The 142,185-nt window shown below is 40.7% G+C and overlaps 5 protein-coding genes and 3 non-coding genes across 10 annotated transcripts in view; all 8 read right to left on the bottom strand.

The window, feature by feature from the left end:
• EIF4A2 (eukaryotic translation initiation factor 4A2) overlaps positions 1-5,425 on the bottom strand; it is a 7,718-nt gene extending 2,293 nt beyond the window's left edge. The window contains exons 1-10 of one of the 2 annotated variants that reach the window (XR_012674666.1): positions 5,056-5,403; positions 3,882-3,927; positions 3,662-3,794; positions 3,272-3,411; positions 1,924-2,092; positions 1,614-1,723; positions 1,342-1,485; positions 797-934; positions 442-531; positions 123-202 (exon numbers count right to left, since the gene is read on the bottom strand). Coding sequence is in view for 1 of the 2 variants with exons in the window: in XM_075157289.1 (XP_075013390.1) it covers positions 123-202; positions 442-531; positions 797-934; positions 1,342-1,485; positions 1,614-1,723; positions 1,924-2,092; positions 3,272-3,411; positions 3,662-3,794; positions 3,882-3,927; positions 5,056-5,084 (1,079 nt within the window). In the remaining variant the exon portion in view is untranslated. Of the gene's footprint in view, positions 1-122; positions 203-441; positions 532-796; positions 935-1,341; positions 1,486-1,613; positions 1,724-1,923; positions 2,093-3,271; positions 3,412-3,661; positions 3,795-3,881; positions 3,928-5,055 lie in introns of both variants that reach the window. The other variant, XM_075157289.1, reaches the window with a different exon arrangement.
• Positions 605-731, bottom strand: LOC142085907 (small nucleolar RNA SNORA63). Its single transcript, XR_012674869.1, has one exon. It is a non-coding gene; the product is annotated as a small nucleolar RNA SNORA63 (small nucleolar RNA).
• On the bottom strand, positions 1,110-1,288 carry LOC142085914 (small nucleolar RNA SNORA81). The gene has a single exon (XR_012674876.1). It is a non-coding gene; the product is annotated as a small nucleolar RNA SNORA81 (small nucleolar RNA).
• LOC142085917 (small nucleolar RNA SNORD2) lies at positions 3,489-3,558 on the bottom strand. The gene has a single exon (XR_012674879.1). It is a non-coding gene; the product is annotated as a small nucleolar RNA SNORD2 (small nucleolar RNA).
• Positions 5,426-22,063: 16,638 nt separating the features above from the next.
• Positions 22,064-41,478, bottom strand: KNG1 (kininogen 1). 2 transcript variants are annotated; one of them, XM_075157285.1, is made up of 11 exons: positions 40,987-41,474; positions 37,966-38,076; positions 36,907-36,991; positions 34,264-34,436; positions 32,433-32,540; positions 28,293-28,374; positions 27,493-27,659; positions 25,918-26,025; positions 24,856-24,948; positions 23,149-23,308; positions 22,064-22,800 (listed from the first exon to the last, which is right to left on the bottom strand). In XM_075157285.1, exons 1-11 carry the CDS (start codon positions 41,179-41,181, stop codon positions 22,595-22,597), a joined length of 1,488 nt encoding a protein of 495 aa, XP_075013386.1. In that variant the 5' UTR covers positions 41,182-41,474; the 3' UTR covers positions 22,064-22,594. The 2 variants fall into 2 exon arrangements, with proteins under 2 accessions (XP_075013386.1, XP_075013385.1); XM_075157284.1 differs by having other exon boundaries at positions 22,595-23,308; positions 40,987-41,478.
• Positions 41,479-43,242: 1,764 nt separating this feature from the next.
• HRG (histidine rich glycoprotein) lies at positions 43,243-53,578 on the bottom strand. Its single transcript, XM_075157681.1, has 7 exons — positions 53,305-53,578; positions 49,734-49,841; positions 48,414-48,501; positions 47,722-47,888; positions 46,197-46,313; positions 44,769-44,855; positions 43,243-44,130 (listed from the first exon to the last, which is right to left on the bottom strand). Exons 1-7 carry the CDS (start codon positions 53,500-53,502, stop codon positions 43,243-43,245), a joined length of 1,653 nt encoding a protein of 550 aa, XP_075013782.1. The 5' UTR covers positions 53,503-53,578.
• Positions 53,579-61,560: 7,982 nt separating this feature from the next.
• On the bottom strand, positions 61,561-72,599 carry FETUB (fetuin B). Its single transcript, XM_075157290.1, has 7 exons — positions 72,378-72,599; positions 67,717-67,827; positions 66,256-66,343; positions 65,547-65,713; positions 63,589-63,696; positions 62,580-62,669; positions 61,561-62,091 (listed from the first exon to the last, which is right to left on the bottom strand). Exons 1-7 carry the CDS (start codon positions 72,597-72,599, stop codon positions 61,672-61,674), a joined length of 1,206 nt encoding a protein of 401 aa, XP_075013391.1. The 3' UTR covers positions 61,561-61,671.
• Positions 72,600-78,065: 5,466 nt separating this feature from the next.
• Positions 78,066-85,535, bottom strand: AHSG (alpha 2-HS glycoprotein). Its single transcript, XM_075157283.1, has 7 exons — positions 85,267-85,535; positions 83,745-83,855; positions 81,908-81,992; positions 80,833-80,996; positions 80,432-80,545; positions 79,578-79,658; positions 78,066-78,713 (listed from the first exon to the last, which is right to left on the bottom strand). Exons 1-7 carry the CDS (start codon positions 85,468-85,470, stop codon positions 78,432-78,434), a joined length of 1,041 nt encoding a protein of 346 aa, XP_075013384.1. The 5' UTR covers positions 85,471-85,535; the 3' UTR covers positions 78,066-78,431.
• Positions 85,536-142,185: the final 56,650 nt, after the last annotated feature.

Raw genomic sequence — 142,185 nt, 5'->3', positions numbered from 1 at the left:
ACGCGTAACAGCTCCTGTTATTGGCAAGGACTAAAGGGAAAGACAGGCGAGGTTCTGTGCCGATTTCTGCAGAGGTGTGACACTCGGTCTAGCACACCAGCTAGAGGACAGAGCCAACTGACCTGTGAATGTAGTTCTCACGATTGGTCGGCAGGTCGTAGTTTATAACCAATGAAACTTGCTGCACATCAATGCCACGGGCCTGAAAAGCAATAAAGAGTCTGTAATGCAAGTCACAGGCTTTAGATTAAATTATTTATCCCATGCTTTTGTCGACCACAAGGTTAGTGATGAACTACAACTGTGTAGTCCACAGTGGAGCGTAGTCTTTACTCTTCCAAGAAGCTCCAAACAGTTCAGGCTACAAGAACCTTCACTGAATTATGAAGCTTTTGGCACCAGATTTAAACAGAAATGTATTCAGTGTAAGAGAAGACTCACCAACAAGTCAGTGGTGATCAGGACACGGCTTGATCCTGACCTAAACTCCCTCATGATAACATCCCGTTCCTTCTGGTCCATGTCACCATGCTGTTGAGGTAAGAAGTTATAATTACTACAGTTCCAATACTCCAGACTGTAATATCCTTTAAAAAACAAAGTGATGTATGAAACCTAGCGTCCCCACCTGCCGTGGGAACAAAGCAGGTAGGGATAGAAGGAAGCATTTTTCTTTAAGCAGGGGGAACGATAATACAGCACTGCACAGCTATATTATAACTTTCCTGCTTTTCACCCACAGTACGAGTTGTTGTACATGGCATTTCAGAAGTTACATGGAAGTATCAATTCTTACCAGAGCTGAGACTGTGAAGTCCCTGGCATGCATTTTCTCTGTAAGCCAGTCTACTTTTCTCCTTGTATTCAGGAAGATAACAGCCTGTGTAATGGTCAGTGTCTCATACAAATCACAGAGAGTATCCAGCTTCCACTCCTGAACAGAACAAAGATCAGGAAATGCCTCGTGCCACTGACAGTTCAGTACATAACAAGAATCCCAAACAGAATAAAACTCTCAAGCAACAACCGATTAAGCATGCTCTAGTGTGCAATTATACTAAGTATGACCTGAGACGTTGGAAGAAGACATCAAGCAAAGTTTCTGCATCAACTGTTGCACCAAATCTTAAGACACAGGACACTGGACATTAAGAAAGAGGTCCACCCTAGTCATTTTTGATCCAGTGCAGTTTTTCTTCTTCCTGTGTGTACTCTACTAGCATTATTACAGAAACCAAAGCTCAGCATTGGTTTCTGTAATTTTAGCACAGTGCTTTAACAAGAAGGTAGGAGAACTTAAACGTAACTCTTCCAGACAGAGCAAGTGCAACTGATACCAACCTCTCTTTCAACATTAATGTAGAATTGCTTGATACCCTCCAGAGTCAGTTCTTCCTTCTTCACCAGAATACGTATGGGATCTCTCATGAACTTTTTGGTCACTTCCAACACATCCATTGGCATTGTAGCTGATAGCAACACAACCTAGAATGCATTACTCAGTGTTAACATGTGCCTAGGACACGAGTTTTGATTTAGACAATTCAGCAGTTCTCAGCCACACTGTAACCAAACCTGCATCCATCAATTTAACCATGTAAAAGATTTTTTACCTGGATGTTTGTGCTTAATTTTTGAAAGATCTCATAAATTTGATCCTTAAATCCACGGCTCAACATTTCATCAGCTTCATCCAGAACAAACATTTTGATCCATTTAGGTGCTATTAAAAAAAAAAAAAGGGGTATCTCATGAAGTTTCAGAAACACACCAAATACTTTTATTAATGTCACTCTCCTTTAGGACTAAGCTTTCCCGTACAACTCTCTACAATAACAGCAAATGCATTACTTGAGCTCTTAACTGGGTGTGAAATTTATATTGGAAATTTATTATCAAGAGCAAAATTAAATTAATACTTACAAAGGTAGCGTCTGTTTAACATATCAAACACACGCCCTGGAGTTCCAACCACAATGTGCGGAGCCTCAGCCTGAAGCTTTTGCATTTCATTGCGAACATTTGTACCACCAATACAAGCATGGCATGTTGCTCCCATGTAGTCTCCAAGGGCCAGAATTACCTTTTGAATCTAAAATAAAACCCTTTTATTAGTAGTAGTTCCTAGTACATTAAAGATTAAGCCCTGTTATCATTGGTGCTTATAGACCTTGGAAGCTAACAGAGCAAACATGGTTAGAAAAGACAGCTGCTAATGATTTTGCCCAACTGCTTGTTATTGAAGTTTTTCACTACAAAGCTTAAGTCAGAGAGGCACTCAAGTTAAATTTTTGTTCTTACTAGTTGAACTAGCTAAAGTGACTACCATGCATCCGCTATCAAGTTAAAAAGCAAGGCCTCCAAAAGTGAACTCAAATATTGAACTAAGGCCTGCACATTAAGCACTTGCAGAAAGTTCATAAAAGAGTGATCGAGCGCACCGGTATATGCCAGGCTTTGAAACCAGTCTCACCTCACCAATGTCTTCAGAGTAGAAGAAAGGCTAAACATTCTGATCAGAGATTCTTGTTCCACTGATCTGCCTTTTTTTTTAAATAGATTTCTTTCCTGTCTGATTTAGTATGTTTAGTTTTACCTTCAAGAAGAATCTTCACTATAGCACTGACATCTCAGTATATTCTAGTTGAAAAAGACACAAGTTGTATATAATCTATTTTCTACTCTGAGTTCTGTTCAACATTTCATCTTAAGACCCCGCATTACTGATACACATTAATCCTGAAAATTAAGCATCCTGTAAGTTTTATTAAACACTCTCACTTAGTAAAACAGAGTATCAAGTCTTGAAGGTGAAGTAGACATGCAGTAACATTCAGTCAGGAAAACATCACAAAAATACAGTAACAATGAAGTGACCACATGCGCAGTTTTCATGTTGCACAACTGCACGCAAGTTCAAATAGCTTCCAAAAGTTTTGTTTCCACTCAGAACACTGTGCTTTAATAACGTATCTTGTTTTTTGTTTTTCTGCTGAAGATGCTCCCTCAGAACTATACACAGCATAGCAGCTGGCTCCTGCAACCCTGCCGCAGCACACCCTCCACGTGCATCAACTCAGCTTTTCAAGCAGGCAGAGAACTTGTGGGACAGAAGCCAGTTTGCATCCCCCATTACTCAACACAAAAAGGGTTCTGAATGGATGTTAGTTACAGCCCCTTAAGAAGTCTGTTTATTGTCTCACAGTTGTGAAACCTGAAACCTATGCAACACACAAGCAGCTTTTTTTTTTTTTAACTACACTATCAATACCTGTTGAGCCAGTTCTCTGGTAGGGGCCAATACTAGTGCTTGGGTCTCCTTGAGATCAATCTCCAACTGCTGCAGGATGGAAATAGCAAATGTGGCTGTCTTGCCAGTACCTGACTGAGCTTGAGCAATCACATCATACCCTAAAAAAAGTAGGATACACATTTACTGCTCCCACACAGGTCATTCATATTTAGTTTTATTTTATTCCCTTTGAAATAAGTGATCAGTATTAAGAGTTCTCTCCATTTCAGGTCAGTCCCGAAAGATGGTGTACCATCACATCACTTGTAAGGATTAAAAATAGGTATCATCACATAAAACAGTGTATGCATTTTACAACGCTCTCCTAATTATCCGATGCTGGTATCAACAAATGAATCACCTGCATACCTTTGATGCATGGAATAATAGCTCGCTGCTGAATAGCCGAAGGCTTCTCAAAACCATAAGCATAAATGCCCCTTAGAAGGGATTCTTTTAAATTCATATCATCAAAATTGTCAACAATCTCATTCCAATTGCTCTGTAACAAAGAAAAAATAGGAAATATTAAATCCAACATCTATCTCCATCAGTGATTAAATTCTCAAGTCAGTTCACATGTGCTCACCTCAATGACACCATCGGGGTCCATTCCCTCTGGGCCGCCATGGTCTCTGTCACCAAACAGAACAAGCTGTTAGCACAGTAGCAAGCGACATGCAGAAGCAAGTTGACACCTTGGCTGCCAAAAGCCTTATCTGGAACCCGTGACAGATCATTCTAGCAGGTGCTTTGATATTTTGCCAATGGAGGAACTCCTACGCTCTCCCCACTGGCTTCAGTGCCACTAACCCAAGTCCTCAGCTCTCAGTGTGACACAAGATCATCCAAGCCTTCAAGCCACAGTGAGGCTCACGGTGAAAAGAAACCCACCAGAAAAATATGGCTCAATCCCGGGTAAACAGCCTTGCCTATTAAAAAACCCAGCCGGCAAGACAACGACTGCATGTCCCAGCGTACAGCGCCCCCCTCACGGAAGGCATCTGCTTAAGGCGGGGCTCTGCACGCTGGGCCCCGCAGTTGTGGGGCGGGAGCAGGGCAATGGCTGCCGCTGCGCACTCTAAGCTAGCTCAGCTGCAGCGCCTGGCGTGAAGCGGGGGGGGCGGCGGGGGAGGCGGACTCCCGGATCCGCTGCGGTTCCCCCCCACCCCGCCCCGCCTCAGCGCCGGGCAACTCTCGCGAGAGCTCCACCCCTGGGATTGCGCAAATCGGGCACTGCGCGCAGGCGGAGGAAGGCGCCGGGCGATCGCCCGGGGGGCCGCGCCCCTCCCTCCTCCCCGAAAAAATGGTCTCGCCCTCAGCCGGGCCCGCACACCCGGGGCGAACCAACGGCGGAGGGCGGGCGGGGGCGACAGAATTTAAAAAAAAAAAAACCCGAACAAGGCGCTCAAACACTTTAAGTACAACTCAGCTCAGTAGGTACGATGAAATTAAAAACAGCCCTTTTTCGGGGTGGGGGTTGCTAGGAAAATCAACAACGAAAAAGCGAACTCCGAGGAATGGAATTAAAGCCCTGCTGAATCGCGAGTAAGGGGAGAGACGGGACCGAAACATCTAGAACCGGGAGGGGCCGGGGCACCAGGCGCCGTCTAACCACAGCGCCGAGGCGCCCTCAGAGCGCTGTCTCAAGCGCGCAGGCACGCACACAACCCCGCTTCTTTCCCTCTCCCTGGCCGCCTCCGCCCAGCCCATCGAGCCCCCTTACGAAGAAAGGGCCCGGGCCTCCGCACGCCGCGCCATACCTGCTATAATCCGCGGAGCCGCCTGACATGTTCCGAACACCAGCTCTGTCCTCAACTGAAAAGGCAAGCCCTCCGCGGCGCCCGCTTTATATACCCGCCCCGCTGCCGGACTCGTTTCGCTCTGCTCTGCGTATGGATATACACCTCACGCCACAGGGAAAAAAGCACGAATCCCCCCGGATTGAGCCCCCTTCCCGAGAGATTCCCGTCACCTCACTGTCTGGGATATTCTGAAGGGGGTGCCTGAGCCACTCGGGACCACGAGGTCAGGGGAACATGGAACTACTTTTTTGCCTCAGAGCGCGGAAGGATATTGCACCATTGACTGCGTGACAGCGCCTCGCTCCTTCCTCCCGCTCTGTCCCCCGCCCCCGCGCTCGCTCCTGCGCACGGGGTTTCCCGCTCCGGCCCCTGCTGCAGCGCGGGGGAGGGGGAGCGTAGCAGGGGCGGGAAGGGGGGGGATCGGCGGGAAGGGGCGAGGGCGGCCCGGGCTCGGCGGGGCGGGGGGGACAGGCAGCCGGGCTGAGGGGGACACCGGGCAGGCCATGCGGCAGCAGCTGGGGCGGGCAGAGCGGCTCCCTGTCATGGCTGCGTTCCCCCCCGCCATGTCGGTTATTTTTAAAGCCCCGGTGTCTGGAGTCAGGGGATGACAGAAGAGAGCGGCTTCCTCGGGCGAGGGGAGGCGGCCAGGGCCGGGCTCCTGGGCCGCGGGGTTCGCACAGAAATGGCTCCCTCCTCCTCCCTGCTAGGCAAAACGCACCCTGAATTCTCCCTCCTCACCTGGTGAGGGGCAGGAGGGGGCTCAGTCCGGGTTGGTTAGCGAGGGGGACAGCGCGGGCTGACAGGGAGCGGCGGCCGCGGGGCCGTGAGGTGAAGGGGGAAGATGGTGGCGCCTGAGGGCTCCCTGCTCAGCCCCGGCCCGCACAGCACGGGGTGGGTTTGTGTGGAAAGCGGCATCGCGGTGAACAGGCCGGCCGGGCCCGGCGGTGGGCAGGGGCGGGCGCGGACGGCGGTGCTCCGTCCGCCCGGCTTTGAGGCAGCAGCTAGCTGAATCATGCAGATTTGTCACGGGGTGTTAAAGGTGGGCAATTTCTAAAGGGGATGAAGGCGTATTTGGAGAGTATTTGTAGGAGATGGGCAAGGTGATCCTCGGGGCGCTACTGAAAACGCGGTGCTGTCATCGGCTGCAGTACATAGTATAGCGGTGTCCGCGAAAAAAATCTGTCGAGACTGATTTAAAGGTTAGTGCGATCCAAAATAAAGCAGTAAGGAAAATGTTACTGCGCAAACCGATTCGATGAAATGGGCAGTGATCATGCCCATTGCTTTCATACTGTTGTAGAAAAAAATATCGATCATTTTAATGCTCTTCTCAGGTTTTACAATAATCTGTTCAGCAAATAATATAAATCGTAACCAGTAATTTGTGCCAACTTTAATGGGTTTATGTGTGTCACTTCTCAGACGTGTTTCCATAGTGATTATATATGAACAAATGGAAAAAAATGAAAAACTTGACCCTTTACTTGTCTAGAATATTGTAAATTGTCTAGAACCGTCTAGAATCTCTGAAAGACTAAATCTACATTAGCTCTTCCTATGCTAGCATCTGCTGGGGCAATATTACCTGTAGAAATAATGCAACACTTATTAATATCCCAGCTAAATTATATAAATGCAGCTCCTCTGTCGACCCACCCTAATGCTCTCAAGTTTTATCAACCCATGCTGGGTAGAAAATATTGAGGATGCTGCTTGTATTTGCAATTTAGACAGCCCCGCAACAATAACTGGAGGTCTTTTTAAATGAATGATAGTAGTTTGCATGGACCCATAAACCTCTGGGTGTAAAAGAAACAGGATGAACACAGGTTCGGGCTGGCACAGTTAGATTTCCCATTAAAAATTACTTTGGGTCTAAATGGAAGAAATAATACTACTGAATATTTGTTTTTATTAAGGATCTTTAACATTTATTAAGAAAGCTGTAAAATGTATATACTTTTTATTTAAGTATTGCAATTAGGTCTTACTATATTTGCACATCTGAGTGGAAAAGATTTCTTGACGTGGGAATTTCAGGAAGGTAAGCCATCATTTTCCAAGACTTTAAATGTCTTTTTAAAAAAAACATTTGTCACCTCAGAAATAAGTATCTAGTTTATTTTTTCCTGTAAAGAAATCACTGTCATTTCAGATTACCTGTGTATTCAAACCACTTTGAAAGCCCAGTTTTGACAAAAGTAGTTTTTAACTAACAAGGCTTTCCTAGCTTTCTTTAAGGATAGTTATAGGAGAAACTGTTCCCATTGCTCTAACTTGCTGCAAGTCTTGTTTTACTCCACTTGACCAAACTTCATCCCGTACAAAAAAAAAATAAACCCAAAACTCAGAAAATGTGTTTTGACGAAGCTGGTGAAGGGCCTGGAGCACAAGTCTGATGAGGAGCGGCTGAGGGAACTGGGACTGTTTAGTCTGGAGAAGAGGAGGCTGAAGGGAGACCTTGTCACGCTCTACAACTACCTGAAAGGAGGTTGTAGCGAGGTGGGTGCTGGTTTCTTCTCCCAAGTAACCAGCGATAGGATGAGAGGAAATGGCCTCAAGTTGTGCCAAGGGGGGTTTAGATTGGACATTAGGAAAAATTGCTTTACTGAAAGAGTGGTCAGGCCTTGGAACAGGCTGCCCAGGGAGATGGTTGAGTCACCATCCCTGGAAGTATTTAAAAGACGTCTAGATGTGGTGCTTGGGGACATGGTTTAGTGGGCATGGTGGTGTTGGGTTGATGGTTGGACTCGATGATCTTAGAGGTCTTTTCCAACCTTTATGATTCTATGACTATTAACTTCAATCAAGGGACAATTTTTAAAATTGATTTTGTTATTTACTGTCTACGTTAATGGCATCTGGGAGTTTCTCCATCAGATGCCAAGATTTCTTTATGCAGACATTAGGCAATGATGGAGCCAAGCAGTGCTACCTGCCCCTCAGAGCTTCTGATCACTGGCCTTTATAGAGGAGCTTGAAACTTCCATGTCTCTGAGGATTTTTTTAATCTGTGATTTACCTGATGCTTGAATAGAAAGAAAAGTCTGTGGGCATATCGGTATCTCCTGTCACGTGGTTGTGGCAGAGTTTGGCAGAGTTTGACAAATCTGATTAGTTGGCTGTGTTATTTGCTCTGGTTCATCGTTATTTTAATCTGCTGCTATAGAATCAGATAATCCCCAGGCAGGCGGCATCTCGTCAGATGCTCTCTATTTGCCTTAAGTGTTGTATGACTGGAAATATGAAATTATGTTTTAAGAAACAAATCATCAGTTCCCATGTTGAAGAGATTCATGTGGATGTTCCACATCAAGGCATAAGAGGAAAGGAATCCAGTGTTTCCTCCAGTGAAAATCATTGACTTGTTTCACCAAATGAAAAGAGGAAAGAAATTTTGTTTCATTAGCTTTGGACAAGCAAAGGGTTGGAAACACTGAATCAGTCCTCTCTTTTTGTGAAACAAGACAGCAGAAATCCAGATTGTTGCCCTAACAATGACCCTAACTGTACTAGAGGAAAAAATTTTGACATTTTATACTCCTTAAAACCTCTGCACCTGAATACAGTGTTTGTGAAATATCTCTTTGGTTATAGTAGGGCAAACAGCCATTTCATTTGTGATCTTGTATCTAATTTGTGTATTTTTAGACTGGTGGTAGCCATGCTCTGCCTGGCATTGAAGCATCATAGGGAGAGGTATTGAAAGGTCAGATTTTGTCACTGACAAAAATCTTGGATTGACACTGGGATTTGTTATGGCCCCCTGGCTTTAAATCTTACTAAGCTTTCTATACAGTCTCGGCTGAAAACTTGCTCCTCCCGGACCAGGTTCATGTTATCATCAGGCAGAAGAGATACCAAAAAGATACTAAATAATATGTCTGTGCTACTAAAGATAGGATCCACAGCCATATTTATATGTGCACATAATATACTTCGGTAGATGTCTCCCCAAAAGACAATCCTGGTGAATCACGAGCTCTTTAGTGAGAGTGAACATAATTATACATTTATTAACAGGGGGTAACAGATGGACTAGCTGGTTTAGCAGCTGCGTTTCCAGTCATTATTCATGCAGATTGAAGTAAAGAATCATGTATCTAAAGAAAGCAGTAGGAGCTGACACCTCCTGAAACTGAGCTCTAGTTGAGCAATCCCTGCTCATCAATATTCTGGCAAAGGCGATGTCACAGTTTGCATTAGGAAATTTCAGAAATCTCCTTTTAGAAATCTCATACCATGATTTGAATTTACCATGAAACTGTCATGTACTTCATGGGAAACCTGGAAGATCCTGAGTTCCTTTCCTGCATTTGCAAGTCTGATGCTAGAGTACATACTGTGTATTATTTGATTGCCACAACTAGCAGGGCAAAGAAAGTAATTGTAAACACAGTTTATTCACAGTAGGTCACGTTAAGGATCAAGATGATTTGTTAGGGTGTTGTTAGCAAGAAGTAATGTTTTCCAATTCATCGTTCCCAAAGGATCCTGCCTAAACAAAAGCATGCTTCCTCCGTTGTGGGAGTGGATAGGAAAGATTCTGGAAAATCTCCAGGGGAGAGAGAAAGTCCAAATTCCAGGAGTCCCCGTGTTTGTTATTTAAATACAGTCACAGGGTTTCATTAATGCTAACTTACGCTTTTTTGTCATTCCACTGAAATTATAATCTAAACAAACTAAATAATAAGAGTTTATAAGATGCGGTGTTTTTAATGCACTGAGAAAGCTTGCTTTGTATCCTTTAGTATCTCAGTGTAATTTGAAATCCACATTATGATGCCTTTAGTACATTAGGCTGCTAGGCTTTGTAACCCTTTTTTAAAGTTATTTTACAACTTTTGTTATGCTTTGACAGATATTTCTACTCTTTGTAACTGTAATCAAACTCGTGTTGTGAAATCTCAGTTATGTCCTCGTTGAGTGAATTGAAAGTACATCCAGACACAGAATTTTCTCTCCTAGTTGAAGTTTGTCTCACTGAATAGTTGTGCACTAGGCCAATAAGGAACATTTTCAAAAATGCTTAAATGATTTAGGAGCCAAGCATTACAGAAAGCCAGTGGGATTTAAGCTGCTTTAGTTAATTTAATTGTCCCACATGCTCCGTCTATTCAAGATATTCAGACTTGTGCAGAGGATATAGGGTGGATAGGACCTTTTGCTGACCAGCTGACTCACTTGTCTGAAATGTATGCATGGTGGTTTGTGGGTTGTGCTCCCTAATTGCTTCGAGCACAAGTCTCCAAGGAGTGTTCCTGCTTCAGTTTTGCATAGTTTTGTTTCTTAGCCTGGGTTCTGTCACTCCCAGTAAGATTTTTTTTTTCTTAATGATACTAATTTGTTAAACTGTTTAAGAGTAATTTACTTGGTTTTTAAAGAAATGGCAATGTTGTGCGAATGCCGTATTTCAGGTTATTCATCCATTAATCCATTTCCTCTTAGAGTTTGGAGGTTAAATTCAGACTTGTAGTGACCTTAGTGCCTTCAGAGGTCTCTAAGTTAACCGTTACATATTTCTTATTCTGGAATAATGAAGTTCTCTATGAATTTTTAAGAAAGATGGTTTCTCTTTTATACAGTGGGAAAGTTCTTGTAACCTGCTGCTGAAGGGAAGTGGCAGAAATATTTGGGGGCCTCAGAGGAACCTGGGTTTGTCAGCCCTGTTTCAGAGGGTCAAAAATCTAAAGAACTAAGGGAAGTTAAGTACTTCTTATTTTTATAATAGATACGTATAGTTTCATCCAGTGGCCTTTGAACTTGTGAAAAATTCCCCATTTACTTCAGTTAGCATTACGTTGGGCTTCTTATAAAAAAACTAGTGTTAATTTTAGAAAATGAGTATTTCCTTTCTTAGAGGAAGTATGTAAATTATTGTTAACTCTTTAAATGAGTATAAAGTAAGAAAACTATCATATGGGATCACTTATGGTGGTCTTGTGATTTTAGTAACTATTTTGGTAATAGGAAGAATGTTGGCACAATAAAATCCCAACCCAAATACTTGAAACAGAAATATACTTTTCTTTCTATGATTTTCTTAGTCATTCAGTCCTCTGCATGCTGTAAATGTTGATAGTCATAGTTTTAGGCCTTGAATGTTCTCCTTGATTGAGCAATTAGATTCTTTCTTGCAGTTTTTAAGGCTTGTAGTCAGGCCCAGGACATGGAGTCAGCTTAGATCTGTTCTCTGTTGTGTTAAAGACTCCCAGTGTGACCACAGACATGTAATTTTAGCACTGAAATTGAACAGATGATATTTATTAGAGACTTGCCATTGACTTTTATTGGAATGAGAGCTCTTTCTGCACTTCCGTTTTCTCCTCTGTAAAGTGGGGATAGTGTTCGCCTCAGAGGTTACGTGTGGGCAAATGTTTGAAAAATGTGGAGATCAGTAGTGGCCTCTAAGGAGGCTTAGAAATCTGTGATAGAAGTTACATGCATACTTTCAGGGTAGAGTTTGTTCTTTCTATTACAAAAGTAAAGAAAGCTAGGGAGATTAAGCAGGTGGCAGCTGCTGATAACATCCTGACAGAGTACTGTGCTTACATTTATTTTTTAAGTCAATTGGAAGACTTCTGCACTACCATGAAATAGTGCATGTCATATATTTCTGTGAGAAAAGAACATTTTTTTCTTTTGAAGAAAACATTTTTCCTTCTGATACTGTTTAACCATCTATGTAAATTATTTATTCTCATGGTTATCCAATTTGGTATCCACTGACGATGCTTGAGGTTTTTAATTGCTAAGCTGATTTCAGTCCATTTTTGGAGCAGCCACTACAGGCAGACCTATACTCTGTATTTAATTTTGAGTACCTTTCCTCATTGATAAAAAGGTTGAGTGTTATGTTCTTAGTGGGTGAAACTAATGCATGTGAACCAAACCAAAATGAAAACACCAAAAAGGCCAAGCAGTTCTTTGATTTTACAGGGGTATATTCACAGGACCAGAGTTTGTGGTAAAAAAAAAATCATCTCTAATGTATGTTGTAGATATGCTTACCTTGATAGATGCCTTGTGTCCTGACTGATGAGGCCAAGTCATACAACTCTGTCCTTCCCCATCTAAATTGCACTTTTAGACATTAGAGCAAGCACACTGTGCTTTTCAGAGTTTATGTACAGTGCTATGAGTTATGAGGGCCCATCTCAGATTAGTGACAACAAAATGGCTAAGTTTTATCAACTGATACAGAAAGCTTTGGTATGAGTGTCTTACAGGCCTTTATTATCAATATATTTAAAACGTCTACACCCCTAAACAGCAAGAGTAAGATGTCATAGAAATTACTTCATTATTTTTTAACAGAAGCTCTTTCTGTCCATATCCAGCCTTGTGTGTTAACTGAAGTCTCTTCCTCCTTCTCTAGCAGAGCATTTTAACCTCCACAACAGTATTTTGCAGTTTATAGAGCTTGTTACAACATGTAAATGTTAACAATAAAGATAAATACTTTGTCATTAATGAAATGAGCTATGTAGTTAGAAGTATTGCCTCAAGGTAAATCTTAATTTCTACAAACTGAAGGTTTTCTACTTAGCTTTACTTTTTGTAACAAAATTCAGTCTATTCAGTTCTGCAGGTACCTATAGCTCAGGTTCCCTGAGTTTTGTTTCTGTCACTGATACTGGCTTAATATGAAATTATAGATGAGTAGTTTCAGCTTTGTGCCCTTGTTTCACCTGCCTGTAAAACGGAAATTATAATCTCCTGAATTTGAAGGATCTCTTAGGTTGTAAACTGTTCAAGGCTGGGATTGATTGCTATATGTGCTGTGCTTCAGCCTACAAAGCAGTGAGTTCTGGGTGGGAAGCTGAGGTTCTACCTGGGTAGAAGTTTAAAAAATTAATCAAGAAAAACATTGTGACTTGTTTAATCATTTTGTTTGTTTTGTTAATCCTTCTGCGATTTTTGGATGAAAAATGTAAATATTAACAGGCTTTTCTCTTTAACAGTGTTACAGATGCATGCTATTGTCATGATTGGGTCTGAAATGTGTGCCCATGAAGCTGAAGCTGCCAAGTGGGCTGCTAAGAAACTGCCTTGTAACTCTTCTGCTCTGTTGTTTGTGTTTTCTTTTTAGTGTTTTGAAGCCTCTGTAGGCCAGTCCTTAGTCCAAATTGTTTGTGCTTTAACCTATCCCAGAATGCTATTATATATTATTTTACATGCTAATTGAATACTGCCAGATGAGACAAAAATGAACATATAAGGTGCTGGATAGTAAGGAATTCATTCTTTTCCTCTCAGGTTGGACCCAGGAACAGCTGCCCACATTTTTCTGGGGTCCACTGATGCAAGCAAGCATGGACACCCGCTGATGCAAGCACAGACAGGATGCAGGTGATCACCTCATTTTAGCCAGGAGTAACTGTGGTGTTGCTTGTGCTAATCCAGGGCAGGCACTTTAACATGTCATGTCACAGCAGTTGTCAGTGGCCAGAAACCTTTGTTCTGTATACAGCAGGAGTTCATGCTGAATTACGGACATATATTGATTAATATATTTCATGCATGTATTGAGAGTAATTAGATTATAATTTACTAGCAATTTTTTGCAATAAATAAATAAAATATATGTGCCTCTATTCAAAGTAGTTTTATCTTGTGCTAGGTACTTTAATTTAATTTAAGAACTTCTGGTAATAATTGTTTCTGAGTTTTAAGGAGTTGTTTATTTGCTATCATATTCAACATTTATTTGTAGCTCATTCTTCTGATTAATTTAAAAGTAGCAAAGTCAGGAAAATCCTAATTTCTAAGTAGGCTGATACTATAGTTTTCGGTAACCACCCAGTTACTGGTATTTTTTCTTTGCTTGCTCTTCCGTCCTCTGTAGCTTGTGTTACCATTTCTAAATATATTCTGATATACACTTTTCCATGGGTTACAAGACTACAAGATTTTATATGACATTATTCCTTTTATTTCAGCAGGAATTTAACAACAAAACCACTGATTTCCTTTATGTGTTAATAACGAATAAAGACTCAGTCAAACAATGACAAGATACTTAGAGTTTCAGGACTTCATTTGGATGTGATATTTTGTGTATCAGAGTTTTCTTTTTTTCACATTTCTATCCAAGAAAGCCGAGTTACACAAAGATGACTTTACAGTTTATTGTACAAAAAGATTTCCTTTACTATTATTCATAGCTATTCAGGGAATTCAACTTTGTACCCAAGGAGCACATTTTTTTCTGAAATCACATCAGAATTGTATTTGTTAATTTACATCACATCAGAATTGTCTTTGCTAATTTACTGGGCAAACAAGCGGTGTATCTTTATGCAGAAGGAAAGAGAAAAAAATGAGAACCGTAAAGGACTGGTGCCTCGGAGCTGCTGTTGCCATAGAGCTGCTAACGAGGGAAAAAACTGCAGCATGGATTTCTTCTGCTGTTGAAGGTAAGATGAGGGCACAGCAAAGACTGTAGGAGGGGGAGGGGAGGCAGAGGGAGGGAGAAGAGGAAGAAAGTCTGCGTCCTTGCTGTCTAAAAAAGGAAATTCAGTTTCAGTGTTCATGAGCAGAACTGCTGGTGCAGAAGAACAAAGCTATCTCACTTGTTTAGGGTAGCAAGAGTGATGAGCAAGCAAGCGCACTCCCATTCTTGCAGGAGGAAATACTGCAAAGAAAGGAGGGAGACGAAGAGTGACTTTATTGTTTAGAAAAAGCTCACTGCTGCTTCAAGATAGCTGCTTTTTGGTACTACTTTGGCATTAATATTGTTCCCCTGGGTAAAGACAGCTGCAAAAAAACTCAGTAGGTAGATAAGCAAGAAGAAAAAGTGGTGCTAAAAAAATTCAGCATAATCTTGAGGTGATGAATTTGTCTGAATGTGTTAAAATGTGTCAGTTGTTACATTCAGCTGTGCAGTGCTGGGAAACCTTTCAAAATGCAAGTGAAATTATGTTTTTTGTGGTAAGATTGTTATGATAAATTGATCTGTTATCAACCTTTTATCAATGATCTTTCATCTTCTTTTATCCAAGTAGATGTCTTTTGAGTGAAAATGTATAATAAATAACTGAAAAGTAAATATTACATACTCAAGAATACTGACTACAGAATTGACATCAGACATGCTTTCTGTGGAATCTCTTTAATGGGGTGGGCTTTGTAGACTAAGACTTTTCATGATCATTGCAGAATTATCTACAAAACACTTATCCAAAAGCTGCTGCTGCTGTTTCTACATCTGTCCAGCATGTCACATATTGCAGCTTTTTATTAACCCTCAGCTGCTCCTTCTCTCAGTCTTTTGGCTCTTCCCGAGGTGACTGAACCCACATGCCCTGCACAGCAAACCCAGCACACCTGCCATGTTTGCATAGTGAGGCCTTGCAGAGAATGAAACAACCTTTAGAGGCAGTGATAACACTGTCTTAGCTATGTGAATATTAGTATGTTGATATTGCTTAACCATCTGATTCCTGTATTATTGAGTGCTTGGATAGAACAGACCTTCCTCACAATTTCTTGTTTTGCACTTTATCACCATTTATCAAATGGTGCTCGACTGTTTCTCCTGGAATCTGTTTGAAGATTGGGTCGGAGTGAATTTCTCCTATAGCAGCCTGTTAGCTTGATCAAGAATCAGCAATTCAGCCTGTGAATAAATAAAAGTATATTAGGGATTCAGATTTTTTTTAGCATTACAGTATCTTGCTGTGAAATTGTTATTCTTTGAGATTATAGCACTTTGCTCATACATGCCATTTCCCAGTCATGAGTGGCACTGGGTGAGGTATATTGACATGAATACATCAGTTACCATTTCAAAGATATGTCGTGAGGAATTGGATGTGTAAGTGTATTTTTACTAGTCAGACTCATTTTATGATTCAGACTAATTTTGTCAGACTCATTAGCTGCAGACAGTTTTTCTGTGGTCTTCGGAACCATTCTTTTTATTTAGTCAGTGGTTGATGACATTCTGTTAAGATTTGCATGGTTTCCTTGCACCAGCACATAAAGATCAAGTCTTAATCCATGATTGAGGCAACCCTTGGCAATACAAGTGATTATGCCTTAATTCAATGTCAGCAAGAGGTTTAGTCATCTTCTGCTCCGAACAATTGTTAAGATCTTGCTGGAGTGAATAATTGTGTTAGGACTGAGTTCCACAGAAGATTAGGTGCTACATTTCAGAAGAGTTCACTGAACTTCTGGATCAAACCAGTTTGGGTTCTTCAGAGATCCAAGGTGATTATTTAAACAAGTATGACTGTATAATGAACACCTCTTTGTAAAGTAACTGTTCAAGAAGGAATGGATGGTCCCTATGCAGACTAAAATTTAGTTGCCTTGGATAAATATTTAGTGGAAGGTTAGTGTTGCAGTCTTAGATCAATTTAATGTAGTTCTTCATTGACAAAAACAGGTAGCCAGAAGCACAGTGTTGCTAATTGACAGGTTATTCTCATAAGTTTGCAAATAGAATGTATATTCATTGGTTCCAATTGATGGTGGCTAATATGTATTTACAGTGAAAAAGAGAAGAGCTACAGTAGTGCTAATACAGAAATGTGTTGGCTGATTAGCTGTGTCCAGTGTGTGGAGTGCATTATAACCTTCATATTGACGCTACTCCTATGCTAGACTGTCAGCTACAACCAACAGATCAATCAGCTTTAGTGAAAGTTTCAGAGGCAGCTCGGTTGTCTTATGATAGAAAAGTAACTTAATCTGAAGCTAAACAAAGCAGAGTTGTTTGTAAATCTACTAATCTGTCTATACATTTGTACTGAACTCTGAAGAAAGAGGCGATCTTGTAGTTTATGCTTGTTTTTCCTGCTTCTTCCATCTGGCTTATATTGTGGGAGTGGTCAAGAGAATAAGGGAGTATGGCAAAACATTACCCAGAACACTCTAATCTCTGTATCTGGGCCAGGAAAAAAAGCTGTTAAGCCATTAGTGCTGCTGTGATTAATGCCAGAACCTGCACCAATTCCCAAAATATTCCAAAATATAAGAGCTATTTTGAGGGTTAATGCTACCCATAATTACCTTTTTCTGCTTGCAAGGAGGTGTTGCACTGCTCAATGTCCATCTCAGCCTCTTCCAAGTAATATCCGTTTTCTACACCATAGGCTTTGGCTGAGCGCTCTAAGGCCTGATTTTTAGAAATGCTGAGTACCCGCAATGCTGTTTAAAATTAATGGGAGCACAAGCTTCTCGGCACAATTTAAAAACAGGCCTCTGCACTCAAACAAGAGATTTTAGTTTAGCAGTCACAGGACTGCTTAAATGATCAGTCTGAACTCTAGATACTTTCTGGAACTGATTTTTTTTTTTTTTTTTGTTTACAAAGCATATTGCCAATACTTGCTTGATTCCTGGGAAGCTGAGCTATGTCCTATTAATCTTGTGAGCGTTACTACTCTTTGAGTTAATATACAGCTAGCAGAACGGCTGGCACATATGAATGAAGAGAATTCAGCTATAATAGATTTACTTCTCTGTGATATTTTATGGCATGAATCTTTTTTTCTGTTGGATTGAATGGCAAGGAATTAACTTCTGCTGACATGCTTAAGGGTTAGGATAAGAAATAAAACAATGTTCCTTTATTGTTTAAGTTTCTTTACTTGTGCCTGGTGGATTTTTCAAGGTGCTGAACTATAGTGTTTTGGGCATGCAGGTCAAAGTCTTTCTTTAAACATGCTATAGCTCCCCAATCTACCCCAACTGTTTGAGTTTTTTATAGTAATCTAAGTTTCAGTTAAAAATATGTCCTCCCTGGATAAAAAGGTGCATCCTCATTCATTCCGTGCCTTAATCAGTTTTGTTTGTTCACTCCCCTGTTTTTCACTCACACAATTGTTTTTTTGTTTCAAGCCAAGAGGTCTGTTAGAGCTCCTGTAGTAAGTACATCCAGTGGAAGATGGAGAGTCATCCAGTGAATCTGTACAGTGACTTCTCGTAAAAGATATTTTGGGTTCAGGCTCTTCAGTTTTAAAACAAATATACTTCTTTGCTATGACTCTGGATTCTGTGGGGAATTCTGATTCTCTGTGACTCACTTTGAACTGCCACAGCAGGGTAAATAGTTTGCTGTGTAAAACTAGTAGTTTAATACCTGGTCTTCAACTCACAGATCAGCACTATCAGTATTCATGGCAGAAGAGAAAAGAATCGCTGTCAGGTTTATAATCCCTGTTACTCCATACTGATAGGAGTTACTCCTTTGGAGCTTATGTTTGGGTTTTCACTGAGCAGCAGATTGAAACCAGTTCAGGAACAGCAGTAACGCTAGTATTCATTGTAGCAAGATGCCTTACCCAATTAGGAAAACCTTCATTCTTTCCTCCTTAAAGCAGCCTTCCTCTTATTTTAGAATGCAGTAGAAACATTGTGTTATTAATTACATTTTGCCAAATGAACTTCACTTAAAGCTCAATTAAAACTGTGGAAGCTGAATTATTCTAATGTAGTCTTGTAAACACAGCAGAATTAGGAGTTGTGTGTGAGTAGCTGGTCACAGAATTGAAAATATCTATCCCCATTGTTTTTTTAAGAATATTTGAGGAATTTGTACATTGGATTTTGTACAGGTCTATCTATACAACAATGGCCATGCAGTGTTGTAATTTCTAATTCTGTAGCCACTTAGACCCATTTTGTCCTCAGAGCTGATATTCCTAAATTGGGAGCAATCATCTTGCTGGCTGAGAGACCTGAGAAAACAAGGAAAGAAATGGGTTCTTAGGTCTTATCAAACACCAGTGTTCATCATTAATTCTCCCCATTTTCTGTTGTCAGGTGCTTGCATATCTCTCTCCCATGGCTAGTTACACGATGGGAACATAGCATTAGAAGATAACTGGAATTGCCGAGTGTGATTAAAAGGTCACGTCTGAATTATAGCAAAAATCCAATAGGCCATCCATAGTAAAGCTGAAGAATTTTTCATACATCGGTTAAAATATATATTTTGTCACATTGTCATTGATGGAATGAACAAGAGAGAGAGCACATTAAATCCAGACAGCTGCAGAACGGCCATCAGGTGGTTCTGGATCTCAGCGGTATCATGAATGGAGGTTTAATTCAGACATATTTTCATACCCCAGACTCCTAGTTCCGATTATCTGTATCAGTAAGAATGCAATTTTTCTGGTGCAGGACTAGCTATTATTTTTTATGTTCATGAAATTACACTTAGAGCATTATTTATACACCTTGCTCATAATAAGTAACTGGCAAACTTCTTATGCTCTATTGATAGAGCTTAATATTTAAAGCAGATTGCACACATGTCGTGTTTTTATCTACAGTGTTACTAACCTAGAAGAAACGCTGAACGTTAAGCCTGCTAAACCTTTCCTGGCAATCACGAAACCCTGATTTGGAGAGCATAAAACCCCTGTGGCAAAAAATCTGCCATCTGCTGGCCAAGGAGAAAAGTACTCCTTAGGCATAGATGTGCACTGGGTAGAGCGCTCCAGCATGATTCCAGCAATAGGAGAAACTGGTAGTTTTGCAGAGCTCTTCAGCAGCAGATCTGAAACAGGCCTGGTCAGTAGTTTTCTGACAGCATATTTTTCCATCAGAAAGTGCTGGTTTGTTATAATTAAAACTTGCTGTGGGAACACATCAGTGAGAAATGGAAATGTTCCATTCTAAAAATATCAGAATGTTCTGTTTCAAAATTTTTAGGCTGGAACACTTTGATTTTTATTCCAGAATGAATTTTTTTTTTTAAAGTCATTATTTTTGTACATTATAAAAACAAGAAGTCAAAATTGAAATTGTCGTCTTTGTATTAAACATTAATGAAACCTCACATCATCACTATAGCACGTGGTAAAATCAGGCGGTCAAGAATCTAGGAGTCTTGGCTTTTATTACCCTGCTTTGACCACTCAGTCTATGTCTTACTACTTGTGGTCATGTACGTATGCTCTGTAGGGAGAATATGTCAAGAGTGTGACTATCTTTTCATTCAGATGAGGGAGATCGGAAATGGGAGGAAAACTTTGTTTTTCTCATCTTTGCATCTTTATTTCTTGTATTGTAATTTTGCATGAATTATTTAAATTGCTACAGTAATTTAAAGAAAAATTGTTTTGAGCTTATACTCCTTTTAATAATACAGCATACACAAAGAGTTCTCAGTTATAGCCAAAATCATACCAGTCAATATTCAGAAAAAAGAAAAGAAGCAAACAACTAAAGATAACTCTCAAGGCTTTCCTTTGCCTAGCTTTGTAAGTTTAGTACTTGTCATGTGCTAAAAAGAAAAGATAAACTTTGCATTTTATCCTGCAAGGAAAGGAATGAAAGAAGAAAATGCAGGATTTGATCAGTGATAGGTCCAGGAGTTATTATTTTTATACCTTTCCTTAAAATGGGGCTCCAGCTAAGTTATATGACTTCTTAAAGATGAGTAACTTTGTTTTCAGAAAAAAAGGAAGTACAGTGGTTCTGATTATATATCACCAGTCATGACAGATGATTATCTATCTACCTACCTAATATACCCCTATATGGCAGCCATTTACACTGTGTTAAAAAAAAATATTTAGATGCACATAACCAGGCTGAATTTATACTCACAGGGACAGTTTCTAATTTTGGGCTTCATGGCTTTTTAAATATCATTTTAATGTAGCTTTTAATGCAATTAGAAAAATTGAAGAAAAAGAAATTGCACGTGCAAAATCATAGTGATTCTCCTTCAACATGGATTTTCAGAAGGGCTGAGTTCTTTTGCTTACAGTGCAGTTATCTACCATGTGAGCTGGGGAAGTAACTGTACACAGAAGGTTGTTTACCTCTGTAGGAACCAGGCACTAGAGAGGGGAAGTGTGCCTACGCTGTCAGGGAATGTTTAGATTCAGGAAGTATGAGTTCAGTTCTGTGATTTGTAAGGGACTGTCCTGTCATGATTGGAGAGACGCTTCTGCACAAGTCTTTTGCTTTTTATTTTTGCTCAAACCTCCCCTCTCCAGTTCCTGTCCTTTTTTGCTCCTTGGCCATGCTACCTTCACCCACTTCTCCATCCCATTCACTCTGTTTCCATTTTTGCCACTGAGTTGCTGTTTTCTTTTGTTCTTTTCCACCCGTCCATATCGTTCCACCTTGTCTCTGTCCTTTCTACTTCTGTGTCTTCTGACCTTTCCTTGTAGCTATCTTCTCTTTCAAGATCCTCCTAGACTTTTTGTGCCAAGACCTCTTGATCCTGTTGATCTGTTTCGCATTCTCTAAGTAGTCTTCGTCTATCTAGTTCTTCCTCACCAGTGAGCTGATGGCAATAGAAGCATAGTACACAAAAGAAGGACACACTCCCAGCTGTTGAGTATATAGTCTTGATGCCACAGCAGTCCCAGCAGTTGGGGTGAACAATTTCAGAGAATATCCTTTCTGTCTCTGCAGCTGTGTTGGAGGATACTTATACTGTGGTTTCAAGCAATGTGGTCTTTTACAACAAAATCAGTCAAGTGTTACTGTTTGTGGCACCTTAACCTTTCAATAACCTTTTACGGGACCAAGTAGTGGTTCAAACTGGTGAACTGATCTGGCATTAAAGTATTTATTTATTGCTGGGTGCTTTTTCAGTTGAATAAGTTATTGGATCCATACAGAGGAAAAACATATTTTAATTTGCCAGAAATATTTGGTGCTTTTTAGCTAATGTATCCGACCAAAAACTCAACACTTGGAAGTCCAGTCTCTAAATTATGCACAACCTAATAATGGAAGAAGGCAGACAAATTCTAGGTAACTCAAGTGTTTGCAATTTTGTCATCTGATCTGTAATATTTGTGCACCTCTGCCACATGAAAAATCTGTCAATCATAGTGCCTCTACTGTGTAGTTAACATAATACGCACAGGGAATAATAAAGCTGCTTTATTTAGGGTTCTCTCAGCTGTCCCTGTTATCTCATTCAACAGAACAACCTGCTAGTGATAGACTGGTGGTAATATTAATTTGTTTAAAGAAATAATCAGGTAAAACAGGTTCCTTTATTTTGTTGTTTAAAAGATTCACTCCAGTAAATTAGAGAAATACTATTTCAGATATCTAAGAAAGGTATCCTTGCTCTGTATTGGCTTGCTTTTGTCTTACCCGTATTTGGTTGAGATTCTTCATGTAATCTGCGGAATTCTTTGTGCCGTTGTTTTAAACATAATACAGTGAGATTTGATGCCGTGATTCACTTTGTGCTTATAACAAATTGAGGCGGATGAGATACAATTTTATCTTCTGCAGCAGATGGCTATTGACTTGCCTGGTCCCTTTACTAGACTGGTTTTGAATCATTGGTGCCATTGCCTGATTTACATCTTTGCAAATATATGCAAATACAGAGTATTGCCATGTGGTCTTAGGTCCCCAGAAGTGCTGGTGACCTACTTGAATATCTCAGCTAACAGAATAGGAGCTTTTGCCTCTTCACATTTTATGCATTTCAAAAGGCAGTATTTTTCTTATTTTTCTATGTATAATTTCTGAAAAGCATCCTACAATGTTTGAATTATAGTAAAGCATCTGAGAGATCAAGGTCTTTCTCTTTGTTTTGGGGAGGTGTTGAGTTTTCTGTTGCTGGATTGATGTTTTCTACTGTGGAAGGCAAGAGATCCTCATTTGTGAATTCCCTGGGAAAGCTGGTAGGAGCTGGAAGGTCCGTTATATGTTTCCATGGTTTTCCAGGACATCTGTGGAGAGGAGATTCTGGGCGATCTGGCAACCCATTAAATAAAGAAGTATCAGGAAGAATTAGTGGTTCTGTAGGTGTACTGGTTTCCTTTCCTGCAACCCCTAAGTTAACTAGCTCTGATGCTGTTTCGGCACTGGATGATGGGAGGGTTTCATTTTGATTAAAACCCCTTTCATTGGACTCCTCAGAAGACTTGGGGTTTGGATGTTTATGTTTAGCATTTTTACTGTGTTTTTTATGCCCGCACCCATGACCAGTTCTGTGCCCACAACCAATTTCATGCCTATGCCTTTTGCCAGACTCATGATCCTTTTTATATTCATGCCTGTGTTTATGCCCATGTTTATGCCTGTGTTTATGCTCAGGTTCACCTTCACCTTCTGGTTCCTGTCCACCATCTTTTCTCATTTCTTTGCCAGGTCTTCGCCTTTCTTCTTCATTTTTATTAGAGCATGAAATTTCATTTGGCTGGTCTAGCGTAGCAAAGCTTCGGAAAGGTGTGAATCCAGGAGGCCTTCTTAGAAATACACCCTAAAAAACATTGCAATAATAGCCATATTTGTTACATGAACAAGAACAATAGCTTCAGATTTGGGAAATTCAGAAGTTGGCTCATTGCAGTACATGAGTCACTTAGCAAAAATATGTTACCAGATTTTTAAAGTGAACTAAATAATTACCTTTTCTATCTGTGATAAGCATGGAAACATAAACATCCTCTCAAATAACTCCAGAGTATTTTAGCAGGTATATGTTAAAAGAACAATTTTTATATCACTGAAATTCTGCCAGTTTAACGTGGGAATGATACTATAGAGAGGAAAATGTGTACTGGTTTTAATTTATGAACAGTACAGTTGATTTCTAGGACTAAATGTCCCTGCACTTGTTAGAGTATAACACTCCGATGTATAAAACCAATTTATGCTAAAGGCTAACACATCTCTGAGTAGTCTCAATACCAGAATATTCAAAAGATCTGGGTCGTTTTGTAATATGAAATGTAACTATTGAAATTTTTCTTTGATTTGACATATGCGTTTCATAAGACTGCTTAGAAATAACAGATATAGGTTAAAGCTGATAATATGAAACATTCAGTTGTTACTGAGTAATCTCTATTTCCCCATCGCTGTTCAACTGGAAGACAGAGACTGAATGCATGGTGTACAGTCACTATCCAACATGGGTTTCTTTTCTATCCACCAAAGTGTCTGATCATTATCTAGCTGCAAATGAGAGTTGTTTGGGGATGGAGCTAAATTTGATGTGGATGCAATATTGTAGTGAAAACAAAGAGGAGAGACATTTATTAGTGGATGCATAATGAATAGGTAGTTATGAAAGTGCTGAGCACAGTGAAGTTATTAGTTATGAATGCAAGTTAATCAATCTCACTTCATTCAGTGTATCTTCTCTTCGTCGTTGGGGAGCATGGGAGTCCCTGCATTTATTAAAAAACCTGCAATCATCAGAACTAAAAAAGTTCTGATAATAAAAAAGATTTATATTCCATTCTGAAATTTTCAAACTGACTCATGTTCAGGGCTAGTTAATTGTGGAGCTGGGCAGGAAGGAAACTGAAAGACCTTCCTACGGAGGTTGACAGCTCGTGGCAGGAGATCTGCTGCTCTACTAATACGAAAAGATTCACAGATGCTTTTGAAAACCGTGGGGTATAATTATTGCATTGCCAAATACATTTTTGTCTCAATTTTTAAACCTAGCATGATTAGTAATTCAAAGGAGCTGGTGGGACTTGATACTTCAGAGCTTTACTGATAATGCAAGGGAGTAGTCAACAGGCAGAATGTTCTCTCTGTCCTGTTGCCTTTGTATTTCTGTAATCACTGTGTTGTCTACTGTCTCACCTTGTGGTGAAACTGACTTTGATGTAACAAGTTGCTGAGGTTAGAGGGTGAGAGGGAGGAGTGTGGCATTACTGAGGTTGTTAAAAGAACTGTGTGTTCCTTTATTTTTGGTACAAATATGGGATATTTTGGAACGGATAAAGAATTTAATGACTGTCTTTGTTCTGTGCTCTACTTCTGATGATGGGTAAGGAAGAGGAATCATACCATTGACCGTTCTTTAGAGCAGTTAACCTGCTGGGGAAAGATTTTATTCTCCCATGGGATCACGTGAATCTGTGCTTCACATGGCAATGGTGCCTGTGGACAAAACAAAAATCAACACATTAAAGCAACAAAACATCTGACACAAAGAGAGAGAGTTGTGCGTGAAAAAAATATGATTTTTTAATAATACTTCTAAATACAAATATACGTGGAACTTTACCCAGATATCTATGAAATCCGTCTTAGTGATGGCGACTTCTGTATTGGGACACATCACTGCCTAGCTTTTTGACGTTATAGTATGCCTGTGTGAACACTTTAATTGAGCTTTGGATTGGAGAGTGGATCTTGAAAAATTGGATTTTTCATCTGCAGCACTTCTGGAGCACTAACTTTAACCTTCATGATATTCCTAAGAAATACTGCTTGTTGATGGTATTTCTCATACTAAAAATTGGGAAATTGAGATAGAGAGAAAGGCATTTTTTTTTTATATTTAGTGCCTGCTGCACTAACAGATTTTAAAATCTCACAGGTAAGCATTGTTCTTTTACTGGCAGTAAAAGAGAGGGGACCAATTTCCAAACAACTTCCTCGCCAATGGTTTCTGGCCGTACCAGTGCCTACTCTCCAGTGTCTGGAACACATTTTCCCAGTATTAGCAGCATGCGCTCCAGAAACATTATTCTTTTGCACACCAGTAACACTCCAATCTCACGTTTTCATTAGCTGCAAGTCCACAGAGTCAGGAGTATTGCAGCTATTTCATTTTGCAGCAGCCTCCTCCCCTCCTTTCTTTGATTCATTATTATCAGAAGACAGTTCCTTCCGCTTTGCAGTGAGCACTGATCCTTTAGTTGGAGTGACTTAGTTTAAGCTTCATGATTTACTAACAGTGTCACTGGCTTTGGTTACAAACAGTGAAAGGTGTCTTTGTTGAAACAAAAGTTTACTGAAAGAGGTAACAGAATTCAGGATGTGATTTTACTTAAGTGTTTACAATTTCTGGTGCAAATGAATTTGTCCATTAGGAACATTATAGTTGGCAACATCATTACTTACACTGTCTGATGTGGCTTCACAGTCTTCATTAAATTTTTCCAACTCTTTCTTTGAGCAGTTTGTCTTCCGGACTGAAAATATTAAATGGTAGATTTGTCCTGCAACCACCTGAAAAATTAGCAAGAAGGCTTTCTGTGGTAAAGGCATTTTATTGAAAAGGATTCACAGGAAAGATGTTTTTCTACAAGCTTATACTACTCATATTCTACAAGTCCTGACCACTGGGACAACATATGTTAAGAACAATATTAAAATATTTGGCAGCAAAACTGTCTGCTTCTAATCAACTTACTTATTTACTCCAGTTCCCATTCTCAAAAATTCCAGCATTGAAACTGAAGGAAACAGAAAGGTCAGAAGAATACCAGACCCACATTTTGGCTTTGTTTTATTGGATGTCTGTAGTAATTTCATTAATAGCAAATGAAATCATTAGAGATACTGCTGTAGAGAGCCAAATATGATGTAAGAAAAGTGGAATGTGAGTAAAATGAAGTGTGTGATGAACAGGCTCAGTTGAAAATGAACATATTTGCCAAATGCATTTGGCAGAGAGAAACTGCATGGATTCAAGGATGTGCCTGGTACGAGTTCTCTTAGTATTTTTTACAGAGCCCAAGATAATATATCTTGCTTCAGAGACAGCAGGGAAAACATGAAATTCTGTCTGGTTTAAGTCTATTTTAAAAATGTATGCTAATATCAATCATGATATGAAAAGTGAGAAAGAAGAAAAAAGTTTGAAAGAAGAAAAAAGGTTTAAAAGAAGAAAAAGCACAGATATTATTAGTACGGTAACATGAGCTATTCAGAAGAACTCTGGTGTGCATTTAGTGCCTTCTCCAGTGATACCCCTCATATTCAGAAGTTGTTGAGAAAGTATTTTCTGAACTACTCCACTGTCTTATTTTCAGTTCTGTCCTAAACCTCTGTTTTGGTATGTTGGGACAATAAACAAGGCAAATGCAAATGCTGACCAGTATTATCCTCTTGATTCCTTGTTCTTCTTTGTTGAGCTGTATTTATCTATATCTTAAGTTATGCACAGATGTTCACCTCTGAATCTAGCTGAACTATTATTAGCAGCAGAATCAGTATATAAATTAACAGATTTCAAAGGGAAATTGGGAAGCTCCATTTCTTGGACCTTACAGCTACTGTAGGGTGGACAGTGCCTAAAATAACATACAGAGTATTGGTGTGGTGGATCAAGTGGGTAGTTTTGTCTAATAAATCTTTTCTACTTTAAAGTATGTTACAAAGGCTGATAAAAAGTCTGGTAGATATACAGAAACCAGATACCCTATGTCAACCTTCTTCTCATGTTTTTAAAATTGTGTTGTTTTAAGAAAAATTAAAAAATCAAGAGATGGGAGATTTTTAAATCACTTCTGAATGCAAGCCAAGATGGATAAAATTTTGCAAAAAAATTTGAATGAATATTTCAGTTACTGCATGTATCAACACTTAGAGAAAAACATTATTTCAAATCTAAATACAAACTTTAGGTAACATTCAGCTCAGACCAATAACAGACTGCCATGTCTGTTTCTCATCTCTGTGGTATATCCCAACCTGAACTGTTGCTTCTTCTATTTCTCCACCTTTATAGTAGAAATCATCATTGCTTTCCAAATTATACTTCTCCATAGAAACCTTCAGTAGTTCCTTCAGTTCTGGACTGTCTTTTGGGATAGTCTTTCGACAACCAGTGCGAGTGGCAGGAATTACTGTGTCTTCAACTGAAAGAAACCAACAGATTTCAGATCTAAGGAACAAAAGATTCAGCGTAGATATAGGCTGGGAAAAACAGTTAGTTATAAACCCCTGCCTTCTGGAACGCTTCGTATTTGGGTCTATCAAATGAAACCAAAATACCTTCAGTTTTATATGATCAACATTATCATATCTTGGTTATCTAAAAGAGCACTGCATCAGCACCTAGTGTCTCACTGGACACTTAACAGTTTCCTCATAGAAACAAGAATTGTGTGTACCAATTGCGGGCAGCTGGCAAATAAAGAGAGGAAACATATGTACATATGGAAGGACCTGAATCAGGTGGAACAAGAGGTGCATGTTATTGGCAATGAATGAGTGTGTTGAAGAATATCATTATCATTTCTTGAAGAAAAACAAATATGAATGGGTGAGAATGGAGCACTTACTACATGGAGTAGTAAAAACACTTGTAGGAAGTGAAAAAAATACATGGTAATATTTCATTAAGAGGCAGTACTTTTTTGGTCCCAGAAGAATTACTTTCTCTTGTTATTACCTGTTTTCATCTCGTACGGTTTTATTTTGTCTTTTTTTTACAACTGAAAGCATTGAAAATTGCAGAACTTTTAAAATTGATAGTGCCTATTACATACCTGGAAGCTTGCATTGGCTTGCAATATCTACGATCTCTGCATGAAGGTTTTGATATGCTTTGGCATCACATTTACCTATACGCTGGAGTAAAAAACCCAAAACAGTTCCTTATTATTTAGAAATAATGAACAAGCTCACATTCTAATACCTTCCTGCTAACAGAATAAGTCAAGCATACTACTAATAATTCCTCCCTTCCTTCAATACACCAGGAGCAAGAAGCCTGACAGACAGTCTGCAGAGCCAATAAATGATCAGGGTTCAAAAGGACCACTCAGAGAAAATAAAACCATAAAAGAGAAGCTAAATGAACTATTTTTATGTGTTCATTACAGAAGGAAATGGGGAGGTTTACAAGCCAGAATCCTATTTTATGGAGAACTCACTGGAATTTCTGTCTCAAACAGTAAAGACCGAAAAGAAGATTACACAATTAACAAATCAAACACTACTGAGTTTCCTGTATTTACTCAGGTGTTCTAAAGGAACTGTGGTAGATGACTTGCTTAAAATTGCCTTCATATCTTAGGGCTGGAAGAAAGCAGATGTTGATCCTGTTCTTTTTTAAAAAGACCCATAAAACTGATGTCTGTACCATTCAAGTGATTAGAAATGGTAATAAGGAAAGAACTAGGAGGTGTGAATACATCAAGGAGAGACCAGGGTTTTTGTTGTAAAGAGAAGTTGTATTTTGCAGATTTGTCGAAGTTCTTCAAAAGCGTCAACAAAAGTGGGTAAAGAGGCCTGTTGATAAAGTATACGTAGATTTTCAAAAAGGTTTCAGTGAAGTCCCTTATCAAAGACTCTAAAGGAGACTAATCAATTGTAGAATAAGAAGGAAGACGGTTACAATTCAGGATCAAGATCTTAGGACTATGACAGATACTTGAAAATGTCATCCATAAAAAAGTCTGCTTAGTAGTGGTTTAGAAAAAATAATAAAAAAATAATGTCAAGGCTTATTATCCAGGTTAAGGGGAATGACATTATGCCCCACTATAGGTCTGTGGTTTACATGCATGTTGAATACAGGGTGCAATTCTGGTCCTCCCATTTCAAAATGAATAGTACAGAGCTGAATGAAAGTATGGAACAACTTCTATGGAATTTGGTCATTCCAAGGTATGGAATATTCTATATATTAGAATATAGATATGTATAGAATATATCATATTCTAATAACATCTGTCGATGATCTGTTAGCAAGGCTGCTTAACCGTGCAGGGGATAAGTGATAAAGATCCAATCCCACAAACCCTGCGTGATCAAAGCAGTATGTGAATAAGGTAGCACTCCTGCATTATGTGAGGTGAACAGAAGTCATTACCTCTAGGTGACAGGTTGGGAAACTCAGACTCAAACAGATTAAGTAACTTCCTCAAGGTTTAAGGGCAAGCATGGGTAATCATAGAATCATAGAATCATTTAGGTTGGAAAAGACCTTTAAGATCATCAAGTCCAATCGTTAACCTAGCACTGCTAAGTCCACCACTAAACCATGTCCCTAAGCACCACATCTACACACCTGTTAAATACCTCCAGGGATGGTGACTCAACCACTTCCCTGGGCAGCCTGTTCCAATGCTTGATAACCCTTTTGGTGAAGAAATTTTTCCTAATATCCAATCTAAACCTCCTTTGGCGCAACTTGAGGCCATTTCCTCTCGTCCTATTGCTTGTTGCTTGGGTGAAGAGACCAACACCTACCTCGCTACAACCTCCTTTCAGGTAGTTGTAGAGAGCGGTAAGATCTCCCCTCAGCCTCCTTTTCTCCAGACTAAACAACCCCAGTTCCCTCAGCCGCTCCTCATAAGACTTGTGCTCCAGGCCCTTCACCAGCTTCATTGGTCTTCTTTGGACATGCCCCAGCTCAATGTCTTTCTTGCAGTGAGAGGCCCAAAACTGAACACAGTATTCGAGATGCGGCCTCACCAGTGCCGAGTACAGGGGGACAATCTCTTCCCTACTCCTGCTGGCCACACTGTTTCTGATACAGGCCAGAATGCCGTTGGGCTTCTTGGCCACCTGGGCACACTGGCGGCTCATGTTCAGCCAGCTGTCAACCAGCACTCCCAGGTCCTTTTCCTCTGGGCAGCTTTCCAGCCACTCTTCCCCAAGCCTGTAGCGTTGCCTGGGGTTGATGTGGCCGAAGTGCAGGACCCGGCACTTGGCCTTGTTGAACCTCATACAGTTGGCCTCGGCCCATCGATCCAGCCTGTCCAGGTCCCTCTGCAGAGCCTTCCTACCCTCCAGCAGATCGACACTCCCGCCCAGCTTGGTGTCGTCTGCAAACTTGCCGAGGGTGCACTCGATCCCCTCGTCCAGATCATTGGTAAAGATATTAAACAGAACTGGCCCCAATACCAAGCCCTGGAGAACACCGCTTGTGACCAGCTGCCAACTGGATTTAACTCCATTCACCACAACTCTTTGGGCTTGGCCATCCAGCCGGTTTTTTACCCAGCGAAGAGTACACCCATCCAAGCCATGAGCAGCCAGTTTCTCCGGGAGGATGCTGTGGGAAATGGTGTCAAAGGCTTTACTAAAGTCTAGGTAGACAACATCCACAGCCTTTCCCTCATTCACTAAGCGGGTCACATTGTCATAGAAGGAGATCAGGCTAGTCAAGCAGGACCTGCCTTTCATAAACTCATGCTGACTGGGCCTGATCACCTGGTTGTCCTGTAAGTGTCATGTGATGGCACTCAAGATGATCTGCTCCATAACTTTCCCCGGCACCGAGGCCAGACTGACAGGCCTGTAGTTCCCCAGATCCTCCTTCCAGCCCTTCTTGTAGATGGGCGTCACATTTGCTAACCTCCAGTCAATTGGGATCTCCTCGGTTAGCCAGGACTGCTGATAAACGATTGAAAGTGGCTTGGTGAGCACTTCTGCCAGCTCCCTCAGTACCTTGGGTGGATCCCATCTGGCCCCATAGACTTGTGCGTGTCTAAGTGGTGTAGCAGGTCGCTAACGATTTCCCCTTGGATTATGGGGGCTTCATTCTGCTCCCTGTCTTCCAGATCAGGGGGCTGGGTATCTTGAGAATGACTGGTCTTACTATTAAAGACTGAGGCAAAGAAGGCATTAAGTACCTCAGCCTTTTCCTTATCCTTTGTCACTATGTTTCTCCCCGCATCCAATAAAGAATGGAGATTCTCCTTAGCCCTCCTTTTGTTGCTGATGTATTTGTAGAAACATTTTTATTTGTCTTTTAGGGCAGTAGTCAGATTAAGTTCTAGTTGGGCTTTGGCCCTTCTAGAGGAGATGATTTGCTTCTAATGGAGAGATTTGCTTCAGCTAGTCTGATTCTCACTCTCCTGTTATTTACCACAGCGTTGTCATTCTTTCCTTTTTTGATCGATGCTTCTGAATCATTCTTGAGACATCCAAGGAGTAATTTTCGAGCAGGAGAGGCTCTTGAATGTAACACTCAACAGTGCACCTCCACAACAGCTGAAACAGATGCGAGTCAGGACTCCAGTGGTTCCTCCCCTCCCATTTACCACCACTGTTCGTTATCACTCTACGTTCCTGGCCTCTACCTTGTTTTTGCAGAAGCATTTGTCTGACTCCGAGGTGAGCTGGTTCAGGGAGGTAGGTTAAGAGAGCAACCCTCTGTTTTTGGTAGAGTTAATTCTGTTCCAGGTCAGAGAAGCAGAGGAAGTACCTGGTTTTGCAACACTGTTTAGCTAGACTATGTATGTTTGTTAATAAAGTTCTTTTGAAGCTCTCTTATTTGGACTGTGGTAGAGGTTAAGTAATAATACAGCTACTTATTTTTCTTAGAAAATGTGTCTTAAGCTGGAAAAACAGTGCTAATTCTAATCATCGCTTTTTGGGTTGTACATGAGTAACTCCTTGAATATCTGGATAGGAACTGCTCAAGGGATTTATTATTTGGGTGAGACTGTTTAGATTCTATAGAGTAATCTGTAAACATTTCAGTGGTCGTCTTAGTCACTGATTCAGGAGAAGGCATGGATGTTCTAATTACATAAATAGACAGTTATCTATAAGCCTGGAGTTAAACTTCATTCACAAAGTGAAGCAAGACTATAAATATTTTCTTGAGTCAGATCTCAGTGATTATTTGTTAATATATTTTCTTGATAAACAGATTTTGAAGGATTACTTACACCTCTAGAAGTGATTTTACACTCTGGAGTTAAATCTTGAAATTGGTTTTTGGAGCAATTAGTCTCCTCGATTTCATATTTAATTAGGTAATTCCATCCAGCTACCACCTGGAACAGATATTTAGGGGATACATTATGTAAACCAATACAAACTTGGAAGTTAAACTATTAAATGTGATTAGCAAAGAAAGCAAAATTACTCTTCTAGTGCCTTCCATCCATCGAATCACTGTGCAGTCATTGAGCCATAGAGTATTCATGGACACAAAAAAAATCCTGCCCTTGTGATACAAAAAGTAAACTAAGTCATGCATGTATTAGAAGTGCACTTTGTATTTGGATTCCACTTCTCCTGGCAAGCCTGCAGCCTCGTAATGCTTGGTTTCTTGCACTTTCCTCCGAAGTATCTGTTACTTATTACTCACAGTGACAGGAAGCTGGTCTAGATAGATGACTATACTAATACAGCTTGGCAAGTCCTACGTTCCTGAGCGTGAGACATAGTAAAACAGTATCTGAATAATGTAACTTTATACTGCTGGCATCATTTGTTATTGAGTGTCCTGCATTTATCATCTACCTACAATTGTGTCTGCCTTGGGCTTTACCTTCCCCCGCCTGCTGTTTTGTCCAGATTTGTGACCCTTGTTTTTCATTTTTCTCTCCAGGAAGCAGTTCAGTTTTCCTCACTGTGGCTACTGCTTCTCACCCATGAAATCTCTCCATGTCACAGTGTGGGTCAGGTAGCATTGGATTAAAAAGGGAAAATAAGAATCAAATACAGGAACTTTCCATCCCAGATCAATTAAAGTGGAGGGCTCTGACTAGTCTGTGTTGGCCAGAAGTGGCATGACAGTTCTCTTTCTAGCTGCTGGATTGCAGCCTGTCTGTGACATTTTGTCATGTGGCTTAAATGTTGTGCAAGCTTGTCTTTCAACTAAGAGGATTGTTTCCATCAGTAAATAGAAAGAGGATAGTCTGAATTAAATCACGGGTCAAATTGACATGAGACCAGGAGGTGCTTTTTGGCTAAGTAAATACATACACATTCAAAGAAAAGGGTCTGTATTTGGCATTGGGTTATATACTAGTTAAAAACCAAATAAGAAACTTAACTTTCTAGCAATGTCACACCAATCCATAGGAGAGCCTTTCATAGGGAATTAATTGTTGCATGAAATACCAGATGACACGGAATTTCTGTCGCCTGAGCAGTTCTTTCTTGCAAAGCAGATATTCCTGCGTGCAGATATCTTTCAGCAAGTGACATGCTGGCTTTTTGTTTTTCTTAGCCATTTTTCCTGTATGGGGTTTACCCGTCCTATAGCATATAGCAGCTGCTGACATATGGGTCCTATTGCATTGCAAAAATATAGATGCCTGCTGCTGTTTGAGAGGCTGTAGAGTATGAGACATCTGTGCAGACTGGCAGTTTTGGCACAGAACCTAGGAGAGATCTGCTCCTGCTGGAGCTTCAGGGAGAGGCCAAGTGGAATACCCGAGAGCATCTGAGATGACACAAGATGCCTGTGTCAGCAATGAATGCAAATAAACTGGTGCTGAACACTAGTTAGATGCAACTACAGGTGAAGAAAAAATATGTTTACTATCAGTTTGTAAAGTTGACAGCTCTGAAAATCCAATAGGTAACCGTTTATGATTCTTTATAAATGAAGAGAATTATTTACAGGGTCTACACTCTATATGCATTTTGTATGCTTTTATTATGAAATATAAGCTACCTTAAAATCAGAAATGTGTACATAAAACAATCAAGGTACCTGGTTTTGGGGTTTTTTTGGTAAAACTTAGAGAAAAATCATACACAAACCTGTCTTTTAGCTTCTTTTATTTCCACAAGCTTAAAAAGGGCGGGTTCAGCACTGTGCCTGTTAAACTTTTGAATGGCTTGTTTCAGAATTTCTGACACTTCTGAACTGTCACTTGATATAGGATGGAAGCATCCAAGACATGTAGCTTCAGTAAGTATTATCTTTGGCGTAGCTGGAAAGAAAACAAACCAAAAAATATAGGGCTTCATGTAAATCAGCCTCAGGTTTTAGTTTTTCCTATCTGGGAATGAGCGAAAAGGTTCAATGAGCAAGAACCTTTCCTGCTTTTAATTGGAGTGATCAGCCAAACCCACATTTCAGTTTCAAGGCCTGCAAAGACATTCATTGTATTTAGAAACAGGCTTTGGTTTGTGGTGGTAGGGGCCATCCATGACATTTGGATCTAGGCATAGTTTCAGCAGCAAACTTCATTCAAAGGAGTGAGTTCAGGAGTCACTGAATCTCTGAAAAACCTTGCATGTAGTTTTGACACCACTAAGGAAGGGTCATCCCTCATTCAGTCAGGGAAGAGCCAGTGGAGGCTACAACTAAGGAGATGTTCCTCAAATTCTTCAAAGCTCACCCACTGTGTGCAGCTGCTTACTGTCCTCACTGTGTTTCAGGATGAGGACTTTGACGGGAGTTTTTTGGCTCACCCATGTGAACTGCTCTGACTCTGAGCTCCTTAGGGACTGTAGTTGAACTATTGTACTGCTGTGTTGTTCGAACTCCCCCTGCTAGTCAGTTTGGCTGCCAGTTACCACTTGGTGTTACCTTCAGGCTTAACCAACTGGCTTGGCTGTGGATAGACAAGCTTGACGGAGATGCTCAAACTTCTGTTTCCTACTACTAATCCTATTAACTCTCTTTCCTTTCTAGTAATCATGGATTTTCATAAATTAATTATATAGTTCAATACGTAAATTAATTTCATGATTCAGTGAGCTTGAGAATGAAAGTGGGACAATATGTGGTCTCTGTGGAATTCAAGTAAAATTTGTGTGCCTCACCCTCAGCTGGCATAAACTAGCTTTAATGGAGTTATGCCAGCTTGCACCAGCCAGGAAACCAGTCCAGGATCAATATGATCAAACCTTCCACCAAGAAGGCTGAACAGTATGGTACCTAACATGGTGGGGAAATCCCTCACCAGTTAGGGTCTATTGTTTCACTCTTTCAGTTTGAATCCTTTGGATTTGATTTGGCTCCTCTGTACATTTGGAATATCTCATTGTAAGCAATACTATTTAGTCTTAGCTCTCCAAGGGGTACTTGAACAAAGTCTGGCCCTTCGTATTTCTAGCATCACTTATGTTGACTCAGTAATGACAAATATATACATGTTATAGAAAAATGTGACCATATTTTCAGGGAGTAATCACAAAGGAGATAATAAAACAGTACACCCAGTTCTAAAGCAATTACAGTCTCAGCATTTTCATAAGTGCTGAACAAATGTGTATTCTTTTCTCAGAGTTGCTATAACTTGGTAACAAGAGATGAGCTTCTTAGGCTGAATATGTGATTCATTTAAATTATGTAAGGTTTTTTGGCTTTCTAAGCAAAGATTCAAATGCAAATTTCCCATGTATTCTCTGTGGGATTCATACACCTTTTACTGGCAACTAGATGTCACCATTGCCCTACAAATGCACCTAAACCAAGCGGCGTTTATTCAGTAGCAGAACATGGAGTTTGTGTATACTGCAGTTCCTAGGAGGACACCGACTGTAGGTATAGCCATTTAAGTTTTAAACAAGATAACTAGGAACAAAAAACAAAGAAAAGCTGCCAAACATCTCAGAAATCACGGTAAATATTTCTGTAGTTAATATGCACTTAGCTTCCTGCTACCAGTTAGGTGGATATTTTAAAACTAGCTTGGATATGTCTTAGATGAACACTAGGCATAGGCACATAGAGATCTCAGTTGCAAAGCTTTAAAACAATGTGATCTCTTTCTAATAAAGGAAATTGCTATGTGAACATAACAGTCATATATGAATGTCTTATAGGCAAGAAGTGTAGTACTGCTTATTGTTAAGGTCTAAAAGATATCACAGTCTCTCTTACATAATTACATCTTTGCTAGATTTTTATTTTGTAAATGAAATTTTGTTTTTGTTCTTTTTTTGGTTGGGGTAAATATTTGTTTTGGTAACTTTAACAGAAATAATTTAGACATTTTTAGTTTGGAGGAAATTAAGGTACAATTTTGTCATATAAAGTTTTTTCCTAATAATTTCTGGCACAATTTTATACTTGAATAAGTAAGGACAGAAAATTGAAGTGTGACAGATCGTATCTAGTCTCTAAGTTACTGATATGCTTTTGTTCTTAAGCAAATTCGTTTTAACTTGGTATAATTCCAGAGACTTAAATAGACACGCATGTGCCGGTTTTCATTACCCTAGGTAGAAACTGAGAAACTGCCAGTGCTTCACTGACTCAGCCTATATGTGTATAACAGTGAAGTGAAATTTTATCTTTAACATGTAGTTGCTTACGGAAGATTATTTATAAATGTCTGAGTAGAATGATAAGGAGCTCCTATCTTTAAAATTACCTGAAAGTCTCAGTATTACATTTTTCCCATTCTTATTTGTCATACTTGTTGAATGCTGCCCCAGACAGTTACATACCTGGAAAAATTTTGCAATCTTGTGAAACATTACTTGTTTTTTCAGCGTTATTCATGTGAACTCGAGCTGTGCATTCTCCTGTTTTCTGCAAAAACATATGACAACGTTTGTCTTAAACTTGCTGAAGAAAAATGCAGTGCTATATATTCCTCTAGCTATTGAACAAAGTTGACAGTTGCAAATTGAGTTTGGGGAACAAGTTCGTATGTACATTTGTAGTAATGTCTAGTTTGCTGTTTTGTTACTGGAAAAGGAACAGTTTTGTTGTTTGTGAGGAGAGTAGGGGGTGAACTGAGCAGATACTTTGAAAGGTTGCTTTGTATCATGATTGATGCTTATTAATTAACTAAAGAATTTACAGTCAGAATAACAGAAATGAACACATCCTCATAAATAAAGTCTGTATAAATTGTGTATTTACCTGATTTCCTTTCTGCTAGTACAAGATATACAGCAATGACCATGGCATTTCACATTGATTCAAATGATGCTATCACTATCATCTTTGCATTGTGTACTGTGTGAAATAACAGTGACTTCCACTGGAAATGTGCAGTGTTCCTGCACGCTATGTGTGCCCCAATTGTACCTCCTCTAGGTGCTCTCTAGTAGCATGAGCCAGACATACTTTGCACTGCTAAAAGCCCTCTGGTGAATTTTCTGCCATAGTGGCTTCCATGTCATTTTTTTTGTTGGTGCAGATCTGAAGTCAATTTGTTTATGCAAGTTTCCATTATACGTAATTAAAAGAAAGTTTTACAGCCCTCACACTCTCACAGTGCACGTATCTTATGTTGAATTTATTGTGAACCTTCATATTGAAGTGCTGATATGTTCCCTTCTGCACATATTCAGGATTATAATGGTAAACTCACTATTATAATGGTTAACTTTAGAGTTGTAAACATTTCTGTACTGTACTTTAGTCCTATAAGCTCTCAAAAGCAACACAGCTAAAGAAGTTAAATTCTCTACTGTATTTTTCCCCAGGCGATTGCAGTCCTGGTCATTATGCTGATGTTCCTGTACAGAGAACTTTTAAAGAGGACAGATACTTACAGCCTCTCCAGGTTCTTTGTAATCACAGTCTTGCCAGAGTTTGTTTTCCTCAGTGGCACAAGTGGTTTCTTGTATTCGATATTTCACATAGAATTGTGTGTCAGGACCTGCCTGGATAAAAACAATGTGAATGTCATCATTTGCATAGTGATAAATCAAGTGAAAAGATAAGAGCCTCAAAAGGTAAATACTATCCATTGGTTACCTTATATTTTACGGTATGGTTTTAGATTAGCTGCTGGTCTCCATGCAAGGTCTCCCAAATCTTGGTAGTTCAAAAATTAACTTATCTAATTATATTACTGAGCCCTTACCCTCAATTACAATATATTGATACAATAGATACGGTATGCTCAACTACCTTCATTTTAACTTGTAGTACTAAGGGTTTTAAAACCAGAAAGAAGTGGTTAGGTTTTATACTCATATTCAAATGTACTCCAAATAAGCAAATTTGGGTTGCTGCTTGGATAGTTAGCATAATTACCAGCTTGGACTGTGCTTCTGTCTGACTCCCTCACTCTCACTCTTGGCCTCCTCCCAGATCTGTCTACTTGCCTTCTGTACAACTCTACAGGCAGCCCAGAAACAGCAGCCAAGAACCCTCAGGCAGCCTGGCAGTGCCCAAACTGCCTTTACTCTATGGTAACAGGGTACTTACGCTGCCCTGCCTACTCGGGGGAAAGGGGCAAGGAGGGCATATGCTCTGTAGACAGCCTTTGGCAGTGCCTGCAGTTTTCCTATAGGCATTAAAGGCTGAGCTGCTCATGAGGGTAGCCTCAGGAATCCCATAAGATGAAATACAGACAAAGTATTAAGCAAAGTTTGGCCTGGCTGGTGGAAGGGTTTCTGATGTTGGTAGATCAGTAGGGGGCATTTCCTCCTTGCCATAAAGTGGGTAGTGAGCCTGTGCCTATAGGTAACATTAACACACTGCAAGGTTTGTGGTTCATCTTTTAGAAGAGATATAAAGCCAGAAGTTACTAATCTTTTACAGCCACTAAAAATGCTCTGCCAATGTGCCTTTTCAGATACAAGCACAGGCAGTTGCTGTACTTTAACACTGGTTATCCTCAAATGATGCTGCTGGGAGAATTAAATGATAATTCTTGCTGTAGTGGTACCAAGAAAGTGAAGCTGAGCTGACGTGGGTGGAATATACTGGATTTATGCTGGTGTAGACACAGAATTATATTCTGCGTTCTCTCAATTCCTGTTGTGTATTGCTACAACTACAAAGATTTGTAGAGGTACCTCGTATAATGGTTGCAGGTTGTAAAACAGGATGAAAGGGTCTTTAAAAATACAATGGACTTAGTCCTCAGGAGGTATAAACTGACATTTATGGAGCTGCATCAGATTATACTCTCTGGGATGTGGACTTAAAAAGAGCCAAATTCTGTTCTCTGTTACAGTGTTCTTAATCTGCAATAAATCAGCTCAGTGAGTAAACTAAATACCTGAGAAAAGACATTGTTTCGGTATGTTATTTGTTGTTGGTTTATTTCATTATTATCATGAACAGGTATGCCTTTAACTGGGGCAGGTTCAGTCTTTCGCCAGTCAGCTTTTATGTTTTATTACCTCATCAATAATGAATGTACATGAATATGTAATAACCAGCTATTTAATTAATGCATTCAACATCGTGAGACTAGTGATGAGTAAAATCTATACTCTTTAGAAAAAGAACATTGAATATGAGGACTCTCTATGGCAGATTTCTTTTCTCTGTTTTTTACTTAACATCGTAGTCAGATCCATGATTCAAACTAATAATTGATTTCCCCCTCAGATCTTTTAAGAAAAGGAAAGATGGATATCTATAGGAGGAAAGAGGAATAATAATTGCAATAAATGTGTATTCTTAAAAATAGAACATTGTTTAAGATAAAATACTGAAACTAATATCTGTCCTTTGGAAACATCAGCAAAAGGAAGGTGGTGTTACAGCTCTGATACAAAGATGTTTGCATTTGGCTATTGTTAAGGATGTGTGTAGTTCAGTGAAGACAGTGGGACTACTCATTTGTTTGATATTAATTGTATAAAGGGTTTGCCAGATTTTAGTCTTTGTCACTGCATGCTAAAATCTCCCCAGTTTGAAAACAGGAAAACCAGAGGGTAAGTGCCAGGAGATGTGGGTAGTTTACTGTAAGGTGTTTAGAAATTCATGTCCCCTTTCTCAGGTCAATTTCTATCTCGGTGAAAGTGTCTAGTGATTTTGGAGTGCAAAATATTCTCTCTGACACTGGGTTTCTTGTGTTTTACATCTGAAAATCCAATCCAGTAGAAAAAAATGCTAATGTTGTTTTCAAGTAAAGTAATGCTTGTCATTATTATGGTAATATCATCTTTATATGCCTCTCAGAGGTAAATACTCTTTTGTTAGATTAACGCTATACAGAAGGACTCCAGGCAAAGGATTATATTTCATTCTTTTTTTCTTCTGTAATTTTAGCTGTCACCGTATTTGACTAAAATACCACCTAGTGCTTTTAGATAGATCCGTGACTCAGGACTAGTGTCAATCAAATAATATTCACAAACAATTTTTTCAGAGTATTGCCAAATTTTATCAGGTCATTCTTTTTTATGTGCGATACCAGCTCTTCCCAAGTCAAGATAATATTCAGTTTTTTTAGTAAGTGTGGTTTTGCCATTGATCTGAAAACCTTACTAATAATGGAAAGGGGTAGAATTCCCAACAGGGAAAGGAGAAACCAGAGTGGACTAGTAAGACAAATTGTATTAGTGATAGAATTTTTCTATTCTTTAGACCTTGCATTAATAAGCAATTCACTAGCACACATAGTTCCGTTGATAAGAACATAATATACATCCCTGCTTGTCATGGTAACAAGTATCTTACCGTGCAAGTCATTCCTTTGATTTTTTAAAACGTTTTTGGAAGACACTTTGCTGTCATGCTTGTTCTCTTATGAACAAGATGAAGATAATCTGATTCAGAGTGCATAAACAATTCCCACATTTTTTTTTTTTTTTGCAAAGTCTACTTACAGTTCTCTTGGCTTCCATCACCATGTATAGAGCAAATTGATTACCAGTTGCTCTGTCTCCATTGTATTTCTTCAGTGCTATGTCAACAGCTTTAAAGACATCAGGATCATCGCAGTCCAAAAACTCAAATGGAAGAGGGGTGGCTCTACTAGACAAAAAACTACAGCAGAGTGCTAATACAATGAAAGGTTTCATAACTGGACAAAAAAGGCCCCCTGAATTAGAAGGCTCTTTAAAAACCAAATGGAAAAGGAATGCCTGACAGGGTTTTAGTCACCTCTTCTGTTTTTCAGGAGCAATAGCTAAGTAAACAGAATGAGTGGGTTGCTGCGGTTGGTTAGTTCTCATCATACCCTGTTTATACTGCAAATAAACTTCTGAGTTTATCTAAATAAACTGTGTGGTCACCAGAATGACACTAAGGTTATCCACCTGCCATCAAGATAACAGGCTAAATGGCTGCAGGTGGGGACAGGTTCAGACTAAGCAGGATGGCCCCTGAACAAAAGAGAAAGCAGAATGTTTGTAGCTTTCTGGCTTCTTTTCTTAACATCTAAACTGCTACTGAGAATGCATTTTAGAAGGCTTAAACAAAACACCCGAGAAGGTCATAGTGGTAATGAAGTTCTGGTTCTGGACAACAACCTTGTAAATTTTATAAATCTGTTTAGTGTTCAGACTGCAATGGTTCTGAGAAGTCAGAACATGTTTGAAAAAAGTCTTTGGACAGATGCATATCATTGAATGTCACATAACTCTTCAACAACACTTGATAAACCTTGTCCTTCACGCTACTATTGGAAGTGTCCATCTTTGCTGCCATGTGGAGACTGCATTTGGACCATGGATTAATCAGTCTTCATAATGTTGTTGTCATTACAGATAGGGAAAGTGATGCCCAAGAACAGGGGATTAAGTAATGTTGCCTGTGTCTGGCAGAGCCAGAATTAGAGCTGGCTGGGAACATTTGGTGCTTGTCTCCAGTGTTGAGCACCAAATAGCTTTGCTTTGAATCTGTGAACACCTTGGCATTGCCTCAGCTCCAGTGTTCCAGTTGTGTCTTGCTACAAGTTTTGGTTAAAGAAAATGCACTTTAGAGACTTTGTAGATAAACTATGCCAGAAATAAGGATGTTCGTACATGATAACGCACTTTTAAAAATTAGACAACCTTCACTCAGTTACACAAAATGCTGTCCCCATTTTGTTTCTTTTTCTTCAATGTAGCCCTCACACTGTATTTTACTTTATGCCATTAAAAAGCTACTTGGAGGACCAAATTACTAATTTTTTGAGATTAATCCCATGTTCTTGCTCATGGGATAACTGTCTGGACTAACTCGTTGGGGTCCCAGGTCTGTCTGAATGTACTTTACCTTGATGGGGGCTAGAGTGTAAAGAGACACCAGTATTCTTTCTTCCTGCTCCTCCCAACTCAGTTTTCAGTGAGGAAGGTTCAGTGATAAAGAAAACATTTACATGAAAGGGTTATTACATGCATCTGCTTTTCTCCTCCCCTGAGAGCAATTACGAACTATTTGAAAAGGGCTGTCCTTGAATGTAGTATTTCTGGTGTATCACCACCAGCAACTGTAGCAATGGAAGTACCTGTGCAGGCCACCCTGCAGTGTTACACTACAAGTCATTAACTGTTCTCAGACCTTTTCTAGATAATGGTGGTAACCCAACCACCATTAGTCAATTTATGCTAGAGTATGCCTAATGGGTGTTTACGGTGCAGCTAACATCCATAGTAACAAAAAAGACAAAACTTTGGCAACTGTGTCAAGAAAAAAAATTCTTACATATTTTTATTTTCTTTTAATCTTTATAAAGCATGAATGTAGTGCTGTGGATCATTTTTTATGGAAGGTGATCAGGTTTCCTCTAGGTCAGATTTCCTCAGAAAAGTACATTATAATTATGAATGATGAGAAAATGAAAGATTTTAGATGGTAGTTTTCACTATTAGGGAATTTTCCTTTTTGTTAGAACAAAAGGAGCGTTGTTTGCTGGGGAGATTTGTACTCATTCACTTTATCTGAGGGACTCAGAACTTTGAGCCTTTCAGTTACAGTGGAGTCTGAGATAGCTGGGATCAAGAGGCAGGTTGGAATACTTGTCTTAATCATTATTTTCAGTGCTTCTCCTCCCTAGAAATTGTAGGCTTTTTCCCCTTCTCCACGTGCTGTTTTTATTCATTGTACAACTGTCATTGGCCCTGCAACTCTCAAGCCAGGAACATCTTTCTCTGAGGTCATGTAGGAGAATTTTCTGCCATGGAGCTATATGGAAATAAAGGCAAAATTTTTGGAAGAACAAGTTTGGGGTTTCCTGGGCATGACTTTGATTGTGTAGGGTGATCTGGAAAACCTGGAGCTTCTGGTATCTCCTTTAGACTTGAGCCAGTGAAGGGAATACCTTCACCAGTGCTGGAGGAGTGAGGTTTGCTTTGGGATAGCTCAGGAAAGTTTGCAGTGGGAGGTGTGAGAGAATCCTGCTGATTTAGAACTGGAATGTGATAGACAGCTCCTCTTATTTGGAATGGAAAGTACTTTCCCGATATGCTTGTCTTGTTGCAGTGATGTCTGTAATAGTGATGATAGAGATGAGGAGGGTGTCCTGGAGGAGGAGGGTGCTGTGGTCCATGATGGGGAGCAGGATGGTGGTGATGTCGTCCATGAGGAGGGGGAGGACAGTGTGGTCCATGATGGGGACCAAGAGGAGGATTGTGTGGTTCATTATGGGGAGGAGGAGCAGAAGGGGGATGTTGTGGTTCCTCTTTGGGAGGAGGATGTGGTCCATCATGGGGAGGAGGAGGAGGGTGGTGATGTGGTCCACCATGGGGAGGAAGTGGAGGACAGTGGTGTGGAGGGTGAGGGTGGTGATGTGGTCCACTATGGGGGAGAGGAGGAGGAGCAGGTCCTTCATGGCTGTCTTGATGGTCTTCTTTGAAACTATGGTTATGCTCAGTGTCTTCAGGTCTGGATTGGGAAGAGGGTGGACATCCATGCCTGTGATGATGTCTGTGACAATGTCTGTGACGATGTCTGTGATGATGTCTGTGACCAAAATGATGGGGATGGGGATGTCTGTGTGGCTGTCCCAGAGTTGAATTTCTGCATCTTTGCCCATAGTCATGCTGCTGTTTATAAAAACACCAGGGGAGGAAGTATTAAGTGAGATGTTAGTAAGACAGAAGAAAGTGGTGAGAAAGAGAGAGGTGGGAGTTAGTAGGTTTGCATTTACAGTTCCAGTGATCTGTAAGGAAAAAAACCCTGTTTTTTTTCAAGGTAGAAGAGAAGGAGTAGATGACAAAATGCCAAATTACTGAAAATCATCTGGAAATACTACACCGTAACAAAATGAAATGATAGAACCAACTGAGCAAAATTTGTGATGGATCAAAACAAAATAAAACCCACACTGGAGTAGCTGTTGTAATATAAACTGGAATACCAAATATGATAAAGATCATCTCCGCTCCTCTTGCTTTCTAAAATTCCTTTGAACTTGTTTGCCAATCTCTACTCACTTTAACTAAGGAGTATGATTGGACTGAGAGAAGACAGTCTTGGAAGGAGTAGTAGGGACAGCTCAATTCTAATTAATCCTCTGATTGATCCAGCAGTCAAATGCCAATCTGTCCTGACATGCTGCATCATACCCAGGCAGTAATAAAGGGACATAAACAACAGTTGCAATCATCTGTCAGTCTGGACTAAGGTTGCTGTAGCCTGCATGAGGATATAGCCAGAGACATTTCAGTCAGTGAGTGCATACCCAGGGATGGTAGATTTCACAGCTTATATCTGTTCCATCAGGTTCATCTGGGTCACTGATAATTCTTGCCTTGCAGAATCCCATGTGCTAAGCAAAAGAAAAGAAAAAAAAACAATGCACATCTGGGTTCTTGTGACGGAGTTAATAGAAGCTATTGAAAGTTGAACATTTTAGAAGTTAGGCTAGTTCCTTCGATACCTAAGTATGTTTACATAACTTAGCTAGATCCTGAGCTTTCTGACCAGTGATACTTGCCAGTGGTTAATGATGATTAAAATATATGACATTTTTGAGTGTCCTTGACTGAGAAGACCACTTTGCCATGTGCATCTAGAGGGCTACTACTCTCCATCTTACTTCTCTTTTGATGTCTGTAAGAAATTGGTCAGCTACTGATGTCTTCAAAACGAGTACCCTGTGGGTGACTGATTTTTATTCCTTTTTTTCTGTCTTTGCTTATGAAACATCTGTTCAGATTGGGCTATTCAGAAATTTTGCTCTAAGTCCTCAAAAACGGACACTGTGTAGCTATGCTGTTTCAGACAAAGCTCAAGGTAGAGCTTTCTTCCATATTTATTTTTTGCAAAGTAATTTGTTGTAATCTTTTAGCATTACTTCCTTTAGCATCCTGTTTGCTGTGACTTTTACCTGCTGTCCAGTTGTTATGTGTGGAATTGCTCCTGTGAAAGAGCACAGAACTCGGGTAAGGGGTTCTGTGTATGCTCTCTGTAGTGGATGCTTTATCTTGATATATATTTGGGCCATTAGTAGCCTATTATGATCAATGATTACAAATGTTAATAGCATTATACACACACACACCAGTGGCAGCATTGAGAACAGAATTCAAAACCTCTAGCTGTCTGGCTTGTGCTTCATTCTAGTGAACTTTTGGCTCTGCTACCAGTTCATTCCCAACCTTTTCCAGTGTTCTGGAGTATAAAGAGCCAGAGAAGAAAATGGATGTAGATTTAAAAAAAGTTCTACATGTTTTATTTTTTCCATATTTGTATTTCATTCCTTCAATTTCATTTCTGGGGAATAATTTATTCTGAAATTATGATCTCGCCTAGTTGTTTCTTTGATGTAGGCTATTATTGTAATGGAAAGGTGGGGTGAGGAGAGTACTTTGATAGTAATCTGCAGACAAGCCTGAATTATTCCATTCTCCATTCCCCCGCAGCAGAGGAAAAAAAAAGTAGCCCTGGGCTCACTGGGATAACATAATACATGTGTTTTTTTTCAAGATCTATGACTCATGTTAGTGTAGAAGTTTTTATGAAAATAGCATGAACGATTTACTAAGGAATGGCTGGATTTTTAACTTTGAGTTTGGGTGCATGCTTTCAAGAAACGCTTGGAAATATTGTGGGAAGATCTTCCTGGTGCCACCCATTGTATCAGTTCTCATTCTAAGACTTTACTTACAGCGTGCCAGTCATCCAGAAAATCACATTCCAATGCCTGATCTGCTTGTTTTGCAGATTTGGAACAGTTGGTCTCTTTTATAGAGAATCCTAAAATGTGACCTTCACGGGAGGCAGTCTGAAACCAAGAGGTCAAACAAGGTGTATTTAAAGTCCTGTAATTTTAAAAGCAACCATACTTCATATTGTTGTCAAAATCCTGTCTACCTCATGCTTTCATTACCTGTGTTTTTCAAATGTTCATGCATATATGCATATTCAGTAAGGAAAATAGATTAGATAATTTATACCTTACTTGCCTCACACCTTTATGAGTTCCAGAAATGGTTGCTTTATTTCTTTGTCTAGTATGTGTGTGTTATAAAACCTGTTACTTTTACACCCTGTATTCTTAGGGATTAGCGTCCTTAGAGTCTTCTCCCTAAATTGAACTGCTGCTCCTGTGAAAATACAGAGATCTACTGGATGGCAACCATGCCTTTCCAGTGATGGGAGTGCATAGTAACTACAGTGCTGATGTTAATTTGGGATGAAATTCTGCCAGTTACTGTGAGATTGTTGCTTTCATTTTAATTTCCAACTGTAGCAGTAGTTTGTTTCAAGTCTGTGTTGAAGGTGTCCATAGCATGTGTGTGCACACAAGTTTCACTAGTTTAACTAAATTGGATAAAAGTGGATGCACATACTTTATGGGGTTTTTTTTATCGTAATTCATAGTTTCTAAGTGTTATGCAGTCTGTTGAAATCCAGTGGTACAATCTAAATTGTCACTGTAGCTAAAGACAGCGAAGTGTGAAGACAAAGAATTTAGGGAGAAATCCATGAATCCAGGCAATCTGAAAACAGCCACTTGCTAAATGGGAGTAGAAATTGTGGTCATGTGAGAGTTATACTTCAAAACACCCAAAGAATAAGTCTTCATGTCGACATCACTCAAAGATGGAGGAGTTATTTGCCAGAGCCAGTAGTTCTTCAAGAGGTACAGCACAGATAAAAATTTACCTCCTGTCCTTCAGAGCTCTCAGAGTGCTGCTTTGCTCTGCAGCAGAGTCAAAATGATGCTGAGCATGTTCCACTTTGTGTTGTACCCATGTGCTAAATATTCTAAGAGTAAAAAATTATCTGACTTCAGTTGACAGAATGTACAACTGTGATAATACACATGACTGTACATCTTGAAGGACTCAGGTCAGTAGCAAATAAACTCTTGTGTGTTATGATATGATAGGTAAATAGGCATTCAAAATAAAAATATGCACACAAAGAAGGCTCTTACATTTTGGATGCCATCACACTGCCATAGTTTTTAGCAGATGAGAAATCCTTTTGCTTTCACATGCCTAAATGAAAGTTGATAACAAGTCTTTGCAGAAATAGGACCTTCAGTTTTAAGTGGATGATTTATGCTGAGAGGTGACAAGCAATAGTTCTGATCCTAGAAGGGTTTGTGTTCTGGTCCCATGGTTTTGGAGCCGCTCACAAAATTTTGTCGTTTATAAGTAATTCTAGGACAAAATGCCACTTACCATTTTTAAAATCTTTTCAACTTTGTCCACGTCAAAGTAGTTTGTCTGGTTACCCTCACTGTTGAATTTCTCCAAAGCCTTTGCAGCAATATTTTTATGTTGCTCAGTGACTTCTAAGACTTCAACTTTCACAGGACAATCTTTGCACTCTAATAGATCAGGAGGAACTGTGAAAATAGAGAACTTACTAATATTGCAATGGATATTAATACTCTTGGGAGTGTGCATGTGCCTTTAATGTGAACTCATAATGGGAAACGGAAATGCAAGCATTTCCTTGGAAGTGAAATACCTATCCCTCACTCCACAAATATGGTTTTGTCCTCTAACATGAAAAAAACACAAACCTGTGAACATGAGTATTTTTATAAATCTTTTAGCTCCACCTTAGAATCTTACCACCCCAAATGGGCATTCTTTCCAAGTTCACTTTTTTTCTGATATTCATTGTCATGTTTTGGTGGACTGGAATGGTGATATCATCTGACATTAATAAAGTCTGCTTTAGAAGAGTAGGCTAACTTTAATTCTATTACTCATTCTTAACATTCCATTTGAATTATCTAAAACATGAATTGCAAGCAGATGAATGAATCTGTTACGGTTACTATACACTAGTAGTGCATAGACTTGTAATTTGGTACTAGGACTGGTTTGAGGTATGCATTGGCTTACAACAGTGGTTATTTTACCTGGACTTAATGTACAATTAAATCCATATAGTTGAGGTTTCTTCAGCAGCTGGCTTGTATATGTGATAATCTTACATTGCCCAAAGTCCTGAGAGGAAAAAAGAATATGTGATTATGATGTTATTTTCACTGGATTTAATTGGATGTAGGTGATCATAGAAATTACGCTTCCTTTTAATGTACAGTACTGCTAAGAATAGCAGATGTGGTCATTAATGGAATGTTTGATCTGATACTGCTCAAAATTTGTGTTCAGATAAAAGGGGATCTTCCTCTACAAGAGGCTTTGTTTTAATTCTCAGTTTGCATGACTGAGTGGGCAATGGAAAACTAAACCAGCCTTCTTGGTCATTATAATACTTATTTACAGTAAGTAATACTAGCTAGCAGGGGAAGTTAGGATGCCAGAGATACTCAAGGTTACATAAATCTTTATCAAAAAGTGGATGGACCTTTTCTCCCGTTCCTTTTCCCCATCTTAATAAAAAGAGTAAATGCCTTCTATTCTCTTCTCTCGTCATGTCTTTCTGCTTTGTCCTGTGTGGTAGTATCACCACTCTCCTGTTTAAATAAAGTTTTGGACTGGTAGTTCTCATCCCAGTCTGGTGGTGTTAGTGACAAAAATATAAAAGTGCTTCAGATTAGAAGAGTGAACAGCACACTGAAGTGACCGGGGTTGCATATATGTGCAGTGTTTAGTATCTTTATCATCTACTTACATTTGTTGCCAAAGTGGAGTCAGAATAGGAAGAAAATATTCGCAGCTGCTATGATATGTCAATAACAGGTCAGGGCTGGGGTTAGGGGATGTAATTTAATAATTGTCTGTTGCATTGGACTGCAACAATAAAGGACAAGTATTACTACATATCATATGTGTACTGATACTACCAATATTTTACATTGTCATACCACAAACGCTATGACAGAAAACTGATAAAATATCATACTGGTATTTCTGGCTAATATACTAGGAACATGCTTAAAAAAAAATTTCTGGTGCCCTTCAGTTGTCAGCAAATTATTCTTAAAACATCAGTACTGCTACCAGCAGTGGAATGCGGAGTATAGCTCCTTTGAGACAACTAATTAAGGCAACAGTTAAATAAAGCTGCACTTACTTGAGGAGTCAAACCTTTACCAAACCTTTAGCTTATGTTTAACAACTCTAGAACTCAATAGATTTTATTTTATAGTGAGCGATATTACAGCCTAGTCTTCACTTAGGGATTTTGTGACACAGAGATTTCTGGGCAGTTCAGATGAAGATCAAGTTAATGCATTATTGACATGTGACTCTGCCTGGGTGCCATTACTTGCCATGGAATAGGTGTCACTGTATTCACAAGACTCCCAGTGTCTTCTGGATAATACAGAGCATTCAGTTTCCAACACATCCAAAGTTAAGTAGAGGACTGATGAATTTCCCTGGAAGAGAAGTGCAGGTAAAAAAAAGTTTGCATACAAGAAGTCTGGTCTGAAAGAAACTTTTTTTGAAGTAGATATGTTTAATCTGTAATGTAGCTTCCCTAGTTCTCTATTAAGGTTTTTCTGAGCTGACAAGCGTAGAAAGAGTTTAGGCTGGAAGGGACCCTTGGAGGTCATCTTGCCCAGCCACTTGCTCAAGGCAAAGCTAACTTCAAAGTTAGATTCAACTGATTTCTATATATCACCAAGACAGATGTTCCACAACCTCTCTGGGCTGTTCCAGTATTTAACCACTTTCTCCATTATTTTTTTTTGGCCTTACATCTAGTCAGAATTTCCCTTCCTGCAACCTACAACTGTTGCCTCTTATCCTTTTATTGAGAACCTGTGAGAAGAGTCTGTTGTTAACCTGGCATCCATCAAGTAGGGAAAATGCCAATGTTAAAAAGTTGCCATTCCCTCTTTCTGGTTTTCACGTAGAACATATTGATCGAACTGATTGAAATCAGTTGTCTAGGCAGCCAATTATATAGCTACATCCATTTCTAATGACCTTAGTGACTAGATACTCTTTCAGAACTTTGCTTCCTGCTCAGTTTATTCAGGGAGTGATGCAACAAAGCTGTAATAAACCCTACAAAGTCAGGAGCCTTAGCTCTGAAATTCTTCTAGTATGTTCTGTCTCCTGAGCAAATAGGATGGAGAATCAGAATTTGAATTTTGCTGCCAGTGTAATGGAATGTGGTGTTAGGAATTATTGGTGGCCCACAGAAAGAGTTTTGTATTTTTCTGCAGGAAAATGGATCTCAATTCACATTTGGAATGTTTTATTTAAACTTCATGCAACCCCTGTATGGACATTCAGAATGAACACAGACGTATTTTATTTTGTCATTTAGATAAAATGATGCAAAGCCCTTCACTGTGAATGTGTCCTCAGGTTTTATGAAATTTCATACGTTCAGACTCCTTTTTCAGTTTCTGTATAGACGAGACTATAGAGAAAGAATTACTGCAGTCTAGTGTAATATTTTTATTAGTAAGAGTCCACCAGTGTAATGTTAAAGACTAGTTTTGCAGTGTGTGTATGTCTTAACATTGTCTCTCTTTTTAAAATAGGGGCTGGGTGACAAAGACACATGTTATTCAATGGCAGAATCAGGAAAAGAATATAGTTGTCCTGGACACCCATCCTGCCCACTAGCCACATGATTATTCTCTGCTTAGGGGTAGTTAGTCTTTCTATTTTATTTTATAAATCCCAATAATTTCAAGCTGCTGTCAACATATTAGTAAAATGCAGACAGAGAAGAGAACAGAGACAGTGAGAAAGACTATTTTTTTCTTATTTGTATTTATGGAATTGCACTGAATGGAAAGGTAAGATAGGTAAGATAGTCTTTTGTAAAATGTGCTGTTCACTAGGAGCCCTCTAAAACTGAAATAACTAAATACATCCACTTTGTCGCCCAAACTTGTGAAATGCTAAAGAAGCCAATTCATCCCTGGCAAATATTTATTTTCTTCAGCAGGATGCATTTGGATTCAATAAAGCCTAAAGCAGAGTTTGGGTGAAACATCCATTTGTGTCTACATCCAAATATGCAGTAGAAGATTCCTCTGTTTGTCTGCTGGATAGCTCTTGGGAAAAAAAAAATCTTGGTGCCTTCTTGGTTGTTTTAGAAGGATCTTGGGCAGCGAAGTTCTGCACCGCACAGGCCCAGAACTGTCCTAGTGTGAATACTTGAGTATCTTATGCTTCTAGAACTCCCATGTAAATCCAGTAGAGATCCAGCTGCTAGGAATTGCTCTGCTTAAGTTTCTAAGGGGGTTGATGTGATAGACTTAATGCAAACTATGGCATGGAGATAATCAAAATAGTGTTCTGTTCTTTTCTTTTTCTCATATTTTTTTTTTTAATGTCATCTTGGCAGTGGAGCCAACATAATTTCTTGCACAATAGTGTACATGATCAGTATGCAGGAGACCACACGTGGTGGCTTTGGGTCTGAGAAGGTACAGAGACCTTACAGGGAGAATTCCTTAGCAGAAAGATAGATAAAAGGGTCTTTTCCGTTCTGATGGACTCTGTGTGATAGCTGAAGCTGTGGCCCTGGACTCCAAAGTCAGCAAAATTCATTAAGGGTACAAAGCAAAACATAAGCATGGTAGTCTAGTGGTTATAGCATTCATTTGGAAATGTGAATCCTCAGCTCTGGCCCCTATTCCAAGTTATGGTTCTATAGTTTATGTAGTCAATAATTAGTTAAAATGTAGAAATACTGAGATTCTTCTTTTTAGAAACAACTATGTTTTTTCTCATTCATCCAATGAATTTTGCATGTCTTACTGCCCAGTGGCTTCACTTCACAGGGGTGGCACACACATAGCTGCATGGCAGCAGTATTCTTCAAGGACGGGAGACCTGAGGGTTTAAATCTCTTAATGCTGAAGAAGACTGATTGCTTCCTACATAAGCCCTTTACTACCTGGCTATGGCATAAAACCCAATAGTATCGCTTGCCACTTCCTTGTCTTTGAAAAGCAAAATAATCCATCAGGTTTTTTGAAAGTATGCCCGAACACCTGTAGGAATCTGGGCTTTGGGTCACTTTCTGAGCTTTTTCTTGTCCTAACAGGCAGTCTTAAGCAGCTCCATCAAAAACTAGCCTGCTTTTTCAGTGGCCATACTGAGATGTGTAATACACTTCTTAAACAGTGCATGTCTGCCTGGATTCTAGTTTCATAGCAAAGCAGCTAAAAGGTAGCCAGGTGCATTATTAAATCTGCATGTCCTTGGTCTCTTTTGTCTACTAGTTAAAGAAATTTTGTATACTATTGCTTTTTCTGCTGTTGATTTGCTTTGGCATTTAGATAATCATTGAGAAAGGCTTATGTATCCTCTCTAGGAAACAGAAATAGAAATAGGAAGGAAATAGGAAATGACTGATATGGATTCTCTATCCAGCCCTTCCTCTGTTTTGCTGAGTGGCATTTTCATCTCCTTTGGCTTCCTCTGCCTTTTCCCTTTCCCTCCAGTTATCCAGCTATCTCCAAAATTAAGATAATAACAAAATACCAATCTTGCAGGATACATTGATCTAATTAATGTTAGACATTCGCAGAATAAGAAACCCTCCAAATATAAATTTTGAATATAGCATCTGAGACCTGACAACAGACAGGACAGATTAATTTCCGGTGTGGTATAAAGCTGTTCAGAGCATCTCTTACACTAACATCCTGTCGGGCAAGAGAATAAAGGGCGTTCAGCATAGTTTGAAATCAAGTTTACGTACAATAAATCATGCACAAATGAATACTTAGATAGTGTAAATCAGAGCTGATTCATTGAATTACATCAACGTTGCTCTGTTAAAAGCAATAAACATAAGCTTTTAATGATCTGGCTCATTATTTTAAAATCAGTCTTGTGTAAATCAGCCTTTAAATTGATACTTACTCTGTGTAGTTCTTGTGCATCAGCAACACGGAATAAACCAAAAACATAGCCATCTCTGCGATGTTTATTGACCAAATCCAGGGCCACTCCTGCATCTGTTTCAACGGTACTACAGTCTGCAGGTGTAATGCTTGTTTTGTTTTGGGCATTAGAGTACTGCAGTAGTGTTAGGAAAAAAGCTGAAGCTAGAAGCAGCATTTTGTTTGCGGTGTTTGATCACTTCTGCCCATGGTCTGATAAAGCCAGTAGCCTGCTTTTAAATCAGAGTAGCCCACCGAAGTTATAAATGAATGCTAAAAGGGCATGGTTTTACATATATTTAAGTGTTGTGTCACAGGGCCATTACCTTGACCCTGGATTAATGTTTGCAAACAGCAAGTAAATTATTATATAGTGATTGAGCAGATTTTGAGGAAAGTAGGCCTTATAATACTCTCTGGACTACCCATCAAAGGGGACTATGTTTGTGATTCTTTAAGCAGGCATTGTGCAATAATGTTTTACTATGAAAAATATTTAGCTTCTAACGGTGTGCTGCTGAGCCTGGCATTAAGAAGGTCCAGTTCATGTGTGCAGATATTACGCAATCTTGGTTTTCTGTTTACTGTAAAAACTGAACTGTTGAACTGAAAATATGCTGAAATATTTGTGGTCAGATGATGGCTATATCCATATCCCTGTTTTTACAGATCCTTACCTAGCAGAGAACTAGTGAAAGGGAAACAAGGATGTCACTCAGATTTGGAAAAGGGATGTAGCTCAAGGTACGCTTGCAAGCTGGTGGTCCATAGCTTCTATGTGAGTACCTGCTACTCTTCCAGCTTGAGAAAATTTAGGGCAGACTTGTATCAGCTTTACATCATTTCAGATTGGTACACAGAATGGGACTGACTGGCTTAATACTGATGTAATGTAGGCATGGCATGAAGCCACGTAAAGCTGCCTTCGCTTTCTCAATCTGAGAAGTTTTGTGTGCTCTTTGGCTGTAGTAGCCTTCATAGACTTCTTCAGAGAATTGCTGGTAATTTTTTTGTATTTATTAAAATAATTGAGTACATACTAAAATTCATACCTTTCACAGGATATCCTCTGCTAAGCAGAAAGGAGAAGACGTTGTCTCATTTTATTCAAAATCTTTTATTCAAGATAGTTTAAGACATTCTTAAAAGGCAGTAATTGCTTGTTAGGGAGTAGCTGAAGTTTGAATACAAAATTCAACCTCTGCATAAGAAAATACAAAAATTCAGTGTGAACCCAAAATGACTGACAAAAGATCAGATTCAGATGAGAAATTTTCCGAATCCTGGTTGGTGTGAAGGGTTGGATCAGCTTCTCATAGAAAAAAGTGCTAGCTATATAATTGACTTGAGTTTACACGTTTGGCTTTGAAGTTTTACTTCAACTTATTTTTATGAGAAACATCAGGAAATATAATGGGTAATCATCCTTAACCCTTACCTCATTTCATTAATCCTTATTAAAAAAACCCCAACTTTTAGCATGTCTGGTGTCTAAGAAATCATATTTTAAAATGCATAGAGCTGAAACAGTGGCTTTCTTTTACAGTTAGTTCAGGACACACCAGTTCTCTGGTAGTAGATAAGCTAAATGGAGACTTACAATATGAGAACTGGGGACACTCAAAACTGGTGTGAATCAGTTTAAAATGGATAAAAATAGTCCCCAGGCAATGGGTAGTGAGCTTCTGGAACTTGTTGCCTCAGAAAGCTGTGGAGGCAGACAGTATCAGCAGGGCCAGAAATGGCTTCGAAAAGTTCATGGGCGGCAGGTCCTTAAGTGGATACTAGAAGGACTAAGCAGATAAGTACTCTTTTAAATCCCTAGTACAATGATTCTGGGTACTGGAAAAGTACAAGGGGAATGGTTTGCAGAACGGGGGCAGGTCATATGTTTCTCCTAACTACAATTGTCTTTTGCCATTTCTTTTGTTTATGTTTTAATAATGTTTCATTATAATAGTTCAGAATTTCTTCTGGAAGATTGAAAAAAAACGGTGAAATAAATGTTGTGTAAATAATCAAAGACATTTGAAATACATCTCATGAGTTAAAAATAATATTCACATCATTGCTGTGTTCCAAATCACACCCCCATTCATTACTTACAATACTGTTTAAATTTTCAAATGGGCAGTCATATTGAAGAAAGGCATCAGATTAGGTAATTTATAACATAATTCCCTTAGTTGTCTATTGTTTGCAGATTGTTTTTTCTTTTTTCCTCCTTTTGGTCTGTGCTGTTCATTGTGACACCGATCATTTTCTTGACAGTGGCTTATGTATTTTTTATGTATGAAATAGAAACACTATGAATAAAGAGTAGAAAATGTACAATTCCTGCAAAATTAACTGCAGAAGTAAAAGTAAGATTCTGTTCCCACTGTAGAGTTTTGTCCTTGATTTCTTTGGAAAAGAAAGATTGGACTCTATTATTAAAGTATGGCATGGACAAGCACTCCAGGCACAGTCAGAGCAGTTAATTAAATATTGGTTGTACTTGAGTCAGTATAATGTATTTTTATCATTTCTTATCCAGTTTGATATCTTTTTTAATACTTATCTTGTTTTTATATTTATTGCTTGTAAGTTTCATGTGTTGTTTTAATGAAGCTATTTCTATAAACAGATTGCTGGCAGGAAAAGGAATATTTATCCAAACATGGCATTTCTCTTGACTAGCTTATCAAAAGCTTGTTTATCTCTATGACTTTTACCAAGGCTTGACTTGCAACAGTAAGAGGTGATCCACATTAGGATCCTTAAGGAGTAGTAATTAGGATCCTCCAAACCTTAAGGAGTTGCTAATAAACATCCATCCTAAACTTCTCTCCAGAAATCTGGGAGAACACACCAAAAAGTGGCTTATCTTCCCCACTTGAAAAACAGGGTATCAAATGCATAATAAATAGAACTTTATTCTAGGGAGAAAAGAAAAACAGAGGTGACAAATAAAGGAGATAATATTCAATAACCAATTACTCCTTTCCTAAAGTGTAGCCATAACTGTTTACAGATATCTCTGATTTCTTGGGAGGACAACGGCTACGCTAGCTGACTGTTCCCTACCTTCTGCAGTAGCGCTTCACTCACGGGCTGGGATTATCGAATCGCACAGCTCGGTCAATTATGCAGGTAGCAAGACCTTATCTGTCTTGTAGCCTGCGCTGCTCTGCAGCTGCTGTTGTTTCTGCTCCTAAGCATGAGTACAGCTAACAAAGACACATGCGGCTCCAGCTGCTTATAGGAGAATTCTTTGCTAGCTTCTCTTTACTTTTTTTTAGTCTGTGATGCCTCATAGCTTCAGACCAGGGTGGCGTGATTTGACACATTGATGGGAAAAAAAAAAGTTTTGCAGTTTTTTGGGTAGCTCCGCATGTAACAGAAATGCCCCCAAGTATGATGGAAAAATATTTAAATGCATTATGTCTTCGTTCATGTCTCATTTTTATCTGCTGGGTGTAAACAGGGTCCCCCCTGCTGCAAATGCAACGTGATACAAATTTACTTTGGTTATAGTCTTCAAAGCAGCAGCTGCAGCTATAGCTTCCCCTCCCTGCCTGCAGCTTATTTTTCTTTACCAGTCACCAGTTTTTTATCAAACTTTTAGAAGCTTCATCACCTTGTATATCAAATTTCATTCAAACAGACCTTAAGTTCAAAAGCTGGTTGGAGGAGACCAACTGTCAAGTGAGCAGGTTGACAACGTAGTTACAAAAGTCTCGTTGCTTAGGAGGCCTCAAGAACTAATACAGGGAATAAAAAGGGTGTCAGTATTCCTTCTCTCGTCCTCAGTGTCTTTGGCTGCAAATTGCTTTCTAGGAAAAAACACCCTAATTGTAAGTTGATTACCTTAAGGATGTGTTGCAAGACTGACCTGTTTGCTGAGGGGCTTGAGAGGCTGGGGAAAAAGGTGGGGTTAAGAATTTGATGTTAAGAAAGGGGCCAGAGGAAGTTCCAAGGGATTTGACTTTTTCAGCGCTTGTGGCATTACGCTATTCTTAAAATTTAAGCTTTAACTCATGCTTGTAAGTTGTAGTAGGTTAACGTAAGGGAAGTATTGGCAACTGTTGTGATTGTATAGTATTTATGATTATATCTAGTGGGAGGTCTTTAAAATCTACCTTTGAAATCAAAATAATATATGTATATTCTGAATACAGCTGCTTAACATGTATAATCTCAGAGATGCAGAAGAAAATGTTTAACCATGAAGTGTGGCAGGTTCTGAAGTCAGACAAATAGAATTTATAATTAATTTATTTTATAAAAACCTTGATTTTTAAACCCATCTTGAGAACTTTGATGTCTGGGTCTTGCTTTTTTAAATCTTTTTGATTGGCCAAGGATGAGTGTAGGAGAAGGGTAGTTGAAAAATCTAAACAGGTGCATAGCCAATGTATGCATAAATAAGCCAGCATATCTTATTCTGTACCCTTTGAATGTTACTGCCCCTTTCTTTTTGCGTTTATGATGCCTCGCCTATATTCAGAGATAAAGGCTTGATAATATCTGGCAAAAACATCAACAGTCCTGGAGGTCACTGACCATGGGTTACCTGTGCCAATAAAAAACATTGTACATGTGAAACTGGAGTATTTGCTCAAATAAACATCAGACCAGATTTTAGCTGGACATTGCCCAGATAGCAAGTTAATAATGGATGGTATAATACCATAAGATCAAGAAGTGTTGAAAACCTGTGAAATTAAGTTGAAAAGTGAATTGGGAATTGTCTGCCAAAATCCACCCACTTCTCATCTCCAGTGGCTGGATGGAGGGCATCTGTGTGTTACTGGCCTGTTCGCTGCTGGACATGGAGAAGCAGTGCCTAAAAGTTCACAGTCCTGGGAGAATTTGGGGTGTGACTGAAGGTACATAGGGTGTGTTACTGCCAGCTGTTTTGCTCGGTTTGGCTAGAAGGTGAGAGCCCAGGCCAGAAGAGGGAGAGGTCCGGCACTATCTGGGCATGTTTTTTAGAGGATTTGCTGCAGTCCTGTCTTATGCTGTCACATAGAGTAAATGTGTGGAGACCAGATGCATTGCATCCTGTACCCTTATCTGTCCATGTGGGCATGTTGGAGGGAGAAAGCCACAGTGCTGGCCCACTCACAGATTGGCATAAATCTGCTGAATCAGCAGCAGGATTTGAAGTAGTGATGACTAAACATTATCAGCTGTTAATCATATCAATGCCATCCGTGAGTGCGGCAGTATCCAGGCACGTCCTGAGGACGAAGGAAGCACAGAAACTATACATCTTCAATCTCCTACTTTTAGTTCAAGAAATTAGCCTTGAACATTAGTACCGGGCCTCAGTTATGGTAAACATTGGTAGTGGCCTAGGTGACACTGAAAGCTGTGTACAAGAATCGCTGTGTGGAGTGGCCACAGCAAATAAAGGAAGTGCCCATGAATCTGCACTGACCACTGCTGCTTGCTGATCTGCACTGTAGCTACAGTTACTGCTTAGATAAACACCCCTTCTGGTATTTATTTTTAAACCATAGAAGTCTTTGAACCCAAGTCTCAGATCCAAGCGAGAGAAAGTATTGATTCAAATGTCATTTCTGAGCCTTGAGCAGAACAGGCTAAACAATATCCAAACTGAATGCTCAAAACTGTGGATCCAGGCTTTCACGTGTTCTCTTTCCGTCACCCTGTTTATGTTCACACCAACTCCACTCCATTTATCTTCACTTGCTGCTGTTACTGTTCAATTTACCATTGTAAGCAGCTGTAGTCAAGAAAGAGAACTAACTGAAACAGGGTGTTCTTGGCTGTGGCTAGCAGTTAATGAAGCTGATTTTTTCCCCAGTACTCCTTTTGGGGAAGAATCTGGTTACATATGTTGATATAAATCTCAGTAGTGTCATTAAACTGATGGAGCCATGGTGAGATTGCAATCAACATGCAAACAGTTAGTAAAATAGACCTAGGTAGATATAAAATAGCAGAAGTGAGAAGTATGGCGATTAACTGAAAAGAGGGGCAAAAAAAGCGTTTTGAAAATCACTGAAGTGTGACACAGGCTGTTGCCCCAGTGCTCTTGTCCTCTGACTCACTAAGCCAATGGTGCTCTGTGTGAGGGCATGGAGTGATGCCTGGTATCCTCGATTTTGGCATGTGGCAAATCAGCAGTTCCTGTGCAGGGAGGTAGAACACACTGGTCGTGTTAGGGAAAACTGAACTGGCAAAGGTGAAACTTCCTGAGGGAAATAGAAGATGCTGTAATTTGATGACTTGATAAAAAGGGAAATGCTGATACAACCTAGAGCTCATACTGCGATAAGAATCAGATAGAATTTGAATTTATAATTTTTGGAGAACTACCTGATTTTGAATTGTTTTCTACTCTGAAATAAATGAAACCAAAATATGTTGAAATTTCTTATGATGTGGAATTGAAATGGAATTATTTTTGGCTCAGTGGATGTGTTTCACACATCAATTTTTGGCGTATTTTAATCTTTGAAGCAATTAAATGACTCCTTTCTATAAAATTTATGTTTTTAAGAGTTTTGCAATCTGAAAAAGTAAACATATTTGTTATGAAAATAACTCCATACAATATTTCAATATTATTTTGTCTCCACTCAAAATAAAATAATACTTTTATTTATATTTTATTTATAATAATAAAATAATACATTATAATCAAATTGTGTAATGCCAGAATACTTTAACAAAACCATAATTTTTTATTGAAAGGCTCTTTGAATGGAGCAATTATCCAGCATCTCTAGGGATGATTCAGCAGCATAAAAGCTTCAGGAACAATAATATTTTATTGATTTTGTTTTGAACAAAGGATTTTACAGATCTGGTGGCAACTAGAGAAAGGCTCTGTGGTCTCATATGAGCCCCATAATTATTGCAAATATCAGTGTACTCCTGGCCACAAATGACATTTCTTTCCCATGTTCACTCTTTTTCTTCTTCTTGTCTTCTTATTTATTTATATTTGTTATTATCAGTACAGTTGCTATGTCTGGCTTTAGTGAAATTGATTTTTCTTAGCTACAGGCAGTAGACTGTCCCTGTGGTTTTTATTATAAGGCAGTTAATACGACCTATCTCAAGAAAGAATTAGACTGATTTTGTAAATCATCATTTTTCCTGCACAGCAGGGTCAGCAAAGCGTAAGAATCTGAATAGCCTGGGCTTGATTCTCCACCAGCCAGAATTATGTGCAGAGGTTTCACACGTGGGTAGCTTTTTCCACTTTCTTTAAGTGAGGGTATAAAGCATTAGGAAAAAAATAAGCTTTCTTGAGATCTTCCACGGGAAGTAAAAAAATAGGCTAAGCTTATCACATTATAATTAAGAAGTTAACCTATAAAATAATAAAAACCCACTAGCTTCTAATGCTAAACAGTGTTGAAGTCCCCTTCCCCGTTTATACACCATTACACCAGGTGTGACTCTGTAAGGGCCCTGAGAGCATCCCCTCTCCCGGAGGCTTGGCTGCCGGGGCTCAGGGCCAGCCCAGCAACAGATGGCTGGGGTGACCTTGGGGACAGGCTCCCAGGCAGCGCTGCGGGGAGGCCACGGCCAGGGCCGACCCGACCCCCCTTCCCACAAGAGTTGCTTTAAGCTGAGGTTGTAGCATTTTGGCCCCTGCCGGAGCTACAGCTCCTGCTGCATCGCAGCTGTGCACGTACCTGGCCATGGACCCTGTTAATCCAGCCCCAAATTCAGACCTCCAGCCTGTCTTGGACCTGCCTTGTCACTGTGGACTTGGAGACCACTGGGCTGTGTCTGACTCTGGGTACCATAATCAGACCTGATCCTGACCCTCACTTGCTAACTCATGTTCCTGGCTTGAACTCAGACCTGTCCCATCACCCGTGAACTTGCGTGCTGATCTGGCCTTTTCCTATAACCTGACTACCATCCCTGCGTCTGCCCTGCTCACCTTGCTCAGGTACCACGGGACAGGCCCCTGCCCTGCCAGCCTGGTTATCGTGCTCGGCTCCATCTCACCATCCCTTAGGGAGCAGCCATCCCGCACTGTGCCCTGACAGACTTTTGCTACTGAGGATATTTTTTTCTGATGCCTTTGGGCTGTCTCAGCCCTGCAAGTTCTTTTACCCTCCACAGTTACCTTTCCTTCAAGCTCTTACTGATGGGAGGAACTTGAGAATTAAAAGCCAAATTCTTTTGTTGGAAAATGCCCCAGTTAAATTTTTTTTTCTAATCTGTTATTGTGCTCTCTTAAAACTGAGAACTCCAAAGATGAAGACTCTAATAAGCAATTTATTTATTAAAGACGTTACACAAATTGAAAGACCAGGTTGCCATTGTGGCTGTTATTTTGTTGTAGGTAGTTGAGGTGATTGGATGCTGGCTAGACTTTGGTAGGCTTTTTAGCCAGCAAAGGCTGGAGGATGGAATTTATCTCCTTCGCTTCTCCTGGGCATGAGTGTGATAGAGAAAGTTCTTCAGGAAAAGGGAGAAAAACTGGTCCAGTGACTGGTTTGGTCAAATCCGGTTTGTCTACTTGAGTCTTTTCTCCATCAAGACTGGGTGTAGATCCTACAGCCTCAGGTAGAACTGACTTTCCATCTTTATGTTCATTTTGACTTTGTGGTAGGTTTTGGAAAGAGATGTCCTCAGTTGAAGGGGGTAGAATTTTAACCCAGCCCACTGTTTTTTCAAGGTGTGGGGAGAAAGGATTGGTTTCTGAAGGGAAAGCTTGTTGTTGATTCTGGCTGGATTTTCCAGGTGTCCGATTAGCTTGCTGTTTACCCTCTTCAGTGGTAGGATCCTAAATAACAGGCAATAAGCATTACCTATATTGAAGCTATTACAAATTCTTTCAGATATGAAGAAGGTCACCCTTCACGCTAAGGATCTGCTGCAATTCCAGTCTGCAAAGACCAGCTGCAGAACAGAAGCTCAAAGGATAGGCAGATGGAACTACTTCTTATGCCAGTGGAGATGGGTGCATGAAACTTGGGTAATTACACAGTTATTGCTCTTTGCATTCCCTTTGTTATTTACAATTTCTTTGTAGAGCATTCTGAACACATTCTGTATGATTGACTCTGTGCTTACTCTATTGCCTTTTTATCCACCTAGCAACAGTCTGTTTTATCACAAGAGAGATTACTTCCTGATTTGGCCTTATCATTTTCTTGAAGCCCATATCTTTGTGAATAAGAAAACTTAAAAATGGCTGGGCTTTCAAGAGTTCAATTCTTGTTTTGTAAAGAAGTATTACTCTTGCAATATTAAGATTAGATTAAGAAATACCTGCGGACTGTAGATTTCACAGGATATTGTGACAAACCGTTCGTGTTCCAAGTGACTGTTTACTACAGAGCCTTTGCAGAAACCTATTTGCTGGAAGAAAAAAATGCAAGCATTTTTTCACATTGTAGCACTGATACTTAGCTCCTATCTTGTAAAATAAGTGATTATGAAAGGCTGAATAGTTATAGCTTCTACATGTATTTATAGGGATAAGCAGCTTGGGCAAACTTTTATTTGGGGATTTGCAAGCTTACAAAGGCAGGCAGCATTTTGAAAAAGGCTTGATGTTTGCAAAGGAGGGTTAGGAAACACAATAGTAAAAATAAGCTGGCCACTTAAGGCCCAGCTACAACAGCACACTTAAGTTCTGCTGCAGCAGAATATCCTCATGCAGGCAAATTGTGTAATAGAACCTAATATCATTTTTCAGGCAAAACCAATTTCACACCATACTGGTGAAAGAAACCATGAAAAAATGTTCTTTCTAATAATTGTGTTTTTACTGGGCTGTAGGTAACATGGCTTGGATCTCAGTTAAGATGGGGCTTGAAATGTTATCTCTTGGCAAGCATGCCCGTTTAGTCTTTCAGTTTCTCTTACAATTTTTTCCTTAGTTCCTAAATGTTTTCCTTAGCTGACCAGATTGTAGTATGAATATACTCTTTATGCATTGTTTGTGATTTATTGTCTATGTCTGTTTACTTGGAAGAAATCCTTAAGAATGATTCAGTTTTGTAAGGCGATGGCTACCCCGCCTTTTCCTGGATGGTATTTTTTTCTGTTTTCGTTGTTCGTGGACTTCTAGATAAGAATTCAGAACTTTTACTGAAATGTTTTCTCTATTCTAAAGCAGTCTGTACAGTTGCAAGACAGTATAGAGCTACAACCCATAAAAAGACGCCTGTGGGCTTTGATTCTTGTCTGCAAAGAACCAAAAGGATAGGCTAAGTATTCACTGAGGAATCATAGTATCTGAAAAATACATGTTTATACAAGGAAAAGTACTTACAGCTGATGAAAGTGGCTTGCACTTGGAGATGTCGGCAATCGTGTCATTTTTGGAGCAGGATGTCTCCTGAATTAAAAACTCTACAAAATATGCAGGACCAACGACCCACTGTTAATGAGAGACCAGTAGCAATTAGACCTTCTGCATGTGTCAGGAAGAAGGAAGAATCCTACAAACCTTGAAATAGATGTAAAACTCCTGATAAGTGTGGAAGGAGCAGGTTATACTTGTTAGTTGTATTATAGGAGAATGACTTTTTGCCTGGTTATTATTTACTTTTTATATATGCAGAATCCTAGTAACTCATGGATTAGCTATAGTTGAAATCATAGAATCATAGAATCATTAAGGTTGGAAAAGACCTCTAAGATCATTGAGTCCAACCATCAACTCAACACCACCATGCCCACTAAACCATGTCCCTAAGTGCCTCATCTAGACGTCTTTTAAATACTTCCAGGGATGGTGACTCAACCACTTCCCTGGGCAGCCTGTTCCAAGGCCTGACCACTCTTTCAGTAAAGAAATTTTTCCTAATGTCCAATCTAAACCTCCCTTGGCGCAACTTGAGGCCATTTCCTCTCATCCTATCGCTGGTTACTTGGGAGAAGAGACCAACACCCACCTCGCTACAACCTCCTTTCAGGTAGTTGTAGAGCGCGATGAGGTCTCCCCTCAGCCTCCTCTTCTCCAGGCTAAACAGTCCCAGTTCCCTCAGCCGCTCCTCATAAGACTTGTGCTCCAGGCCCTTCACCAGCTTCGTTGCCCTCCTCTGGACACGCTCCAGCACCTCAATGTCCTTCTTGTAGTGAGGGGCCCAAAACTGAACACAGTATTCGAGGTGCGGCCTCACCAGTGCCGAGTACAGGGGGATGATCACCTCCCTGCTCCTGCTGGCCACACTATTTCTGATACAGGCCAGGATGCCGTTGGGCTTCTTGGCCACCTGGGCACACTGGCGGCTCATGTTCAGCCGGCTGTCAACCAGCACCCCCAGGTCCTTTTCCTCCGGGCAGCTTTCCAGCCACTCTTCCCCAAGCCTGTAGCGTTGCCTGGGGTTGTTGTGGCCGAAGTGCAGGACCCAGCACTTGGCCTTGTTGAACCTCATACAGTTGGCCTCGGCCCATCGATCCAGCCTGTCCAGGTCCCTCTGCAGAGCCTTCCTACCCTCGAGCAGATCAACACTCCCACCCAGCTTGGTGTCATCTGCAAACTGACTGAGGGAGCACTCAATCCCCTCATCCAGATCGTTGATAAATGAGTTTGGTTTTCATGATAAGTTAGCATCCACATAGAACTACATATCCAAAGACCCTCCTCAGTGCCTTGTTGATAATTTCTGGCTGCGTTAATGAACAAGATCACTTTTTCTATTTTTTAAATGCAAGTACCTCAGGGTTGGAAAAAGGGAGCGATTAAATACTGTATTGTAGTAATATCTAACAGTTTAAGACAAAGAGTGAAAACCACCTTACTATCTATACATAAAGAATTTTAGAGAAACCGATATTACTGTGGTAAACAAACAGGATTTAGCCAGGACATCATTAACCCTCTGTTAGTCTAAAAATAGTTTTAAACCATGTTTAAACTCATTCAGTGAAATACAGGTATGTGTTGGAAGGGATGACTGTGCTTTATTAAATACTTTCTATTAGGGAGTCACTGATTCATGGTGGTGGTAGAAGGAGGAGCTCACAGTGAAGCTTTCCTAAACTTCGTAATGCAAATCTGTGTTTTGAGTTTTGCATAAAGCCATTCTTTTTGCAATAAATGGAGTCAAAGTCTTGGATCAATGCAGATCCTTATTTCCCAGGAGAATTCTGCATAGAAGTATTCTCTGTACTATACAGATACAAATTCTAAACAATCTGTAAGACATAACAAATCATACAAAGTATAACAGGTGGATCCATACTTCTTGAGAGCTGAAGCAAGTCAGATGAACTTTGGCTTACCTGCATTGAAGCTCTTGTGACATTGAGGACAGAGAAATAAGAAGTTTGTTCACTCTCTTCATTGAACTTGGCAAGGCTTTGAACAGCAGCCTCCAAATATTTGGGCTCAGTTGGACAGTCATCAACTGGGCAGTCAGGACATACTGTCCAAATATATCTGGGTGGAACTTTTTATTCAAACAAAATAATGTCGTTAGAGAAAGCATAACCATAAGAGCATGTTGATAGTGTAGGTCACTGTAAATGCATCTATGCCCCCAACCCTACCCACTTGCCCTCCAGTCCCCTGGAGTAACAATATGTGGTTTGATTCACTCAATGATTTTGAATCTTTATGAATTTGCAGATCCATAAAAATATTGCAGTGGAGGCAGAGACACTGCAGAAAAAAGCTCAACCTACTGACAGTGGGCTTGCTGTTTTTACTTGCCTTTCACAAACCCATAAAAATGCTTTTTGGACCAGAGAGTAAAAGCCCATATAGAGGCTCTACTGGGTTTCCCAGAGTTGAAAACAGTTATTACTGCACTGCTTTGAGCTGCAGGACCACACTGAACTTGTGATCACTGACTTGAGAAAATTAGGGCAGCTGAAAGCTAATGGAGACATTGTGGTGCCATAATTACAATTAAAATTTAAAGTAATGCTATATGGCAAAGAGTGTTTTTCCAGTCCTCTTTTAAAGTGAGTGGGTTAAATAAAGACATACCTGGTTGTAAAACGCACTCATAAGTATTCAGATGAGCAATATTTCTTGCCTGATTAATGTAGATAATTGCTTTGCATTGACCATAAACCTAAAACAATATAAACATTTAGAAACAGTTAATATTGCACCCTTTGCACTGATCATCTAGTACCTAGACAGTGAGTGGTTCATTTTCTCCTTGCAGTCATGAAATTATTTTCAAGAATAAAGTTGTGTTAATACTCAAATGGCAATGAAGCACATTTCTAAGTATCTCCTTTAGAAATAAAAGGCCAGGTTTTCCCCTGGTGTAATTCTGAGCTTTACAGGTGCAGTGGTTGTCTGCAGAATGGCCTACGCAAGGCCACTCTTCTGGCAACTAAGAAGAGCCCAAGTGTCACCGGGGGCTGCGTCTATGTCAAGAACCCAGAGAGCTTAAACCTGGAGATCAGCTTAGAGTGTCTGGAGCCAGTCACCTGTCTTCCAGCTTCCCGCTTTTCCCTATGTCCATAGTAAGGAAGGAGAGTGGTGGGAAAGACCCCAAATCAGTTTTGTGGCACAATAAGATCACCCTTGCACACAAAGAAACTCTGACTTTATGGCAGAAAAAATACTGGCCTATTAATATCCATTGTGCCTTTATTTTTAAAAGTTGAATGTATGTTCTCTGAGTGCTTCTTAAATATTGCCACATGTGTGATCAAGGCCTCTAGGACATACCTTTCTTGACTTCACAGATCAAGATATCAATATATATCAATATATATCAACCATATATTCTTTGCACCCTTTTCTTGCTGAAAGCGCTGTAAGCAGAAGTGAGCAGAATTCTTCTTATTTTTTCCAGTTTTTCATTTAAAAATGAAAACTGATTGACCTAAGAAGCAGCCCAGGACAATTTAATCATAACTTCTTTTTTTTTTTCACATGTGAAGCTTCTTTTTGGTCTTCTTTATTTTATAAGGTTTTTTTTCGCTTGTTCAGAATCGTTCTGGTCACCTGTAGCAACAGTCTTAGATCACTTTCTGTCTTTGTAGCTTATCTTATTGAGCTTTCAGTACAATTTTTGCAAGGTGTCAGAATAAAAGTGGAATTAAACTAAACCAAAGATCGCATGTTATATAAAAGTGAGTTTCTTTTACTCCTTTCTTGACAGGCTGTCTTTAAAATAAACTCTTACAGGGTTGCTATAAAAAGTAAACCATTTATTCTAAATAGTGTCCTAGCATAGCTATTTAGTTATGTCTGCTTATTAACTCTGGTCAAAACCTTTCTTTTCATTTTCATTTTTTAAAATAAATCTTACCAGTCTATAAACTGATTAGAAAGTACAGAGCAAAACTGTGGATCTTAAAAAATGGGTTTAGATTTTTTCTAAGCTCTGCTGCCTACTAAAAATGCACGTGTAGAGATTTTGCTGTCATCAGTAGTACCTGAGTAACTCATCATACCTGAGATTAAATAAGAAAATAAAATCCTTACAGTTGTATGAGCAAATCTGGCTGTACAGTTCTTCCACAACTTTTTGCTGAGTACATGGCATTCGGTATCTACTACATCCAAGATGAGATAGAAGACAGAACCAGTGATGTCCTGAAAACAAAAAAAGAGAGGGTCATATCCCAGTTTTGTACAGAACAAAGTAGGGACACATAAAAGGGAGAGATGGAGAAGCACAAAACACACAGGTGGGACACACAGATATCTGGAAAACTGAACATTCTGTGGGACAAATTCTCAACAGTGGCAAATCAGGTGAGATTCAGGCCCTGTTAGTACAGGCTTAGTCATGCGTCTAGCCAGCTTTAATTAAAGAACAACCTTTTAGAGTCAGTTTTATCCTTCTGATTCTGGTACCAATCAAAACCCAAGAATAAGGACTAAACATGGTGATGTTTTCATTGTCAACTGCATTTTATGATCAGTTTTGAAAGGTAGGTTATTTTGCCTTCAGTAAGAATGAGACGATAAATACCACAAATAATAAAAAACTGCTAACGTGAAACATTCCCAGTAGGCATTAGAAAGAGAAATATCTTCTTTCTTAGAGTAGTGTCTTCTTCAAGTATGGATGCTTTGCACTTGCTGTAAAGAGGCAATGACTGCAGACGACTTATTCTCTCAGATATCAGAAAGTGCTATGAGACACCTTGCATATCTACATGGATGTCTCTGACTCACTTAAAGCTTCAGTCCAGTGCTTGAGTTCTGGGCCTGTGCTTAGGTCCAGAAACCTTTATTCAGTTCACTGCAGCACAGGTGCACAAAGCAGTTAGGGCTCAACTTTTGGGCAAACGTGTTTCCATGCGAGAGGGACAGGGAAAGACTAAAAGTACAGCTCCATACATCATGTAGTACAGAAAGATGAGATGCTGCATGGTGCAGCTCCTGGTTCTGCTTCCACTGTAGGTATGGGTAAGCACCTTTCCAGGATGTTTCTCAAGAATACAGATAGTAGGATCGTGTTCTATTTTTTGTAGTGGAAGGCTGGAAAGAGAGCAGCTGTCATTTACACATCCTGAAGAACTTAGGTGCGAGTGTTAGCTGCATGTTTAGACTGAGATTATGTCTTTGCTGAAGAGGGAGAAAAAACAAAACTGAATGAAAGCAATATTCATTCATTCCTAGTTGATTTCACTGGTTTATGGAGAAAACACTTTGTGGGGCAAGAGTCTGGGCCAGTATCTGTACAATTTTGGCTTCAGTTTTGATTTCTGTTTAACAATGACTAAAGACCAGTCAATAGGGCATCTAAAGGTTGGAGTATTGCAGGCTTTTTTGGTTTTATACTGCTTAGAAAAACACTAGAGGTATCTGTCTTGAGTTCTAAGGAGACCGAGCAATACAAACTATCTGGTCACACAGTATAGAGATCTCTGGAAAGAGACTGGGATGGTGATTTTATGTGAGTTCTAGCGTATGTACTTGTAAATGTAATACTAAATCCTTTAAATATAAAAGAGCAAAATAAATAGAAAATAAATATACAGAATGAGGAAATTGTTTTGTTAGCTTTGTCTCTAAGTTATATTCTTACATAGGCAACTTATCATGCTTTATACCATTTTTTGTGTTTTCATATCCTCTTTTTTCCCTAAGTGTTCTATGAAGTAATCTGGTAATGCCTTGCACTGAGCTCTCAGGGTTTGCCTACACTAATCCTGAGGTTTAATTATAAGTGTCGTTTTGAAGGTCGTGAAAAGATCAAAGGCTATTTTGACAAAGAGTGAAGCTGAGGTGCAGCAGCACAGTGTACAGTGGCAGCATCCCCACACTGGCTGCATAGATCCTTCTGTGGAAGGAACTAATCATTATTTTCTGTTTACATACAAGGTACTTAAATACCATGATGATATGTCTCCTTAATATGGTAGCCAATATAGGTTAAATCAGTAAACAGAAAGTAAGACTGGTCAAAGAGTAATTGCCGTTTGCTGAAAAAGTGTTTTTTGAGTAGTGCAGCATTTGGTGCAAGCTTGTAACTTCAAATATATCCTCTATGAGAAAAAACGTCACTAAGACTATCCTGCATGAAGAAGTAATAGCCAAGGAAAATGTGTATCTTTCAGGAGTCCCAAAGTTGGGACTGATGACTTGAGCTTTCAGGTTGGTTCTTCAGGTATTTTAAAGGCAAAAGCACACACATATCTCATTAAAGAAATGTTCTTATAATCAAATGTGTTTGATGTTAGATGGATTCACTCAGCTGAATCTTGAAGACTGGTTGCAAGGATTGGTGATCTTGGAAATACTAAATGCAAGCAGGGTGGACCAAACTGTATTTCCTGTTGCCTGTAGCTCTCTTGTATAATATCAGCTCTAACATGCAGATGAGGTTATTATAAAATCCACACATCTTTTTGTCTACCTGCTTCTGTATGTATCATCCTCCACTGGGGAAAGGATAATTTGGGGTTTATTCAGAGCTCAGCAGATCTCTGAAGGTTTCATCATCCTTATTTTAATTTTCATTAAAAGACCGTTATGCAGAGGCCTTTTGATATCTGCTTAGTATTGAATAAAAACTTCTCTCTTTTCTGCATGGCCAAAAAGATCCCTTCCTCAGTGCTGCTGATGCTACGATTGCCGCTGTGATGCTTGCTGGGGAGCCTGGGAGCCAGAAGAGATGCCGCAGGAGCGCAACATCGCTTTTGTGGCAAGGGCAAGAAATGTTTTGGCACGGTTTGTAATTTTGGTTAAGTGCCTGTCAGTGAAGTTAATCATGAGTACCTTGTATGAAAGAAATGCTCTGTCCTACTTGCATGTAAGTTAATAGCAGATGGTTCATTAGTTTCAATTAGAGCAAATCTGAACCACAGGTTGCTTAAGGGCAGATCTGAATTTGAAGTAACTTTGAAAATGTTTTTATTCTGAGTATTCGTTAAAAAAGGAAGTACCACTGGCTGATAAAAAAAGAGACTACTTTATTTTTTTGAAGGGAATAGAAGGTTGCATAAGGTTGTTATTGTCCATGAACATCCCTGACATAGCTGACTGCTTCTTATGTACTCAGTTCCAGCAGCAGCAAAAATGTGACAAAGCGTTTAGATTGTCTAGTTTGTTACTGCAGTGTCTTGAAACACCTTGTTTACAGTGTAAGCATATTAGATGCAAAAAATAAGAATATATTAAAAAAGTATATTAAGTATATTAATAATATATTAAAAATATATTAATAAAAATATATTAAAATAAATAAAATAAAAATAAATAAATAAATAAATAAAAAATAAATAAACAAATAATAAAAGATAAATAAATAATAAAAAATAAAAAATATATTGAAAATATATTAATAAAATTAATAAAATTAATAAAATTAAAAATATATTAATGAAAGTATATTAAACCCCCAAAGGAACAAAGAGCAAAGTATGCTATAAGGCAGTAAGTTAAGTGTCTAGGGAACTAAGTGACAGACCAAATCACAAACAAGGACCAAAATTCTCCTGTGCTAAGATATACTTTGCACAGGTGAAGGAAGAAGCAGGGAGATGAATGAAGTGGTTTACAGCATGTCTGCACCTACCGTGCTGCACTCCAGGGTAGTCATAGGGGTGCTCTAGTTATTGTCGGTAGGAAATAGCCCCAGGATGGGGCACTAAGTACCTAACTCCATGACTGGTGATAAGGGTTCTGGGCCAGCTCAGAGGCATCCCATGTGGAAAAAAATCTCAAGAGACCTGATCCAGTTGCTTAGTGGGCACATTGGGTCAGCTGAGCAAAGCAGTATAGAGAACATAGTGCAAAGCACAGCACAGTGTGCATCTTTAGTCGTGAGATCTCAGATTGCTGGAGGCCACAGCGTGTCTGCAGAAACTATGTCCTTGTGAGAGCAGCAGGAAGTAGTGTCAGATCCTTGCCAGTACAGATCTTTAAACATCTGGCAATGAGCCTGATTTTCTTTTAGAGTTCAGAACTCAGCCTTTCAGGTAAGATTATGGGAAGTGGGCAAGCACGGCAGGGAATGTTAGTCGTATGCTTCCACAGTGCCTTATGTGTTGTGGGCCTTGTGCACACATTTCAGGTTGTCCCTGGCTAGTGCCAGTAGATTCAGCTATTGTAACACAAAATAGTAATAAATTAAGCACACACAGAGAAATAAGATACTTGAGGATATGAGAGTGATAGTCCATAGGTATTTCCAGTATAATTTTTGCACTTGAACTCATTTCAGATTTCCTCTGGAGAATGAGTCATCATTTAGAGGTCTGTGAAGGAATTCCCTGGTCCCAAGCTGGACGTGTTTACACCTGTTAGTGCTTACATCTTTTGTGCAAAACGCACGATGACTTAATAGCCTTTGCACTCCAACTGCTCAAGGCAGTGGGAGGAAGGTGTAAAATGAAATTAAATCAGAGCAGTGGTGTTTCATACCAAATTTGAACTGATGCCTGGAGCTATTCCAGGGGCAGGCAGCAGAGAATCGTGACTGAGATTTGTTCTCTAATTGCCCACAGTGGTGATGAAACTGTTTCTAGTCATCCGTGCGTGAAGTTGACATGGCCTCTGGAGTCCTGTGAATGTAACTTTACATTTGCCTTTTGAAATATTTCTTAGTTCAAATAGATATTGCTAAGGAATAGTGATAGACGCAGGGCTCTTCATGGGAGAAACAGATACAGAACAGGCAGGTAACTTACCTGAGGATGTTCTCGGACACTGAAGATTCGGTAGAGACTGAGTATGTAGCCCTCTTTTCGGTCAGCATTGATCTGGCGAAGAGCCAGATCTGCAGCCTCCTCTACTGCAGTGTCATCGCAGGTGGGGGAAAGCAATGCAGTCGGTGCTTCCCTGGCAGGAGGAGAGGCAGCCCAGGAGCAAAGCGCCTGTATGCCAAAGAGCATTGAAACAAGTAAAACCATTCTGCTTAGAAAACCAGTGTGGCAGATCAGAATGGTAAGTCAGTATGGAGGGGCTGACCTGCATGAAATAGCAGACTTTAGCAACGGAGCCATGTTTCTTTATAAACTTGTGTCCCCTTTTTATTACATACTGACCATCACCTTTAAACCCACAGCTGCAACAGCATACACTAAGTCAATGATTACAAGGTTTTACGAAAGTGTTGTCACTCCCTCTGAGACCAAAGAGCACTTTCTCCTTCTGGCTTTACGTCTCCAATTCAGACTTCACTGGGCAGATTGTGTAACTTTGATCTCATCATGAGCGACAAGAATATACACACAAAGCTGCTTTCTTAAGAAACCAGAATTGCTTAAATAAACCTACATGCAGGACAGGTCTGGCTCCACCTCTGTTCTGAAGGTGATCCAGTTCTTCTCCCAAATAAGACAATGACAAAGGTCTCAGTAATTTGAACGGGAACTGGATAAGGGCCACAAGGTTGACTGATTTTACACTTCGTATTTGTTAAACGCTGATTGTAAACAAATATATGACCCTCTGTCAGTTTGGTTGGGATAGAAAGCTCGGTTTGGATTCATTCTTTGAGCATTTCTACTCAGTTGGATACCTACCGATGAATGTCAGCCCTTAGCCCAAGCCAAGCCAGAAAAATGCAGTTCATGTACAGACAAGAAGCCTGTGGATAAATGGCCTGCTCAAGCCGTTAAATACTCTTAGATAACATGATAACAAGGCAATGTAAAGAATTAAGGTTTTCATCATGGTCTCTCCTTTTAAGCAGAAATTTCTGTTGTGTTTATTTGGGACCTAACATTTACTGCAATTGAATATAGTACCATAGATGTGGTAAGTTTTGTTCTCGCCCCAAAGACTCCACTTCTGTCAGTGGGATGGTGCAAAATGAGCTGCTGTAAGAGGTTGGAAGAAATAGACAATAAGTGAACCAGAGCTATCAAAATGGTCTTAGGCTATTGAAGGCTCCATTTCAGGATTTGTTCCTTCTCAGTGCCTTGACTCCAGCCCCACTCATCTTTTGTTGCCTAAAACTCTCAATTTACTGACACCTACCAGGTATTTGACCCCCCACTCTGATTTCCCTGAGCCCTGAACATTTCCTATTTCATTCCATCTTCCCCCAGCTTCTGACTTTGTTCTCACTGCCACATTGTGCAAAGTACTCTGTGAACTTGCCATCATTACATGCTGCTTCTGATGCCAAAAAGCAAGTCTTGTTTCCTTTTATTTCCTCCCATCTTAACTTTTTGGCTGCACCTGGTTTCAGCCCCTGCCTAGGCAATGCCTAACTTTATATTCCTGTGGGTTTAGAGGCAGGTACAGTTGCATGTGAACTGCACTGCTAATTGTAACATGCTGCTGCATTTTTATTGCCTGAGAACCAGATTTAGTGACGAAGTAAGAACCATCTGAAATTGTATGCTGAGAGGGGAGGGGAGAGGAAGGTGGCCTGTAAGAAAGTTACTGACCTGGGGCTGATTATGCTCATCTCGGTGCCAAAGGTCTGAAGGGGAGAATCCAGCAGAAAGAACTTTTTAAAGAAGAGTGTAACGTAAACTGGAGGGTGAACTGCCTTCGTTTGACTTCTTGTAGCTGCTGCCTTCCTTCTTATGCCACCTCTTGCTCTTTTTTTTGCCTGTAAATTATTCTTTTTGTACTTTGAATCAAAGAAAATGTACATCAGTTGTTTCTTTGCCAGCTCACATCACCTTGCATAGCTCTCCCAGATTTAGTCCAGACTTCTCTGTGAACCGCAGCTATTTATCTCGTAACTGCCTCTTGGTCAGATTATTTAGGACCTTAGTTTTCTATCTTGTTCAGTGTTACTGTCTCCCTTATATTGTATGGTCGCAATTGGCTCAAGGAAATGAGTCCCACCTGCTTAATCCTTAGCTCCTTGGCTTCTCTAACTGCCACAGCCTACCCTCATTTAAATTGTAGGAAGCCACAGGAGAATCATAAGGAAACTGGTCCAGCAATGTCACTATTTTAATTATTTTAGCACTACTCAGTGCTCTGCTTTCATTCCTTTTCAGCAACAATAAATAATACAATCCTGATGTGACTGGAGTCTGTGACTCTGGGGGGGAGCCATTCACTGACTCAGCTGCTCCCCCCATAGTATCACAGAGCACACGCTAAGCTGCACAGGTTTATTTGTACCTTTGCCTTACCCCCTCACTGCTGAATTTGGAGGTTGTTTTGCCAGTTAAGAGACTGCACTGTGGTCACTATTGATTCTCGAGTGATTTGCTGAGTACAGATGAAAAAGGGTCATGGAAAATTCTGCCTGGAGAAACTTTAGTTTGAAATGACAGCAGTGTGCCTTGTGGCTAACCTGTCAGGAACTCCATTCTGGAGACAGGGAGGAATAGCTGTACAAATAGCTGTTATCTTGAAGATCTGGAGAAGTGACAACCACCATTACTTGGGGAGAATCCCAGTGAAAGTCATTGGTTTTCTACCAAGGAGCAATTCTGCAGTATTTCACCTTGAAGGATACCAGAAGCTGGGTAACCATTTCCCCGGCCCTCATTTTCTGTCATGGGAGTCTCTGTGACCACAGCTATCTGCTGCATGACACCGAGTACCTTTAGGTTTGAGGGTTGCCCCTGTATTGGGTGATGAAGGAAAAGTGCAAGTGAAGGACATAATTGTCTCTATTTAATACTACTGTAAAGTTTGGGGGTTTTAAAATTTTATATATTGTCACATTTTTTTACTAGTGGTATAAAGAATCTCAGCTCTTTAGCCCAGCAGTGCTCAAAGCGTGTTCCTCTGGGAGACAGCAGAACCTGTCCCAGGGAATATCCATAGAAAGCTGGGTGGGATTATACATGCAGCCAGGAAGACCTGCAACAGCACTGGGGCTGAAACTCTTCTAAGACTTTAGTTGGTGGCAGAGGTGGAAAACTCAGATGGCAGGACAGAAGGGGCACATGGCTGCTAGACTGAGCCACCTCATGTGTCGCCAGTTGCTTTGCAAACTCAGGGTGAAGGATAATGTACGGACTGTATCCGGAGGGAAAGGATACAAGGGATGAATGTTGAGAAACACTGCTGTAGCCATAGTACAGGAACAGCAGAAGCAGCAATGCAGACTCACTCACATTGTTCCTTGTGCCTGGGAATGCTTCCCCTGCGGCTAAAGGATAATAACTCATTTTCTTTACCCTTACAGTACATGGCATTTCTATGGAGATGGGTGCCAGTTAGTACTGGCTGTGTTGGTGCCTCTTATAATGAGGAATTGTTATATCCCTGACTCTGTTCTTTGTACTCTTCCTCCCACTGGAAAGGAAAAAATTTTGCTGTTGAAATAGCTGACCTCAAAACATGGACACAGCTGGGAAATCTGAGCATGTCCAGCCAAAGCAGCACATGAAATACATGTGCTTTAGCAAAACAGGGTTTGAAAAAGCTGAAAAACGTTGTCAGCCAGTGATGCAGACCTGACAAAACTATTCATGCTGCGTTTCAGGCAAGGAGGCATTGTACTTTATGTATTGCCATTTCGTAGCACTCATTGCCCAGAGAATCTACTACTAAATACTGAATCTGTTGCTAAGGTCCAGGTGCATGAATACCGGGCCATACTGAGGGGAGACAAAGTGACTGCTTCAAAGCATTCATGGAAAATGTATCCTTAAGAGGGCAAAATGTGTCCTTAAGAGGGCAAGTGTTAAAGAGAAAGAAGATGAGGTGCAGCTACTAACTGGAATGCACGGAGCAATTCTGCTTTTTTTTTTCTTCCTGTTTTAGGAAACAATGGAGTAGTTATGCCAGGTGTAGGAGAACATCTCTGAAGTGTGGAGGCTGCTAGATGTTCTGCTACATATCCTTGCTTTGTGTGATTAGAAAAGGCAACAAGAAAATGCAGCATTTCTGGATTTCAGAGATCCCCGTGGACAGGGATCCCTTTTATAAACATACTGTTTCTGCCATCACATAGAGAATTTTCTAAGCCTGGAAAACACTGCCTCTTCTATAACTTAGTGCCCACTTCATTATATACAAGACAATTTGTATGGTTTAGTTAAGGCAATTCCTAGTTTTAAAAATACAAAAGCTAGGAAAACTAATTGCTCCAGGTGACTTAAAAACTCAGTCTCATGGATCTGGTGTTATAGTAATGCAGATCATAATAGTAGCCCTTTCATTAAATCCTGTACTATGTCTCGTGCAGTGGGTTGGGAGGACCACCTCAAGAAATTTCTACAGCTTAGTACTAGCACTTTTTGAATGAATGGCTGTGTGCAGAACATACTGGAGTCATTGCTTTACAGAGAAGCAAAAAATCACTGAGCAATTGACTGGCAGTAGCTTGTGCAATTGCCTGCAACACACTTCCTGCAAGAACTCAGCCTATCCTTGAAATGTGAGAGCGGCTGCCTTCATTGGGAGAACTTGTCGGCAGTATGTTGCCATCACATTAGACTACGGCTTATAGAGTCGGGGCTGATTTCCCTTTTTATTTCCCCTCCAGACACCCAGTTGAAGCACTGGTGCAAGTGCCTATGGCTTTTCCTTTCCCCGTTGACACAGCAGAGCAGAACCTTTCTGTATAGCTACCTGTTGCACAGTCACCAAGAACAAATGTCAGTTGTGTTGCTTACTGAATACTGGGAAGTTGTAACTAGGAGAACAGGATAGGTTATTTGAAACAGTTCAGAAATGACATGTGTTCTGCAGCTTTTGCTGCCTGCATGATAATTATCTTGTAGCAAGTGCTGTTCCTGGTTAAAGATTCATGACTGTCTCTGAGACTGCTCCCCCGCGCCTGCAGAATTCCAGTCTGCCTGGCAGTAAAGATCCCTCTGGCCCCTGTCCCTTATTACTTCTCTACCTAGAATAGATTTTGCCTCTAACATGTCAGAAATTCAGGGAAGATTTGACTGCTAGTGATGGTAAATTGCCATCACTCTCTGGGTCCTATTATATGAGATACATGTCTATAGTATATTTTTATTCCCTTGAATTGGTATTCCCTCATATGCACACAGGCCATACAGTACCCCATGATCATATTGCACCTGTGTATCCGCTGGAAGACAGAGAATACACGTGTTTGGCTGGAAGGATTGATGCTTTCAGCCTGCGCAGCAATGAATGTGTCCTGATTCTTTTTTCTTTTCATAGACATGGATGCTCTTATGCCATGTCCAAAAGTATTGAGGTACTTCTGGTGGATATTAAGAGTAGGTACATGCTAGGAAACACTACAGGTGGAAGGGAAAAATACATTTTTTCCTGCCACTTCTTTAGTGTTATTGGTGTATGATCAAAAGAAAGGACTGACCTGATTTTCCACAGTGCTCAGCACCCACACATCCCAGTGAAGCTGATGAGAAGTGCAGGAGCTTAGTGTTTTTGAAATCAAGCCCAGAATATGATTCATAGTGCTGTGAAGGAGATACTTGACAACTAAATGAAAATATATACAGATAGAAGGTACCAAAGCATTTCTGTTGAACATTTTATTGTGAAGTAACCTTTTGGGTGGTGTTTCTATCACAAAGCTACAACTGTTGTATAGCTCTTACAACAGTTTTGTTGAAACAATATTTTCTGTATTTTAACTAGAGCATCCCTGTATGTAGAGAAAACAACTGCTATATGTTGTAATCACCTATATTTTGAAGCAGGCCTTTGCAAGATCCTGGCCATGGCTCTGCTCTCTGGAGGGTAAAACTCATCTGGGCTCAGAGTCAAGCATTCTCACTTATTTGCACTTGATGTTGTGGTCTGTGTGTTGATGCTGCGGCTGCACACTGATCCTTCAGTTAGTTGTATTGCCACGTCTGTAAAACAGCCTATATCTTGAAATGGCGAATCTTCCCAGGGCATGGAGGAGGAGGAGGAGGCACAAAGCTAACTGGGTGAGGTACTTTGTCATGCTGAGCAACCTCTGCAACTGCTCTCTTTGCTACAGATTTTGCTGAGAGCATGAAAGTAGGAAATTCTGAAGAACTGGATTCAGATGCAGCAGGGTTATTGTGGGAAAGCCTGAGATTATGGCTTGTGAAGCCTTGTACAACACTGGGCACCAGTCCTGCTGATGTATCTTGACCTGGTTGAGAGTAGGTAACTCCAGGCTGGAAAAGAAAAAGTTTGTGTTTGTGTTCAGTGAGTTGGGGCTTATAATACAGAGTCATTGATATCTTACTAGCTACCCTGCTCCTAACTAGATATAGGCCTCCAACCCAGGTACAAAATGTTCCTGACCATCACAGAAGTTTGATTTGCATTTGAACACAGGAGCCCAGGAAAACATTTTTAATATCCGGTGGATCATTAGCACCAAATTCTGTGCTATGTGAACTTCAGGGCCACCTGTGCAGCTGGCAAAACATTCAAGACCAGCTGTCTTATCCTTTCTTTCATATACCTCCTGGACAGCTAATTACTATTGTGTTATCAAGAGCTCTGGTCCGTAGGAAGTATTCAACCACCACCTAGCCCTTCTCAGACCAAAGGGAGGCTAAAATACCTGGAGAGCACTCAGGTCCAGTGCATATATGTTTCCCTCCTCTTGCTATAGCAGTGCAGGTCACGCTGCCTGAATTCAGTCACGTCTAAGGACTACTAGCAAAAAACCCCAGCTGATTTCATCTACCACAATGGCTCATTTATGTTTTACATCTGTCTATCTGCCCCATCCCCCTAGCTGAGCAGAGTTTGGTTCCCTTTGCCCTACCAGACATGTGAATCTCCCAGATGGTTAGGAGGACAAACTGCGTCAAGCATGGATGGCAGAGGTGACATAATTCCTGGCACAGAAATCCATAGGATAATCAGGAGCTACCTTACCTTGTTTTTTAGGATACAAAGTTAAACTCAAGTTATCACAGATAGCTAATGCAGTCTACAGTGAAAGAGGTAAACTCAGGGTGATTGCTTCTAACAGTACTAGTAGACTAGAATACTCTGGAAAGGAAGGGAATATCTGAGGTTGGTACCTGATGTCCATAGAGCTGGCAGTCCACTCTGAGGGCCTGTGAGGGGGACGTCACCATTGTTGCTGTGCAGAAACCAAAATTCTGGCAAAGCAGAACATAGTCAAGAGAAAATAGTTATAAAATAGAGGAGACCTGCATTACAATTTTTAATTTCAGTACATTTAGAAATAGCTACATCTTCTCATGTTTTATCTGAGCAGTAAAATGCTTGCTTTTAAGTCTGTTGGACTCAAAAGCCAAGCTATTTAAATGCATAACCAGCAAATAAGTGAAACTCCTGTATTCTTCTAGAGTAAGATCCTTTGTATGTCTGGATATGAGGGCGGGAAAGAATAGATAGGAATGTAGGTAAAAGGTTCCCACCCACCAAAACTGCCTAGGACTCAATTTCATCAGAAACAAAAGAAGAATTTTAGGATGATAAAGTATACAGTATAATTCTCAAGAGCCTATATATCAGAACAAAGCACACTTGACAGCACTTAAATTATAGGAAGGCGAAACAGTCTGCTCTTTTGTTATGTGTTTGTGTACTGTCCAGTACAAAGAGCCTGATTTTCTCAGGTGCTTATGTTAAGAAGAGTAAACAATAATATGTATTCTGTTGATTAAAAATATTTTGTGTTAAGGACACTTTGGTCCTCAAGCCTTTTTGAAATATATTCAAATGCATCAGGATTCAGTCCAGATACCTCAGAGAGAAGAGAAACGTGTGATATAGTTTTAGGAATTATATATTAAAAAGCATATCATGATGGTATACAACTCTTGCACTTTCATCCTCCCAAAGGTCTATTCCTGCACAAGTGCGAGTGCATCATGCCACTTTTCTACTTCTGAGCTGGCATACTTACAGACTGATCGTCAGGCAGCAGCTGACAAGCCTCCACATTATCTTTAGCTTCTTCTGCTGAGCAGTTCGTGGCAGCCACAGCAAACTCAACAGAGACAATATGCGCTGGGTAATACTGATAAAACAGGAAAATTGTTTAACTAACTTTGCACTGTGAAACTGCAGAGCTGCTGAGAAAAGATAAAAGGCAAATGTTGTGGCTTCTAGCTCTGCAGCTCACTGAAGTGAAAGGGAATCCTGTGGCTAAAATGACACAAAATGCTTGGGAAATCAACAGCAATTCAGGAGGGCAAATTAGAGCAAGCTAAATCTGTTTCCAGACATAACTAGTTAGCACTGCACAATTACCACGGAAGAAATATTCTGTTTACATGGAAGGCTAGACATAGTTCTAGCAATTACCTGTATTTTGGCTCTTCCGATCTCAAGGAGTCTGAGGTAAGCATCAGCAGTTTTGCTGTTGTGGTCATTGAGTGCTGCTGTAACAGTTGTTAATACCTCAGTGTTATTCAAACTTGCCAGCAGTGGACAGTCAGGGCAGAGTTGGAGAACATCTTCACTTGAGTCTGCAGGAGGAACCAAACAGATTATGTTTCAATCAGATTGTAGGTTGTTTTGAAAGGCATTATGAACCTATTCAGTCACACAAAACACTGTTTCATAGTCTGTCCCAAATTATAGTGGAAGGAATTTTTGCAGAACAGACTACAGATGGCAGTATTTCACATGATTTCTGCCATTCGAGTCTTTCTGCAAGCAAAAGTGCTGTGACTTCAATAGCACATTTCGAATGTTCTTACTCAGGTTTTAATCAATTCTCTTTCTGGCAAACTATCCATGACACCAATGAAAAGATGTCTCAGCTCACACAAGGAATGGTGGAAAAATGAAGATATTTTAGTTTACTGGAATTGCGTTTGCGTGAGTGTGTTGTTTCATTCACTCATTAGTTTTGAAAGTAGTACCGAAGACATCTTGTACAGAGCAAAGAGATCTCATACAGAGCATGCAGAATAGAGATTCCGCTTTCCCATAGATATTGAATATTGAAAATGTTGGGTTTAGTAAATAAGCTGCGTCTGGCAAAGGGGCTCTGAAGATGAACAAGCTCTAGTAAATTCAGTCCAACAAGGAATCAAATTCTTGAGGCTGAATTCCTGAGTGAAAAGCGTCAGTGCCAGCAATCTTTAGGTCGAATCTGGGAATTGCTCCCCAGGTAGTCTTATAGTATCTTCATTGTCATAGTAAAGAGGAGCAAAGAGAGAGGGCTGGGTTTGTACGTGAATGAAATCAGAAAAGGGGAAAAAATTACTTTCGAAACAGCTGGGTTTAGAAAACCCATTAACTGTCATCCTTTATGCCATATTTATACACAGCACTTGCTGGCGTTTTAGAATCAGAAAAGCTAGTGAAGTGTAACCACTGCTATAATAATGCTCCAGCCTCTAGATTCAAGCCTAAAGAACAAAGTCTTTACCTGCATGTGAGTGGCATTTACTAGCAAGTACAGATAACTTTCCATCCAACTTCTGCAGTTTGACATCACAGTCACCCTCAACTGCCTAGGGAGAGACAAAAATCAAAGGATTACATCATTCAGATAATTAGGAATTTCTGAAAAGGGCAAACTTTACCAAATTCAAAAGAACAGATCCTGGCTGAGCATTCCTGGCAAAATCAATCTGATTGCAAAGGCGCTGCTAGGCATGTCCTAGTGTCTGTGATTTTGTAAAAGGCAACCAGAGCTGCAAAATTTGGATCCAAATATGGATCTCAAAAGTATCAGAAGTGCCAGGGTAGCCAGATTATGGACATTTGGTTCAGGTTCTTCTCTCATAAAGAGCAAAGAATATGAATGCTTACGAATTAAGACCTTCTGCAGAGCTGTTTGGTAACATTCTTACTGATCTCGGCTGGTCAGTGGCCATGGTAACAGCAGTGTGCTGCCTTGTGTGAGCTGGCTCACATGCAACGTGATCCAGCCCGGGAGGAGATGTCAAAGGCAAAGCTGGAGTCACTGGGAAAAGGGAACAGTTAGAGTTACCTCCCCCAGGATGGAAAATGGGATCTGAGCCCTGGTGAATACAGGGGTGGATCATGATTCAAATTTAGTCATGAGCTCTGTGAATTGGGCCCCGTTCTAGAAACAGCAGGCTTAAATTGTCAGTTGCTCACTCTGCTTTCTGCTTAGAAACCAGAGCTGCCTGTACTCAGACAACTCTTCCACTGCTTTGGTTAGGGAAAGCTTTTCACAGTTGGATCACACTTGCATAAGAATAAAATATTTGAGGCCAGTAAATTCCAGCTGAGCATTACTTTGAAGGCAGAGCCCTGTCTGAAGGGAATAGCTCTTCTGCAGTCTTGAGTCGGACTAGGTGGCTAGACTTGATGGAATTTCACTATGTAACACCCCACATGTAGCCAAGGGAAGGTTGTGTTTGCACAGATTCACAACCTGCTCTATCTACAGTTTGCAAGGAGGCAGTGACATCTGGGCTGACCGTGGAGGGCTGAATCTGGAGCCCCTAAACAAGGCCCCATAGCATTCATGAACTGTATGTGGGATGTTACACTGACAGTGACCTGTCCTCTTCACATAACAGGACATGAAAGAAATCCAGGAGTGAAACCCTTCATGACATGAAGGCAACTAAATCAGCAAGGAGGTTATAAGTGATTGGGTTGTTATAGGCTGTCGTGGTTTAACCCGGCAGGCAGCCAAACACCACACAGCCGCTCGCTCACTCCCCCCACCCCCAGCGGGACGGGGAGAGAATCGGAAGGGTAAGAGTGAGAAAAACTCGTGAGTTGAGATAAAGACAGTTTAATAGAACAGAAAAGGGAAAATAATAATGGTAATGATAGAATATACAAAATGAGTGATGCACAATGCGATTGCTCACCACCCGCGCTGACTGATAACCAAGTAGCGATTGGTACTTCCTGGATCACGCCTACCCTTCATATACTGAGCATGACGTCACATGGTATGGAATACCCCGTTGGCCAGCTGGGCTGGCTGTCCTGGCTGTGCTCCCTCCCAACTCTTGTTTTGTTTTGTTTTGTTTTTCTTGAGCTGAATGTCCTTGACTAACAGGGTACTTAGCAACAACTGAAAACGTCAGTGTGTTATCAACATTCTTCTCATACTAAATCCAAAACACAGCACTAGGAAGAAATTTAACTCTATCCCAGCCAAAACCAGGACAAGCTGTTACAGTGATACAGTGTCTAATGGATGCTATCGTGGCCTCTAGCATCAACATACTGAACATGCACCTTTGGACAGAGCTAGTAGTGTTGTAGATACTCACATGTTCTGTGAAGCTCCTTACTGTGCAATTTGCAAGAGGCGTAGGGCTTAGAATATGGCACGTGGTCTCTAATAAGTCAAGTTCAAGAAACATTATGTCATTATTCAGCCCCTGGAAGAAAAAAAACCAACAGAAATTGTAGTAATTACTTCACAAAACATCACCAGATTTCTTCTCTGCGGTTGCGCTGTGGTCTCTGTTGCTGACTGTCATTGGGTGGCTCCAGGTATGCACTAGAGTAACTGAATAGGTCCTTACTATTTAACTTCATAAAAAACAGGACCCAGCTTTTTAGCTGGAGTAAGTCAAGATAGTCACATTGATTTTTTACCAGCTAAGGAACCGGCCTATAAATTTTGGAAAGTCCAGCCTGTATGTAGTGGGTCAGTTCTCTTAAGTTAACTTGATTTTATTTTGTTGGGTAGTTTTAAAAAATCAACAGCTGTCTTTGTTGATGAAAAATCTTTGTGTTTCTATAACCAGATACCAAATAAACACTGGTGCACATCGGCCTGTCCCATTTAGTCCATTGGAATTACACTGAATTGCATCAGCTAAGTTCCAGCCCCAATACTCGTGTTGTTTATGGGCTGCCGGATCTTTTATGGTTGTTCCTGAATCTTTGGAACTGTAACATAAGACATGTGAGTGGAAGAGCAGAAGTGAGGTTCCCTAGCTCCAAGATTGACTCCAAGGTTTGAGTCATGAGTGATTCCATTTAAAGCAATGAAGTTATTTTAGTGTAAAAGTATTAAATATGAGCAAAGCAGTGTCACCAGTGTTTTTGTGTGGGTAACTGTGGCACACTTCTGATCTCATTAATATCTGTTTTAGTCTCTTGTAAATGACTTTGGTATCCTCTCTCTCATAACAAGTAGAAAACAGCCACGGAGTTTCATTCTTGTTAATATTTGTGACTGTTTTCAATGTTTTGAGAGAATCAAAGGTTCTGAATGGGTGCATACATTGTATTCATGACTATTTCTACAGCCTTTCTAGATGCCTACAATGATGGCAATAGATCTTAGTGAAAATAAGACTACAAGCCGCAGTTATTTCCATTCAGCTTCCTTGTCAGCTCAATGGGATATTAGGTAAAATTAATGCCTACTACAAAATCCCTAATAGCGTGGAGTTATGATAGGTATGCATTTAGCCAACAAATAATTACCTGCATCATAAAGATTATCCTCACAGTTTTTCTCCAGATTAGCTACTGGGCTCATGAATCAGCACTTTGAATGATCTGCCCTAGCAAGCATGCTGCATTTGTAAAATGAGCTCTTTCTAGCATTGTACAAAAGTATCTGAACATTTCTCTCTCCCCCTCTGTTCTGCTCTTTGAGAGATACATTCCAGTGACCTGGATTCTCAACTGCTACCAGGTGGCATTGCCCCATTTAAATCAACAGATCCATGCTGATTTACCCCATGTGAGGATACAGCCCTTGGCAGGGCTTGTTGGTCATTTCCAAGCATCTCCAAGTTAACACAATGCTCTGCCTGCAAGCGCCTCACTTACCTGGGGTATCACGCGGATATTCTCAATTCTGTTTAAGACAAACTTGTATCCGTGATGACTGTGGCCATTAATATAACTCACAGCTACTTCTGCTGCTGCTTCAGATTCTGGGTCATCGCAGCCCAAGGGAGCAGGGGGAGCTGCTGGTACAGCTTTGTGAATTGGAAGCTGAACAAGCAGTATTAAAGCTACTAGTGCCTTCATGGCACCCGAGAAAACCCAATCCCTTTCAGAAATAAAGATCTAAGAATACTGTTCAGATGGTAGCTAGGTAGCTAGAACTGGGGTCTCATTTATATAGTACATACCACAGATTTCGCATGAGCGCATGTCTGATATTTGTCCCAGTTCCAAGAGGCATTGCAAACAACAAAAGAGAAAAGTAAATGTTAGGACATCAAGCTGACTGATTAATATTGGCCAAAGTAAATTTTATCAGGTAGGATATTGCGAAGTTTGCTACAGCAGCTAAAGAAGAAAGCATCAGCAAAACTGTAACCTAATTTTTGGACACTTTTCTACCAACCAAATACAGTACATGCAAGAGGAATATGATCCCTCCTGTTAAATGTGTAGAGATGCTAGCACTAATTAAGCTTTCCTGTAAATAGGACACATTCTGTTAGGGTGCAAATCTCACCAGACACCAGTCTAAATTGTGAGATCAGTAATATGATAAATTAGAAAACGGAATTTGAATCAGTTCTGAAGATCACATTCAACAGTAAATGTAATAATGTACCTACTTTTGCTACTGAATTCATTTGGAATAGTAAATGAGACGTGGTTTCTAAATCTTTTGCATCAGCTCTTTGTTTCTCTGAGTAATCTGAATACTTCCAGTAGTTCCTGGAATTTTATTTTGCAAAGCAGGCATCTTGTAGAAATTTTTCTGGAATATGTTGTACAGATTTGAGGATTTGGCATAAGATCCTAAAGGGCACAAAAGTGTTTTAAGGAGAATGTAGCCGCTTAAATGCTCAGGAGTGCTGGACTCCAGGTTATATTTACATTCACAGTGTACGTGTTTACAAAACAGTAACTGGATAACAAAAATGTTCTATGGAGCAGAATATAGCTTCTATGATGTGTCCAGCATTTAAGGTCTTTAATGACCTTAGATGACTTTAGCTAGATAGACTCTAGCTCAACCAATAGAAAAGTTTTTCCTGCAGGGATTTCAGACTAGGTTTCTATGATCCATTTTATGGTGGTGATCAGGCTGCAGACTAGTAAAGTTCCCTTTTGGCTTTAAAATATCTGAATCTCTGTCGTCATTTTCAAGAAGTTCAGGAATTAGCTACAGATTTGAGATGAATAGGAGGACTTCAGCATACTTAGAAGTTTTCACTTTAGATAAGTATTTCTCAGCTTGCAAGATAGGGTGAGTGGGGCTAAAAGATTTGTGAAAAAAGCAGTCTTGAGTCATGCCTCTCTCTTCTAGAATCTGGAAATACAGAAAACAGCATAAATAGAAATGGTTCTGTGGGACAGATTAAGTGATGAAGAAGGAGAATGGGAAGAGACTAAAAAGATGGAATTATTTCCTTCAGCTGGGTAGGATGAGGTGAGTTTTAGATACTAGGATTTGCATATTGAAGAGATTCCTGGAGAAAAGAAAGGCTCTTCCTCTTTCTTGCAGTAAAAAATTGCTCTGAGCATGATTTGTTTCTTCCCCTCACTTGAAGCAGGTGTTGTTTGGCATTTGTTCTGTTGTGTGGATGATCATTTGTCTTCTTGACTTTGGCCTGGAACACTTAAAGGATGAAGGTTTGGTGTCCCAAAAACACACTCTGAGTGTTACTTGTGGGTATCTTTTGAATCATGGCAAATTTATGTAGAAAGATAGTATTTTACTCTTTTAACCCACAGTTCAATTTCTAACCTGTGAATCTTTTAATTCCCTTTTTCCTTTTCTGGCGTGAAACATTGGGGTAAACTTCCAACAGGTGCAGACTGAAACTGGTTTTCACCTAAGTGACATATAATTACCCCAGCGAGGGACTTAGACCATTATTTATAAATTTAGTGTGGTTACTACTCAGTTTCGTAGGTTACATCTTCTCCACTTCAGAGTTGCAAATACTGTAGGATGTATAACATTTCTGCAGTCAAGCTCTAGGTATTCCTAAATATAATTTATAACTCAGTTCAGTCAACTTCACATTCCATTTTCAAAGAACAACTTTAAAAACTCAAATAACAAACCGGGTTTATTATCTTCTTTCTTCCCTCTCCATTGTCATTCACATTCAGTATTCCATTTACCAAGCAGGACAAAAAGGAAATACTTGGGAGTCCACTGTATCTCTTCTCAGTTTCTCTATAGGCTTACTCAAGACCTTCCCCTCTTGGTGACTGTATGAACTTTCTTTGCTGGCATACAGAGCATCAGAAATGTGCCCGCATGATTATGTGCTCAGTGCAACGCAGAATGTTTGCAGCCAGCACTTTGTGGGTGGCTTGTGATATGTGTGAGGAAATTGGTATTTGGTTTTTATGTTTGGGAATGGAGTTTGAAAGTGCAATCAGGTAGTTTGGCTACAGGTAATACGGCAAAGGAGCCTTTCACCTTTTGGATAGAGACTGACACAGATCTGCCTAATTATTCCCTTTTGGAAGTGAGATTGCTGACGTCAGTTCCCTGCAGGCCTGTGTCCCATCACAACTGGCCCTTTTTTGGCATTCTCACTCAAGAGGCAATAATTGCAGAAGACTTCTCATTGAACTCAGTACAGATCTATTCTCTCTCTTTCATGTCCGGGACAGAGTAGAAAGTTGTCCTTTAGTAGTGGCTGCAAATAGTTCTTACAGCACAGGAAAGTGAGCTGAATTCCATGGGCTCCTGGACAGAAGGTCACATCTCGACCCCACTGAAGTGAACAAGTCTTTCACAGAATCACAGCGTCACAGAATGGTTGACATTGAAAGGGACATCTGGAGGTCATCTTGTCCAACCCCACTGCACAAGCAGGGCCACCTAGAGGCAGTTGCCCAGAACCATGTCCAGGTGGCTTTTGAATATCTCCAAGGAAGGAGACTCCACAACATCTCTGGGCAACCTGTGCCCCTGCTCGGTCACCCTCACAGTATAAAAATGTTTCCTGATGTTCAGACAGAACCTCCTATTTCAGTTTGTGCTCATTGCCTCTGGTCCTCTCACTGGGTACCACTGAAAAGAGCCTGGCTCCGTCCTCTTTGCACCCTCCCTTCAGGTATTGATATATGTTAAGATCCCCCCAAGCCTTCTCTTCTCTATGCTAAGTAGTCCCAGCTCTCTCAGCCTTTCCTCATAGGAGAGGTGCTCCAGTACCTTAATCATCTTCGTGGCCCTTTGCTGCACTGTCTCCAGTATGTCCATGTCTCTCCCGTACTGAGGAGCCCAGAACTGGGCACAGCACTCCAGCTGTGGCCTCACCGGTGCTGAATGAAGGAGAAGGATCACCTCTCTAAAGCTGCTGGCAATATTTTGCCTAGTGCAGCCCAGGATACCGTTAGCCCTCTTTGTGGCAAGGGCACATTGTTGGCTCATGTTCAACTTGGTGCCCGCCAGGACCCCCAGGTCCTTTTCTGCCAAGCTGCTTTCCACCCCGGCATATATTCATGCATGGGGTGATTCCTCCCCAGATGCAGGATTTCAGACTTCTTGTTGAAGTTCATGAGGTTCCTGTCAGCACATTTCTCCAGCCTGTCGTGGTCCATCTGGATGGCAGCATGACCCTCTGGCATATCAGTCACTCTCCCAGTTTTGTGTCATCTACAAACTTGCTGGGGGTACACTCTGCCTCATCATCCAGAACATTAATGAAGATGTTAAACAGGACTGGACCCCAGTATTGGCCCCTGGGGTACACCGCTAATTACTGGCCTCCAACTAGGCTTTGTGCCACTGATCACTACGCTCCAAGCCCAGCCATTCAGCCAGTTTTCAATCCACCTCAATCCACCTTTCATGTCAGTAGTGTTAGACTTCGGCCCTAGTGGATTAGGTTGCCTGAGAGACTTGACAAGGCTTCACTGTGATGGAAGTAGAACAAGTTGGGTTTACTGCCCTTGTTATATAAAATATAGTATTGATTCTATGCTCAAGAATTGAGGCTCCACTGAATCTCAGATCTTAATAATTCATATAAACCACAACGGAAAGGTGAGTTGATGGTTTTCTTTTTTGCTTTCTCTTTTTTTTTTTTTGGTTGGATGCTTAGAACAACCAGTGATGATTGGAAACTTGCTGCCCCTGCTCAACCTCATCTGGAAAAAAAGCAAAGAATTGCTTCCACAAGATGTCAAGTTGACACTTTCCAGAGCTTAAAATTCAAACAAATTAAACAAGCAAACAGATAAATATCATCTTTATAAAGCTTCAGATCAAAGTTAAACACTTGTGGGGATTTCTGAGGCTCTCTTTTCAGATTACTAAAATGTCATTTTTTGGTAAAGCAGACAGAACTGGTCCAATTCTCTGCACCACATCAAAAGATGCATTTCTGAGCAGTCAGGCATTGTACAGTACTGCAAAACTTAATCACCTCTTGCTTTACACTTGATTAAGTACATTACTTTTGGATCATAGAGTTCACAAGATATTGGAACATCAGGGCTGTCTTCTATATAACCATCACCTACACAGAAACCTGCACACTAAAGCAAGAAAATGCAGGGAAAATGTCAGATAGTTAAAAGTGACCAGTCTTGTCAAGGCGGCATATTGCTTCCTTAAATGACAGTATAATCAGCATTTAAAAATAAAGTGTATGAAAACCCATAGAGGTCTGAGAAAAACCTGAAGACAAATTAGACTAATTGATTTGCATAATCTTATTGGCCCCTTTCCACTACGTGGGCAAATCGTCAGCAGATGTAAGTTGGCTTATATTCACTACAGCCCAAGTCCCCCAGTGTCCCTATACCAGAAATTTCAGGCTGCAGAAAAACCTGTGAAGTCTGAACAGTTTTACCAGACTCTAATAGTAGAACATTATACGTTAATTCATTTAAATTTTTTAAAATATGAGAGTCTTTAAGAGAGGAAAGGCTGATCATGTGCCATAGTTTGCTGTAGTATTTGCAGTTGAGAGATTTCTTACTGTGAGAAATAAAATGTGCAAACATGGCACCTAATTTGGGAGCCTCTAGTTTTGGGCGCCCAGCTAGAGATTCCTTTTCACTCAACTTTGCTGATCTCAATCTGTTAATCTCTATTTTCTTTTGACTGTAAAATGGAAATACCTATTTTCCGTTTTACTGCTGTGATCTGAAATAACTCACTGAATTTTGTAAAAAGTTTCAATATCACTGGGTAGAAGGATCTATTCAAAACATTAGAGGAATCTATGAGTCAGGCAAACCAGATGCCAGTCGGTAAAAATTTAGGGATTCCTGGTCTTACTGGAGATGTAGCAGGATTGAGAGGGTTGAAATTTGGGCTCCCAGATTTAGTATTGATTATTCCAGAGAAATTTTATTTGCTGGAGTTTCTTTTCAAAAACTGTATTGCTTTTTTTTTTTTGAAAGAGCATGAAAAGTTGTCAAGAACTCTGAAATTTTTACTGGAAGGTAAATTCTAATTTTTGACCAGCTCTCCCAGACAAAGCCAACCAAGTCTATTTCTGTTCTGTTCTCTCTTGTTCTATTTTGCTCTTCCATTGTCTATGCCACTGAAATACTTGAGTGCCTTCCAGAAGTACATCAAGTGACATAACTAGCATTTGTTACATGAAAGTCTATTCTCCTTCTCTTCCCAGTGGGAAGATTATATAAGATGTTTTGTCTTAGTGAAGTTTTTGATTGATTTAAATTTTCCTCCCCATTTCCGCATTTTCTCTGCTATGTGTTTTGATGTTGCAGTCAGTAACAAGAGCAGTTTTCTGAGTTGAGGGTTTTCAAGTCCCTGTATGACTTTCCCTGTGTTATGCTGTCCTGGTATGTAAGACCCCCCTTCCTAAATTTTTATACTTTTTTACCCTTTTATCAAGGTCAAAGTTATTTATGTTGCCATGCAACTCTTAACAGTGGGATATTTTTGCTTCAGCCCTGCAGGGATGTCATGGTTCTCTCAGTATCATGCCTGTGCAATTTGATGGGTGTGGGAAAGCTGTGTTAGAGATGGATAGATGGCAACTGTGAAATCAGAGATTAGCAGCTACTGAAGTTTTTCTTTTGGCTTTATGTCCTTATGCTATAGTTTGGGCTTCCAGCTTGTATGGGTGCTCCCCATGATCATTGTTTCATATCAGAACGTAGAACAAATAAAGCAAGATACCTGGGAAGAGACTGCAGAGCTGAACAGCAGGAGCAAACAGTGGATCAGACAACAGAAACAGAGTATTTCTCACTGAGTAAACAGACACTCTCCAGTCAAACTGACCTCTCCTTGTCTCAGTGAACAGCACGTCAACCTAAGTGAATTTAACCTCCACTCGCTATGAGAACCAATGATTGTCCTGGCATTACCAGGGTATCCACAGACACATGGCTCCAGTTTAAAAAGGCAAATTGAAACATGCCACATTAATTCCTTCTACTTACAGGAATGTTTGAAGATGTAAATGCACAGTTGGTCTGGATGCTGTCACGTCCTATGATGCTGTTAGTCTCTTTGATGGAGAACTCCACATGATAACTCCACATGTTATCTTCCCTTGCTGAGTTAAATCCCGAAATTTAGTAGCAAGTGTTAGGGAAACCTGCTGTGCTCTCTGGATTCCCACATGCTCAGCTGCAATGACATGTTTTTGATGTGAGAAACCAAGTTCACTCTTGGCACTGTAAGTAAGTGCTTTTTCCACTGAGTTTGGTAGAAAAAGCTGTACGTTCATTCTTATGCTGTGACAGTCTAGGAACATGAAGTTGTTACCTACTTACACTGGGCTACTCTTTTGAAAACAGTGCATGTGGTTCCATGTGGCGGCTCATTGGCATGAGTGACAGGAGGGTCCATGCTGTTACAGGCAGGGCTAAGGAATAGCAGGTGGGAGGATGGCAAACTGATACGCTTTCTCACCTTGGAGCACTCCTTCAGGGGCATGACAAACTCAATCAATATCCCAGTGAGATTTACATAATTCTGACAAGCAAAAAGATTTTTAAAAAATTAAAGTTATGTATTTTTAGTGAGGCAGATGATCAAGGAGGTTTTTTTACTGCTACATGTCCCTAAATCATCCATTTATTCAACTCTTTCTGATGCCTTGCAACCACATGGCTAAAAAACTGGAACTAGGATAGGAAACATTAGGGGGACATTTTAATTTAATAGCATGGGGGCAATATATTAATAACACTTTACAATAGGGGAAGTGGGTCTTTCCAAGTTAGTAAAATTTGAAAGAAATTAAATAGACGTTCCTGTTTAAGGAGTTGAAATTTTGCATGTTAGACATAAAGTACGGTTGACTTTTATGACAACAAAGTAGTTAGACTTACAGCTTCCCTTGCTTAATTTACACAACATCAGATTCACAGCAGACAAGGACTCCAAGCTGTCAAGAGCAATAAACATGAGGCACTGTGAACAGACACAGGTGCCCAGGTGACCTTCTCCTTAGTGTCTAAAAGAAAGGGAGATGTGAATGTAAGCATCGTGGGCTGATTAAAAACAACATCCAGTGTCACATTTATATAAAGAGGTGCACATCAACACCTTTTCCTGATATGTTTGTGAATTTGTTAAGTTTTGAAATGCCAAAGGAAAGACAGCTGTATCTTTGTTTACATTCAGCCCAGAAATTCTGAACCTAACAGTGATGATAAATTTTGCCAGTTAGAAAGTATACATATAACGTGGCTAGTGCAGAATACTGCTTTTGTACTCATGGATTTATGAATAAAACAGGTAAAGATAACTCACAGGACCACTTTGATGAGACTACAAGATTTTGTAGTAGGCATCTCAGCCTTTGCTTTTGCCATATCCGCTCTGCTGTTCTGTCGAACATTGTTGGTCTCAATGGGTTTCTAATTTTTCCATTCATTATTTCCATTCTTCATTGCTGGTGGCAGCACCCTTTCTCTGATATCGAGGTCTGCCTCTTGAAGGGGATCTTGGGTCTTTTTGAGTCCTCTTGTTTAATACAATCAGCCTGGGTCTACATCATAATCTTCTTCCTGCCAAATATATCTGAAATCCCTATTTTATCTGCCACTATAGCTCAAATTGTTCATATATGCTGATTTCCGTATGATGATCTCCTCTACAGCACAACCACTGATCCTACTCCCTATGCTAGTCTGCTGAGTATGTCATCGTTTCTCCATTCATGAGAACATCAAGCTCAATTTTCTCCTCTCATCTGCAAGGCCCTGGCCAAGACCAGACCTTCTCGGTCAACTGTTCACCTGGATCTCACCTCGTCCCCACTGCCATCACTATGTCTTTGAGCCATTCAGCCATGTCACTGACAGATATGTCTCTCTCGCTCTCTTCAGAAAGAATCCCGTTTCTGAGCTTGTCCTTGAGGCTATCACCTCTCTGAATTCTCACAAGGACTGGCTGTGCCCCTTGACACATTATCTAAAGTATGACTTTTAAACCTGTGTTTATTATACAAAGAGCTGCACTTACACTGAAAAGTTTTTAGGACCCCACAAGACAAAACATTTGAAAACCACCTGAAATGGTGAGTTTGTCTGCTTCATTTCTGTTTTGTCAGGTATTTGCCTAATCTGCCTTTAAGAGCACACATGGCAATGCCACTCCAGGGACAGCATTATCTTCTTTGCTTACTAAGAGCAGTTTGGTATGAAACATTCCTTTGAAAACGGAGGTCTTAGCTGGCCCATTCCTAACTCTTGCCTGCATGTTGGTGTATGTAAAGAAGGAGGAAATCATCCTGTAGTCCACACACAAGTCTCGAAAATGAGACTGTTCTGGGGATAGCTGGAGGAAAGTCTTTCACTGACAAAATGGAACACATAATATTTACTTGCTATAGAAGAGAGGTGAGGTCTGGTTCATACATTTTGAAACCTGTGAGTTCCTAACAGAAAAGTTGTTAATGCTGGTGTCAAACATTGCTATTTATCTTGCTGTATAACTCACCTGGAACTCAGCTGCAGTTGCATTAACACTGGAGCGTAAGGCTTGACTAGGATTAGGGTATGGCAATTCCCAGGTACTTTCTGAAAGGAAACAAGATCTTTTGTTAACTTTGCACCAATAAGAATATAGTAGATGCCATTTGCCTTAAGTTTCATGACAAATTATTTGCTTCATTGTAGGAAGCTTCTGTTATGCTGTTGTAACGATGCAAGTTAAGGATTCAATTTTTGAGAGAACTGCTGGGTGTTGGTTAGAAATCTTGCAATCTGAAATCTCACTCAGTAGGTATTTCCAGAGGAAATAATTTTCTGAGTGCAGCTGAAGTACTGTTAAAGATTATTGTGTAATGTCATGTGTGTATCATAGGAACAGGTAGAGAGAGAGCACTAAAAGGGGATTTCTTTGCTTGAAATTCCTAACTATTGTCAGTGTTCATCTCTTTCTTGGCTTTTCATATAGCCCTGCAAGTTCTTGAGAGTCAGGTACTTGGGGCAGGGTCAGGGAAATGCCAGTACAGATGGACAGATGTGCTACATGTGCTTTGGAGAGCTAAAGCACTGTTGCAAAGAACTGCTAGAGACTATTTGTACACAGAGAACCAAATAATTCATATTCCCTGCTCTGTAATCAAAAGCCATTCTTGGCTGGGGGAGATCCCTACAACAACATTCTTGCCTCCCCTTGAGAGAAGGAAGCCAATGATTATTCTGTAACCCTTCATTATCATTCAGTGTGGTATAAACTGGCCAGGACTTGAACTCTCAAGTGCCCAGGAGGGCCAGTACATGAATATACCTTGTGTCAGCAGAGGCCATTTCAAATAATACAGATGATGACAGATTGATGTTGGTAGCTCATTAGGCAAAGCACTGACCGAGACATCAAATTCCTTTCAGCAAGAATATGGCTGGACTGTTTGCTGTTGTGCATTAATGGAGAGACGCATTTTTCTTCTTTGATTTCTCTTGCTTCCTGCTTCCCATGTTTGCATTAGACAGTGCCGGCTATCAGATCTGTCATCGTGTTTGACTTTCCTAATGCGAACAGCTGTGCCAGAAGAATCAAGGTGTAAAGCTAAACCCAATCTGTATATATGGTATATATAGTACATTTCAACAAAAGACCTGTGTTCACAAGCGTCCTGTGGCAGATTTTAATATAACACTTGGCTTGTAGCTTGTCCAGATCCAATAGTACAATCTTCCCACCTATGCCTGAAAAGATAGAGGACAGATTTCTGAAACAAGGTAAGGTGTATTTAAATTGCTGTCCTCTTGAAATGCTAACTCCTGCTCTTGTGCATTATGCTTTCACACTTTTGGGGCATGCCTTAACCCATGTGGTTAAGCTGGTAGCCTGTGGGCCAGATCTGGCCTTCTGCCTCTTCCTGAAGAAGATGGGGAGCAATTTTGCAAGCAGCAAACACTACCACAGTTCTCTACCTACCTGTCACAGTCCAACAGAGGAAGCCAGGTGACTTCTGCTGCCATCACCTTCCTCCCCAGTGATCTGTCTGGCGAGGAAGACAGAGTGCACTGGGCAACTTGCTGCAGAGAAGATAGGGAGGTCCAAGATTTAGTGGGGGAAGGAATCCCCAGACCATATTCGGTCCTTGTGCCTAGCAAGGATAAAATACTGTGTAGTCTCGGGGCTAAGTAAGGGCAAATATGTCTGAGGCTTGTTGGCCACTGTAACTACCCAAGAAGAAGGGGTGGTGCTGGTGCCAGAAAAGAGGAGTCCACAACTGCTGAGAGGGACCACAGAGATGAGATGGACACCCAAAGGAAGAAATCAAAGCAAGGAGAGGAGGAGGGGAGTACTCAGCAACTGAAAAGATCCCAGGGTGAGGATGGGTGCTAAAATAACTGTGACTCTGATGGCTGCCTGCTGCAAACAGCTTATTAGCCCCCGTGCATACCAGAGGGTTGATCCAGCCTCATTGTAGAGCATCATCTCTGGAGGTTCTTTGCAGCTGTGCAGTCTGTGGCTTTGTAATTCAATAAGTAATCTTACAATACACTGGGTACTTTATCCTCACAGCTGATACTATACTCAGTGCTTTTCATATCCAAAATGGTTTTACAAACTATATGGGTAATCATCCCTTGGAGATAGGAAGAGACAAACATTGCATTTATACAAAATATAATGCTGGAATAAACACCGCTGCCATTCTAGTATGGTAAATGTCACAAACGGACCTGATTGCTATGATACAAAAATGATCTTTTAAAGTGAATATGCATTTTTCCCTGTTTACTGTAGTTTTCACTGCTGTTAGGTCCTTGTCTTTCAGCTGTGGTCTAAGGTATACCCACAGAGTAAATTGCAAGACTGGTGATGAACTGCTTTAAGTAGAACTGGCTTTAAATAAAGTCAATGAGGAATGACGATATGGGGCAGGAGTAGACTGTCAGACATTTCCCACGTTGCAGTGTTGTCCTAGACATCTTACATGAAAAGATTAGTGTTAACATTACATCTAATGTTACTAATCTGATGATTCACATACCTTTTATTGATTTTGTTTGAATTGAGTTTGTAACTGTTGGTTTGGTCTTAATTTATATAACTAGTGGCCAAATGCACTGTTTGCTTAGTAATTCTTGCATTACAGAGATCTAGATGCAATGACAGTAACTGCGCCTGGCAGTCTACCATCTGGGTACATGCTAATAAAATAATCATCTGCATAATTTTGGAAGTCATTGCAGATACTGGGGGAAAAATGTATTGGGTTTGATCTGAAAATTGCAGGCAGCTCAGTAGAATAATAATGATACAAATAATTTCCCCTAAAATCCTGGAATAGTCTCTGGTGGGATTTATTTTACATGCATCATGAAGCTGCCTATGTTAACTTTGCTTTGATATCAAAGGTAAATAGAGGGTGAATGATTAAATCATTTCTATTCAGTTTTGCTGAAAGTAAAATTTAAGTCAGTAAGAAATGAACAATTTCTGCTCTGGATTATGACAGTAATGAGGGGGGAAAACCCTTTTTTCTTGCTTCACTAAATAATAAACTATTAGGGCTACAGATCTCGGTCACAATTGGGTCCCATTGTTAGGATCAATATGCGTTTGTAAGGAAAAGACAGTTCGCTCTCCAAGGAATATATGCTCTTTGGCTTCTTCTGCATTCTGAAATCAATGGTAACTCACCCCAAAGCTGCCCCCAAATCAATCCAGAAAAAGTAATAATTCCTTAAGAAGTATGTCTCTGTGAGAAGATATGTGTGGCTCCAAGACATTAGCACCATACTTTATTCAGGAGCAACTTCCCCTATGCCAGTCCAAAGGCCATTTCTGCAGCTGGAGCTGATCACAAAACATCTTATTTTGGGGCAGGAGTGCCCACGCATTAGGTTATTTCTGAAATAGCTATTTCCATATTCAGTTCCCACTCTGTCTCCATCCAGTTTATCTTTACCAAGAACACTGGAGAGGGTGCAACAGTGCCTGTGGAAAAACCATTGGAGCAATGAGCCAGACTGGTTGGTATCTTGGGTAGAGCAGAGAGGGGGACTGGAGATCTTCTGTTATTTTTGATCTTGGACGCCACAAATTGAAACTTCCCAGCAACTGAAGCCTGTGAAAAGAATCGTGGGAGGGAAAAATAGGAAAACCCATTAAATTGCACTGAAACTAATTGGGTTGGAAGAGCTTTTATGAAGGCCAGCGTGGAACTTTTGTAGGTATTTTAAAAAACATTTCTCACTTACTGGCTGGGTTTATAGCCTGTCCCCTCAGACTAGAGACAATGTGGGATAGTTAATGCAAAAGATTGTACTCAGGCTTTTGAGTGATGGATATTTAAACAGAGAGCTTGAGCTGGGAAACCAGTTTAGCCAAGTTTGAAGGGAAAACGGAATGCAAAATTACCAAGAGCAAAACAGATATCAAGACAGTGTTAAACAGACTTGCAGAATACTATGGGAAGCTTGTGGTAGGAGAGAAGGAAGGATGAACAGGCTTTCCTAGAGCAGAGGTTCAAGTTTGCTGTGTAACAAAGGTCAGAGAAATGTGACCTGAAATAAGAGCAGAAAGGTGTCCATGTTTTTGAAGAGAAGCTATTAGGACAGAAGAACCTGAGCCTGCAAACAAAAAATGCTTCAGAGTAGCTAGGACCTAGAGGAAGCGCTGTGTATGAGGTTAAGCACATTTTACCTGCAGCCAAACTCTCTTACACTTATAATTTCTAGTGTTCAGAAGTCTGTGGAAAACCTCCACCAGTGACAAGTCCCAGAGAGGCACATTCTGGATTCAGGGGTTTGTACCTTCAGTGAGATGGTGAATGTGCTGGGAGAAAATTAAGGAGATGATAGTGCTAGTAGCAGGTATTAAGCACTGGGCTCAGAGACTGCCACTGCCAACTGTTTTGCAGCCTCTGCTCCATTTCTGCAGATCGAATGCCAGGATCCATGCCTAATGCTTCCCAACCACAGCAAACTCGGGGCAACCTGGCAGATGTCCATCAGAGGTACTCAACCACATCCGTGACGCTGTGACAGGTCGAGGAAACGGGGCAGGCATGGAGAATGGAGCAGGCTCAATTCCCATGTCTGCCCCTAAGGCATGGGTTGACGTTAGCGGTCGGTGATGTAGCTGCTAGCTGCCGCAAAAAGGGGAGGTCCCATCCCTGTTCCTAGCCACAGGCTCTCACCCTCCTCTGGCATTCCTCCGTCATTCATCTGACCATGCGGGAGCTATGCCAGCAGAAAATGAATCATTCATTATGGTAAGGTTAGCTCTTTGGCAGATTAACTCCATGAGTTGGGTTAACAGAGATCCAATGAGTGGCTGTGCTGGCACAAGGGAAACGACAGCGGCCAGTGGGGAACGTGGATAATCTAACCAGTCAAGTCACTGAATCATAAAACTTCATTTGGAAGGGATCTCCGGAGATCGTTTGGGCAAACCGCTGACGCAAAGCAAGACTATCACTGGCATTACAATGGTGGTTGGAAGCACCAGCTGTTTCAGCTTCAGTTTCTTTGCATGTGAAATAGGGGTAACCCCACTGTTTGGTGATGCGTGTGGAGATCTGTAGGTGACAAGTACTGCCTTAGCATGAAGGACTTACAAGACCACGCAATGCTGCTGGGTGCCAAGGATAGGAATTGTGGTTTTCCTGGCCTTTGTATAAAGTTTGTGAAACGGACTAATGTTTTAGGTGCAAGGCTGAACTTGTTCAAATATTAAGATTTCTAAGCACAGCCTATGGAAAAAATACAACCATATGTCATTAAAGAGGGCATGATACACAGCCCTAAATATTCACCTGTTTCTCAGTAGGTTTAAAACCAGTGATTGACTGGAAGCTATTCCTGATGTGACAACGGCTGTCATATTTGTCTACCTAAACACAACGATGTCAGAAGAGAGAGACCTTCTTTGCTTTATAGTAGCTGTTTCAGACTGGATCAATTATAACCAGTTCCTTTGAAAAAAATATTTACTGTTCGTCAGAAGTTTACATAACATGTTGTCCAAAGGAACAAATACTGTGTTTCAGCATAGTTTGAAACATGGGAGATGGAAAAGAAGTTAATGAACAACATTTAAGTCAACACCAAAGCGCTTTCTTTCTCTAGTAAATACCCAGACCATCACGCTATGATGCAATAAGAAGTTCACGGTCAGTCTCTTTCAGCTCGCTCTTCAGTATATTTTTGAGACCTCATGCAAAAATCTTGCACTGACCTTGAAAGAGTTAATTGCAGGCAGGAAGTATTAATGCATATATACACCTTAGGGTAAGTCTGATCTTATTAAAGTGGTCTGAGGGAGAATTAGATGAAAATATTATAAATAAATGAAAATGAGAGGAGAAAGCCTTAGGATCCTCTCTAGAGGAAGGAAGGGCCTGGTGACAGATACTGTGGGGTTCTTGAAAAAAAGGACTGCCAGGCTGGCAAGAGAACAGAAGGAGGTGGAGGAAGTAAGAAATACCAGAAGGTTAGTGACCTCAGCCCATGGCAGGGGTCTTGCCTGCGAGTCCTGTGCTGGGGAAGAAAAGAGCTTGGTTTCCTTTCTGGGGATGAGAATCTCCCCAAAACAAGCCCGCACTATTTGGGTTCAGAACCGGAGACTGCTGGCTGGTGTGAGGACACTTCAGTAGCTGAGCAGACCTGAGGCTGAGTATGAGTTAACTAGAGGACTGAGTCTTGAAAAGAGCTAGATCTTTGTAGACATGCACGAGGGGTTTGTGGGCCATACAAGGGATAATCCCAGTCCGTTTAAGCCTGATGGGAATAAACCTTTTGCTGCATCTTTTCATTATATCACAATCTGTAGCCTTGCTCTGACTGCAACAGGAATCAGCAGAAAACTGCCTGCATTCCCCTTCCCTAAAGAATATAAAAGCCATTGGCAGAGGTGGAAGAGAGAAAATGTCACAGCAAAATCTGGAGAGCCCTGTGCACTTTCATGGAGGGAAGTGGGCACTGGGGACAAGGCACTTTTTGTCCTAGAACTCTGTCAGACTGGGCATGTGAAATTTTTTATCCCAGCCATATCTAACAAATGAGCAAATGGGACATCAGGCTTGTGGTTGGAGAACAGCAAATAAAAAATTTCCTATATTTACAAGTAGTAACAACAGGATTGCTAGACTTATAACAGTAGCGTGTAAGGCTTATGAATAGACTTTGGAGGGAAGAATAATATGAGAGGGAGGATAGGAGGGAGAGGGAGAGGAAAGTGGAATAAAATGTAACAAGCTTTTACCAATGTTGGGTCATGTCACACTATTATTTTTAATAATCAATTTTCATAGCCAGGGAAAATGTGGTAGATCTCCTAGGCTTTAGTAAGTATCTGATAGCTGCCATATGGGGAATTACTGAAGATGTTACCTACAGGTTACAATTCTGCTGGCTAAAGGGGAGACAAAAATATGTACTATAAATAGGAAAAGTATCAGCTTGGAGGAAAGCTGATAGTGACGTTTCCCAGATATCTTAGGTTAGTCTTAAAACTGATCCTGCTTTAATATATTCATTAATGTCCTCGGCACACAGGTAGGAACACATTTATGCAAGTTGCTGGTAGCATTTAGAGGGCACCATTAGTAAAGGAGTATCAGGATATGCTACACAAAGGGCCAGGTGACCTTGAGAAGTGGAGTAACGGAAGTGGAATGAAACTTAACAAAGGAAAGAAGAGAAAAGCAGAGCCATGTGGTTGGGAACATAGTGCTGTAAGCTCATCAGTAGCGTAAACGAGGGGCAGGAAAATGTGGGCATTTAGCCTGATTTCAAGATGATTGGACTGTTAGCATGAAGCATCTGGAAAAGAAACAGTGTCTGATGGTGTCCTGAGGAGAAGCAGGCCAGGGAAGTGTGAATGCTTTTGTCCAGGGAACAGGTATGACATCTGCAGTGCCATACCCTGGTTTGGTCACCCCACTCAGGAGTGAGCTTCAGTGGAGGTGGGTGTAGGAAAAGGCTTCTAAGATGGGCAGAGAGTCCCTTATACAGGAGCACATAGGGAAGTGTAGCTGTTTTATTCTTGGAAAATGAAGACTAAGGTTGGGTAACAGCAAAGAAGGCCTCTTTTTTAACAGTACAGCCTGTCAGACATTATCAGTCACTAAAACCTGGAGAGATTGAACAGTCTGTCTGTCTGAAACAGAGCAGTTCACCTGTGCTTCCACAGCCTGCGTTTGCGTTATGCAGTGATCTGGAAGCCCTAGGCATGGGCCAGTCCCTGCGGGCCCAGCAATGGCCCTCGTTAGAGCAAAGACAGCCCTAATCAGGCCCATCTTAAAAAAAAGGAGAAACTGCAGAGATGAGGAATGGCAATGTGGAGATAATTCCATCTCCCCTGTGTGGGAGGCCAGCGTGCACTGACTGCAGAACTATTAGGTATTTGTCTATGTATCCTTTAAAAAGGAGAGTTGGAGGATGCTGATAAAATAGCTAAGTCTTGAGGTCTACTGCAAAGGCTTGTTCAAGATCTGCTGTCGCAGATGGATAAAACAAATCGATGTAAAGTCATGTGAATGTATATTGTATGCAGATCCTATGGCAAGGCAGTTTTACTTAAGTGTGCCAGTAAGGGTATGTACCTAAGTCAAATGGCTCAGAATTGCAGGGCGGGAGGCTGGATTGCAGTCTCCATTATGCAGACCTGAATTTGGAGTGACTCTGCCGGAGTCAATGAGGTGATGCCAGTTGGCTTTCAGCCTGGTTTGGTTCACTTGACCAACTATCTTTTCACCTTTGCTCGCAAACAGCAGCAGATAAAAGTTGGCCTTGTCTGTGCTCTTTTTGGTGACTTAATCCCCAGCACAGGCTTACTTATCAGACCTCTGTACACACGGCAGAGTTAATTGGCTCAGATCCACCCGAGCGGAGGTCCCTGGAGCTATGCTGATTTTTACCAGAAAATGTTCTGACCTAGCCACTCGATTTCCGTATGTAAAAGAGCTAGTTGGATTTTTCAGTGAGCTTAAATTAGTGATGAAAGATAAGTCTTTCCTCATTTCATGAGTTGGGAACATATTTATTGTGTGAGTATATTTGCTGGGGAGGTGAGAAACTTGTTCCCAAGCCATCGGGATGTATTTGTTCCATCTCCCCTGCTCTCTAAGACCAGACTGTGTTTTGGCTGCAGCAATGTGTGTCCACCTGTGAGTTCCTGAGTGTCGATGTCACAACCCCTGCCTAAGTGGCCTCTGTTTTTATTAATCTTACCTTATAAGATAAATAAATAATCTCGAAAGATAAATAAGCAGAAGCACAAAAAAAGCATGGAAACATACAAATGGCTTAAGGTGCAATACTGACTTACTAACAGTAGATGGTACTAATGCATCTCCAGTAACAACATCTTTCTGATGGATTTGAAAGGCCAAAAGAGGCTTAGATCTGAATCCGCTAAAAATCATACAAGCCAAAGGCTGTAGAATATCATCTCCTCAACATCAGAGGGTGTTTAGCAGCCCAGTCACGGCCATACGTCAGTCTGTTGAGCTTTGCTGAGTTCTCAGCTGAAAAACGACCATATAGGAGAGTGGCAGGAAGCATAGCGGTTGTTATGAGACTTTGTGAATTTTAAATCTATTTTCAGGAGTTCATAAAAAATTCTCTCTGGCCTGCACTGGGGAAGCACTCTAAAAAATTACTGCAAAAGTATGAGAGGCCAAGGTGGAAAACTTCTGAGATACAGCAGCACAGATTTTTACTCCTTATTGTAACCTTTTTTACCCTACTGATGTTTTTATTCCATATCTTAATTATCTCTGAAGGAAATCCTACTCTTTCCTCCCTTTGCATATAGGATCCTGCAAATGTCATTAAGTCACATTGTTTCATTGCACTAGGGAGCCCAGGGAGCGTTTCTATCATCCTTATGCATGTGATTAACACAGATTTTTTTTAATGGATAGCAGTTCACCTGAACCGGTTTCCATGGTGCCGTTAAGCTGGAAGTGTGGGATCTGGCACTCATTTGCTAAGAGCTGATGAGGAATTGAAAGGGAGTTTTCCCTTTGACCACTTTGGTAGAGGTCACTAGTGCTAATCAATTTCCTTATTGGATTTCAAGCATTCAGGTACTCTTCTTAGATATACCCTCTGAAATTTGCCGTAAGGACTGATTAAGGGGAGACGATCAGATTTGCAATATGACAATTCCTTTCAGCAACCGCTGAAAGGTCAATCAAATACTTGCTAACCAGTATGAACCACTGGGCTCCTCAGCTTCTTTAGTGATAAGGTGAACTATGTTTTGGATTGAAGGCTGCATTGCTACCCGTTAGTGAAAGTTCATGTACAGTATAAGTAGAAAGAGATGAAGATCTTAAAAGAACAGGTTTGGTTTTGGCCAGGAATGCTTTCAGTATAGCTGTCCCAGCCGTTGGGCAGTGGGCTCATATCAGATTCTCTTTTCTAGCCTGTTTTATAAGTTTTATAATAATCTTCAACTATTCATTAAAATGTGTGAGACATTCAATATCTACTTCTCTTTATTGTGGCAGTGATAGGAACAGAAAGCATATTTTGTTTCTCTGTCTGCTGCCGTAATACAGCTTTGCGTGGTGAAAAGGTGCACCATTTATGTGCACAATAATTGGCAAAGAAATGGTAAAAGCAAAGTTTACCAATGCCTATTGACTGATGTCTTGAGCATGTTTTGTATTGCCCTTGAAGTTAAGATTCCTGAGCACTTACAGTTCCTAGTTATTACTTATATCCTGTTGCTAAAATTTTTAGTGATTGAAATCAAAGCTAGCAATCAATCCAGATCCCAATTAAATCAGTGAAAGGTTCCTGTAGATTGCATGAGCAAACAGGTTGGTATAGTCTGACCAAATACCACTGAAATCAATGCAAGGATGCTTATCCACTTCAGTAGATGAACAGAGTCAGGGTCTGTGTTCTCTCTGTACATATCCCTCACCTTTACACCCACATGCACATGCATGCACACATAGAACTACAGAAGACAGATCCCTGAAATCTGTTCAAAAACATTTTTGAGGTTAGGACTCGTCTTCAAGGAGTTTTGCTTCATCCTAGAACAGTCAAAATTAATAAACTTTTTGTCTAAGAATATACACCAGGTTTCAGTTTAGAAGCATCTGTCAGAAACAAATGCACTTCATTAGGAATTTAGGGGATTTTTTCCCAGATAGCTGTGAAATAAATAATGTAAATATTCTCACTTCCAGACAGGCAAAATGTATTTAAGAAATGGTTAAATATACCCGTGAGAGAGCTACCAATCAACACTTTTTTTACTAGTTTTGTTTTGCATTCTTTTCTGACTAGTATGTTCATGACCAGCTGTTTTTAGAGCTAGTAAAAATTCTCAAGCTCAGATTAGGAAGGTTTTCAGTTACATGATCTGTAGCTACAGTTGTTAGAATACTTGGCATGGCATTTAAAAATGAGAAAATTGTTTTTGTTGAGTAAAGTACCAAAGCTCTGAAATAATATTTCACTGGACTTACAGAAAATGTTTTTGAACTTTGCTTTTAATGACCAAGTGATAGGCAATTTAGTAGGCAGGGAGTTTCCAAATGTGACTTAGAGTGATGTCCATTTAATCTGTGTGAATATTAGACATTTCAGTGCACTTGTATGGGAAGGACTTGTACCCAGACGACCTTGACCAATATTTCTTTATCCACACTAGCTCATCTCACCCAAGAGTTGCCTCCATATTGGTGGTAAAGTATACATGCAGCAAAAGTCTCCTGTGTCTTTGTTGGTCACCTTAAATGGGGAAGCTAGCAAAATTTAGTCAAATCCTAGCAATTTTTGCTCTTAACTGTGAACTGCCTAATAATGTTTCTTGTTTTCTGGGCAGAAATTACCTATCTTGTGTACCATCAGTCTTTGCCAGGCGGCTTGTGCAAACCTCTGTCTCTATTACAGAAGCGAGCACAATAAGAAGCGTGTTTGGACTACGGTGATAGAGAAACTGGGGCTTATAATGGTGCAGTGGCTTGTTGCTCTCTCAGATTACTTCAGACTCCAAAGGGAAAATAAATGCTGAGAGTTAAAGGAATGTATGAAATTCAGAAAGGCTACAGGAAAAACTAGCCTGCCAGTCTCAGAGCAGAAAAACTAATGAAATAAGGATGGATGATTGGATCTACCACCGAGATTCATTAGGCAGGATCATTTCAGGATTCCTGAAACAAGGTGGAGGGCACAAATACCAGTATTGCCAGTACCACTGCTTCCCCAGGTGCCCATGGGGAAAGCAGGTCTTGTGAGAGCACCGAGATGGGCCAGCCTGCTTTGTCCCTTCCATATGGATGTTTTTGCAGAACAGGGCAAAAGCTCTGTCCTTCTGCCAGCCCCTGTGACATGGCAGGGAACAGGAAAACTAATGGCCCAGCTTTGGCCAGGTCAGGAAAGCAACTCAGACGCTGGCTCTGGCCCCTGCAGGGACCAAAGCATCTTGCAGCTAGCAGCAATTGAAGCCAGCTCTGCCCTTGGCACTCAGCTCCCAGGACTTGCTGCCTCTTGCAGCACTTAGCACTTTCTCCAGCAGGCTCTGCCCTACGCACTGCCCTTTTGGTGCACCCTGCAAGGTATGAAGGTCCAGGAGGTGCTGGGAGCAGGTGGGGGCTGGAAAACAGGGGAAGGAGAAGGCAGTGAGGACCCTGCCCAGCTAAGGGTGAGGATTTGTGGGGAAGGCCCCTTGCTCCATGTGCACTCAGCCATGCCACCCTCCTTGCTTTTTCAGCCCTGGACTTCAATGCTGCTTGCAGCCCTTCTAGCACTGGCCCATCTCTACCCTTCAGTTGCCCACCAGCCTGCTACCCAGAACACTGGATGCTCTCCACAGAGGTGGGAGGAGCCTACAAGTGCTTCTTGCTGGTGTTACAAGCCCCATCTCCCCCTCCTTAAACCCAGCAATCTGCAGGTACTGGCAAGCTCTCAGGTGGTGCTTGCCCCTTGCTGGGCTGGCAAAGCCCCATCTGCAGTGTAGCCAAGGGGCTGAGAAACACTGCCAGCATGGCGAGGGGGCAGCCCTGCAGAGCTAGTGTTCCCTGGCAGAGAAGGGGAGCTTACTGGCCCATCTCAAATGCCCTGTGATTTATTCCCTACTATTTACTCCTTGAAAATCATTCCTGGCTATATAGTCACCGTCTCCATATAAAAATTCAGAAAATAAAGCTACAGACCCAAAACAGATCAGCATAAGTAGTGTCAAAGTATCTCGTTGATGGTTTTAATTTTAGGTTAGAAATGGCCATTGCTTTGCATATGAGCGGACAGAGGGTGCAAAATCTGTAAGGAAACCAAACGCTCAGCTTCACATTCAGACATCATTCTCTGTCTCCTCTTAACCCGTATTACGACTAAAAGGATCAAGGAAGTTAAGTATCAGTGGGGCTGGTTGAGATTTTGTTGTGGTTGTGTAATGAGAAATATGGCATATTCCTGCTTTTTTTGAACCGAGAGTCAGATGGAGTGTAACTAACATTTGTCACGGTACCTCTAGTCAAGTTAAATACGCTGGAGTAGAACTGGGGGGGAATCAGGAGGAATAATTCAGTCCCACAACTGTGACTTACAGGCTGGAAGCAGGGCAGTATGGAAGCAGTGACAGTTCCTTGACAGTTACTTTTGTCCTGCCATAGGGGTTGTAACAATTACACTTACACTTAATTACTGCACTTAGACTGTGGTAGGCTAAAGCACTCAGTAGGATAGGAGGTGTTAAGAAGCAGAATGCATTTTAAATTTAGAAAATCCCCTTGAGAAATATCCTTATTTCACACTTATTATTAGCAAAGCCAGCTTTGGAGAGAAAATCTTTGCTTCCGTGACTGGAACCAGTGTCTTCAGCAAAAAGCAGGTGTATAGAAATCCCTCGTATGAGGACATCGACGTTCCATCTGCTCTGAAAATCTAGTAGCCGCTGAGTCATCTCCTGTGCCATGTATATTTGACATAATTTTTAAAGGTTATCAATACTGGGGCACTGCATGCTTAATGGATAGGGTTTTTTATCTTATTTCATTTTCCTGTGAGCCTGAAAGTAAATACCTGTCTGATCCTGCTACTGTTAAATTCAATGACTAAAGTCCTTGTTTGTTCCAATGGTGGAGGATTTAATGTTGGAAACTTAAATAATTGAAATAAGTGACCCGTAGTGATACGAGGCACATATCCAACAGGCAGAAGGTCATTTTCTTCTTAAGCTGTTTATAGGTGTGAATTAAGATGCCTATTAAAAATGCTTTACCATTTCTTCCAGATTCACCCATGTAGCAAAATACATGCAGAGCAAGCAGAGTTTATAGGGGGAGGATTGGAGCAAAAAATTACAAATAACATATTGTGCAGCTCACAGTCTTGGCTGAAGCTGTCAGCACCCAGCAGTTTCTGTTGTGCTGCTTATGGGCTGAGATTTTTGGTATCCTGTACTCATTGTGCACCTTGTGTGTTGGGCTCCTTTGAAAATTTGGGTACTTGTTTTCCTGCCTAATTGGAAGCAGAACTCATTTGAAAATGTATTCGCTTACCCTCCAGGGATGGTACTATACCAAAATACAGTGTATGCTTTGGCTTAATTTAATAAGTCATAATCTCTTCTCATATTTTATTACATTTTAGCGCGAAGTGATTTTTTCCAGAGATGACTCAAAATAATACAAAAGAAACAAGCTTGTCCTGTGAACAAAACATGAATTATAGCTGATAAAATCAAGATAGTTTGAAGGCTTGCCAGCACAAAGAATGAACTCCCTCAGATTCCTAACTTACAGAGTAATGTTAGCAACCCCAAATTTCCCTAGTAATTTTGAAGTTTAAAGGAACCTTAAGGACACTCTAAGGAAATCAATAGAAAGAAAAAATTTCCTGTTAACGCAGAGAAGAATCACTACGAAATGAGGAAAAGAACAAGGTGATTTCTGCTGTTTTGATGAAGACCCACAGCTTACAGTGCTCTTGGACACACTTAACCTGTGCCTTTTGGATGTGGATGTTGTTATGCTCATTGGAAACTGCCATTTCAAGAAAGTATGTAATGCTGTCTGTGGAAATGTCGGCATAAGCAGAATGAGGTGTTCACCTGGTTTTCTGAGTTTCTTGCATCGGGGTTATTGTACCGAAGCTCTGTAGACTGCGTTATCTCACAGTTCCTCACCAGGTGCTGTCCAAGATGTGAGCTTTGGCTTTTAAAGCCATTTATGGATGGAAGACAGCACACTGCTGGCTCAGGCTGCGAGCCTTCACATGGGAGTGTAAATTCAGCATGCAGCTATAACTGAGCATTCAGAGATTTACATTGTGAATCTCGTATGATTTAGTATTCTGGTGGTGCTGTTGTTCTTTTTAATGGTGGAGAGCATCTTTCAGTCAGGCTTTTCTACAAAAGGAAGTGGAACTGATTCAAAGAATTAATATATCGGGTTTTTTAATATACTGAAATCATGTTTAAGGATCCAAATAAATTCAAAAAAATTCATCCTATAAAAACCTGTAAAGAGCCTCTCTTTGTCCTCATCAGTTTCTCCATAGCAGAATTCAAGAAATCAACTGATTTCAGTGGAGACAATATCTTGTGAGGTGAAATCAGCCCCAGTTCAGTAAAGAATAAAAGAATGTATGTAAGCACTTTTACACTAAGGACATGCTTAAAGGTTTTGAATGTAAGTAGAGTTGTGCCTAAAGTGAAACTGGCTAAACAGTTTTAGGTGTGAAAGAGACAGTCACATAAAGCACATGAGACTCTGTCTCAGCGAAGCACTTCAGGATGTTCTCAGGAACTTTGTCTCACACAGGAACTTTTTTCACAGCACACGTGACATATCATCTTGTTATTTTTAGAATGACAAATAATGCAAAAGCCTGTTCTTACACCATGACAGATCATTCATTTTTCTAGATGCTTTACACCAGAGTTTTCAGAAGATACCCACCAACTCTGAACCTCAGTGTTTTCTGCACAGTTTGAGGGGTTTGTAATCACCATGCTTCTCTGCTTCATGCTTTAGAGATACGTTCTTGAACATTCCCCCCAATCTGATCTCTGTTGGTGTATTTTTGCCTCTCCAAAATTGTAATTCTCAGAAATAAGACACCTTAAGCCACTGGCAATATTTTAAAATGTCTGAAGATCGTATTCCAGACTTCCTTTGTAGCCTTGGGCAAGTTTCTTAACCTGTCTCTAGCTTCAGTTTCTTCACCTGAAAAGTAGGAAGAATATCTATGTTGTATGCCTGCTGTGCAGCTTAATTCAGAAATGTGAGCAGGACGTGCTCTGAACTCCTGGGGTGCAGAATACAATTAAGCTACAAAATATTATTAGTACTAGTACTAGTATTAAATAACAATACACATTTATTCTAAATATAACATTCCCCTACTTCATACAATACTATCTCAAAGACCATTCACATTAGAGAGAGACACTCTGTGGGGTATGGGTGAAGTCTTAGCTTCATGAAAATTTTGCCATTGGCTTCTGTGGGGCCAGAATTTCACTTCATGGTCAGTCTTAAACCTGTGTAAATCCATGCAAGATCAAGGCTTCTATATTGTGAAAATGTGAGTTGTCCTGAATTTTTATAAATCCTGCAGAACCATTTATTGGGCATAAAATACATTTAAAAGGAGAAAAACCATAACTATACATTTCAAATCAGTTAAATATTGCTGGCATTAAATATATGTTAGTCTTACAAATAATTTGGAAATATTATTTCAGTGGAAAGATTAATCAAGGTTCAGAAATATCCCAGAGTCAATGATACCCATTGCAACTGCTGTCTGAAATCAGTATGTACTTTCCAAACTCTTCAGAGGACTAGTCTCTGCTCCAAAGAATTCAAAGCCTAAGATGGAGAGAGACAAATCCCTGAAATAAAAAAATAGCCTCTCAGTGTTTTTCAGATACTGAGATCGGAATTGGTCGAGGTTGATGGCAGTCTACTCTCTTTTCCGTTAGGATTTTGTTAAAAATGAAGACTGCAACACAAATGAGATTGAGAGCGTACAAAATCTGAGATGAGGAATCAGTTCCCCACTGCCACATTTTTAGCCTGAGAAGTACATAGCCACAATTTGAGGCAGACTTTTCAGTTCTCCTTGTATAAGTGTAATAGTGGTTATTTTAAATGCATGCATCATACTGAAAGGATGGTGGAATGGATGCTTTCTAGTTCAAGGTCTGCTGCTGAAAACATTTTCTGCTTTATAAGCTGTATGCATGCTGTGATGTCTCATAGTGCTCAGTGAGAGTACTCTTGGGTACCAGGATTTGCAAGATTCAGGCCAGAACAGAAGGTAAGATTAAGCTCTGAACTGATACAAGTGGACGAACTGCAGGTGTATAGAGGGTAGCAAAACTACACTAGTTGCTGCCTACGTACCACCTCCTGGTGTCACTTGGAGATTTTTCCCTTCAGCCTGTTGCTGCAACATGTAGGTCTAATAGATCACGTTTTTACATCATATGCACCAACTGGATCTCTGCTCTGTTTAGCTCATTAACAGTTAATATTTGTCAGCCATTTTCTCCAACAAACAGAGCCATGCTTTCATGGAGAAACTCTTTATCAGCCTGGCAACTTGTGAACTCCTTAGCATTTGATCTGATGCAGACAGTGCTCCTGATGCAATCAATAGCTGTAGTGATTGAGTAGCAACCTGAGGGACTGGGCCCTGGATGGGCTAACACAGCTGAGAGATTAAGTGAGTGATTGAAATGCTTTCAGTAGAGTTAGGAGCTGTCCCCTTAGACAGGAGATTTTCTGCAGACTAGAGATTTTAGACGTCCTCATATGAACTCTGATGTATAGGCAACTCACCCCTAAATCAATCTTTTCATCCTATAAACATGGCTCACAAAGTGACTCAACTCCCAAGAAGGACCTGGAGATCCTGCCTTTCATGCTTCCACAGTTGTGTTCTCCATTAGGTGAAATGTTGGCTCCCTTCAGTACAGAATAATGCAGCTTACTGGCTCCTTCGACAGAGTGAGTCTCCTTGGAGTGACTGGGAACAGCAGAACCTCAGAGCTACCCTGGGTTGAGCTGCCAGAGCCATGAAACCCTTTGCTCTCCTGGCCATGAGGAAAGGCAGCTCTAATTGCTGCACCTCTCCAAATCTTTTCAATGCCCGTGTGACATTTTCACCTTCTAGTCTTTCAGAAGTAGCCCTGAAAATGAGCACTGTCAACCCAGAAAAAACAATGTGTTAATCTCCAAGGTCATCCAAGGGACAAAACAAACTTGGGGCACTTTAGTAGCTGGGCTTCATAACCTCTCTGCTTTGTGCCAATGTGACCAAACTCTGGAGACCTCACAGATTCATTCCTCACCTTGGTTAACCAGCTTTATCTAGCAGCATGACTGGGGTCAGTTACACTTACTAAAACTCCTGACCTTGGATAAAGCCTCACTGATCCGCTCAGCAGGGCAACATCCTTTTTCAATACTGATAAAAGGCCTGATTCTGTGCACCGTTACGCAGTTTGCCACTGAGTTATTCTTGACTAACACCAGTGTTAGGAAAACACAGCAAAGATTTCTAAAACGTTTACATGGGATATTATTTTGGGTTTTTTTGTTTGTTTTTTTTTTTTTTTAATTGATACTAATTGATCAATACTTTTTCCATGGCACAGCGAGAGTCAAAGCTAGAACTGGGTCTGCATCTGCTTATCAGTGCTGCTTGCTGCTTTTGTAGTGGAAGACAGTATCATTTATTGCAAAATATATGATATCTACAGGATAACTAAAGCTTTGTCTATGTGGGAAAATATAGAGGATTAAACTGATGCATAAATTTAAGGTTGGGTGAAAATTTATGTGAACATTCTTCTTCTGGTGTATGAGAGATTTGTCTGAGTTTAGCTTAAAGTGAAGCTCAAAGAGACATCATCTCTGGGTATATTTCTACCCTGCAAAAAAGTACTAACTTAATTAACTGTGTTTTCTCTGTTTAGCATGCCAAAATTTTGACCTGGTGTTTGGGCCACAGGAGGTGTTCTTAGGTAAGTGCTCAAAAAAGTTTTCTTTTCCTCTGTGAGACCTTTCTTGCCAGGTGATTCAGGTCAGCTACTGTGATAAGCCAGGATGAGATATCCATCTCTGAATCCAATTGTGCTAAAAAAGAGGGGTTATTGTCTCCCAGTCTTTCCTCCTCTCCCAGTTGTTTGTCGGTGTCTCCCTGCCAGATGTTATCACATCCTCAGATTGTTTGTAGAGATGTTCAGAAGAGTGTCCTTAAGTTGCTTCTGACAAAATCCTCTGGGTTAGCTAAGAGCTATTACTTAAGCCATCTTAAGTAAACCTGTCTTGTTTTGATTGATAGGGATTGGGAATGCCCTTAAGAGACTATGTATCCTGCCTGCCTGCTGATCTGGTGGCAGGGCAGTGGCAGGTAGCTGGAGACAGTAACCACTCATGAATTTGCAAAGAGAACATCTGCCCAACATCCCAGAGTAACTCCTCAGCCTCATTGACACCAGTGGTGGTGGGCTGGGACTCCTGGGTTCTGTTCCTGATTTAGCTGCTGGCCCACTACATAGTCTTGAGCACATCGACCATCTATGCCTCAGTTTCTGCATCAAGGCATAATCATCTTCACAGCAGGAGGACTGTGAGAGTTAATTGTAGAGTGATTTGATCCCCTTGGTGCTGAGTTACAGGCGACTGGTGCTACTTCTGCACTTCATAAGAATTAACTTTTTTTTTTCTTTCTGGTATCTTGAATAAATGAAAAGCCAAATTTGTGTTCACAATGGGAAACTATACTTCACTTTGAAGAATGTTGTTTATTCTGATGACTCACTATCGGGATTGTTGCTATGCTAAGTGGCCCAGCAAGGAATCCTCCTTCTCTGCCCTCATCAGAACAAGCACACAATTCCCAGGAACAACACATCAAACTATTCAGCTGTCCACATGGAGGGCTAAAATCTGCTGTCTGGGTGCCTCTAAAATTCAGTTTGACTTTGTATTGCTGGGTAAGGTTAGCATGAGTGCATCCTTATGTGTTTTCAATTAAAACTCACATCAGCTTCTCAGAGAGACCAACACAGGTAACACCGGAGTAAGCAATAGCAGCCCTGGCTCCTTATCTGCAATTACTCTGACTTTATTTTTGGTCATAGGGTGATGTTAGTTGTTACGATGTGGAAAAAAAAGTCATTGTTACATGCTAGCTGGGTTGCTAAGACTGTAGTGTAGGCAAGACAAATTGTTGATAGAAAACCCTACATGTCAGTGAGAACATTGGAAAGGAAGATTCCCCTTCCAACATTAACACAAGTTAGGAACACCTTTTCTCCTTCTGAAGACGGGCACATAAGGCCATGTTGTGTAACGTCGTATGAATCTAAGGCCATAGCTCTGCAGTATAAAATATTTGTCAGCAATGCCAGCTTGAGGAGTTCCCATCCCTGGCTCATTCCAGTGACAGAGCACGGTCCCTCAAGTGGTCATCTCTGTTGGCAGCAAACCACAGTGCAGAGGTAGTAACAAACAGTGGGGTCATTTCACTCTTGAAGAAAACAGAGTATGTAACTATGCCTGGAAGTGTCTGCTAGGTGGTGCATGGCTGGATTGCTCCCCAGTTTGGCTGATGTTCCTCCTTACACCACCCTGGCTTTGTAGAACAGTATTGCATATATGTGGATATATATAATCTGTAATATGGTCTGAGTAACTCTTCCAGTGGAATAGCTGGGGTAGGGTAGTGCTGCTTATGTGGTTGGAAGAATCTAGAATTGAGCCCTAAAATGAAAATTAACAACTATTCCTTGGTGGAGGGTCAGTGTGCAAGTGGTTTTGTAATACTGCTATAGCCCAGGAGTTAAAAATCTATTTTCCAGCAAGTATCCTTCCAGAAAATTCTCACTCTTCAAATTATTATAAGATGCTTTCAGCTCTCCCAAGATGATATGATGGATGGTGAGAAAAGCAAATTAAACATACTGAGCTTAAGCTGGTTTACTGCTTAACTGTATCCTCTACTGGGTTTACTGTTTTTTATTTTAAGCTGCCAAAGGGTTATTACCATCTTAAAGCTGGGAGTTCCAGTCTCCAAATCCCTATAACATCATGCAAAAGTAAATGGGACAGTTAAGTGACAGACACTGTCATAACTTACCCACTGGAAGCTCACACAAGCTTCTGACATTAAAATCCTGCCTCTGAAGGCACAGAACCAAATCCTGTCATCACCTGAGGCAAACACAGTGTGACCACAGCAGCTTTGGGTGGAGCTATGTCCACACCACCAGACACAGTTAAGGGCCAGCCCTTACCATCTCTGTATCCAAAGGGCATCTTACCCTCTTGTGTCTGTCTGAGCAGTCGCAGTGCGACAGCCCCTCTCATGATTGAAATCTTTAAAAGGAGACATGGAGATGGTGGGGGAAGGGTGGGAGGTGAGATTTCTCAGAGTAGTCCAACCCAATTAATTCCCCTAAGGGTGGGTTGGGATTGCAGGAGTATCTCCTGGCAGCCTCCTGCAAATGGGGACCATCCACTCTGGTCCTCAGAGGCCATCTCTCCCTCCCTCATCTCCACCATGCCAGGGCTCCTTTGGAGCAGCATTGCCAGACATCTGTTAGCTGCTGCTACCTCTAATCGATTCTCTGCTTGCCACACAGTGGGCCCCAGGAGCAGCTCGCACTATCTCAAGTGACATTAGTTAACTGCTCTTTTTTCCTCTCTCCGTGGCTGTCTCCGTGGCCACTGTCACCTTTGCGTGGGTTTGCTGTGGCACCAGGGTTCCTCCTTCCCCAGCAGGATGGAGCCAGGGGACAGGACCTGGGGCAGGGAGGACAATGCGAGAAGCCTTTCCCCCTCCTCTTGTTCCAGTGTATAGTCCAGGCCGCTCGGCTGTTTTTCTGACACATTTCTCTTTGCTCCCTGCAAAGGCTCATTTTCTCAGGCTGATTTCAGAAGCAGTGGGAGATGCCGATGTGAAGCCAGCGTTGTAAAAGCACACTGAAACCTAGCTTAGACTTGGAGCCTGGCCTAGCCAGATCAGCAATAAAATTTTCAAAAGGAAAGAGGAAAAAAGCTATTTCCCATCACAGGAGCAGTGGGGTGTTTTCCATGGGAACAATGATGTTCTGGTTAAGTTCTAAGAACTTTTCTAATTATTAGGCCAAACCAATGTGAAAGCTGATGTCAGCAGGAAGAGCTGATGGGAGGAATTATAATTGTGTCTGGGGCCATATGAAAGCATTATACCATGTCTTGCTCCAGACTTTGCATGAGTCATTTTCCTCCTGGTCAGGATTTTGTATTGAAGTGCAGACTGGCAGTTGTCTGGATCTTTCCTTGTGCCAAAACTGCTGTGAAGTTGGTTTTGTTTGTTTTTTTTCCAGTGCCACTGTGAGAAGTACCATCAATAGAATTTCTTTGCTGTGGAGGGAGCATCAAGCAAGGCATCACACTGCGTGGGGCAGTAATTGCAACACTTGCTGCTGATTTATTGTCAGCAAGTTCTCTTGTGGAAAGAGTGCTTCCTCAGTTCCATCCATAAAACTCCATTGGTTTCAGGAGGAATTATGGCTGCTTGCCACTTCTGAGTATCTGCCTCTGAGTGCTTAGGTCTTTAATTGTATGTAGATTTTCTGTAGAAGCCTATTTGCTGCAGAGACCTACCTTTAGACACCAAACTGCAGGACTCTTCCCCAATTATACTGTACTTTCCACCTGTAAAGCTGAGATAACAATTTTGCCCATCCCTTCATTAGAAGGCATTTTTAAAAGCAGATCCACCAAGTGATCTACCTCTTTCCTCCCCTTTCAGCTCATCCCAGCTCCTCGTGGCATCACTGAAGAAGTACCCACTGTTTTCAGATAGAGCTGGATTGGACTCCAGGATACTCTGAAGAGACAGAGTCACCAATTTATTGATGTTGTCAACAAGTGAAAGGGGTTACAAGACTGTGTAAATCTAAATTTTGTAGGAAGCAACAAAGCAAGCGGTCATGTCATAGAAAATGGGCAAAGCCTGCAAGTGATCCGACAGTTGTGTCAAGCACTTCCCGCTACAGTCTTCAAATCGGAGAGAAAAACCCATCAGCTGCCTTGTGATCCGTGTCATTCGTGTCCATATGATGAGTTAAGCCACCATAGTAGCATCAGCCCCACTCATTCACAGCTGTATGATACTTGCTGAATCCTCGTGCAGTCTTTCCAGTGCATAATCTGGAAGGCTTTGTTATATGTCAAGCCTGCTTAAATGTTCATGCACTTAAAATATTCAAAATCTTCTGTCACACCCACAAAGCACTGGCAGAGCTCCCCTTCCTCAAAGCTCTTCTAGGCTGCTCTGGGAGAGGGCTCGACTTTTTAGCCAGTGTGGGTGTTAAGCCGGTGCTCTGAAGAGTCTGTGCTCGGTGCTGGTATGAGGTCTCTATTCACACTTGAGCACAAATTTTCCCAGACTCAGACATGTGGATACCCAGAACTTTCCAGTTTATGCATGCAGGAATATGTACTTGCACAAAATGCACCAGCTTTGCACAGGATTTTAAAGCACAATTGCTTTTTGCTTAGTAGCACAAAAATATACAAATCTACAAAAAAGAAAAAAAAAAAACCACTAACGAAATACCTATATTTCCTGCCTCTGTTTCTTTACCACCATGGGCATTACTCAGAGTCCTGTAAGTTGATCAGTTTTTCTTTGCAGTTCATCTTAGGACTTTTGAACCCTGCAGTCTTTTTCAGCTCTGCCTTTTGGCTGGTACCTCAGCTAAACCAGAACACGCATGCTGAAAAAGCATTTCCTTCTTCTGCCCCATCTTCTGCTCCAAAACTTGTGTATTTTACTGCACGTGTGTTTCTGTATCCCAAAGACTGATATATCTTGATTTATGTATTTGTTTTTGATAATTTTCTCTGCTGCAAACCGCAGTCCTCTGCACAAGAGCTGGAAGAAGTGACTTTTCCTGCTCCATCTTATCTTCTTCTGACAGTAACTCCTGAAACAGATAAGCCTCCTTCCGTTAGTCCTTCGCTGTTTTCTGATGCAAATTCATAAAACTGGAATTAAAATTCATCCTGCTGCAGTATGTGGTGGTTTCCCTCTCGACAGTTTTCTGAGTGAGAGCAGCAAGTGTGAAGGTGTTGAAAAGCAGCCTGCAGTGCTCCATGTCAGCTGTAGCTCTCCAGCAGGAAACACTGCTGTAGCGAGATCAAAAACTGATATTAGCATGGTGTCTGGGGCAATGCTGCCTATCCTTTTTATTCTGTTAGAGGACATGCTATTTTCTTGCTTCATTGCTTCATCTGTAGCACACTGGCAGTGGTGACTGTCATTATTATTATTAAGGGATAGTCTATCATGCTTTTCAGTGGAAAATTGGATTCTTGACAAAATCATTTTGCTTAAAGTTTTGGTTTTGGTGGGAAAATTTCACTTTTTTAATTAAAAATCATTCAAAGAATATATTTTTTGCCTGAAACTTTCAGAAAGTGTTTCTTTAGTGCAATGTTGTTAATTTTATGGGACATAGGGACAGATGTGTTTATATTTTCTGTCTTGTTTTTATGGCTCACTACTATAGCACTGACTCTTGTGGTTCTTCAGAATACCGTTCAAGCGCCAAAGAATGAACAGAGGGCCAGTATCTATTTCACAGTTTTATCAGGATAAATCCATGCTAGCGCCACTGAAAGCCAGGCAGTTTCTTTGTATATATGTCAGTCTATCCACGGGGCTTCTTGACTGGTTGAGCACTGGGGGCAGAGCTCCCTAGTGGAGACATGGCTTATATTGGCAGAATAATAGTCATCTTTTGCCAATATACTTCAAACTAGTTTCCCATACTGCATAAACTATGTCTGGAAGAAAACTAGTTTCTGCTGACTTTGCTTTTGTCAGGACAAGAAAAATATCCAGCCTCTGACCGAGACAGTCCTATGACCAGAGACGTTATGTGCAGGCAAGGGCTCAGATGCAGTACCTGGTCCTCACTGCCACCTGGCTAGCCCTGCAAAGGATTTTTTGCTCTTGTTGCTCCCTTGTAGTAAAACCAAATAACACCGCTCCCCACCTCCTCGATACTTGGGTCAAAATTATAAAGGTGCAGGCAGATTTGGTAGGTAAAGCAAGTGCCCCCATTAGTCTGTGATTTTCATGTGAATGGCTAGGTTCATCACCGTGACCTGCCAGCAGAATAACGGTCTGTCTTCTTGATGATAAGCCACAAAACCCTGGAGGCGCTCCTGGCACCTTCTGAAGTGCAATCTAAGGTGCATGTCAGCACTGATTAAATGGAAGCTTTATAGAAGGTGGTTTGGGCCTTGATTATTTCAGAAGCACCAATAGTCAGGGAACTGGATCACTTGAGCTGTCAGCTGGGTGATTTAGTACAACTTCTATAGGGAATAATGAAGGTTGTGATAAACTGCAGTGTAAGAAGCCGGTAAATAACTTTTATGGTAGAACTGTATTTGGAAACACTGAATAATGGCAACTAGTGTCACAGATCTTATGGAAGGGTGCTTTCCAGAGTTATATATTTAAATGGACATAGCAGGTCTAAGCCACTCTCTGGGAACTCAGTTGAAATCGATAGAATGACTTCAGGGTTGATTTAAGAAAAGAAAACGCCATCAGTAATGTTACATTTTTATTGATAACGTGAAACAATTACCTCCTTTGGAGAGGAGGAGTAAATGTGTTTATGTTAATGCTGATTTATTACTTTATTACTTCTATAACACAAAACAAGGCTTCCAAATCCTAGCATCCACTTGTTTTTTTATCTTGGCCTATTTATCAGTTCTTTTTATCATGAAGCCCACACAAATGAGGAGAGACATTTATTGTGTTCTTTTTGTTTCACAATGCATAATTCAAATCTGGAAATACGGTTTTCCGGAAGAAATACACATCTCTTTTTAACACTTTTCTCTAATTTTATTTTCTATAGGTTATTTTAAGAACTGGTCACATTTGGGTCTTTATTTTTATTGTTTTTAAATTCAGAAAACTCTCTAAATTAACGTCCAGTGGAAAATTAAATCTTATGTTCTAGTTGTAGACAGAATTAGATTAATAGATTCTTACTAAAAATTATACATGAGATTCCTTTTATGCTTTCATGAGCCAAATTTCTTTGCTACTCTACAAAATTTTCAGAGTAAATAACTGAAGTCAGTCTGCAATACTATTTGCTTTTGGAGTGCTATACCATGGATGCTGTACACTGGATAGGTTCTTGCATTGACTGTAATTGGAATTTGATTTGATGACACTCGAAGTGTCCGTACACATGGAGATAACTTCTCAAAAATCTTTCTGCAACAAGTTTTCTCTGCTTCCCTGCGCTTTGGGCCCTTAGGGAGCTTAGGAAGCTGACATTTTACTCTGTTGGGGCCGGTGCAGACTGGGGTGCATGACTGTGACATGCTGATGGATGATGGAGGACCAGGTGTGTGCTGAACCATCAGACCTGATCCTGTTCCAGTTACAGCTGGTGCCCAAGTTTGCTCTGACTTCGGAGAGCGGGCTCCTGGGCTGTGCTGCAGGCAGTAGGAGCTCTGGATGTTTGAGGAAGGAATAAGTGGCCGTGACCACTACCTGATCTCTGTGGCATTCATTTTGCCCATCAGCTATGTAAATCCTCTGCAGGCCTTGTTTTTCTGAGTCCTTGTTATTTACTTACCGCCAGTGAAAGGTCTTGGTCTGGCTGCCTCACATACTGACATCCAGCCCACTATGCACCTCTCAGATGCTTTGGTGTATACCATGATGATGCCTAGAGATTTATACGGTGCTGGGCCCTTGCATTTTCTGATGAGTTTTTGTCTCCCTTTGCAGTGTCTGTGGCCAGGCAGAACACAGTGGGATGTGCTCCCATGTAAGAGGTATTGGAGAATCTGGGGACTCCAAGAGCATAATAACACAAGTACAATTTAGGACAGGTCAGACAGAAGCTTTATTAACTATGATCATAGTGAGAGAACATTTGGACAGCATCTCCCTCTCTGCTCCCCTGTTCTCTGCCAAGTGATTGCAGAGACCCAGCCTATATACTGTTTCCGAAAAAAAACAGGTGAAGAAAACAATCATTTCAATGCAAACAAAGCTGGATATCCATCTCTGGGAGGGATGGACTCCTTAAATAGCTTGCTAACTGCCACAATTCTAAGAAGGAATCAAACAGTAAATGATGTGACCATATGGAGAGATGGTCCTTGGTGGAGCCTATAGGAGTGATACACCCAGTATTATCTTAGCTCAGAAGTGGGGAGTTGGGAACAATCACAGGCTTTTAGTCAAAGGGAATGTTCTTTTAGTTAGGATAAACTTCTTAGCCAGACCTCTCAATTCTTAAATATTAATAATTTTTCCACCACAGAGGTAATGTGGGGTGAGCATCGTTTTTCTTAGGTTGCAATGAATCTGCAATAAGTGTTGAAACTCCTTCAGTGTACCCCCTGCAAAGAAGAGATTTTAAGATCAGAATTATTAGAAAAGTGTCAGAAAACATGAATAGCAGCAGGGAGCTGTTATGGCTTATAAAGTGGCATAAGGAGAATCTGAGGGATGCCAGGAGGGTGGAAAATCAGTTAGTGCAATGCTTGCTCTCTGCCTTTTGAATTTCTGGAAGACAGCTGAAATTTGGGAACATTATGGTCAGCTTTGTGACCCCTCACTACAGCTCTGTGGTTTTGACTTACAAGTCCTAGGCAGCTTCTGACTGACTAGAGTCAGTTGCTATAAACTACAGTCAGTAACTATAAAAATGTTCTTCTCTGCAAATAGACAGTATCACTAGATGATATGCTAGGTGAACTTTTGTTTAGGACCAATCAGGGATTCTTTGACCAGCTTTTTTCTTTTGCTATTTTTCCCTTCAGAAAAATCCTAATTTATCAAAATTGAAATAATTCATAAACCAGGATCCTTTTCCACTATTCTTCTCATTCAGCCAAAGCATGGAACTGCTTTTTCAGAATGTGCATGACAGGATGTTTTGACATTTTTAACCTGAAATCTTCATATTTTTATTTAAATTGAAGTTACTTTCTACTTCGAAGTTTTAAGAAAATGGAGATCAGAAAATTTAAATGAAAAAAATTAAAATAGAAACAAAATGTTTAAAAATAATGACAACAAAACATCCTGAGTGACCTAACCTGAACGTTTTGTTCAGCTTTCAGTTTGCAAAATTTCCAAGTTTTCCGTACTTGACTGCACCACAGATGCAGAACATTGATGAAGCAGGATTCTTTGGTTGGCACAGAGGTTCCTCCTGCCCTGCAACAAGCATGTAAAATTGTGACATAGCAAAGTCAGCCCTGAGGAAAAGGACTTAGACCGGGATCCAGGATGTATTCTGACATTTCCAACAGTTTTGTGAAGTAGCAAATTTTTCCTCTCTCTCTATTCCTGCCTCCTTTGAACTACTGGAAATCATTTCTTTGGATGAAATTAGCAAAAGGCTTTCCATAACTGCCTGAATGGATTCAGGTAGTAGCACATATAATGTATATAAGAATATAAGAGAACAAGAGCAGATTAGAAAATTGGCAATTGCAGTCCTATCATTCTTCATCCATTCATTTAGTTTAGTTGTTCCTTTCTAGAAACTGGCTGTTTCTAGTCTCCTCTGCCTTGTCTTTCAATAATGCTGCTGCTGTGTGTGGAGCCAGCCCCATGACTTTCTGAGACCCCTTCTCACCACTAAGCCAGGGCACTGCCCCTCGCTGGGCGAGGCGGCAGGTTTTGCTTCTGCCTACGTACAGAGCTGCAAAGTGGATGTACAATGTCCTGGCAAAAAGAAATGCTGCTCAAACCAGTGTGGGTATACCCCACAAAATCTGTACACAGGTAAAGTAATGCATTTATCCACTGCTCTGGGTTATGCTGTCATTCTGTATCAAGACAAATTCGTGTACTCGGAAGCAATCAGAAGTAATTACTCTTTAAGAAACAATAGGCGTCACTCTGTGGCTTCTATCTGACAGCTAAAGAACTTGGCTTCCTGTGAAAAACCCATACAGCTTAATCTTCTTGTGTCAGATCATATTTCCTTGTCTTCTCTTGGTAAATGTTTACATTGCTGCAGTAAAAGGGGCACTGCATGATCTTGGCTAACAGGGGACTGTGTGTTTAGAGATAGTAATGGGATCCAGCATCTTTCAGCTATCACTCTCAAGATGAATGCAAAGAAGGTTTGCAGGTACAGAATAGCACCTCTGCAGGGCTTGAGTGGTCCCATTCTCAGGAATAGATCCTGGTTCCACGAAGTCAATTCCTACTGTTACATGAGCTGATGCTGCGGCACAACAATGATAGGAAATGAAATTATAGGAAGTGAGCACGGAGACCTGGCTGTTCTTTTGCTCTTCAGGTAAGACGCTCAATGACATTCTAACTGATTCATTTTAGGAGTGTAAATATACGCGCTGAACCCTGCTTTTGCCACCCCTACTGCTGCATTTTCATTCCCATCACCCATTTGTCATTTTTAGGTGTTTCCTTAAAGATTGAACCCTTCCTAAAGGCTCCAGTGGCATCTTTGAAATCTTACAGAAATCTGAAGTCAGTGTGTGTGTCAGTCAGTGACTGTGTTTTACATTCTCCAGGAGGAACCACAGGATCCTTCTCAGTGAAGATGAAGCTAAAGAGTGGCAGACCGAGAGCCTGGTGAGCTCCATACTTGCAGTGATTATAAAGTGTGCCTCTTTCCTAGGTAGTAAAGTAGAGAGAGTCTAAATTTCACATCCTGGCAAATGCTGTCATCACTGATGCTGCCCTCAGAGGGTTGTTTCAACCTTTTGTAATTTATCTTTGCAGTAGCTTGTGGGAAAAGAAGACTGAGTAACTATAAAGTGATCTTGTGGTTAACTCAGTTAGGCAGTGCATAGGAAATCTGGATTCAGTTCCTGGCTTTGTTTTGGATGTTCTGTGCAACTGAATACACAGTCTCCATTCACCTCAGTTCTCCTTCCATCAGATATAACTAAGAACATTTCCATACCATCAGAAGGTGATTTTGAGGATATATTCACTGGTGAGAGATTGAAATATTCCATGTTATTCGGTGCTTGGATGTAAAATAGAGACAGGTCTGTTAAATACTATTCTTTAATTGGCTTTTGCTCTATCTGTGAGAGTTAACAGTGAAACAAGACTTTTAGGGAGGGACAGTCTCTTTCATCAAACCAAACTTTAGTTGACCTTCATTAGTCTTTAAAAAGATACTACAACTCTCAGTAAACTTTGTCGTGCTTGATTTCTTCATCAGGAGGGTGGTGTAGCACTGGAACAGGTCACCCAAAGTGGCTGTGAAATCTCTGTCTTTGGATATTTTTAACATGCTATCAGGCCAAGTCATGGTTGACCCGATCTGGTGTTGGCAGTAGTCCTGCTTTGAATGGGAGGTTGGGCTGGGGATCTCCAGAGGTCCCCTCCAACCAGCATTTCTGTGATTCTATGATTCTAATTAGCTTTGTCCTACATGGAAGTACCAAAGTTATTTTAGGAAATATCTGTGTCTTTGTGCAGCGGAAGCAAACAAGGTAAGTGTTTATTATCCTTTTTTACTAGTGTTAAGTAAGTATTCTAACAAGGGCAAACTCTTGAATAGCCATGCTTTCTGGCTCTCTCAAAGCAAGATTAAGGATAGATATTAGATTAGAGTAGATGTATTATCCACTTTTCAAATGAATTTTTATATTATATCCATTGGTTATGTGCATTGCATAATAATTTATTTGATAACACCATACTTATATCACTTCTGTATAATAATACTAAGACAAAAAATTGTCAAGCATTAATTTTACAAACGTTGCAAAATGCAGCTTAAGTATGTCAGTGTCTTATGAGGATACTTGAGGCTGAAACATCTTCTTCACCTACAGACTTTTCAAACTAACACATATATGCTCTACAGAGTTAACAGCTGTTACTATTCCACTAATGGGAAATTTTTTCTCTTTCTTATGTTAAAAGATAAATCATTATTCACTTCTTTCTGTCTTATGTTCAAGGTCCAAATAGTCCTATCTCTGTAATAGAAACCAGCAGAACTTAATTAGTTCTCTCAAGACTCAGAGTGATTTGTGTGTACGCTCCTCTAGCTATTAATGCTAAAAGCTTCCACATAAAGAACAAGAACTGTAGTGTAGTAATAACATGGGGTTCTCATTTTATGTTTTTATGTTTACTACTTGTTACTATTTCACTGATATGAACTGATATAAAAAGAGTGTGCATGCATATTTACAAGGATGCACAATGTAAGGAATTCTGCATGGTTCTATTAATGGGCTTTTAAATCCTGGTTTTGTCTGTGGAGGAAAATTGTTGCATTTGCATCCATCATTTTGTCCTGATGCATATATGAAAAAGGTATGAATGACACGTGCCAGGAATTGGGGAAATGAAAGATACAGAAATTCAAGGCACTGAGAGGATGTTTGTTTGTCTTGGCATATTCCTCCCATCATCTTACAGCTGCTATCTTACACCCATATTAAATGCCTAAATTCACCATTCTTGCAGTTTTTGTCCTGAAAAAAAAAATGTAGTAAGTGCAGTAAACAATAATTATTTTCCTTTGATGTTCATCTGATAATTTAAATGTTCCTTTTAAGCACAAAGGTCTGGCTTGTTACTCTGCACATGTGTATGCTGGGAGAAAGTGGAAGAAACCTCCCCATCCCCGGCTGTCCCTGCTGGGTACTGACCAGGTGGCTTCAGTCTTCCCTCTGAGTTGTGGCCTCCACAGGGTGGGAGAGAAGAGGAGCAGTGACAGCACCATTTTGGCTGATACTTTGGGAGCTCCAGAGCTGACTGTGTAAGCTCATAGCAGGAGCTCCAGCACCACGGCTCCCAAGTGGAACTGGAGTTGATATGTTTCATCTGTACTTCGGGCTGGTAATGCACTGCCCGTGGGACCCCGCCACCTCTTTTCTCTCGGCTACTAGAACACATGAAATGCAGGGAAAGGTGCATGCTCTGCTGTCCTGTGAAGTATCTAAGGAGAATGTTTTTCCTGGGTATGTAGATTCCCCAGGAGGGAGACACAACCGTGAGAAAGGTCTGTTACAGGGCTGACCCGAGATTCAGCCAGGTGCAAGGGCACACGTGGGTAGTGCCACAAGTCAGGAAGAGGACATGCCATTGCTGAACTGTGAGACACAGTAGTCTCCATCTCATACAGCCAACTATTGTGGGACTGAGGAGGACAGTATTTGCCTAAAAGGCAGAAGACCAAGCAGATGGTACCAAATCATAATAGGCTCTGTTCTTTTACCACGGATTTTTTTTCTTTTTAAAGGTGAATTTAATAGACTGATCCCAGTTTCAAGAGTAAATAGCAGTGGAGGATGCCGTGCCTGCCAGAGCTGCCTGGACTGGCTCTGGAATGACATCTGAACACAGAAACCCACGTTAATCTTTCTGTTCTGTAGGAGTCCTTGCACTGTGCTTTTTGCCATTATATCCAAAGAGTGTGGATTCAGCAACGTAGCTAACAGCTGTCTTGTGTCATTCGCTGTCTTGGTCTCTGCCTGGGCAGGCAGTAGTGCAGCTTGTTTCAGCAGGGAATGCCTGTCTAAATGTGTACTCTGCTCTGGGTTTATGTTGGAAAAGGAAAGATCAAAGCATGTGCTTGGAGTTAAAAATGGAGGCTGTATGATTAGGGACCTCATCTCATTCCCAGTCGCATGTGTATGTACATGTACTTACATGTACGTACCCCTGCCCCTCATCATCGCTGGAACCTGGGGCAGGAGACAGTTCTCTGAAAATCAAGCTGTTCCTTTAGATGGCCATAAGAGGTCAGGGCTGCCTTTGAAGGGAAGTGGACTTAACCTTATCTGTGACTAATTAGTTGTCTGCAATGAGGAGAGACCCAAGATCAGGTGATGATAGTGGCTCTGTTGAGTCAGAACAAAGCTCTGTCCAGCCTGGTGCCCTGTCTGACAGAGTGCGCTACTGGAAGCATAAGAAAAGAGCATAAAAGGGGGCACGCAGACAAGAGTCCTTTTTCTGTTATGCCTTTCCAGTTTCTGGCGCTCTGTATGGAGGCACTTCTGAGCTCCAGGCTGTATCTGAACTGCTGTATGTAGTGGCTGTTGGTGGATTCCCATGAATTTATCTAATTTTTTTGAACCCACTTATTCCTTTGGACTCTACATCAGTGACCTCCACATTCAACCACCATTGTATAAAAAGTGTTTCCTTTTTGTTATGAGGAGCAAAATGTAATTATTCCCTGTTTGCTTTCTCCATCCCACTCCATGCTAAATACCTCAATCACATCCAAGTTCAGCTGTCTGTTTGATAAGCGAATGAGTCTTTGTCTATGAAGTCTCTTCAGTTATAGAAGCCATTTGGTACCTCTGGTGTTCTCGCGGCCTCTCTTCACTCTACTATACATTTTTGAGATGGTGTGACCAAAATTGCATGCAGTGCTCAAGACATGAGCACACCAGGGATTGACAAAATTGCAGAATGATGTTTTCCGTTTTGTTGTCTCTTCCTTTCCCATTTGTCCTTAGCATTGTGTGAGAGTTAACAAGCAGCTCTATTGTTAGAAGAGCCTACAGGGAGAGCCTTGCAGGCTCCTCCTGGAGGAAGGATGCGGATAACAGGACACGATTTATCTGTTTAATTTATGTTGGACTGTTTGATTTTGCAAAATTAACTTCCTCCCTGAAGAAAGATGTCAGATGAAATTTTCAGTTGAAAGGTGCAAGGGGAGAGTGAGAGATTAGTGTTCATAGCAGTGCAAAGCTGTGTACTTTGATCCTTCTTCATGCTTGCTGCTCTGCTCCACAGTGTATCTTGCCTACAGGACAAAGTTTGGGGGCAGGACTGGGGAGACTGCCTTATCCAGAAACTGCCAACCAGATTGTTTCCCTTGGATCAGGCCCTATCTCAGCAGTTATGTCCTTGGCTTTTCACATGCAAAAGAAGCACTTTATTAAAAGAAACAAGATACTTCCCAGAGTCTGACAGCTTGCATTTTGAACTATCACCCCTAACAAGGGACCTTAAAACTGACCCCAAGACGTTAATTTAACCATTACAATTCCATTAGTCTAATTTGTCATGAAACATCTTTAACTAATTACCTACATTTGTAAGTTAGTCCACATGTCATGAGATAAGAAGTCAAGCATAGTCATAGGTCACTGCTCTGGGCTGCCATCACATAAGACAGACCCTAGATGAAAGGGAATTCAGAGCTGATAGGAGGAATCTGAATGACAGCTACTCAGTCAGTACAAGGCAGCTGTGGCTGTAATGTAAAAATTGGACCATTGTTTTAGAAGTGGTGTTTTGGAAAAGATGGGGCATGCCCTCATTAGCAGAATAAGGTCTAGGCAGACTGAGCATGCATTCCTCGTAAGCATTTGTCTTGAAGGTGGTGATTTGATAAATACAGGTCCCCACTAAAACCATTTGCTAAATTTGGCAGACAATAGTATCAAACATTTATGACTGAATTTAGAAATGTCCCTTTTCAAAGAGACCTGATTATGTCCTGAGTATTACTTTAAAAAGCTCATTTGGGAACTGCTGTTGGTTTCCTCAAATGACAAATGTTGAAACAGAGGGAAAGACCAATTAGGAGTCTGATTAAAGGTTGCTCAAGCCTTTCACCAAGTAGCATGTTTGGATTCAGCTGCCTATTGTTGGAAATCTGCCCATGAATTTATAGTGGGAGCTGCAACATGCTGTGTGCCACAAACACCTCTCTCTCTTAGATTTAGGCAACTGTAAACTTCCCTTCATTTCTCTTGTTCCAGTGCCTGTGACATTCCCCTAGAGACTAGATGAGGAGAAGGATATGGGATGTGATTAAAGCAGGATGAAGCATTCAGAAAATTCCCTCATTCTTTTTTCTGTTTCCTTCTTCCCTGAGAGAGGAGGTGCAGAGGGAGGCGGCCGAGAGCGATTTCCCCCCATCAATACACAGAGTGTCATCATCACACTTTTGGGTGCTGAGTGTGAGGGGTAATTAAATCCCTGCCTCCCCCCCAGCCCTTTGTCCCTTAGCTGATCCTTACAGACAGCAAACACAATTGAATTCTTCACTTCCATCACTCATTTGATCAATACAAAGGGCCAGCGATGACACAGCTATCCTGGTCAGGCCAGCCCTACCTTTGTACTTCCTAAGTACGGGCTCTGTGCAAGCCATAAATCACAGCTACTCTAAATTATAGAGGCTACCAACACATCAGAGGGCTGGAGCGGGAGCTCCCTGTGATCACAGCAGGGAGGGGAGGATAAGGAAGGCCCTGACCAAGCTGTCTTTTCTGTACTCAGGAGCTGTGTTCAGACAGCAAGGAAGAGAGCGGGCCTGGGAGTCTCTGTGATCCTCTTGCAGGCATAAGCCTGCCGCAGTGGCTCAGCAGTATTCTGCTGTTACCTGCTGTCCTCAGAAAAAATTGAAATCCTCTTTCTACAGGCCATAAGGCAGTCACTGAGATTGGGGGAAAACTTCCCTTGGTGGTGTATTAGTGCAGACTTTATACCTACAGATACCCTGTGGGGAGAGAGGACTCATTGATTTGTATCTTCCCCTTATCATCAGCCAGCACTGGGAGTGCTCTGTCCTCTGTGAAGAGGAGCAATGGCATTGCCAGGCTGCCCCCAACGCCTGCCACACAGCAGCAACAGCCCTGCACTATCGCACGGCTTGGTCGTGTGAACACCATGGCACTTCTTTCTTTCCTATGTGGAAGTTCACCGTTATTTTCTATCAATATTCCTCCAAATCTTTAAAGATAAATGAATCTTCAGGTCTTCAAATCTTTAGCCTGTCTGCGACGGGCATAAGGTATCTACCAGCCTGTAATGAAAAATCACAGGCAATCCATCCTTTCGATCTCTTGCTTTTATCCTAAGCTGATAAGGGAGGCCCTCCTGTGCTTGTCAGCTTTGCATTCTTGGTATGTGCAGCATAGCTGAGTATTGCAGATTAAAGGTGAAGAGTTGAACAGGGAAAAAAAGCAGGAGCGAAGCAGCTGTTTAATGAGATAGAGGGGCTTTCCTCTTGAAAACTGCTTATCCATATCCTGTCTGTTGGTAATTGCACAGAGTATTTTCTTTATGGAGCATGTTAGCACTGTTTTCCCTGTTTAATATATTTTACCCTTTTGCAGGATCATCTTTTCACCTTGGTAGCATTAAATCATTCTTTACGAAATTGTAAATGACCCACAACACATTTTTTCAAGCTGCTTAGTTCTGCCCTGTGCATCTTTTATCTTAGAGTTACTACAAAGTTCAAGCATGCTCAAGAGTCAAAGCTTAGATGGTCTCAATCTGTACCTGAGTTTGAGCCCTTTTCAAACCTAAGTTTGAAAACTCCTTTCCACCTAAGCCTGTCTCAAGCTGTAACAGAACCTCTAAAGTTACAAATCCGATATTGTTGAACTGATTTACAGTGGTAGGATGTGCTATGCTGACAGTTAGAACAAACCTTGAAAAGGTGAAGGTCACTTGAAGCTTGGCAGCTGCTTTAGCTTAGTCATGTGACTGGCTGTCTTTCTTTCTGCTGGAGTTATTTTCATTTTTGCAAACTCTTCCCTATGCCTTGCTCTGTTTTTCAGGTAGATCCTTCATCTCCTGGTGCCCCTAAGAGTCTTAGGTGGGACAGCTTCACCACTGGGGCCCGTGGCTCCATTGGTGGAGTCATTTGCTGGGATTCACCTCCAGAAAGCGACCTAAGAATCCATCATTACAAAATCTGCATAAGCTTATGGGGGTCAGAGCAGCTAAGAAAGATCACTGGAAAATGGCTAATGTATGTATTCTGCCACTATACATACCACTGTCTTTGTTGGTCTCTGGAGAGGTGCTGGGAGAGTACAAGAGTTGCTGACGGAGAAAAGCAAGAGAAGAGAAAGGATGCATCTGTCAGGAAGAGATGCTGTCATGGCTCTGGCTTGGTATGATAAAGAGCACGTGCTGCTCAGAGATCTGGTTGTGGACAGGCCATATTCCCCTGATCTCTCTCCCACTTGCTCCTGGAGGTCCTTCTTCTGTGACTGATGTGAACAAGCCTGGTTCTTTATATCACCTCCATGCGATTGGATCTACTGGACTGCAGATTAGGTTAGAAACAGGAACATTTCAAGATTGGGAAAAGTGATCTGGGATTTTTCTAATGGCAAAAGTTCCTGATCTCATTTGTATAGGTAATGTCAATATTTATATATGTATAAATGATAACAGGAGGGTGCAGAAATGGTGGGATCCTGGGTTGGGATAGGAGGGGTTTGCTGTGAGATGGGGGCTTCTGAAATGGCAGAGGCTTGAGGTCATAGTCTGGAGAAGATGGAAGCCCTGAAGAGTGTTGTCAGTCTGGAGCAGGAAAGGATATTGGGTTTGAGAATGTGGGAAGAAGAGAGAGAATCTGCCTCACAATGGATTGAAGGATTTTATTTTGGAGACTTGAAGGATTGAAGGAACTTATTTCACATGACTATTCCTCCCTCATCCCATGCACATGACTGCATGCAACAGTCATTTTTGCTGATGGAAATGTGGTAGCTCTATTTTCTGCCCCACCTTCATCTCGTTGTCTTCTTACTTGTCCATACAGTATCATATACCCTATGGCATCATATAATTAAAATAGATGATTATGCAGATGCAAATGGATCCCTAAGGAAATCTAGCACATGGACATAACACCAAAGGCAAGTTTTAACTGATTAAGCAGCTATAAAGAAGTTTCTTCTTTTTAAAATTAAAAATATTTTAACTTTTTTTTCTTCTTTTTTAATGCTAACAGCTTAACATTTTCCTCTCCAGGTAAAATCTGAAATGGAAGAGAGGGAGCTCAGGCTTGACAGGGAGTACCTTATGGAAGTGCAGACTGTAGCTTTCTGGGTTTAGAAACCTCTGAAGAGCACAAAATCTTTCCTCCCATCTGCAACACCCCTCCTCTTGCCTGCAGAGTGCAAATCCTATATGCATTTGGCTTCCAGATCTGTGACTCCCACCCTCCTTTTTATAAGCTGTGAATTTTCTCCCTTTCAAAGCACAGATTTCCTCCCCCTTCCCTGCCCCCAGGAAAGTTTTTGCCCTGCAAGTGCCCTGGGCTTTTAAATAATGTGGGAACTCCCTGTTTTATTCTGTGTCTGCACTGCTACCTCCAGTTCATGATTTCTGTTCCTCTGTGGCCTCTGCTAATGCGTAGTGTGGCCTGAATGGGGTGGTTTTCTCTGCAGTTCCAGTGAAACGTGGCTGTATGTTACAGGCACAGATAAGGTTGTTGGAGGGATTCTAGCCTTCTTGCTAGCACTGTTTCTTGTTATGTAGCAGAGAAGAGGTACCACTTTTTCCCCTTTACATCATCAGTCTTGATTTTATTATTATTACCAGCAAGTGATGCCAATACTGTTTATGTTTCCTTGTCCCAAGGCTTGATGGTTCCATTCAATGCCCATGTTAACCCCTTTCCATTCTCAGTAGCACCTTTATGATGGTGTTGCCTTTCCAAACCATAGTCGATCTTGCAAGTCTTCACACTAGCTAATCCAACCTCTTCTGGCTTCTTTCCCAAACATGTAGAGTTCTAAGGGGAACACTCAGCAAAGATATTTTACCTTGATATCAGTGGATCCAGAATTTCTTCTTTTCTTATCTACAGGACTGCTCATTCCTCTCCATTGCTATCAGCAATGAGGGCCAGATACTACTTACAGAATATAATCATCATTTTAAAGGGAAATAAGAAAGAAAATAAGGAATCTAAACCAAAGCTATCTACATTTTCTGTCTGAAGGTATAAACCAGGTGGAGTTGCCCTAACGTGTGTGCTGCTGATTAAAAGATAGCATGTTATATAAAGAGAAATACATAGTCTTCTCTAAGAGTGATCTTGCAGTGAAACAGGAGATATCACATGTGTGGAGGGACCAAGGATTAGCTGGTGCCTGAAGCAGAGACTGTGTGGACCGCTTCTCTGACAGCATTCCTCCGAGCAGCATCAAGAACTCTGGCAGACCATAGCAGAACTTTTGTACTTCATTATGTGCTGAAAAGCAACTGGTTTCTACTCATTAGACACTAATCAAGGTCACCCCTTCATTGCTGAGTGCTCTGCATTCACTACACTGTTGGCAGGAGGGCTTGCTCTGCTCCTGTGTGTTCAGGAAAAAAAAAAAAAACCAAAACAAAATAAAATAAAAGGAGAAGAAATCCTTTGGCTAACCATCTGTTGGAGCACAGACTGTGGACACAGTGCAGATACAAACGCCTGGATGCATTTTGCAGGTGTGCCCTGTGACCCATCTTTCCATGGAGGAATTCACTGGGAAAATAGATTTTACTAGACTGTTCCTGCAACTGCAGTTAATCGCGCCTTTTCTACATTACTGCTACAGGATTAACACAAACATAGCTCCTATTTTCAGGCTTATCAAAGGCAGCAGCACATCTCTCTAATCTCCTATTTCCCTGCTCTCTTTAAAGCGTTTAAATGAATGGAGCACTGATGAGCAGGGATATGGTGCCAGCAGGGATGGTGTCATTTAATGCCTCGCTATTTATGCTATTTAATGCCTGTGTGGCTTTATGTGTCCTGGGTGACTTGCTAACCATCTGGCACCCTCCACCCTTTCATAGGACAGACGGAGGTGTAGACAGCATCTTCATTTGTCTCCAGTCCAGAGAGTGACCAGCAGCAATAAAACAGCATAGTTCTGATGTGTCTGTTCCTACGTAGTCTGCACCTGCTGTCACTGAAGGATGAAGCTTGGAGGCCATGGTTTGGTGACCCTTGATACCAGGCAGTCTGGATCTCAATGAGCTATGGGCACATACCTATATTTCTATTGAACTGGTTGGCACATGCAACCTGGATTTTTCTTCCAGCTGTAAAAAGCATAACGATATCTGATCTGCCCTAGCACCTGTTTGTACACAGTTAACTTATGAAAAGGTTTCAGACAAGCTGGAGTCAGCAGAATTGTGTATATCACATCAGCTCCTTGTCCTAAGAGTCCTACAGCTGGATTTACTGTATCATTGAATCACAGCCTGAATTTTTAGCTTTATTGCTTTCACGAATCACGAATACTTGGGTTGTGTCCTCCAATCTACTAGGAAGTGGGCTGAGATCCACCCTACTGCTTTCACACCACTGTCAGCTGGCATTAACTTTCAGTCATTTTCTCCTTTGAGGCCAGGTTGAAATCAGTGACCTAGAAGTAAAATACTCTGTATTTTGTTAGCAAGCAGTCCCTGGAGTTGTGCAGTCTAAATTGGGATGTTTTCTCAGCACGCTCTTTTGTGTATCTTCCTGTGGCAATTGTACTGTAATTACCGACAATCTTCTTTTTGGTAGCAAAATTTATTAATCGCTTTCCACTTTCTCCTCTGTATTTCTGCTCAGATCACAGTGAAATAAGGACTTTCTTTAGTTTGTGGAAAGGTCATGATATCTGTCGTGGTTTAACCCCAGTTGGCAACCAAGCACCACACAGCTGCTCGCTCACCCTCCCCCCTCCCTGGTGGGATGGAGGAGAGAATCTGAAGAGCAAAAGTAAGAAAACTCGTGGGTTGAGATAAGAACAGTTTAATAATTGAAATAAATAAATTAATTAATTTAATAATAATAATAATAATAATAATAATAATAATATGTAATTAAAAGGAAAACAACAAGAGAGAGAGAGAGAGGAACAAAACCCAGGAAAAACAAGTGATGCAACTGCTCACCACCCGCCAACCGACGCCCAGCCAGTCCCCAAGACCTGGCTCGGGGCCCCAGCCAACTCCCCCCAGTTAATATGCTGAGCGTGATGTCATATGGTATGGAATATCCCTTTGGCCAGTTTGGATCAGCTGTCTTGGCTGTGCCCCCTCCCAGCTTCTTGTGCATCTCCAGCCTTCTCAGTCAGTAGAGCATGGGAAGCTGGAAAGTCCTTGATTTAGTGTAAGCCCTACTTAACACACTGATGTTTTAGTTGTTGCTATCAACATTATTCTCATACTAAATCCAAAACACAGCACAATACCAGCTACTAGGAAGAAAATTAACTCTATCCCAGCTGAAACCAGGACAATATCCTACTGTAAAGCATTAGTTTTCTATGATGACATTCTCAGAGATTATATTATGGATTCACTGATATTTCTGCAAGGAGGGCAACTGGGATCTGTGTTTGACGCTTACTGCACTGTCTGTTAGCAATACAGCTGTGGGATCTGACCCTGAAAACGCTCATGCCTGTGAGAGTATTTGCAGAAGTAAGGACTAGTCATGTGTAGAAGCATTTTCACAATCAGCCTTCATGTTTATGGGATCACTTGTGGACAGTGCTGATAGTCTGCTGGGAGGTGCTCACTGCTCTTTTCAGTGCTATTGCTGAAGGTTCATTTTATTCAGCATTTTACAGAAGTGCCCAGCCCATGTTGTAACTTTAATGCAGACTGTTAATTTGAATAAGCTATATCTCCATGTTTTTTTTTGTATCCAGATTCAAGGTCAGATCCAGTTGGCCACTCTGTGGCGGTATCTAATGAATTGCCAGCATCCCAGAAAGTGAGATTAGAAGCAGCACCACCTTATTACCATGACGGTCAATTGCAAGTGGAAGTGCAGTGGAAGAAAGGGCAAGGTAATGTAACATGTGAGTGGAATAGCACTCAATCCGTGTATTACGAAATTGTCGTTCTGTGCCTCTGTTCAGCATAAATGGACTAATCTTCTGTTTGAAAATGAGGAGAGCTTGACTGTTAAAGAATAGGTCATTTGGCTTCTGGCAGCAGCAGAAGATGCTGTAATATTAGCTGTAAGAACTTGTGCATTCTTGGTAAGGAGATAAAAATGATTAAATTGCACTGCTTGCTTCTCTATCTTCTAAAGTAATTGATATTTGGACCCGGATTCATCTAAGCATTTGCATAATTCCTCAGGCCATTCCTATTCAGCCATGCATTTCAGCTTGTGCTTAAACTTAATCAAGTGCTGAAGTTCTGTTCAATGCATGGGGCTTCAGCCTTGCTGAACAAGGTCTTGGCCATTAGCTTAAAATGTTTCAGTAGCTTCTGAGATTGCTACGCTGTAGCAAAAAGAAGTTTGCTGTATTTGTTGTATTATGGGCTGAATATTCTTTAATGACTCCGAAAGTTTAAGGGTGAAGATCTTGAGGCCCTGGAGAGGATCATTTTCAATAGAGTCCTCTGTTGGAAATCCAAGAGCCAGAGAACTGGGGTCATGTCTCCCAAGAGTTTCACAGACTCTGCAAAACTGGCAGTCACACTGACTGCCTCCCTTCCGCTGGGTTCTTCCTCAAAAGGAAAGAGCAGAGCCAAGGGGAAGGTTTTGTTGGGCTCTTTGGGACATGGAGCTCTTCAGGCCAAATTCTGTTCTGAATTATATTATACTTCATTATTCCACAGTAACTTCTTAACTTTGGTAGGGTTGTGCCAGGTGGTAGCCATTGTTGACGCGAACTGTAGTTTAAAAAAAATCTTTGAAAAATTGCAATATTACTGTATGTATTTCTGTCCAAACTTGGGAGTGAGTGATGGAGAAGAACCTTGATATGCTGATTTTTTTGTTTTGTGGGGATGGAAAGTTCAAAACACATTGCCTGGCATTATCAAGCTATTATGTGTCACTTCAGTTTAGCATCAAAACATGTCAGCCAATACAGTTCCACTGCTTCATGAAGACATGTGTGGGAACTGGAAATTTTTTAATTGGGGTTGACCCCAATCTAAAATGAAATGTTTGGTTACGGCTTTTTAAAGAAAATACAATAAAACAATTGACTTTTTTTTCCTTTGGAAAAAATAATTTTCAAGCATTTGGTAGAAAACACTCTACAGAATAGATTTATGGCCTGAAGTCTTGTTCACAGTGAAACTGGTGGGAATTTTGCTGTTAACTTTCATGTAGCCAGAATTTCACTGAGGTTTCCTTTGCAGCAGGAGGGATTGTGTGGCTCTTTATCTGGAGATATTAATGTAACTTCAAAGCCTCTTGGCCCACTTTAGAAATAAAAAGTATTCTTATATATCTCACCGATTCATTGGAGGCCTTGCTCCATTGAAAGTAATGTGGTTTTTGTCTCTATCCCAGAGAGCCACAATGAGCTTAATCTATATTTGTTAAAATGGAGACCAGTAACATGTTCTTCGAACACACCAGTAGCAGAAGAAAGGGCAAATGTCCAGGTTAGTGCTGTACTTCGCTGGGCTGTCTTCAGATCATTGCTTTAAAATGTTTGTTCTGTGAAGGGGAAACGTTGGAGGTTCCAGATGTAGGTGTTTACAGTGGGATCATACTTCTGTTTTGATCTAGGGCTGTGCATCATACTGTCTCTGTTTGCCTGGTCCCAGCACATGAGATGATTCACCTGCTGCAGAATTTTTCTGTCTGTATAGCAGGTTTTATTAGCCCCCAGAGAGGCCTATTTGGAAGCTGTTTTTCCATCCCAAATTGGAGTCCTAGTATTAACAATCTTTTATGAGCAAGGAGTAGTTCATTCCATTGCTGGGAGTCCTTTGTTACCTCTTCTTTATCTGGGACAAGGTGTCAACAATAGGGACAGAGGGAAAAGAAAGGACTGGAAGAATCAGAGGAGGGGGAAAATAAATGTTTCTAAAGGAAAAGGAGTATTCAGTGAGCAATTTTCATGAGATACACACATTTGGAAATTTGCTAAAATGTGTTTGCAATGTTTTTTATAACCAACATTAAATGAAAGCACAGTTAGTTCTGGACTTAACCTACCCATTTGTCCTTGGATTTAGGGCTAGCTCAGAGCAATTTTCCAGTTTTGCGCTTCAAGCCCATCTCTACCTGCTTTACTGGCAGGTTCCACTGCACTGAGGCCAGTACTGGTAGACACAAAAAGAACAGGACCTTGCATGGAAGAAGTGGTTCCTAGGAGGGGCCTGAGAGCAGAGTTTCAAAAGCACCATGTTCCCAAAGAAGGGCCAAGTTTTTCAGAAGGGCTGAACAACAAGCACTCCTACTGTGACAGATGGCTGTTTCAAAAGATCTTCCCATTAAAGCTGGCTGGAAATTGTCTATTCTCTTGTTTTTGACAGGAACTTGGGTTTTCTGTTAAAAATAATAATAGTGCAGAATGGGCAGATTTCCTTTCGGCATTCTATTTTTATGTGAGAGTTTTAATTGTTTTGGTCAGGGAAACTCTCACTCCCGTAATACATTCATTTACAACTCACTGTGCTGGAGAGATGCTTCCGAAAGTCTGATCACCTGTTCTGGTCCCTCCATGGCATGAAGCTTTTCTGAAGCTCTAGCTGAACACAAGCGTGCTGTGTGTGACGTGGTGGACAGGGCACTCGAGTGCACTGCTTCCATTCAGGTTTTTTTGGATAAGTTTCCATTTAGGTTTTCTAGAGTGGGCTAAGCTTTGAGATACTTGATTTGGAATCCTGAGCACATGATCTTCAGTGGGTGAATCCCTTCACTTATGGCTGTTCACATTTAGGATTGGCAGTGCTCAGCCCTCTGAAAGTCAAGCTGTGTTTATATGTAGCCGGGCACTCAGAAAGTAGGATCTTGGAACCTGAGGCTGTTTATCAAAATGTGTGCTTTAACATTTCCGTGGTTTAACTTACCCATCCATAAACTGGAGGTAATTCTTCATCCTCAGCAAAGGACTTATAAAAAATTCAGTGTTTATGCATGCAACTTTGGAGAAGCAGAAATACAAAAAAAACTTTCTCTTCCATCTGAATGTCTCAGAGCTCTTTTAAACCGTTAATTAATTGAGCAATCATAATGATGCGCCTGTGGGGATGAAGGGGGAGGAATAATTTACAGGTGGGAGAAATGAGGCATGAATGACTTCCTACCTTACCTGTGCCATGCTGTTAGTCTGTGTCAGATCCAGACAGATGCCTTCTGTCCTGTCTCCTTTTGCATCTGTGATGGGTGTCTGGGAGCATCAGCTTCCTCCCCCCTTCCTCCTCTTCTTTTGTGGGGGACCCATTTCCTCAACAGCAGGCTGCTGTTTCATGGAAGTACAAGGAGTCCGTGTGGCCCATCTCTTTGAGGGAGCAGGCTTGGAAGCTGAGAGATTTGTTTCAACTCCCAAGTGCCACCCATGAACAGGACACAGCCAGAGAGCCATCTCCACTGCAAGGGAGAAAGGGAGTTGAGAAATAAAACTTCTGGGTGCTCTCAGGACAACTGCACATTCTGCCCTGCCTTATGCACCGCTAGATTATGGTGTGCTGTCCTCTGCGCACCTCCTACAGCAATTCAGTTTATATCTTTGCTGCACTGAGCAGAGTGGCTCAGGAATATCTGACCTGGCTCTGAAATACCAGCTCACTTCTGAGGAGTAACACGGCTCCTCTTTGTCACCCTCTCTTTCCTGTCTGAGCCCCTGTATCTGAGGTCAGTAGACTTCTGTGCAGAAAACACAAGCAGAATAAATGAGCAGAAGGTTAATTCAAATTGTTTAAAATTTGTGGGATGGGCAGGGTAAAAATACTGCTTAGGAAAAGGTCCAACACACAATTTCATTTACAGTTTGGATGGGAATCCTGTTTAAATTTAGTTCTTAAACACAGCTGTGAAACTCATGAAGATGTCACATTGGTTACTCACCCAGCAACCTTTATAGCCTCCTGGGAAAGTAATAAAAACACCAATAGTGAGCAGTAATTCTAACAGGCTGCTTTGCTTCATTCTTCTGGCTGCTCCTTGTTGAGCTCCTGCAACTCAAAACATGAAGTTTTTCTTCTAGCCAACCTGGTTCTGACTGCTTCTCCCTATCAGTTATTAATATCTGAAAAGGAAAAGAAAAATAGTGACATAATTTGCTGGTCCCTGGAACACTAGTTTTCTTATTTAACTGACAGGTCTTATGGTTACCTTTAGCCGTAGCTTTTTAAGTAGTTTTTAGCTGGATAGCAGTGATAAGCCCTCCAGGAAAAAGCAGTGGTAAGTGGTGGCTCATGATAAATATTTTGTACTATCTATAGTCGTGTTTTCTATTCTTTTTCACTTTATGTATCTTGTAAAAAATTTCTGGTAAAGCTGCTACCTCCTATGTGGTGAATTTAAGCCTATTGATTTCTAGCTTTCCTAATTGCATTTTACAGACCCCCTACTGCATCTGGGACCAGAGCTTGAAAAGCCCTGTTTAGTGAAATGGATTGTCTTCCACAGGTCATCGACACCCTATATTCTGCCTTATCTAAATTACGCAGTCTCCGGTATTCTCTGATCTAATCCCAAAAGTAAAGGGTGTGTGTTACGTGCAGATATAATGCTTACACATGAATTTCCTATTGAGCAGTTACTGGAAAAGGAGATGAAAGCAGGTACAGCTTGACCTCGCAGTTCAGTGCACAGGCTGCCAGGGATGCAGTGCCTGCTAACAGCTGGCTTTTCTGCACCTCGGCAGGTGATGGAGTTCCCGCTAGTTCAGGAGCCCACTGCCAATGGTTAGCACATGCTGTTGTGAGAAATCTCATCAGTCAAAAGTGTCTCATAAATAATTTAGAGGAAAGCAATTAGCACACACAGCTGTAGCTGTTTGCAAAGTCACAGTTATACCTGCCAGGGCAATCTGGAAATGGAAATTTCAAAAACATTTTTTGAAGTAGCCAGAAGGGTCTAGCTTGGAGCTAGGGTTGGTGGGTAGTTGTTGATGAGTAAGGCATAATTGCACTTTCATGTCTTTTTATGTGTAATGAAATCCAGGAGAGAGTTTTAGTATTTTTTGCATATTGGGAAAGGGATCAAAGGGATGCATAGTTTGAAAAACTCCAGCAGTCAAGGCCTTATCCTTCCAGAGGCTCTGCAACTCATTCAGCTTCAGAGTGAAGGGGACAAGTTTTAACAGAGACTTGGACTTGCATCAGCTAGTTATAGCTTGCCTATATGTACAGACTGCCCAGGAAGGATAGGCAGGAGGAAAAGGAAGAAGATATTGCTTGAAATACCTCATCTGAGTATACTTGCCTTGACAGATTGATGGGAGTAAATTGTTCGAAAACTTCTGAGTAATGATAAAAGGGAGACGAACCTGCTCTTTAAGAATCTCAAGCAACTACAGGGAAGGTGTCACAACAAAGGTTTGTTTGTACAAGTGAGTCCTGGAAAGAGGATATCCATATTAAACCTAGAGATGGCACCACACTGGGGAGGGCACATGTAAATATATTTTAGGATAGGGTTAGAAATCTCCTACCTTGATCCTACCTTGGGAGAAGGGAATGGACCAGATAACATTGCAAGATCCTCTCCAGCTCTTCTGATGGCTGTGCATTCAGTCATGATATCTCTGCTAGCTGAGTGACCAGAACATGTTCATCTTTACAGGATCCCCCTCTGGCTAGGGAATTATTATTCCAGTTTTACCAACTGGGAATTAAATCGCAATATGTTGCCAAATGAGGCTGTCCCACTCCTAAATGCTGAGATTCCTTCCTCTTCCTAAGGCTAAGTTTGACACTGTATTGTGAAAAATGCATTCAAATGTGTTTTGTTCATATTATGAATGCTACAAAACAGTTCAACCTATGCTTAAAGACCAGCTGAATTACAAAATATTGGAGTTATAATTTCTAGCGGTGGCATTATTTTACTCTGTGGTTCTCCTGTGCAAAAACATATCACAATTCCCACTGTTGTCTGCACCATTTGACCTGTTTTCCTAAATCAGAGTGCCATCACCTGGCCAAGAAAGTGGCACAAAAGCCCAAAGAACTGCCTGGCACTTTCTAGTGGCCAAGGCCTCCATCCAAGGAAACTTTCACTGGTGAGGCTTAGACAGCAACCAAAAGCAGCAGCTAGTCATTGACTAAGAACTGGATGAAAATCCCTGCAGTCAATCAATAGGTGCCCCTGCTGGCCTGCCTCCCAGAGACAAGAAAGACCTCCTGTAAGTGATATTAATTGCAGTCTGTCTAGAAATCCCTGACAATAGATTTTGTTTGACTGCAGCATATTTCTAATATATTTCTCTAATATATTATTGAGCATGTTATGGCTGTGCACCTTTTTGGACTGCACAATGATTAGCCATAAGTGTATTTTGCTAAGACGCTCAACTCAAGTCTTTCATTTGCTTATTTCTTTCATTTATTTATACTTACTAAGTTTTAGTAGAATCTGGGAATCTGAAGAATGTTCTCTAGAACTGCAGATGAATAATTGCTCAACAGCCAGAACTTTAGTAACTTTAAAAATCTTTATTGAGCAGATATTCAGTCTTCAAGTCACTGGGGTGAATCTGGAGTAGTTTGGGTTTTGTCTTCTTATTAGTTAATCCAACTTTATTCCAATTTAATGTGTTAGCTAGCTGTGATCAGTGCTTGGCTCTTCTTAAGCCAATCTTGACCAAATAACACGTTATAAGATTCTAGATAGCATTATCTTGTGAATCACAAGTAAGTGTTCAAGAAATGTAAGTTAAAATAATTATCTAA

Source organism: Calonectris borealis, chromosome 9, assembly GCF_964195595.1.
Source record: "Calonectris borealis chromosome 9, bCalBor7.hap1.2, whole genome shotgun sequence".
Taxonomy (NCBI): domain Eukaryota; kingdom Metazoa; phylum Chordata; class Aves; order Procellariiformes; family Procellariidae; genus Calonectris; species Calonectris borealis.
Note: the sequence above shows the minus strand (reverse complement) of the source record. Positions and strands in the feature narration are given on the sequence as shown.

Coding starts and splice junctions, on each gene's coding strand:
- AHSG (XM_075157283.1), bottom strand. CDS start 85,470: ATGAAGGCACTAGTAGCTTTAATACTGCTTGTTCAGCTTCCAATTCAC. Junction 83,856..85,266: donor ATATCCGCGTGATACCCCAG/GTAAGTGAGGCG, acceptor TTTTTCTTCCAG/GGGCTGAATAATGACATAAT. Junction 78,714..79,577: donor GCCAGCTCTATGGACATCAG/GTACCAACCTCA, acceptor TTTCTTTTCCAG/CCTGGAGTTACCTACTCTCA.
- FETUB (XM_075157290.1), bottom strand. CDS start 72,599: ATGGTTTTACTTGTTTCAATGCTCTTTGGCATACAGGCGCTTTGCTCC. Junction 65,714..66,255: donor TGAGTGCGTTTTACAACCAG/GTATGTCTTTAT, acceptor TTGAATAAAAAG/TTCCACCCAGATATATTTGG. Junction 62,092..62,579: donor GTGAAATCTACAGTCCGCAG/GTATTTCTTAAT, acceptor CCTGTTATTTAG/GATCCTACCACTGAAGAGGG.
- HRG (XM_075157681.1), bottom strand. CDS start 53,502: ATGCTGCTTCTAGCTTCAGCTTTTTTCCTAACACTACTGCAGTACTCT. Junction 48,502..49,733: donor ACAGTGACACCTATTCCATG/GCAAGTAATGGC, acceptor TTTTCCTCTCAG/GACTTTGGGCAATGTAAGAT. Junction 46,314..47,721: donor TTGAAAAGATTTTAAAAATG/GTAAGTGGCATT, acceptor TCTTGGTTTCAG/ACTGCCTCCCGTGAAGGTCA.
- KNG1 (XM_075157284.1), bottom strand. CDS start 41,181: ATGAAACCTTTCATTGTATTAGCACTCTGCTGTAGTTTTTTGTCTAGT. Junction 34,437..36,906: donor AGATTGCAAAATTTTTCCAG/GTATGTAACTGT, acceptor TTTTCTTTCCAG/CTACGCCAAAGATAATACTT. Junction 27,660..28,292: donor AAGCCAATGCAAGCTTCCAG/GTATGTAATAGG, acceptor GGTTTCTTTCAG/TTGAAGACACAGTAATTCCT.